General features: G+C 42.3%; 1 protein-coding gene across 1 annotated transcript; it reads right to left on the reverse strand.

Moving 5' to 3' along the window:
• Window positions 1-25,413: 25,413 nt before the first annotated feature.
• On the reverse strand, window positions 25,414-86,243 carry LOC135508016 (leucine-rich repeat and fibronectin type-III domain-containing protein 5-like). The gene is made up of 3 exons (XM_064927894.1): window positions 85,548-86,243; window positions 32,029-33,436; window positions 25,414-27,058 (listed from the first exon to the last, which is right to left on the reverse strand). Exons 2-3 carry the CDS (start codon window positions 33,414-33,416, stop codon window positions 26,065-26,067), a joined length of 2,382 nt encoding a protein of 793 aa, XP_064783966.1. The 5' UTR covers window positions 33,417-33,436; window positions 85,548-86,243; the 3' UTR covers window positions 25,414-26,064.
• Between the last annotated feature and the right edge of the window lie 57,936 nt (window positions 86,244-144,179).

Raw genomic sequence — 144,179 nt, forward strand, 5'->3', positions numbered from 1 at the left:
TTCCAGTCTGTGATAGCAAAACAGTCCTGTAGTTTAGCATCTGACCACTTTTTTATAGACCGAGTAACTGATGCTTCCTGCTTTCATTTTTTCTTGTAAGCAGGAATCAGCAGGATAGAAATGTGGTCAGATTTACCAAATGGAGGTCAAGGGAGAGCTTTGTACACGTCTCTGTGCGTGGAGTACAGGTGAACTAGAATTTCTTTCCCTCTGGTGGCACATTTAACATGTTGATAGAAATTCGTTAGAACTGATTCAAGTTTCCCTGCATTAATATGGCTGTGATCCCCATACAGGGACCAACATCAGGGGAAATTTCAGAGTGACAACTAAAAACACAACTTCGTAACATTAAACATTCTTGAACATGCAAGTGTCTTACACCCTTCAAAAGATTAGAATCTTGGTAATCAAACTACATTTTCCAATTTAAAATGGCTGTTAAAGAGAACAAATCCCATGCTTTTGTTTGAGAAGAGCAATCAACAACAAACATTTTCCGCCATGACAGTTTTTACACACTCACATCTGAAGGTAAAAGTATGACTTACATTCTGATATCTTGCTCTTATTTCTCTTCCTGAGGGTTCCAGTTATCAAATGAAGTGCCGTTTTCTTTGATAAAATCCATTTGTATAGCCTAAATCGAAACATTTTGTAAACAGTTTGTGCCGTGAATTCCATCTCTATCAATTTTTTATGGGGCATTCGACGTGATGCCCCCCTGTAAACAATCGTTTATCTAGTCATGGTGGGTTTCAGTGCATTCCTCTGGATGTTTGCAACACAGCCAAACATCATTGTTTTTTTGCGGGGAGTATTGACCGAAGTGAGCTGATTTGAAGACAGCGATAAATGACTACCTTACGCACCAATAATTTTAGCGAAGCTTCATTGATTGACTATATTTCTGCCCAATGACCACTGATCTTCTTGAAATCTAGCTGGGTAGATAGCCAATGAGCTGAGGTAAACGCCAGTATGTAATGGTTTTGGGTTGGACCACAATTCCTTGTTTGTAATCGCACATGCAGGGAACTCCATTCTCGCCTTGACGATCAGAGGAGTTGCTGTAAGGCTTTTTACGCGCAGCAGTATTTCGGAAAGTTGTAGTTTCAACGATTTCATTGAAGATACCATGGCGAATAAATCAGGTAAAGCGAAGTCAAACTCTAAAGTGAAAGTGAAAAAGTGAAAGTGAGAGTGATTTTTTGTTTGAGGAATCTTGGAGTGTAATGATTCAAATGAACTGAGGAGCTGTTTCTGCAAGGACAGGACGTACTTCTGGATGGGTAAGTGCTAATGCCGTTTTATGAAATATAAATATATATATATATATATAATTTATATAAAAAATTAAATATGTGTAATGAAATGTGTGGTTTGTGTGTGTTGGTTGGTTTGTTTGAGTGTGTGTTTGTGTGTATATATATATATAAGGGCACAGCATGGAGGCGTCGTTGTGTTCTGTGTTGCATGAAATGCACCAATTGTTCAGTTTACCTCTGCTTTACATCAGAAAGAGACTGCTATGGGACATGGCACAGGCAGCAAAATATTATGACGAGGACTTCCAAGGGGTATACTGTTTAATTTTTTTTTTTTTTTAAATCTAATATTTTTTTAAACATTTTTTTGTGTGTGTTAGAATTGCTTTTTGATATGTTGTATATAGTTATTTGCACTGCTGTATACAGTTATAGGTGAATTCACCATTTTGGCCACTTGGGTACATTTGGGCAACTTGTGTGGGACACCTGGGTGACTTCATGCTAAATGTCATGTAGCTCACCCATTCCTGAAGTTATCAGTCTGAAACGTTGCACACCTACAGTTGCCCTCTTGTGTTATCCATCAAAATGATCTCCAGCATCCTGTCTGACTATGTGGCTATTCTAGTACATGTGAAAGATGATACTACAACAATAAAAAAACAGAAAACATATGCTCTTTCTTTCTCTTCTCTTCCACCAGATCTACTGTGCTATATTCTCATTAACATTTCCACAAACTTCAGAATGTTTCCATTCAAATGATACCAAGAATATGCATATCCTTGCCTCTGGGGATGAGCTACAGGCAGTTAGATTTGGGTATGTCTTCAGGCGGAAATTGAGAACAAAAGGATGCAGCGATAACAGGTAAAAGTCTGAGCGGTTTCCAGTTTGCTTTTTTCCTTATACAGCTGACTGAGTGTGGTCTTAGTGCCAGCAACTATCTGTGGTGGTAAATAACTTCTACAGGGTAGGGGGCGGTTTTCGGAAGTTTGGATGAATGAGGTTCCAAAAGTAAACTGCCTGTTACTCATGCCCAGACGCTAGGATATGCATATTGGTAGTATTGGATAGAAAATACTCTAAAGTTGTTAAACTGTTGAAATAATGTCTAACAGAACTGATATGGCAGGTCGAAAACCAGAGGAGGATCCATCATGGAACATTTTCTTTTTTGAGCTCACCATTGATTGATTATAATGGCTCGCTATGGGAATATAAAAGGAATACCTCCCAGACTGCATTTCCTAGGGCTTCCACTAGATGTCAACAGTCTTTAGAAAGATTTCAGGCTTGTTCTTTGAAAAATGAGCTAGAATTTGTAGTTTTTGGCTGTAGTGTATTCACGCTCGTGGATGAGAGCGCGCACTTCGCTATTTATCTCCAGTAATATACATACTATTCTCCGTCTTAAATTTTTTTATAATTTATTTACATATTAGGGTACCTGAGGATTGATTAGAAACGTTGTTTGACTTGTTTGTACGAGGTTCATTGGTAACTTACGGGATTCATTTGTATGCATTTTGAACGAGGGCAACCGGTGGATTACTGAGTCAAGCACGCCAACTAAACTGACTTTTTGGGGATATAAAGAAGGAATTTATCGAACAAAAGGACCATTTGTTATATAGCTGGGACCCTTGTGATTGCAACCAGATGAAGATCTTCAAAGGTAAGTGATTTATTTTTTCGCTATTTCTGACTTTCGTGATGCCTCTGCTTGGTTGGAAAATGTATGTAATGCTTTTGTGTGCGGGGCGTTGTCCTCGGATAATCGCATGGTGTGCTTTCACCGTAAAGCCTTTTTTGAAATCTGACAAAGCGGCTGGATTAACAAGAAGTGAAACTTTTAAATGATGTATGACACTTGTATTTTCATGAATGTTTAATATTACGATTTTTGTCATTTGAATTTCGCCCTCTGCAATTTCACTGGATGTTGGCCAGTTGGGACAGTAGTGTCCCACCAACCCCAAAGAGGATAAACAGCCACAAAAGTATAGATGAAAACTCAAATAGTGTGGTCTGCAGTTTATCATAAGATGCTCTACTTCATGCGAGCAAAATATAGAGACTTCCTGAGGCCCATTGTCATGCCATTCATCCGCTGCCATCACCTCATGTTTCAGCATGATGTTGCATGGATCTGTACACAATTTCTGAAAGCTGAAAGTGTCCCAGTTCTTCCCTGGCCTGCATATTCACCAGCCATGTCACCCATTGAGCATGTTTGGGATGCTCTGGATTGAGGTGTATGACAGCCTCTTCCAGTTCCTGCCAATATCCAGCAACTTTGCACAGCCATTGAACAGGAGTGGGACAACATTTCACAGGCCACAATCAACAGCCTGATCAAATGGTTTGGTTTTCTGATCCACGTCCCTACCTTTTTTCTAAGGAATCTTTGACCAACAGATGCCTATCTGTATTCCCAGTCATGTGAAATTCATAGATTCGGGCCTAATGAATGTATTTCAATTGACTGATTTCCTTATATGAACTGTAACTCAGTAAAATCTTTGAAATTGTTGCATGTTGTGTTGATACTTTTGTTCAATGTAGTTTGTAGGCCAAACATTTCGGTTGCAACAGATGTTTTCGATTTTCGGGATGTCTCCTGGGCAGAACTGCAGATGCGAACAGGCAACATATATCTCTATCTTAAACTGATGGGGATTTTTTTATTATGTTTCTTAGATTGACACACCCATTTTTAAATCGTCTTTCAGCTAGCTCTCAGTGCATGCCTGTACTCTGAGTGGTTGAGGAGGCAGTGTATTTTTTATTCATTTGCTGTGGATCTTACCGCTAGCATAGATGGGGATTATCGGAGTATGTTCATCAGTAACATGGGAAATCTCACACACAGCTCCACAGGGGTGGCTCTGCTTGTCAGGTTTGCTTGGAGGAGGTTGAGATTGTACATTCAATGACTCCTCTTGTATCTCCCCAGATTTGTTTTGTAAAGCATTTTTTATTGTGACATAAGTCTTTATTGCAAGCAGGGCTCTGAAGCGCACAGAAATATTTTTCTCTGCGACCTGGAGTTTTATTTTGGGAGCCACAGTGCGACTAGGAGAAAAAATCTCCCAGATAATCATTGTTGTAATGATAAGGCTTAGCTGTACTGTTGTTTCTGAGTGCCCTAAACAAAAAAGCGAGGGCAGCTTTGATAGCGTCATAGTTGCACTATTACTGCGGTGAAAACGGCTTGCTTCTCAATGGGAAAATAGTGCTTTTACACAACGTAGAAACCTAATATTCCACAAATCACTAATTTCAATGACATGTATTCATGTTACATTTTTGCTTTTATATTAAACAAATGTCTTTGCAGTAATACTTACTAGTTTATTGGTCACAACACTTCAAAAGTAGCTAGAGTTCATACAGGCCCAATATAGGCTATATTTCAATCAATTAAAAAAGTCACATTTCATTTAATTTAGAGTCCTGATTGCAAGTGTTTCTTATTTTTTTCCAATTTCTGAATGAAAAAGGCTATGGTGCTGATTTATTCTATTTCTCTTTCCCTCTTTCCGTCACTCTCTCTCTCTGCAGAGTATAACTCTTGGAAAGCCCGTTGCCTTATTTTCATATTGCTCAGAAAGTCAGTAGTTGTGCTCAATCAACATTTCAAAAGTGAGCTGTATTTCTGAAATAATTCAGAGGACCCTGACTCATCTCAACAATTAATGGCAGAATCATACAACTCTAAGTGAAAGTGGTGGTGTTTGAGATCAACATACATGGACACATGTTATTATGGAAGAAATATTTACAATGACTATTGAGAATATACTTTATGTCATGGTTGAATGTACTATGTACAATTTGTTTGTAATATATACAGCATTGTCTATGTATAATGAATGGTGATACATTTTCCAGTATGTGAAATGTATTCAGTAGCATCCAGTGTACTAAAACTAGCTATTTGTAAACTACGTTAATATTGTAAAATCCGTTGACTGTGTCTCTGGTCTCCAGGGTCTCTGGCCAGATGAGATCTGCCATCAAGCCAATTAAACATTACATCTACTTGCCTGTAGTAGTGTTATCCATTTTTATTCAATTTCAAGTTTGAGACAGAAATACTAAAGCCTATCTGTGCATCTCATTACCTTTAAGCAGCTCAAGGAAGACCATCACTACGATTCTCAGCAGGGTAAATGGAGAACGACTAAAATAACTGTTGTATTCTTAATTTCCCGCCTTTCAGAAAAGTGAATTGGGCTGCAGTGTTGAGTTTTGTTCAGTGATAGAACAAAAATGGTCAAATATTAGCCTCCCAATGCCTGCTTTCCTACGCTTTCATTAATGAAGAGAGTGCATTTAATGAGAACAAATTATTTGTTTCATCTCTGTGGCAGGAATGAGTGATTTAATTTTAGATACCGTACCTCTGGGACATAGTCATAATCAACACCAAACATAAAATGAGGCCGCAGAGCTGGAAACGTATTTTCCAAACTAGCTAAGGAGAGTGTGGTTGTAACATTTAGAAGTAACAGAAATGCAGAAATTGTAGAATGAAGAGAAGCAGCCACAGTCCATACAACATGTTCAGCACTCACAATCATCTTTGATATCACTAATATCTGACTGTGAATGCTGGAAAAGCTCAGCTACTTCAGCTTTGAACAAAAGTTTCATAATTTGAGTCTCATGCACCTCCCTATTCTGCAGAATATCTCAAAATGAATTCACTGACAGGAAATTGACTTCCGAAGTCAGGCTTTCTGCTTTGACATTGTTTTGGGTTTCCTTTGAAAATGAGCAAGATGGCCAGAAGATCCCAAAAGATACCGGTATTTGCATAGTGCACACCTGCAGTTCTTTAAAATGGATTCCTAAAGTGCTTACTCTTGCCAAAAAATTGGGCAACTTCAATAAGGAGAAAAAGCTACTAATAATGGCCCGGTGAAGGTTCTCTACCGCCTTTATGCCATAAACTCATAAGATAATGAACAACATCTGTGACTAAATAGGTAAGGCATTCAACGCCACCCGTCCACATATTATCCAAACATCCACTCATTCTGCCCCACCAACATTTCCATGCTAAGATCGCCACTGAACGGGTATTAACCGGGGTTTTACATGGTTGTTGACGTCTTTTTTCCTTGTTGTTTCCTGTTACTTTCCGGTTGTTATCCTGTTATTTCAGCACTGTAAACCAAAGTGCTACCCACTTCAACAACAATGGCCAGTGGCAAACCAAAGTCCTTAGTGACATTTTCTGTAACACTGAACTACTTGAACTTGCCTTGTTTGCATCAGAGTTTTTCTTGTTTGTATGTCATCTAAGTCAAGAAAGTGGTTGAATTACAGTGAAATCAAATAAGATGTTTGAACAATATATTAAAGTGAATTATTTATGAATTATGTTATTTGTTTTATTCCTATTGAATATATCTTGTTATAGGAGAAGAAAATATCTTTCAATAAACTTTATTTGTCTCCAGTAGCCTCCATTTTGAGCTCATGGACAAAATGTAACTAGGATGGATTCCTCTGATCCTGTGGGAGAGTAGCCTGTCATCGCATAACTCTTCCTTGATAAGACTGAACTGTTGTTAAAATCAAAACAAACTAGTCAACGTACGACCACCGACAGTGTTTTGGACTAAGGTCTTGATTTGCCGATCTGAAGATATACAGTTTGAACAGTACTTTCATTAAAGGCCCGAATACATTTGGGCAAATACGACAACAGCAAATTATCAAAACAAGTTATTGTTTTTCTCATGTCGAGACATTGTGACTATCTGTCGCTTCAAACCACATTTTCCTTATTCATCTCTATAGTACTTTAAACCCAGCAGGATAGCCTAGTGATTAGAGCGTTGGACAAGTAACCAGAAGGTTGCATGTTCAAACCCCCAAGCTGACATGGTACAAATATGTCGTTCTGCCCCTGAACAGGCAGTTAACCCGCTGTCATTGAAAATAAGAATTTTCTTATTGACTTGCCTAGTTAAATAAAAAAATAAAATAAAGTGTCAAACAGACAGAGCAAGGAACAAATGACCACCTGCTTAATAGGTATGCAGCCATGTCACTTTGGAATTAACTGCAGTGTCATGTCAATGACAGCGGATTAAGACGCAGTCCATGCAAAACTGCTGGATTTTGAGCTGGATTTTTTTATTATTGTATGTTACTTAGATTGACGCACAGGTGCTTGAGGAGTTTAAAAGGACAAGTTAGCTGCATGACATGACACTGCAGTTAATTCCAAAGTGACATGGCTGCATACCTATTAAGCAGGTGGTCATTTGTTCCTTGCTCTGTCTGTTTGACACTTTATTTTATTTTTTTATTTAACTAGGCAAGTCAATAAGAAAATTCTTATTTTCAATGCGCTGTCATAACATACAATAATAAAAAAATCCAGCTCAAAATCCAGCAGTTTTGCATGGACTGCGTCTTAATCCACCACATCCACCAATGTCAGCCTTCCCCATCTGCGTTGGAAGGTGCCTGAGCTACAGTGGTGTTTGTCAGACCATGAGACGTCCCAAAAATTGGTCTGTAGCATCCGAATGGTTTGGCCTACAATATGACCACTCTATGCAAAGATGAGAATCTCACGAACATGATGATGTTCTCTGTTTTGCTCTGACTTCATATAGAATTCTACTTTACAGCCACTGTGTTCCAATTTAGGTGTTTATCAGTGACCAAATCTGCTATTATAAATCCATTATGGGTAAGAGGGTAAAGGGCTACGTAAAGTATTGCTGAAACTCTATGATCTGTGGAGGTTATTGACACACGTGATCCATGAGATCCTCCTTACCGTGGTTCAATATGGCTGTGTCTCCTTGATGATTTATTATTTACTCTTTATTTACTCACAGAGATTACTTTTCTGAAAGCCGTATAGTCTTCTCCAACAAGAGTGACGTATGGTGTTCACTGTCAGTATCTGACCCTTCGCTCTCTCCTGGCCATGTGACTAGGATGTGACCTTAATAATTATACTATAAACCACACTTGTACTGAGTGATGACTGACAAGCAAGTTAGCGTAATCAAAACTGATTTAATATCTAGGCTGTTCTCAACATGAAATGAACTACAGGGGCCCTCAATGATCAACAGTCAACCACATAGTATATCCTTACACACCTCTGTTACAGACATTCGTAAAACATTTGTATTGAATTTTAAAACATGCAATTTCCCTGAAGAGAAGCCGGTCATCATCACATTACATTCAGTCATCCAGCAGACACTCCCATCCAGAGCGACCCACAGGTGCAAACAGGGTCAAGCGCCCCGCCCAAAGGCATAATGACAGATCCCCCACCCAGTTGAATCAGTGACTCAACCACAAACCCAAGCTCCTAACTGCCAGGCCACCAACCATCCAAGATCCCCCCCCCCAAGGATCCCCCCAAGCTGCTCCTCAACCATCCAAGCCACCATCCCCCACCAACCCTACGAAAACCACCACCAACCAACGAAAATAAAAGACAAAAAAGACAAAAACAAAGGACATAAAGGAATTTAAAAATCTAAATAGCAAGGCCAACTGTGTGGGTTTGTGTGCATGCGTGGCACTATTTACATGTGTGTATGTGTCCATGTATATACAAGTGTGTGTTTGAATGTGAGTGTGTGTGTGTATGCGTGTGTATGCATGTACAAGCGCTTGCGAGGAATCAGCCTCAGACATACAGGCATTTTCTTGCTCTCAGAGATATTATCATCATCATAGTCAGTTTTGTGCTTTTCAAACAATGTAATGCAATAATCCTGTGGTGCTTTTACAATATGATTAACCTTAGGTTTCCGAGACTACCAAGCTAAATGATTGTATGTTATGTGTATTTTTTTTTAAATACTCTGATGCAATTCAGATTACAAATGGAGGAAAACAAATACATGGGGTATTCACCTCTTGGGTACTGACGTCCACATGTTCTGAATAGATCATTTCTATCATTCCTAAGGGTTTTTCAAGGTTTCTCTTATTGTGACAGCCGAAGAATCCTTTTAGGTTCTAGAGAACACGTTTTTTTCTAAGAGTGTAGTAATGTAGACTAATGTCTGTACAGCATTACTACCTTTTCCGTGACTACATCATTTGATAGACGTTAGATAATTGATAATGCAATATTTAAGCAACATGTTGTATATTTACAATATTTGGCACATTAGTGGGACCTACACTCTAAGAAAAAAGGGAACCAATAAGGGTTCTTCTATGGGGACAGCCGAAAAACCCTTTTAGGTTCTAGATAGCACCTTTTTTCCCCTAAGAGTATAGCTTCTACACCATGATACATGATACCCCCTCATGGAGTGTCACTTTGTGTTCACAGTAGTCTGTGAATGTTGACATCATAATTAGCCATAGATCAGAGATCATTATGCCCATCTTAGTTAATGTCCATCACTAACATTACATGCCATGCTAGACAGAGAACTTTGTTCTGTACCTGTCCTGAGGAAAGGGTGAGGGTCAGTGGGCATGTATTACGAAAGGATGACAAGTATTGTTCCTTCCTGCTAAATTCCACTATACACCTTCTGCTCACAAGCCAAGTCCCGTATTAATTATAGCTCTACACTGCCATCCAACGCGAGCACACACACACACACACACACACACACACACACACACACACACACACACACACACACACACACACACACACACACACACACACACACACACACACACACACCAGCAAGTCACTGTGGCAGAAGGCATTAGCATTAGACACTGTTGTAATGTTTGGGGAACAGTGTCTCCTCCTGCCATGAAACACAGAGATTTGTTGGTGATAGTGGATACATTTGATAGTGGATACAATTTGGGAAAATAAAATAAAAATAAGCAAATTACAAAATAGGAAAGTTGGGTCTGAGCTTGCAAAACGTTGGCCATCCAGTACAGCGCCATCTTCCACCTTCCCTTACTTCCAGCTACATCTTGTCTCACATAAAGGGACAGACTGACTCTGGAGACTAACTGAAGCCTGGACCTAAAGTTATGGGACGCTCAGAGGAGAGATCATACATACCCTCAAGAATGTCCCCTGATGAAATGTAATGACAAATTGTATTATACTGTATGAGTGATTTAATGTATCATCCCTTACATGTCTTTCATTTTAAACCAACACTTATATTCAATCTTAAATCCATAAATGGAATGTTTGTTAATTTTTCTCTCAATGTGTCATCACTTCTAAAGCCCTGTGTCCAGTCCTCTGGGGTCTGAAGTCAAACACTGAATGCCTGGTTTGTGTCAGATGAATGAATGCTGTGGTTTATTTCAATTTGAAGCACATTGGTAATCACAGCCTCCCCCTTTATCCTCCCTCCCACTTAACCCTCCCTTCCTCTTTGGCCCCTTCTCATCCCAAGCTGACACACAGTCATTAGGAAGGCATACTGGACAACAGTGGAGGGAATAAATAATGATGATATGGCTTGTTATGATGAAAATGTTTGCAAGGCCAGGAGGTGTGGGTCTTTATATGTGCCTGTGGAGAGAGAGAAAGAAAATGGAGAAGAGAGAGGGAGAGACAGGGGAGATACAAATAGAGGGAGATACACAGAGAGCGGGAGTGTGGTGTTGCATGTGTCTTTTCTCTGTTCTGTCTTACTGTGTCCGGTGGTGGAGGAGAAGAGATCCTTACAAAGCTACTTACAATTAAGTGTTTTAGTACTTTAAGAATGCCAGAGCAAGGTCAGTAAAGTTGGGAAACACGGCAGTTATTGTCAGCATTGGGTGATTCACTGGTGCGCTGATAGGAAAAGTCAGACTGCATGAAAAGCAGTTTCTCGGTAAAATCAGATCTGCTATATTCCTGTGAAATTTGAGGTGCGTGGTCGTGGTCGTGGGTGGAACTTGTCCAATGCGAGGATGCAGACTCCTGTAGACTCCTGTGCATCCCTGAACACTTGCATGATGGAATTTCTGGGAAAGTAAATTCCCAGTTATGCATTAATACATTTCTGGAAATTTACAGACCGTGCAGTCACGTATATTCTCAACTGTTTGATGAGAAGCCCAGTGAAAAGAAGCCAACTTTCTCTGTGTCTTCTTATGCCTTTAAAACAGCTAATAAAATTCCAGACAATTATGTCATGGCTTTAGAAGCTTCCGATAGGCTAATTGACAAAACATTTGTCAATTGGAGGTGTACCTGTGGATGATTGTAGACCTCCACAATTCTGGTTCATCCTTGGGAGCAATTTCCAAACGCCTGAAGGTACCATGTTCATCTGTACAAACAATAGTGTGCAAGTATAGACACCATAAACACCACGCAGCCGTCATACCGCTCAGGAAGGAGACACGTTCTGTCCCCTAGAGATGAACATACTTTTGTGCAAAATCAATCCCAGAACAACAGTAAAGGACCTTGTGAAGATGCTGGAGGAAACAGGTACAAAATAATCTATATTCACAGTAAAACGAGTCCTATATCGACATAACCTGAAAGGCAGCTCAGCAAGGAAGAAGCCACTGCTCCAAAACCTCCAAAAAAAGCCAGACTACGGTTTGCAACTGCACACTGGTCTGATTAAACAAAAATAGAACTGTTTGGCCATAATGACATTGTTATGTTTGGAGGAAAAGGGGGAGGCTTGCAAGCCGAAGAACATCACCCCAACCGTGAAGCACAGGGGTGGCAGCATCATGTTGAGGGGGTATTTTGCTGCAGGAGGGACTGGTGCTCTTCACAAAATGAATGGCATCATGGGGAGGGGAAATTATGTGGATCTTCCAAATGATCTTCCAAATGAACAATGACCCCAAGCATACTTCCAAAGTTGTGCCAAAATGGCTTAAAGGCAATGCTTCCAAATACTAATTGAGTGTATGTAAAACTTCTGATCCACTGGGAATGTGATGAAAGTAATAAAAGCTGAAACAAATCAATCTCTCTACTATTATTCTGACATTTCACGTTCTTAAAATAAAGTGGTGATCCTAACTGACCTAATACAGGAATTTTGAAAAACTAAGTTTAAATGTATTTGGCTAAGGTGTATGTAAACTTCCCACTTCAACTATATAAAACCAATTGGGCACAGTGAAAGGAGTTTTCAAATAACTTACAAGGACAACTGGCTACCAACCTGTTTTACAGATACGAACTGGGGGCAGAGAGATTCTATGTAAAACTTCACTTTTGGTGCCATTTCCTTTATGTCTACGGTGAAGTTGGAGTTGGAGTAATGGCCATTATTATGAACTGAGCTTAACTTTTTAGCTATTAGCAGTGGGCACTCGGGGCACTCGCATGAACCCGATGAGCCATCTGAATCGTGCAAGTCGCGTCAGTCAAGATTCAAGGGCTAACCTCTGTCCTTTAAAACAAATTAAAATAATTTATTTATTTATTTATCTAGGCAAGTCAGTTAAGAACAAATTCTTACTTAGAATGACGGCCTGTCCTTTTCTTTTGCCAATTCAAAATAGTTTGACTCTGCCATCCCGCTAGCTATCTAGCTACCAGCCAGCTACCCACTACAATGTTCATGCAAAAACAGGAAGAGCGCAAACCGCAGGGAACATAACCAAGGGGAGGGATGTTCAGAGATGGCGCCGGAGGAGATAGCTACCGTTTAACGGGCTCCTAACCAATTGTGATATTGTGCGTGTTTTTCTGCGTTATTTGTAACTTATTTTGTACATAATGTTTCTGCCACCGTCTCTTATGACTGAAAAGAGCTTCTGGATATCAGGACAGCGATTACTCACCTTGTACTGGACAAAGATTTTTCTTTAACGAGGAGGACGCGAAGACACCCGACAAGGCCCAAGTCCTGGTCATTCGCATAAAGAAGAGACGGCGATATCGAGGACGTAGGTTAGGGTGCCTTGTAAGGATCGGACGGTGAGTGCGTAATCCGCCTCTACCTTCAGTCCTATTAGCCAACGTGCAATCATTGGATTAAAAATAAATGGATGAGCTCCGATCAAGACTATGTTACCAACAGGAACTGTAATATCTTATGTTTCACTGAGTCGTGGCTGAACGATGACATGGTTAACATTCAGCTAGGTGGGTTTTCCGTGCATTGGAAAGATAGAACAGCTGCCTTCGGTAAGACAAGGGGTGTTGGTCTGTGTCTATTTGTAAATAACAGCTGGTGCACAAAATCTAATATTAAGGAAGTCTTGAGGTTTTGCTCACCTGAGGTAGAGTATTTCATGATAAGCTGTAGACCACACTATTTACCAAGAGAGTTTTCATCTATGTTTTTCGTAGCTATCTATTTACCACCACAACCCGATGCTGGCACTAAGACCACACTCACCGTGCTGTATATGTCACGTTCTGACCTTAATCAGACTTAGGTAGCCTGGGATTCACTGTTGGTTTGTGGGTGTTTGTTTCCGTGTGAGTGTTTGTCGCCACAAGGTACTGTTTCGGTTTTCGTTTTCATCACATCGTTTATTGTTTTGTATTTCAGTGTTCAGTTCGTTTTTAATAAATCGTCATGAACACTTACCACGCTGCATCTTGGTCCGATCCTTACTCCTTAACAAGAAATTGCTCATCCAGAGGCGGCCCTCCTAGTGGCCGGGGACTTTAATGCAGGTAAAGTTAAATCCGTTTTCTCTCAATACGGAAGTAGTCAGATGACGCAGATGCTAAGCTATAGGACTGTTAGCACAGACTGGAATATGTTCCGGGATTCTCCCTATGGCATTGAGGAGTACACCACATCAGTCACTAGCTTCATCAAAAAGTGCATTGATGAGTTGTCCCCACAGTGACCGTACATACATACCCCAACCAGAAGCCATGGATTACAGGCAACATCACACTGAGCTAAATGGTAGAGCTGCCGCTTTCAAGGAGTGGGACTCTGACACGGACACTAGTCATAGGCTGTTCTCTCTGCTACCACACGGCAAGCACCAAGTCTAGATCCAAAAGGATTCTTACCAGCTTCTACTCCCATGCGATAAGACTCCTAAACAGCTAATCAAATGGCTACCCAGACTGTTTTCACCCCCCCCCCACCCCGCTGCTTCTACTTTATTATCTATGCATAGTCACTTTACCTCTACCTACTTGTACATATTACCTCGACTAACCTGTGCCCCCTCACATTGACTCTAGATCGGTACCCCCTGTATATTGCCTCGCTACTGTTATTTTATTGTTGCGTTTTAATTATTTGTTATTTTTCAATTTTATTATTTTTTTTACTTCAGTTTAGTAATTACCTTCTTAACACTTATTTTTCTTAAAACTGCATTGTTGGTTAAGGGCTTGTAAGTAGGCATTTCACTGTAAGGTGTACACCTGTTGTATTCGGAGCTATTTTTTTATTTGCGCCAACAAAGAAAAAGCTAAATAATATTGTAAAAGTAACAACTTGCTTATTTGAAAAGTAACTAAGTAAATGATTACTTGAATTGAAAAATGAATGAAGTTACTCGTTACCACAAAAAAAGTAATCTGTTACTTTGTAACGTGTTACCCCCAACATTGCTCGTAAGATATACATTTTTGCAAAGGCAATTAGCTCGTAAAGTAGATTATTCTAGAGATTGTTAAATGTAGTTGTGACATTTACACAAATGTAACACTTTTGCATTCTGACACACAGATTTAACTCCCAGCACAATGTGTCTGTTCTATGTCAAAGTGCACAAACGTCACCGGATGTTAATGTTGTACATCTGCTCATTCTGCTCATTCTGCTCATTCTGCTCATCTGCTCATTCAAACACTGAAAAAGAACGATACTCTCAAAGGTATGTTTAATGCTCTTTTTTTTTACATTCGATAGCAAGGCTCTGCACCTTCGGCCTGGCCACCAAAACAATATAAAATTAACCTTCCATTGCAGGTTCTTGTGCCACCTATTACGAGACGTGCATATCTCTTAGGTTTACCTGAGAACATAGGGGACACAATATTGAAGAACCATGCAAAGAAGGTCCGCCAGAGGAGAAAGCCTTTTTGTAAAAGTAGTTTCTGTGTAACATTAGGTTTATTACTCCTGTATTACTCCTGTTCCTTGGAATAAAAAATGCATACATGGGGCGCTGGGGAAGCCTTGTGGTTAGAGTGTTGGACTTGTAACCGGAAGGTTGGAAGTTCAAACCCCCGAGCTGACAAGGTACAAATCTGTTGTTCTGCCCCTGAACAGGCAGTTAACCCACTGTTCCTAGGCCGTCATTGAAAATAAGAATTTGTTCTTAACTAACTTGCCTAGTTAAATAAAGGTAAAATAAAAAAATATATAACCCTATTAAATGTTTCAAGTTTTATATTGTGCTGTTTATTCATGGCAAGGGGAGCCAGGCTTCCCCAAATATTTGACCAATAAAACAATTGGTTTTTCATCTCTGTGTTTTCATAATTTTCAGTTAATTCACAATTGGCTGAATCTCACCGAACAAATAATCTGAACAAGGGAAACAGCACCACTCTGTCTCAGTATGTGGAGCCCATGTATCTGTTGTTGTCTGGACCAAAAGAGTATGACATGTTGCTGCCGTAGCATTTGATTGATTGATGCCAGAACGAATTTGGCCTCCCTTAATAAAAAAGTATAACATAATCAGCCAATCAACTGTGGGTTGCCCTGGTGCAGCAAACCTTGTTTCTAGTCTGCGTGTGTTGATGTCTTGCATTAGCAAGCTTGCTAAATCGGCCCTTTCCTAGGCCATGGATGGACAAGAAGATTTGGACTTCATTCTCTGTACAGGCCAATGATTATGACTGCGATTCTGATCTAACCATGAATTCATATACTGTGCCAATGGTCTGAGATGACTGAAGTTCAATATGTAGCCTATATGTATCCTAGTAGACTCACATTAACTAGCATGCTAACTTAGCTGGTTCATTGTTGCCTATGCGAGGAAGTTAAGCAAGCAAGGTGTTTAGCTGAGTAGCCTATGTCAACAAAACTAAAAGCGTACTGTATGATAGAGCCATAGACCATTTTGCCTACATGAAAGAGAGGAGCGTGGCGTTCAACTAGTCTACAAGTAGGGGGATTCAACATATTTTGTTTTACCTGCACCCACATGCAGACAGACAGAAATCAGTCCCATGGACAGCCACATGATATTTAGCAACATTGATTGGACTAAGTTTTTTCTGGTATCTTTAAGTTTGTTTTCAATGTATTAAACTAAGCATATAGCCTTGCTGATTAGATTATGTTTTAAGTTGAAATGGTGCTGGAACAGTGGAGGCAGTAATCTTGTTTTCATAGTGCTGACATGGGCAAACTCATTGGTTCTAAATCAGTTTAGCAATCTGTTGAAAACTTTAACTTACTTGACCATGCTGCAGGTCATGTAACTGTTTGTTACATGCAATATTTGCTTTGTAGACTTCACCGGACAGATGTTGCTTTCTGGGTTTGTGACGAAACAAACATATGTGGGACTGTTGTCTCTGCCTTATTGTATATCACTGTGGCGTGTGAACGGATGTGTTATAGAACAAACAATGCAATTATCACAAGACACAGTGCATTCGGAAAGTACTCAGACCCCTTCTATTTTCCACATTTTGTTACGTTACAGCCTTATTATCAAATTGATTAAATAAATATTTTCCCTAATCAATCTACACACAATACCCCATAATGACAAAGCGAAAACAGGTTTTTAAACGCTTATTTACATTACAATTCAGACCCTTTGCTATGTGACTCAAAATTTAGCTCAGGTGCATCCTGTATCCATTGATCATCCTTGAGATGATTCTATAACTTAATTTGAGTCCATCTGTGGTAAATTAAATTTATTGGACATTATTTGGCAAGGCACACACAGTTGACAGTGCACTTCAGAGCAAAAATCAAGCCATGACGCCGAAGGAATTTAATAATCGGAGGAGAAGGGCCTTGGTCAGGGAGGTGAACAAGAACCTGATGGTCACTCTGAAAGAGCTCCAGAGTTCCTCTGAGGAGATGAGAGAACCTTCCAAAAGGACAAACCATCTCTGCAGCACTCCACCAATCAGGCCTTTATGGTAGAGTGGTCAAATGGAAACCACTCCTCAGTAAAATGCACATGACAGGCCACTTGGAGTTTGCAAAAAGGCACCTAAAGGACTCTCAGACCATGAGAAACAAAATTCTCTGGTGTAATGAAACCAAGATTGAACTCTTTGGCCAGAATGTCAAACGTCACGTCTGGAGGAAACCTGGCACCATCCCTAAAGGGAAGCATGGTGGTAACATCATGCTGTGGGGATGTTTTTCAGCGGCAGGGACTGGGAGACTAGTCAGGATCGAGGGAAAGATGAACGGAGCAAAGTACCGCAATATCCTTGATGAAAACCTGCTCCAGAGCACTCAGTATCTCAGACTGGGGCGAAGGTTTACCTTCCAACAGGACACAGACTCTAAGCAGACAACAGGACACAGACTCTAAGCAGACAGCCAAGACAACGCAGGAGTGGCTTCGGGAAAAGTCTCTGAATGTCCTTGACTGGCCTAGCCAGAGCCCGGACTTGAACCTGATAGAATATCTCTGGAGAGACCTGAAAATAGAGCTTGAGAGGATCTGCAGAGATGAATGGGAGAAACTCCCCAAATACAGGTGTGCCAAGCTTGAGCTTCATACCCAAGGCGACTGTAGGCTGTAATCGCTGCCAAAGATGTTTCAAACTAAGTACTTAAAGGGTCTGAATACTTTAGTAAATGTAATATTTGTTTTTTATTTGTAATTCATTTATTTTAAATTCTAACAACCTGGTTTTGCTTTGTCATTATGGGGTGTTGTGTGTAGAGTGGGTGGAAAACAACTATTGAGTACATTTTATAATAATGCTGCAATGTAACAAAATGTGGAACAAGTCAAGGGGTCTGAATACTTTCCTGATGCACTGTAAGTTGTGATATGGCTTTTTTACTGGCTTGGCTTTCCCACTGATTTTCCCCACATATTGCTACTTGTTCTGTATTGGTCTGAATGAAAACGGACTTTGAATTCCACACCCCTGGTCTAGAGGGGTTTCTATAGCCCCCGTAGTTCTATTAATCAACCATTGCTGTACTTTGTTGGAACACTAATTGCCTATGTATCAGCACTGCATTGACTGTTTTACTCAAAATAACAGTTATCATGAATTTGCTACACATTTGGCAGAAATTATGTTTCCTATTCTAGTCCATTTGCCTGTAGCTTTGCACTGGCAGTATCACATGCAAAACTTGTACCATATATTTTTTGATTATATACTGAATAAAAATATAAACGCAACATGTAAAGTGTTGGTTCCATGTTTCATGAGCTGATATAAAAGTTCACAGAAATATAAAAAAAAATACATTTTCCCAAAAAAACGTATTTCTCTCAAATTGTGTAAAGAAATGTGTTTATGTAACAGATTTGAAATGGCTAGCTAGTTAGCGGTGGGGCGCGCTAGTGGCGTTTCAATCGGTGTAAAAGCCGCGGCCCTTGTAGAGCAAGGTGAACCACAACTTCAAGGTCTCAGAGCAAGTGACGTCACCGATTTAAACGCCACTAGCGTGCCTCACCGCTAACTATCTAGCCATTTCACATCCGTTACACTCACCCCACTTTTGACCTCCTCCTTTTCCGCAGCAACCAGTGATCCGGGTCAACAGCATTGATGTAACAGTATAGACTTTTACATCCGTCGCCCCGACCTGGGCGCGAACCAGGGATGCTCTGCACACGTCAACAGTCACCCTCGAAGCATCGTTGCCCATCGCTGCACAAAAGCCACGGCCCTTGCAGAGCAAGGGGAACCACTACTTCAAGGTCTCAGAGCAAGTGACGTCACCGATTGAAACGCCACTAGCGCGCACCACCGCTAACTAGCTAGCCATTTCACATCGGCTACATTTACATCCCTGTTAGTGAGCATTTCTCCTTTGCAAAGATAGTCCATCCACCTGACAGGTGTGGCAAATCAAGAAGCTGATTAAACAGCATAATCATTACAGGGGTGCACCTTGTCCTCAGGACAATAAAAGGCCACCCTAAAATGCTCAGTTTTATCACACAACACATTGCCACAGATGTCTCAAGTTTTGAGGGAGTGTGCAATTGGCATGCTGACTGCAGGAATGTCCACAGCTGTTGCCATAGAATTATATGTTCATTTCTCTACCATAAGCTGCCTCCAATGTCATTTTAGAGATTTTGGCAGTACGTCTGAGACCAGCCACCTTGACAGCTGATGAAACTGAGGGGTATTTAACCCCTTTTGTGGGGGAAAACGAATTCAGATGGTCTTGACCTGGCTCACTAGTGGGTAGGCCAAGCTAGATGACTGCTGTTAGTACTGTGCTTGATTCTTTTAACAGATTTGTTTTTCTTAGAATTTTGAATATACTCGTATATATTTGTCAATATGCACCCCCATCCCCCTTTAACACTAGAACCACTAAAGCAGTCATTTTTGACTGCTTATGAGTTATTTAATTATATTACTCCCCGTTCATCCTTAACTTTTCCGAAATAAGTCTATATATCACGCTGTCGATGTTAGAATCTTAATATCACACACAGAACTAGAGAGAGAAAAAATTGATAGAAAGAAATCCCCTTGCCCTGATGATCTAGACCCCCTCCTACACCTAGCTGCATACATCATTGCTCCCCCTTGACATGTATTTTTAACCTCACGCTTGATGTTAATTTAAAACTTCTTAGGACTAGGCTTCCTGTCAGCGGGACAACTGTCAACAATTTCCGGGTGAAATTAGAGGGCGCGCAATTCAAATAAATAATGGTAAAAATAATGGATATTAAACATCGAGGTACATACAAGTGTCTTATATCGGTTAAAAGTTTGTTAATCGAACTGCATTGTCCTATTTACAGTAGGCTTTACAGCGAAAGCATGCCATGTGATTGTTTGAGGACGGCGCCCCACATCAACATATTTTTCAACCAGCACAGTTTTCATAAAATCACAAATAGTGATTAAATAATCACTTACTTTTTGAAAATCTCCCTTTGAATTGCAATCCAAAGGGTCCCAGCTACAACATGCATGGTTGTTTTGTTAGATAAAATTCTTCTTTATATCCCAAAAAGTCAGTTTAGTTGGCACATCGATTTGAGTTCAACATGCAGACAAAGGAATCCAAAAAGCTACCGCTAAACTTTGTTAAAACAAGTCAATCTACATTGCTATTTAATCCTCGGGTACCCTAAAATGTAATTAAACTATGATATTTCATACGGAAAGAAGTATGTTCAATAGAAAAGTAAAATGAGCAAGTGCTAATCGCGTGCCCACAGACTGATTTCCAACTGTGACTCCCAGGACCAAAACTCTAAATTCTTCCTTGCTTTGGAGAAAACAAGCCTGAAACCTTGAACAAAGACAGTTGACATCTAGTGGAAGCCATAGGAATTACAATCTGGGAGCTGGTATTGCATAGGACCTATAGCTTTCCATTGAAAGAACATGGGGTCTCAAAAAAAATTCTGGTTGCTTTTTCTTTGGATTATGTCCTACCATATCAATTGTGTTACAGTCTCATACATTATTTTAACATTTCAACAAACTTCAAAGTGTTTTCTATCCAATGGCACCAATTATATGCAAATCATGGGTACCAAATCTGCTTTTATACTGCCTCTCTTGAAAGGTTGAGATCCTTCACTACTTGACAACTATCGACCCATATCAAAATGGTCTATACTGTCTAAGGTACTGGAGTCCTTAGTTAGTAGGCAGCTGATGGCTTACCTCAAAGAAAACAATATCTTAAATGGAACGCAATCAGGTTTTAGGTGTGGCCACAGCCGTGTTTCAGCAACATTTAAGTTTTTATATGACATCCACTGTGCTCTTGACAAGAAGTTACATTGCGTGTCTGTCTTAATTGATTTGACGAAGGCATTTGACACCGTGGGCCATGCTGTGTTGGTGCAAAGGTTAAAATGTTGTGGAATTACTAGTCATGCTCTAGGTTGGTTTATAAATTACCTATCAAATCGTACTCAATGTGTAATGGCGGATAGTTGTAAATCTTAGTCCATAGAGTTGTGCTCAGGTGTTCCACAATGTTCTATTTTGGACCCACTGTTGTTCATTTTGTGTATCAACAACATTGGAGATCATATTGAAACAGCAGATGTTCATTTTTTTCAGATGATACTGTTCTTTATTCAAGTGCTTGTAGTTTATCTTTGGCTTTTGAAAATGCCCAAAGATCATTTAACACCATTACAACAGAATCTGTATGATTTGAAGCTGGTTCTGAATTCGGGTTAAACAAAATGAATGGTATTTTCAAATGCCAGGCATGTAACTAATCATGTCATTGCTACATTGGATGGACATACTATAGAGCAAGCCAAAGTGTACAAATATTTGGGTGGATGACAAGCTGAGCTTCACTGTTCATGTGGAGAACTTGATAAGGAAGCTCAAGCTAAAAATAGTTTTTCATTACCGGCATAAGGCTTGTTTTTCTCTGGAGGCCAGGAAGGAGCTGGTACGATGTACATTACTGGCGGCTTTAGATTTTAGTGATGTTATATATATGCAGGTCTAAACCACTACCCTGAGAGCAATTGATTCAGTTTATCATGTGTCCCTCAGGTTCAGTCCCAATCAAAAATGTCAAATACATCATTGCGATCTGTAAAGCGACATTGGCTGGTCAATTCAAATTTAATTGGTCACATACACGTGTTTAGCAAGATCTAACAATTACACAACATATACCCAATACACACAAATCTAGTAAAGGAATGGAATTAAGAATGTAAAAAGGTCATCACTGGTTGTCATTGACCTTGCGTCGGCTTAAACACTGGTATACACTGATTTATAAGATCATATTGGGTAAAATGCCACTTTATCTCTGTTCCTTTTTAATCAGGTCAGTGTAACGGTATTCGTTGTCTGAAGAACAGGAATCATCATCATAAGTGTTCATGCTTGTTTTATTAAAACTGAACACTATAACGAAAATCAACACGGGAATAACGAAACAGTCCTGTAAGGTGAAAACACTAAACAGAAATTAACTACCCACAAAACCCTGTGGGAAAAAGCTACCTAAGTATGGTTCCCAATCAGAGACAACGATAGACAGCTGTCCCTGATTGAGAACCATACCCGGCCAAAACAAAGAAATACAAAAACATAGAAAAGGGAACATAGAATGCCCACCCAAATCACACCCTGACCAAACCAAAATAGAGACATAAAAAGCTCTAAGGTCAGGGCGTGACAGTCAGTAAATAAATATAAATTACGGTCCTATTCTCATTTGCTTTTAACAGTACGTAGTTAGTTTTAGTTACTCAGCTCCGTGGTCCTGGAATTCTCTTCTGAACATTTTAAAATTTGATGATCTATTCACATTGGTGGAGTTTAAACACTTGGTTGATGTAAATATCATAGAAGAGTGTAATTGTCTTTAGGTCAGCTGTTTTTTAGTTATGACATTTGTGTTTCTTTACATAATATGTCATTGTTGTACTGTATGTGTGTCTATAGTTTTGTTTAATGTTGTGTTAGTGTATGTAAGTTGTTTTGTCTGAAACTTTGTCCCCCTGCTGTCATATCAACACTTATATTTACTATAATGGCATTATTGCTTTTGAGTTTCACTATTAATCAAGGCCACTTGGCGCTTATAATGATATTTAGGCTACTGATGTTTTCATCATTTGACCGCGCGTCTTGGTGGTTGTGGTATGTTTTATGTATTATCTACTTATAATATTTAGCTGTTATTGTGTTCCAAGACATACTGTATGCTTTCTGTTTCACAGTTGTAAAAAGTCACTCCACAAATAAAATGGATTGAACACTTGAAATGTTATGTTTTTAGTCTTTATAGTTTTTACATATAGCCTACAGTTACAAGAACTAATGGATATGCTATTGTTTTATTTAAAATAAAATAAAAAATAGGCCTTCATGAACACAACCAAATTATACTTTGTTCTATATCATATATGAGATGAATTAATTACACTTTTAGGGGGGTCTGTCGAGGCCCAGTGGTTCTAGTGATAATAGCTGTGATAGGAGAAAAGTGAGGACAGATCAACAACATTGTAGTTACTCCACAATACAAACCTCATTGACAGAGGGAAAAGAAGGAAGCCCGTACATAATAAAAACAGATTCCAAAACATGCATCCTGTTTGCAACAAGGAGTAGCTGAGTTACAGATGTGACTTGAAAATCTATTTGAAAATGTGTTTTTTGTATTTATCATGGATCCCCATTGGCTGCTGCAAAGGCAGCAGCTACTCTTCCTTGGGTCCAGCAAAATTAAGTCAGTTTATACAATTTTAAAAGATTACAATACATTCACAGATTGCACAACACACTGTGTGCCCTCAGCTCCCTACTCCACCACTGCCACAAAATATACAGTACTAAATCCATGTGTATGTGTGTGTATAGTGCATATGTTATTGTGTGTGTGTGTATGTGTGTGTCTGTACCGATGTTTGTGTTGATTCACAGTCCCCGCTGTTCCATAAGGTGTTTTTTTAATCTGTTTTTTTTTAAAGCTAATTTTACTGCTTGCATCAGTTACTTGATGTGGAATATAGTTCCATGTAGTCTTGGCTCTATGTAGTACTGTGCGCCTCCCATTGTCTGTTCTGGACTTGGGGACCTGAAAATTGTTGTCTAGCAATGATCAACAACCAATTTGACAGAGCTTGAAGAATTTTGAAAAGAATAATGGGCAAATGTTGCACTATTCAGGTGTGGAAAGCGCTTAGAGACTTACCCAGTAAGACTCGTAGGTGTAATCGCTGCCAAAGGTGCTTCTACAAAGTATTGACTAAGGGGTGTGAATACGTATGTATAAATGAGATATTTCTGTATTTCATTTTCAATAAATTTGTCAACATTTCTAAAAACATGTTTTCACTTTGTCAATATGGAATATTGTGTGTAGATCGATGTGAAGAAGAAAAAACATTTAATCAATTTTGAATTCAGGCTGTAACACAACTAAATGTGGAACAAGTCAAGGGATATGAATACTTTCTGAAGGCACTTTATCTGTTGTTTTTCCCATATATTATCACCTCACTTCTGTGTACCTGCTGACATTTGTAGGCATGGTTTGCAATTGCATTATATAGCTATAGCACAGTAGAATGAAATATTTAAAGATTTTGCAAAAAATGTACCCAGAGTTCACTCACCTTTCAAGTCTTTGAGTCAACATACACTACTGCTTTGACGTAAGAAAGAGAAGACCAATGCAGAAAACGTAGTGAATTGATACACATGGGAGCATGTAAGAAACCTGACATTACACTCATCCCAGCAGACAAATCTGGTTGAAATGAAATAATTATAACAAATCGATTATTATATAGTTGTAATGACAACACCAATAAGTATGATATAGGTAACATGCAATGTATGTATTATGTTGAGTGTGCAATGTGCTGTGCTTATTTTGTATACAAACAGTACTGTGTCTAAGACAATTTCCCCTCGGGATATTAAAGTGATTTATATTCATCCTATCCTATGTCACTGAGCACATTATGAGTTCAGTAGCATTGTGCACCAGGCCCAAGCTCAGGTATCTGGGTTTCATGTGGAATCATTTATTAACCCCTTCCTGAATTGTACTAAAACATGTAAATCCTTTTTCTACTGGTACAGTACATGGCAGGCTTCATGTATCTGGCATCAGATTGATTAACATCTCCTGAGGTGGAGTCCTAAGGTACCGTGAGTGAGAAACATCAACCTGCACGTCAGTTTCCATGCTACATGAATGTAAGCGGTATCGAATAAAATGGATTGGCTACTGAAACATTGACTTGAGTCCCCATACATCAGTAGTTATTTTCTATCAGCCTTCATAAATTCTGATACTGTAGTATCATGTTGCAATAAGTGCAATTGTCTTATCTTGGTATAGATAACTCTAGGGCTTTTAGGGCTGTGGCTAAAGACTACAGATTGAGTCTTAAGAAATTTGCTTGGTTTATCTGGTAGGTCAGAGGAACATTTTGACAAGCTTTGGGAACACAAAAAAGTTTGGGGTTGGTTAGGTTATATTGAAAATTATTGAATTGTGTAGGTATGGTAGGGCTTGTCTGAAAATATACCTGTCTGGGATGAAGAGATTAGAAATGTATTTACCAACATAAAACCAACAAAACATACTTGTTTCATTTTTATTTTATTTTACACAACATAACAACACATCAGATGTTGTTTCTCTGTACAGGGCTTTTTTTGTGCCTTAAAACAAAGGCAATATCAATGTCACTGAAAAGAAAGCTTGAATTGTTCTTTAAAAAATATCAATTTATTAAGAGGTCCAGTAACAAGGCTTTGATAGTTGTTTTTTGTGTTGTCTCTATATGCAGGTAATTATTTCCCTGTAATAGAAAGGCTTTTTGTGAAATCTCTCATGTTCCTCTCGATCCCAAATCCCCTGTCAGGGACAACTGAAATCCTATTGGTGCTCCTTGCAAGAGGAAAACGGTAATGCAGAGGAAGGCACCAATGCTTTTCTCTTGCCACAACGACAACACTGGGTGTATGTACTGTATAACTGGGTGGGTGTGTTGGATTTATTTTTCTACATTTTTTGTATGGGTATGAAAACACTGCATGGACTGCCGAGCACTGGGCTCTGAGCTGCTGGAGATTCTCCACATCAGAGGAGAACATTGATGAAATTCTGATTACTACAAGGCAAGCATCCGTTTTACTATTGGTTTTAGAAAAAGAAAAGTAAACTGAAATGCAAAAAAAATCTAAAGAATCAAAAACAGATGTCCCCACACACACATTCAATCACACACATACATACAAACAGAAAAGTCACACAGTACTTTCTAGAATCCACTCTGAACTGGAAAAGGTGGCCTTGCCACTGTCTATATTTTCCTGGTGAAGTAGCATCCCATTCATGGACTTACTCCGCTTAGACCACATATTTCCAAGTTTTGTTACCCCAATGTAGCAGTGGTGCTTGGACGAGTCCTCGTTTAGAGAGTACCTACGTTTGGCCCTCACCCCTTCCACCGGTAAGGTCAGGTACTTGGAGGATGGTCTGGGGTGTGCGCGTCTTAATATGGGCGTGTCCTTGATGCGTGAGTAGGGTAGGGGGGAGTGGAATACCGGGGCGGGGGGATGCTGCAGAGCCGTGGAGTTGTTGCGGTTGGTGTTCTGGGTCTCAGCGTTGGGGAGGGCCTCTATCTTGGGCTCAGGGGTGACAGAAGCAGTAGCGGAGGGCTTTGGCGCAGGCTTGCGCTTTGGCTTCAGAGACCCTGAGGAGCCAGGCGTGTTCCAGCTCTGGCTCACCAGAGAAGTAGCAGTGGAGCAGTCTGGGAGAGAGGTCTCAGATGAGTCCGTCAGAGTGTCTGGCGCGTGCCCAGTGGCCTTTATAGACCCTCCTCCCCCTCCCTCTGACCCCGACCCTCCCATGGCCTGTTTGGACACAGAGGGATTGACGGTGCACCCTTGAGACTGCGCCCCATTGGTCTGGGAGTGGACGTTGGTGACCAATGTGCCTTTGCCCGAGTCACTGGTGTTGCAGACCTTATAGCGGATCATGAGGATGATGATGAAGACGAGGACGGAGGCCACGATGATGCCGCCGATGATGATGATCATGGTGCCTCCCAGGAACTGGGACTGCATGAAGTGACAGCGCAGGTACTCAGACTCGGTGGTGAACTGGACGCAGCCCACCACGCGGGTGGCGGTGAGGGAAGTGATACCGTCGTCGTATATGGCCAGAACACACAGGTCATACGACGTTCCAGCAGCCAGGTTATTGACAAGGAAGTTTTTGCTTGTGGGGGGAATCATTCTGAGAGGAGAGAAGGACAAAGGAAAGATATCAATGTGGATTCAAATAAAAGTTGTTATAAGGACAGCTCATGTCATTCATGCATGATATTTTCTCACCAATTGTTCCAAATGTGCTTCTGCTGTTGAGAAGCATTTTCCTATATTCTTAAAACAATCCTAGTTGCTGCATTTAAAAAAAATATTGTTTAACATATATCATTATCCCAAAATGACAATGCTGTGTTTCATTAAATGAATCTATTTTTGGAGAGTAAGAAATCCTAAAATGAACAACGTTACTTGTTATACCATGTCTGTGTGCAATATTCCTGTATAACATTAGACAGCATACATTGACTGGGTGAATGCGAATGCCATTCATACTTCTGAACATCGTTTGGCTTCTAATGTACCAACCCCATGGTACTTGTCTACAGAGCAGCAAGAGGAACTGCCCTTCCCTACCTTCAGGCTATTTTCAAACCCTACACCCCAACCTGAATACCCCGTTCTGCCACCTCTGGTTTCTTGGCCCTCCCACGCCTACGGGAGGGCAGCTCCCACTCAGCCCAGTCAAAGCTCTTCTCTGTCATGGTCACCCCAATGGTGACCCGGAAGATGGTACAGCTGAGTCCCTGCCCATCTCCCGAAAACATCTGAAACACTACATCTTCAAAGAGAACACGACCAAAAGTATGTGGACACCTGGTCTTCGAACATCTCATTCAAAAATCATTGGGATGAATATGGAGTTGGTCCCACCTTTACTGCTATATCAGCCTCCACTCTTCTGGGAAGGCTTTCCACTAGATATTGGAACATTGCTGCAGGGACTTGCTTCCATTCAGCCACAAGAGCATTAGTGAGGTCGGGCACTGATGTTGGGTAATTAGGCCTGGTTCGCAGTCAGCTTTCCAATTCATCCCAAAGTTGTTCGATGGAGTTGAGGTCAGGGTTCTGTGCAGGCCAGTCAAGTTCTTCCACACCGATCTCAACAAACCATTTCTATATGGACCTCGCTTTGTGCACCGGGGTGTTGTCACACTGTTGCCACGAAGTTGGAAGCACAGAATCGTCTACAATGTCATTGTATACTGTAGTGTTAAGATTTCCCTTCACTGGAACAAAGAGGCCTAGCCCGAACCATGAAAAGCAGCCCCAGACCATTATTCCTCCTCCACCAAACTTTAAAGTCGGCACTATGCATTGGAGCAGGTAGCGTTCTCCTGGCATCCGCCAAACCCAGATTCACCCGTCAGACTGCCAGATGGTGAAGCGTGATTCATCACTCCAGACAACACATTTCCACTGCTGCTGAGTCCAATGGCAGCAAGCTTTACACCACTCCAGCCGACACTTGGCATTGCGTATGGTGATGTTAGGTTTGTGTCTGGCTGCTCGGCCACGGAAACTCATTTCATGAACTCCTGACGAACAGTTGTTGTGCTGACGTTGCTTCCAGAGGCAGTTTTGAACTCAGTAGTGAGTGCTCTAACTGATGACAGACGTTTTTTTTGCGCCATGTGCTTCTGCACTCGGTGTTCCCATACTGTGAGCTTGTGTGGCCTACCACTTCGGGGCCGAGCTGTTGTTACTCCTAGATTTTTCCACTTCACAATAACAACACTTACAGTTGCCCGGGGCAGCTTGAGCAGGGCAGAAATTTGATGAACTGACTGGTTGGAAAGGTGGCATTCTGTGACGGTGCCACGTTGAAAGTCACTGAGCTCTTCAGTAAGGCCATTCGATTTCCAATGTCTGTCTATGGAGATTGCTTGGCTGTGTGCACTATATTATACACCTGACAGCAACAGGTGTGGCTGAAACAGCCAAATCCACTCATTTGAAGGGGTGAATACCAGTAACTACTGTATCATTTTTCTTTGTTGATTATGATTTTGCTACACTCAAACCCATATGGAACTGATTGCATTGCCAAAGCAATGAAATTAATTGAATCATATTATGCAGAAAACTTAGACCATAGCAGACACTGATTATACAAAAGTTTAAGAACACCTGCTCTTTCCATTACATAGACTGACCAGGTGAATCCAGGTGAAAGCTATGATCCCTTATTGATGTCACTTATTAAATCCACTTCAATCAGTGTAGATGAAGGGAAGGAGACAGGTTAACTAAGGATTTTCAAGCTTTGAGACAATTGAGACATTTATTTGTATTTATTTTAACTCGGCAATTAAATTAAAAACAAATTCTTATTTTCAATGACGGCCTAGGAACAGTGGGTTAACTACCCGTTCAAGAGCAGGACAACAGATTTGTACCTTGTCAGCTCAGGGGTTTGAACTTGCAACCTTCCGCTTACTAGTCCAACGCTCTAACCACTAGGCTACCCTGTCGCCCCATGGACATGGATTGTGTACGTGTGCCATTCAGAGGGTGAATGGGCAAGACAAAATATTTAAGTGCCTTTGAATGGGGTATGGTAGTAGGTGCCAGACGCACAGGTTTGTGTCAAGAACTGCAATGCTGCTGGGTTTTTCACGCTCAACAGTTTCCTGTGTGTATCAAGATTGATCCACCACCCAAAGGACATCCAGACAACTTGACAAAACTGTGGGAGGCATTGGAGTCAACTTGGGCCAACATTCCTTTCGAATGCTTTCGATACCTTGTAGAGCCCATGCCCCGACAAATTTAGTTTGTTCTCAGGGCAAAAGGGGAAGAGGGAGTATATTTAGGAATGCGTTCTTAATGTTTGGTATACTCAGTGTACATTGTCAAGAAAATGCGTTAAAGTCTTAAAATGTAAAAGATAAAAACAACAGCACTCAAAAAGTAAACAACACTTCCACTGATGTATTTACCATTAACATGTACTGAGCTCAAACCAAGATGACTTCATGTAGGGTGACTTCACGTGGAGGTTGACCTCCCTGACATTCACCAACAGGCAATGGTAAAGTGCTCTACTAATAGTTTTGAAAGCCATGGCACTGTGGAAAATAGCACAGCACAGCACAGTCATCGAAAATCCATCCCGCCATGTCATCGAAAAACTAATGGAATATCTGTATTCTTTTAGTTTGAACCCATTTACAATCACGTGAGAGACAGACAACGTAAAATGTCAACAATTTTGTTATGTTATCCGGAGTGTGTTTATTAGATATGCAATGGAAATTGGAACCATATCATTTGAATAAAGTGGTTTATACCTTAAGCAGATCTGAGCCAGGTATTACCTTTTCCACAGGGCCTTTTGATGGCTAAAATTGCACAAGTTGGAGTGCTTTAAAAGAGGCGCATTCTCCTGATTTGTTTGCACATAAAACCTGTCACACAATTTGCTTGATGCCCAGATTTTTTTTATCACATCCTCGTTGAGTAATGCATTATGTTGAAAGGGAAATGAATGTGTGCAGGTGAAACAACAATGGAGAACACTACAATAAAACCAAAAAGGCCTGTGCTTGTAGGATATATTGACATGCTATTCAAAAGGTCAAGGTACTCCAGAGACCTATGGTGATCCTCAATATCAACACAGTGTTTAGCTTTTAAAAAACATGTTTTTATTGGACACCAGCAGCATATCCACCTGCTGGCTTACCTCTGAAGCTAAGCAGGGTTGGAACTGGTTGGACCCTGGATGGGAAACCAGATTCTGCTGTAAGTTGTGTTGGAGGGCCAATAGGAGGCACTTTTTCCTCTGTTCTAAAAAAATATCCCAATGCCCCAGGGCTGTGATTGGGAACATTGCCATGTTTAGGGTGATGTCTTTCCTGACTCTCTGTGGTCACTAAAGATCCCATGTCACTTATTGTAAGTGTAGGGGTGTTAACCCCGGTGTCCTGGCTAAATTTCTCATCTGGCCCTCATACCATCATGGCCACCTAATCATTCTCAGCTTCCAATTGGCTCATTCATCCACCCTCCTCTCCAGTGAAACTATGCCCCAGGTCATTGCTGTAAATGACAGTGTTCTCAGTCAATTTACCTGTTAAAATAAGGGTAAACAATGTATTGTAATAGTGTTCAGATTAAGCAATTCACAACCTGAATATGTTAGAAATGTTAGAAACTCCTTTAAAAGAAGCCTGGTGTTCACCACTCTCTACTCTCTGAGGATAGATAATGCTCAGTGACATAGGTTGATCCTTCTCTATTAGATCAACACAAAAAAGTGACAGATGTACAGTATTTGTTAATGAACCGAAGACCGTTTGCTCCTGCCCATTGGAGTTACAGCTAATTGTTTGTTATTGAGACCGAATCAATTTGTGTCCATTACAGTGCCAGTTAATTGCAGTTCAGACTGAATTAGTTTGTGTTGAACTGACTAAAATGGGCCATTTCACTGACGACCTCGTTGAAATCTAATAACCTCCTATTCACATCACAGAGAATACATGGCAGTTATGTTCATCTCTGCTGCTTCACAATGCAGAGTTCATCTCATCTTAATCAATATGAGATCATGATCCCTCTGTCACACGGCCCGCCCGAGTCCATTTGGGGGTTTTGCTTTGCGGGTGTTTTACTAATACGTTTTCAAGGATTACAGATTATCTAAAAAAAAAACAAATGGAATACCATTGGGATTTTATTTAAATTATCTTTTTGTTTTTTAAATACATTTATAAATGTATTTAGTTGTTTTTGTAAAATGCTCCACAATTAAGAATCAGCTACTAGCTAAACATCTTTTAAATCTCATATCGTGGCTACTGTAATTGCTTAGCAATTGAAACTTGTTTTGGTTGTTTAGTTTATAGCCTTGCTTCGTTAGGATGGTTAGGATGATTTAACAAACAAGTGGTTGAAAGCCTATAAAACATACACCATAGTGTGTGAACGTAATTGAGATGAATCTCCATCGAAAAAATACAAAACATCTCTGAACCTATACTATAAGTGTACTTGATGATTGAAATTAAATCCATTAGGGCCATTACGCATTTCATCACACATTTCATACACAAATCATGCACAAATAATTTGAAGGGATTGAATGGAACCTACCTGTACACAAGAGAGTCATCATAACTGCCATTGTACTGAATCTGGAACATGCGGATCCCAGGTATATTCCTCTGGAAGTTGAACTTGATGAGTGCTGTGGAGGATGTGGCCTCAGCGATGACCACTCTCTTGTCCGGACTAGTTTTGGTGTCTCCAGTGTGGTTGCTGCCATTTGCCCCAGCCCTGGTGGACGTGGAGATGTCTGAAGAGCCAGGGTCAGGCTCCTGGATGTTGTTGGTGCTGTTGGAGATGTGTGGGAGTTTGATAATCAGCAGCTCAACAGTCTGATGTGCCTCACCAGCTGGGTTGGACGAGATGCAGGTGAAGGATCCTGTGTCCTTCACAGTGCTGATCAAAATGTCCAGGGTTCCATTCGTGTAGACCAACGTCCGGGAGGAGTTCGACACCAGCTTCCCCTCTGGAGAGATCCAGTGTATGGCAGGCTCAGGGTCCCCCCTGGCCTTGCACCGCAGGGCCACCCTCTGGCCCTCCAGCACCCTCATCTCATGGGAGTACCGGGTGATGAGAGGAGGTTCACACAGGAACTCCTCCTCAGGGATGGACCAGAAATAGCGTCCAGAGAGGTGCTGCGGCGATGCGCATGTCTCCAGATCATCCTCTCGACTCAGGCGCCTCAGCCACAGCAGCTCACAGTTGCAGTGCAGTGGGTTCCCGCCGAAGCTCAGGGCGAACGAGGAAGGGTTCATGATCCCAGACGTGGCCAAAACCTGGGCCCGCTGGAACAGAGGATCTGGAGGAAGCTTCTGTAACTTATTTGAGGTTACGTCCAAGCGGTTGAGCTTTTGCAGAAGAGAAAAGGTCTCCTCAGGAATGTAGTCGATCATGTTGTGGTCCAGGCTGAGGGTGTGGAGGCTCGTCATCCTCTGGATAGCCTCCCAGGGGATGGACTCCAAGTTGTTGTAGGACAGGTCGAGCTCCTCCAGGGCCAGCAGATCATTGAAAGCCCCCAGGTGGATCAACATCAGCTGGTTGTTGTTGAGGATCAGGTGGTGCAGCTTGGACATGCCGCTAAAGGTGTCGTTGGATATCCGGGTCAGACGGTTGCTGTTCACGTGCAAGGCACGGAGGTTCTCCAGGTCAGAAAACGCATGTGGCGTGATGAAGCTAATGGTATTCCTTGACAGGGTGAGATCCTGCAGCCTGGTCATGTTGGCAAAGTCTTTCCTCTTGATGCTGGTGACGAAGTTGTCTGCCAGCCGTAGCTCCACGGTGTGCCTGTCAATGTTCGGGGGGACAAAGAGGAGACCTTTTTTGGCACAGAGGGTTGCGAGGTTGGGAGATAGTATTTGACAGACACAGCGCTTCGGACAGATCTGGGCCTTCACTGCCATTCCAATAACCAACAGACAGACCAGCAGTTTTTCCATTGTAAGTCAGGTTCAAACACCTGCAACATAAGACAGAGAGGAGAGAAAAATAGATAATTAATCATTTGAACTGGATCATGACATTCACCACCAGAAACTACACCAGCAGTGACACTAACATCTTGAGTAAAGACGGTCTGAGTTAAATTCCACCCCAGTCTTGAACACATATCAGTTCCCAGTATAATGGGGCCATTTAGTAAGAAATACCCAGGGGTCAAAACTGGTTGAAATGATGTCAGTACAACTAGAAACTGGTTACAATAAAGTCAATATGACGTAATTTCATGTCCCTCTGTATATCCTCTGTGACTTCTATGAAGATTTTAACCCACTTAATTCAGACATCCAAGTATCCAAGTTTTCACCATCATTGCATAGCCCTAGTTATTTTGTTGCTATGACAAAGTCATTTCAGAAGATTGTTGTTTATTTCATGTTATTAGTAATTCATTTTAAGGAGAAAAATAACTCTTCCTCATTTTTGAGGTCAACCCTTTTATGTGATCTGAACTCTGATTTTAATATGTTGGAGAATTTTTATTTTACAAAAGAAACATTGAATATCTAATAGTCAAATCATAGTGTAAAAGCAGGTGAGCTAGTTTAACTCTTTTTGGCCATGTTCTGGTGTTTTGTGGTGGAAAACTGAGTGGGTCAAGCATAACACCCACTTTAAAACAATCTCACATTTTTTGTGAAGCTTGCATTCAATTGCCCTTCCCTGTTGTACACAACAAACCTCCATTCCCCCTGTCACAAGGGGATTTATGGATGAACTAAGATGAGGTTGTCAACCCTACTTTATTTGGCACATAATAGTTCACTACTATAGACAACGTTTTTTTTCTTAAGTTGAACATGTGTATGACAGAATGTTAAAATTAGATAAAACTTTTTTTTTACCACGTTACACTACTCAAAAGGCACCTAATAGGTGGAACGACAGAGCTTTTGACTTTTAAACACATCCCTTGCTGTTCTCCTCTCCTCCATACCCAGAATGAGTCATGCCATCCCTGTGTTGGGTCACTTACTCCGCATTACAAGTGTGTGGGAGTGCAGAACAGAGGAGCTGTTTCATAATGCTTCAGCCTCAACTGCGGACTGCAGCGGACATATCTGACACGTGGGAAGATATCACCGCTGTAATTACACTGAGGAAAGTATGTAATGAGAAGATAAGTGTCTCGCTACTCACTCAGGCTGCCTGCCTGCCTGGCTTCACAGGAAGGATGATGGGCAAATTAAATAAAATCAATGTAATGAGGTTGAAAAAACCTGACAGGGAAATTTTATTTTGTGCTGTAAAGGGAATGTGATCATGTCGACATAACGGTCCATCATCATAGCCAGCCAGAGCATACATGACACGGAATCATGTTAAAACCACAGGCTTGCCTAACATATACACGTGCTATATGATTACCTCCGTTTGACACAAAAAGGCCTCATTTAGCCTATAGGATGATCTGGCATAATATATCATTTCGATGAAATAGAATAGGTACTCGTCACATGACAGGCTACTAATAACATGACAGGGGCCCTTGAAAGGTAGGTACAGAGTCAATAATGTATCCCAAATGGCACCTTATTTCATGTATAGTGCACTACTTTAAACCAGAGTCCATAGGGCTCTGGACAAAAGTAGTGCACTGCATAGGGAATATGGTGCCATTTGGGACACGATGAATCACATGACATGCCGCGCCAGAGAAATCTTGCATGGCATGGCAGCCTGTATGATTTTCTAATCACGGGGGGTCGTGTCTCCAGAGCACACAGGAAGGTCATAGCACCACAGGGTAATGAAAGCAACACTGCTGCCCACTGACAAAGCAGACAGCAGGATCATGTTCATTACCACACTGTAATTTTTTAACATTGATTTCTCTTTCAGGCTGTACATACTGCTGTTTGTGTTTGTGTGGGGGGACCAGAAATAAAAAGGATGGTGGGAGGAACGAGGAGGAAATGAATATGATATTGTAATGGATTTATGTGCATTGGATTACAAACAAAGAATGTCACGCCCATGCAAATATGCCCATCAATGTAAATTGGTAGCTATTTTTACTGACTCTAAAATCTCAGTGCAATCTTTAAGTGACAGCTACGTGTGATGGTTTATACACATAGAGACAGAGAACCTTCAAAAAGCACTTTTTGATGATTCTCCAATTCCCTATTGAGTGCATTGCTTTTGAACAGGACCCATTGATTTCCATATACACTACCATTCAAAGCTTTTGGGTCACTTAGAAATGTCCTTGTTTTTGAAAGAAGAGCACATTTTTTGTCCATTAAAATAACATCAAATTGATCAGATATACAGTGTAGACATTGTTAATGTTGTAAATGACTATCGTAGCTGGAAACGGCTGATTTGTTATGAAATATCCGCATAGGCATACAGAGATCTATTATCAACAACCATCACTCCTGTGTTCCAATGGCACGTTGTGTTAGCCAATCCAAGTTTACCATTTTAAAAGGCTTATTGATCATTAGAAAACCCTTTTGCAATTATGTTAGCACAGCCGAAAACTGTTGTACTGATTCACACAGCCGAAAACTGTTGTACTGATTCCACCTCTACGCAGACGACACCATTCTATATACTTCCGGCCCGTCCTTGGACACTGTGCTATCTAACCTCCAAACGAGCTTCAATGCCATACAACACTCCTTCCGTGGCCTCCAACTGCTCTTAAACGCTAGTAAAACCAAATGCATGCTTTTCAACCGATCGCTGCATGCACCCGCATGCCCGACGAGCATCACCACCCTGGATGGTTCCGACCTTGAATATGTGGACACCTATAAGTACCTAGGTGTCTGGCTAGACTGTAAACTCTCCTTCCAGACTCATATCAAACATCTCCAATCGAAAATCAAATCAAGAGTCGGCTTTCTATTCCGCAACAAAGCCTCCGTCACTCACGCCGCCAAACTTACCCTAGTAAAACTGACTATCCTACCGATCCTCGACTTCGGCGATGTCATCTACAAAATTGCTTCCAACACTCTACTCAGCAAACTGGATGCAGTTTATCACAGTGCCATCCGTTTTGTCACTAAAGCACCTTATACCATCCACCACTGCGACTTGTATGCTCTAGTCGGCTGGCCCTCGCTACATATTCGTCGCCAGACCCACTGGCTCCAGGTCATCTACAAGTCCATGCTAGGTAAAGCTCCGCCTTATCTCAGTTCACTGGTCACGATGGCAACACCCATCCGTAGCACGCGCTCCAGCAGGTGTATCTCACTGATCATCCCTAACACCTCATTTGGCCGCCTTTCGTTCCAGTACTCTGCTGCCTGTGACTGGAACGAATTGCAAAAATCCCTGAAGTTGGAGACTTTTATCTCCCTCACCAACTTCAAACATGTGCTATCTGAGCAGCTAACCGATCGCTGCAGCTGTACATAGTCTATTGGTAAATAGCCCACCCTTTTTCACCTACCTCATCCCCACACTGTTTTTATTTATTTACTTTTCTGCTCTTTTGCACACCAGTATCTCTACCTGTACATGACCATCTGATCATTTATCACTCCAGTGCGAATCTGCAAAATTGTAATCATTTGCCTACCTCCTCATGCCTTTTGCACACAATGTATATAGACTCCCCTTTTTTGTACTGTGTTATTGACTTGTTAATTGTTTACTCCATGTGTAACTCTGTGTTGTCTGTTCACACTGCTAAGCTTTATCTTGGCCAGGCAGCAGTTGCAAATGAGAACTTGTTCTCAACTAGCCTACCTGGTTAAATAAAGGTGAAATATATATATATTTTTTTAAAGAAGCAATGAAACGGGCCTTCTTTAGACTAGTTGAGTATCTGGAGCACCAGTATTTGTGGGTTCGATTCCAGGCTCAAAATGGACAGAAACAAAGCGCTTTCTTCTGAAACTCATCAGTCTATTTTTGTTCTGAGAAATTAAGGCTATTCCATGAGAGAAATTGCCAAGAAACTGAACATCTTGTACAACGCTGTGTACTACTCCCTTCACAGAACTGGCTCTAGCCAGAATGAAAAGAGGAGTCAGAGGCCCCGGTACACAAATGAGCAAGAGGACAAGTACATTAGAGTGTCTAGTTTGAGAAACAGACACCTCACAAGTCATCAACTGGCAGCTTCATTAAATAGTACCCGCAAAACACCAGTCTCAAAATCAACAGTGGAGAGGCGACTCCATGATGCTGGCTTTTTAGGCAGAGTTTCTCTGTCCAGTGTCTGTGTTATGTTGCCCATCCTAATCTTTTCTTTTTATTGGCCAGTCTGAGGTATGGCTTTTTCTTTGCAACTCTGCCTAGAAGGCCAGTTTTATTGCTTCTTTAATCAGTACAACAGTTTTCAGCTGTTTCAGCTGTTTTAATGTCTACACTGTATTCCTAATCAATTTGATGTTATTTTAATGGGGACAAAATGTGCTTTTCTTTCAAAAATAAGGACATTTCTAAGTGACCCCAGACTTTGAACGATGGTGTATGTAATATAGTTCCATACCTCTAGTATTACTTCCATTACTTGTTGTTTTTGACTTGACTCTATTATTCCTATTATTGACAATGATTACATTAATGTACTGCATTTGTGAGGGAGCTGGCACATAAGCATTTTGCTGCACCTTTTATATCTGCTGTCAACTGTGTATGTGACGAATAACATTTCATTCGGTTTGATTCGATTTAGTAAACATTATTTTATCAGTGCCACAAATCTCTGGAAGTGACTACTTTTCTGAAACTATTGGACTGACTGCCTTCAACTGATGGCAGGGCTGTATCTGTAACGGCATGTTGAAGATAGAAATAGAATGAATAGAGCACAAAATCTCCAATACTATTCCAGTCTATCTGACAGTCACATTTGACCTTCACATTCTCTTAAATGTCCATTGCCCCAGGTGTACATAATCAAGTCAAACCAATTGACCAATTATATTTTGTATACATACTCTAAGTATAAATAAGTTGTGACGCTCAACTACTGTATGACTCTTTCAGCATACACTGAAAAGATCAAAAGCTGCAATTAATTGAATTATACCTGAAAATACTGCAGAGGGGGCATCTGAGGGTAAGCGCTCTTGTTTCAAACACACACCCTGAAGAAGGCACAGTGATAACAAATGTTGGTGATTTACCCAATAAATTACTGGGGAGATAATGTATAGAGTGTGCGACTCTCCTTATTTGTATATCTTATAGTTTATTCGCCATTAGTCAGCACCTACATATAATAATTTTCTCTGGGTGTCCGCCAGCTCAAGTTTTTATTCAAACAAACGCTATACCATCTTAAAAGGGATAGTTTACTCAGAATACAAACAAACATGATTTTCCACCTACCTTGGCTTTAGTTGATTCAAGCAGGCATTTTTTGGGATATTTAGTTTCCTTTCGATACTTAATAGCCATGTTTTGTTACTCTTAGCATTCTCAGTAACACGTAACATTAAACTGCTATTATGCCTGTGTAATAAAACAGGAATTACTTTGAGAGACATTTTATTAGCATGTTGTTACCATAATAATTGGTCATTTGTATAACACTGTACACGAGAGGAATTGTGACTGTTCCTTTTTCCACTTATGCAATAATTCCATTATGTCATTAAATAAAGCAATCTTCCAAATCTAACAACAATTTTGCTATTGTAATAATCACAAAGTTACTATACATGTATAAGAACTTGTTGTCAAGTGTTATTATATTATCTTATGTCTCATTCTTTATGAAAATATATTTGTTAGTAATTTTGAAGCTGCAAATGTGACCTACTCTAATGTTCAGGTGATTCCATGTCCTTCATGTATTTAATTATAGGCTATAGGCTATATTAAGATGAATATCTAGGAGCCCTCCAAACCTTCAAATACTTCAAGTAATTCAAAAGTAATTCAACTAAGTGCCAGTTATGCAGCCAGGAATGATTGTCAGTAAAGCAGTGAGGTAGTTGAGGTAGTTGAGAGCTGTTCACACTCGGTGATGCCCTGAACAACGTTGAGGTGTAGTGAAGTAAGCTAAGATCATTCTTGGACGCACACAGACAGCATTTTCATGATATCTACTTGAAATTGATATTACAGTGAGAGTGAGACAGATATATAGGGAGAGAGAGAGAGAGAGAGAGAGAGAGAAAGAGAAAGAGAGAACGAGAGTAAAAAGTAAGACGTTGTCAGTAGGATATGTCCTTGAGGCAAGTGGAGGCATGAGGTGTATGTATGTAGATGGATGTTCCTTCGCGTACTCCAACGCAGTGCTCTGCTCATAGGATGGTTGTTGCCTGTTTACGTGTAAGCAAATTATAGGGTGCTACAGAATACAAAATGGGAAGTGCCACAGCATTGAAAACAACATTTTTGCCTTCCTTTCATGATGGGACATGATTTGTCTGTCCTGAATGTGTAATTGGCCACAAGAGTGGCAATACAAGTACTGTCTTATTCCATTCAACCAAAGTTCAGGAAGTCCATGCTAATTTGAAAAGTCTGAAAGGGTCCTTTATTTACCACACGAGTTTGAGGCAGGATTGAAAGGTTTCTTTTACCAGACTTTTCTCTCTTATTAAAAAAGGAAAACATCTGAACAAAAGTAGTACTCATATTGGCCAAGTCTCACTTTATTACACAGCCAGAACAATAAACCTTCAAATCTCAGTAATATAAAAATGTTCTTCTGTCTCACAGCATACTTGCCTTCAGCCTTCTAACTATACTACAGTGTTCACATTGAGATAATTCTACATTGCTTGAGCTCAACAACAATGTGTTATGAAATTAGCTATCACAGCACAGCGCTTGGACACATGGAATAACGGTAAATTACTAATAATCCCACTCGTCAACACAGTCACACTCAATGTTTAGGACAAGGCAGAGTTGTGCAAGTGGTACTGTTCCATCCTGTTCATCAATAAAATATGGCTGAGTGACAGTGCAGTGGCATGCAAACAGGAGGAGTATTAGGGGAGCGATGTGCAGAAGACGCTCAAACCAATGAATAATGCACCCGGCCAAAACATGAACACTCCTCTATAATTAACACTGATCACATTTTACACACAACGCACATGTGAATTTTTAAATTGATGTAAAAGGAGACGTTACCATCGCACTCAAAATATTCTCTTTTTTGTTTTATATGTCAATACACACACACCCGGCCGGCGGGTGTACACAGAAGAGGGGGATGAGGAGACGGATGAAAGAGCCATGTGGCTTGGCAGCAGGCCCTGAGAACAGTGAGAGCGTTGACATGAACGTCAACTGGAGTTAGGCTGGAATTGTGTCACGGTGCCTAAAATACCCATTGTAGAATCACATCAACGTGAGGACGTGTAAACTGTAATAACCTAGTCACATGTTGTTTTCATCACATCACCAACTTAGTATTTTTCAAAGTGTTACGGATCATATTTACTTCTAACCTTAGAACCCCTTAACCCCTAAACACTACCCACTGGGTGCAGACGTCAATTCAATGTCTATTCCACATTGGATCAACGTATTTTCATTGAAATGACATGGGAACAACACTGATTCAACCAGTGTGTGCCCAGTGGGTAACCACTTAACTCATTAAATATTATCCTTATCTAGGGTAACTGCCGGGGTGGCAGGTACCCTAGTGGTTAGAGCATTGGACTTGTGACCAGAAGGTTGCAAGATCAAATCCCTGAGCTGACAAGGTAAAAATCCATCATTCTTCTCCTGAACAAGGCAGTTATCCCACTGTTACAAGGCCCTCCTTGAAAATAAGATTTCTTTCTTAACTGACTTGCCTAGTTAAATAAGGATAAAATCCTTAACCTGACACTTTTGTAGTTCTACGACGTGATATCTTTCAAAAAAATCCATGTTAGAAAGGATTACCTACAGTACATATACTGACCAGCTCATGTTATAGACAGAAGCGTGCTACATGGCTGACCAATCTGAACTCATGTCTCGGCATGTCCAGCCCTAATAACTAGTTTCAGGAAACTAAGGGTATGTCGCATGTCACTGCTTCACAGGAGAGGCATTTGAAAGTAAAACTTTTTTTCTCTCGCAGAAATGCCTTCTGGAACATGTGAACGTTCATGTGCCTTAATAACAAACTTGTACGCCATTTGTAAATACAAATATTATTTTTAAATTTAGAGCCTAGTTGGTTTAGCCTGTAAAAAGACAGGAACCTTCCAATTAGACATGATTAGTTGAGATAATGGATGGGCTGGACATGCCGAGACATGAGTTCAGATTGGTCTGCCATGTAGCATGCTTCTGTCTATAACATGAGCTGGTCAGTATACGTACTGTAGTTAATTCTGTCTAACAAGGATTTTTTTTAAAGATATCACGTAGTAGAACTGCAAAAGTGTTGCTCTCCACTTTCTGGAGGACAGAATTTTGAAATCAGTGGAATGTCCGGTGGAATTAGACTATGATAGCTAAGGAGATGGAGAAAATTCTGGCATTTGTTTGCAAATATGCAGAGGGAGTCAAAAAGAGAACACACAGAAGGCTGTTGTATAAAACACCTGTCTCCGGATTACATCTTCAAACTAGGGGAAACCATGGCATCCTCGACAGAAAGGGAGAAGCGTCCTTTCATAAATACGAGTAAGAGAGTCTAGCTAGCTACATTTTCAGATATTAGACGTTTCTAATTTTGTCAAAAGTCATCTTAATTTCAAGATAAAGCATAGTGTTAGCTAGCTAAGTAACGTTACCTGGCTGGCTCACTAGCTAACGTTACCTTTATGATATGTGTAGTAATATTATTAGTATCTCAAAGCCATTTGTATTGCTAGTTATAGCCTAATGTTAGCTAGCTAGCCAACATTGAACCTGGTTGGTTAGCTAACTGCAGATTCATGCAGGGTATTAATGTTATGAGTTGGGATTGTGGTTAATTGTTTAGCTAGCTAGCTACATGTCTAAACAAAAGACTCCACTATGCAAGGTACCATTTCACTGTACTGTTTACACCTTCTGTATCCTGTGCAACTGGCAAATAAACATTGATTTTATTTGATACCCTATGTGTTTACCAGAGACAGTAATGTAAAGACATGACCTGCACCAAAGTCAAATTAGTATATACTGTAACATTATGCCAATGAGACAGTGTCCAAGATCTAAAATACTGCGGTAGAATGGCCTTCTTTTATTTCATCACACTCACAACCATAAGAAATTTTCTGTAATTGGCTCGACATTAACTTGTAAATAATGATCTTGTTGTGAGTTTATTTTCCTGTAGTAATGAAGACAAATGAGCTAAAGTGAAGACGTTGTCAGCTATATGATATGGTCATTACTTGAACTGGCTAGCCAGCTAACTTAACATTAGATAGCTAGCAAACAAGCTAAAAACGAACCAAAACATTGTTTAGAAATTAGCTTTTAGTTGCCTGGTTTGCTATATTGACATATACTAAATTTGTTTTTAAATAGGTGGGTTTATGGTATTAAAATACACAAGTTATACTATTTCGGACCATCAGGCTGCTGATGTCATGCAGCCTGTAGTTTGTGTTTATACTTTTTCATAACGACAACGACAAGTTTGATGTAGGACGATAATAGAATGATGTCATGATGTCACTGCGACAACTGTCGACAGATGTAGTATAAACCATCCTTCAGTCTTGAAATCTTTGGATGTTTAGTAGATGTGAATCATTAAAGGAATGGGTGGAACTAAGGCTTGAGAGGGTGTGATCGATACTGAATGGGTGTAAACAAAGGAGAGCTCTCCAATAGGTTTACCAAAAGATTTAAGGGCCGTTTTCTCAAAATTGAGGTTACAAGTTTACCAAATATCAAAGCATAATTACTTTCCCGTTGTTCCTCAACTGTAGTGTATGATATACAATTTTCTAGCTCTGAGTCTCTACTTTTATCCAATGCAAAAAGCATAATTTATACATAAGACTGAATCGAGCCAGTCGATCACATACAGTGGGGGAAAAAAAAGTATTTAGTCAGCCACCAATTGTGCAAGTTCTCCCACTTAAAAAGAGGTACACTTCAACTATGATAGACAAAATGAGAACAGTCACACTCCAAACTCCACTATGGCCAAGACTAAAGAGCTGTCAAAGGACACCAGAAACAAAATTGTAGACCTGCACCAGGCTGGGAAGACTGAATCTGCAATATGTAAGCAGCTTGGTTTGAAGAAATCAACTGTGGGAGCAATTATAAGGAAATGGAAGACATACAAGACCACTGATAATCTCTCTCTATCTGGGGCTCCACGCAAGATCTCACCCCGTGGGGTCAAAATGATCACAAGAACGGCGAGCAAAAATCCCAGAACCACACGGGGGGACCTAGTGAATGACCTGCAGAAAGCTGGGACCAAAGTAACAAAGCCTACCATCAGCAAGGGCATTGAAGATGAAACGTGGCTGGGTCTTTCAGCATGACAATGATCCCAAACACACCGCCCGGGCAATGAAGGAGTGGCTTCGTAAGAAGCATTTCAAGGTCCTGGAGTGGCCTAGCCAGTCTCCAGATCTCAACCCCATAGAAAATCTTTGGAGGGAGTTGAAAGTCCGTGTTGCCCAGCAAAAGCCCCAAAATATCACTGCTCTAGAGGAGATCTGCATGGAGGAATGGGCCAAAATACCAGCAACAGTGTGTGAAAACCTTGTGAAAATGTTTGACCTCTGTCATTGCCAAGAAAGGGTATATAACAAAGTATTGAGATAAACTTTTGTTATTGACCAAATACTTATTTTCCACCATAATTTGCAAATAAATTAATTAAAAATCCTACAATGTGATTTTCTGGATTTTTATCTCATTTTGTCTGTCAGTGTACCTATGATGAAAATTACAGGCCTCTCTCATATTTTTAAGTGGGAGAACTTGCACAATTGGTGGCTGACTAAATACTTATTTGCCCCACTGTATAATCCTGAGCAAAAAAAATATAAAAGATTTGACAACATTGTCAATACTATATGAAATGTACTGAAATAAAGATTTGACACAATTGGAAAAAAAAGTGACCATATGTTGCTAAATATAGAACACCAGTGCAAATATAGTCACCATTCTGATTAATGTTTTTGGCAACTTTGGAGCAGCTTACATATATAGTAGAAGGGAATCATCTGGTGAAGGGGTGCTAAAGGGTTCTTATCTCAACTTGGCAGCCTTGCTGTTTAGCCTAGAGTCTCTCTCTTTCTCTCTCTCTCTCTCTCACTCACTCTCTTTCTCTCTGTGTGCAGTGGAGGGAAAATGGGTGGACAGTGTATGGATGCTTTCTTTATCGTAATAAGAGTGGTCAGCGTTAAAGCTGACCCCACACACACACAAACCCACTCATGCAGATGCAGATACAAACACACACACACACACACATTAAGATAGCAGCTAGTGACCATGTCTTCAATAAGAATATTTCTGTCAAAATCATGTCTTCTAAGTTATTTGTATGCATGACCTGTGGTTGCATGTTTTTTCACTATTCCTTTTGCTTTTGTTGTAGACAAAACAAGACATAATGAAGCTGTGGATTCATTTTTTCCATGAATGAGTGACATGGTATTTCTTTCAGTTTCCTTTGGAGGAACATTTGCAATTTTCTTTTGTCTCTGCAAGGCTTTGACACCCTTTTGCATTTTAAATTAGAATAGTTTGAGTTGCGAAAAACACATTTGACTATTCTATTCCAATCTCCCCTGAGTGAACGTAACTTCAAGCTGATTCAACAGAGCTAAGGCCTTCTAAAGACCTACAGTATATGTATTTATCTATTTTCAAACAGCTGAAGACGTAGCTTTACAAAGTTGATGATTAACGGGATGAAAATGTCACATCTGCTCCTGCAACGCCCTTTACTGCTCCTCCTGTGTCTCCTTGACCTGCTGACACTCCCCCAGTACTCTCTCCCTCCCTTCCTCTCCTCTCTGTGTGTGTGATTGTGTGGCTGGAGTCAGAGCAGATCTCCACCAGCTGCAACCTGTTCCAGATCGTAATCTCTGCTCAGTCAGTCTACGTTTCTAGCCGTTTGTTACTATTCCGATGCTGTTATCCTGTTTTCCTTGCCTGACACTGTTTTCCTCTCCGCTACAGTTCTGCCCGCTCTGACTCTGGTCCCTGTCTCCAGTCCCACGTCTCGTCATCCTGCTACTCTGTCCTGGATTCCCACTCTACTACTCCCTTGGATCCCCCTCCGGACCTGTTTACCCTGTCTCAACCCCTCTTGCACCAGCCTCAGCCTCCGCACCTGGTTTCCAGCAACCCACCCGAGCTTCCCCTGACCTGCACTCCATCTCCCCCTGTGTTTCAATAAATTCTTGGTTACTTCATCCCAGTCTTCTTGTCTGAGCCTGCTCTTGGGTTCCCCTGTTCCACTCAGCATAAAATAATTCATTTTTCCTCAGCGATAAATGGTGGTGGCAGCAGTTTCTGCGTAATATTTCACATAAATCAGCAACTTAGAGGAAACATGAGATTAAATCCAGAGCTGGAGGCTACAAAAGGCTGCTCCCCCCTAAGAGAGGCAGCAGCCGCCATTGTGCTGTATAAAGCAGGAAAGGCCTCTGCCTACTCTGATCACAAGGAGACAATGGAGCATTCTGGAAGGAAGGTGCTCTGAGTCACAGACTCCCTTTTCCCTCTCCTAATTTGTCTTCCTTTACCATTCTCTCCATCTCACTCTCTCTCTCATGCTCTCACCATCTCGACGACTCATTGCGAGCTCACAGAACAGTGCTCCGGGCAGCCGAGCGGAAATGGAGGAAAACTCGCCTCCCTGCGGACCTGGCATCCTTTCACTCCCTCCTCTCTACATTTTCCTCCTCTGTCTCTGCTGCGAAAGCCACTTTCTACCACTCTAAATTCCAAGCATCTGCCTCTAACCCTAGGAAGCTCTTTGCCACCTTCTCCTCCCTCCTGAATCCTCCTCCCCCTCCCCCCCTCCTCCCTCTCTGCAGATGACTTCGTCAACCATTTTGAAAAGAAGGTCGACGACATCCGATCCTCGTTTGCTAAGTCAAACGACACCGCTGGTTCTGCTCACACTGCCCTACCCTGTGCTCTGACCTCTTTCTCCCCTCTCTCTCCAGATGAAATCTCGCTTCTTGTGACGGCCGGCCGCCCAACAACCTGCCCGCTTGACCCTATCCCCTCCTCTCTTCTCCAGACCATTTCCGGAGACCTTCTCCCTTACCTCACCTCGCTCATCAACTCATCCCTGACCGCTGGCTACGTCCCTTCCGTCTTCAAGAGAGCGAGAGTTGCACCCCTTCTGAAAAAACCTACACTCGACCCCTCCGATGTCAACAACTACAGACCAGTATCCCTTCTTTCTTTTCTCTCCAAAACTCTTGAACGTGCCGTCCTTGGCCAGCTCTCCCGCTATCTCTCTCAGAATGACCTTCTTGATCCAAATCAGTCAGGTTTCAAGACTAGTCATTCAACTGAGACTGCTCTTCTCTGTATCACGGAGGCGCTCCGCACTGCTAAAGCTAACTCTCTCTCCTCTGCTCTCATCCTTCTAGACCTATCGGCTGCCTTCGATACTGTGAACCATCAGATCCTCCTCTCCACCCTCTCCGAGTTGGGCATCTCCGGCGCGGCCCACGCTTGGATTGCGTCCTACCTGACAGGTCGCTCCTACCAGGTGGCGTGGCGAGAATCTGTCTCCTCGCCACGCGCTCTCACCACTGGGGTCCCCCAGGGCTCTGTTCTAGGCCCTCTCCTATTCTCGCTATACACCAAGTCACTTGGCTCTGTCATAACCTCACATGGTCTCTCCTATCATTGCTATGCAGACGACACACAATTAATCTTCTCCTTTCCCCCTTCTGATGACCAGGTGGCGAATCGCATCTCTGCATGTCTGGCAGACATATCAGCGTGGATGACGGATCACCACCTCAAGATGAACCTCGGCAAGACGGAGCTGCTCTTCCTCCCGGGGAAGGACTGCCCGTTCCATGATCTCGCCATCACGGTTGACAACTCCATTGTGTCCTCCTCCCAGAGCGCTAAGAACCTTGGCGTGATCCTGGACAACACCCTGTCGTTCTCAACTAACATCATGGCGGTGGCCCGTTCCTGTAGGTTCATGCTCTACAACATCCGCAGAGTACGACCCTGCCTCACACAGGAAGCGGCGCAGGTCCTAATCCAGGCACTTGTCATCTCCCGTCTGGATTACTGCAACTCGCTGTTGGCTGGGCTCCCTGCCTGTGCCATTAAACCCCTACAACTCATCCAGAACGCCGCAGCCCGTCTGGTGTTCAACCTTCCCAAGTTCTCTCACGTCACCCCGCTCCTCCGCTCTCTCCACTGGCTTCCAGTTGAAGCTCGCATCCGCTACAAGACCATGGTGCTTGCCTACGGAGCTGTGAGGGGAACGGCGCCGCAGTACCTCCAGGCTCTGATCAGGCCCTACACCCAAACAAGGGCACTGCGTTCATCCACCTCTGGCCTGCTCGCCTCCCTACCACTGAGGAAGTACAGTTCCCACTCAGCCCAGTCAAAACTGTTCGCTGCTCTGGCCCCCCAATGGTGGAACAAACTCCCTCACGACGCCAGGATAGCGGAGTCAATCACCACCTTCCGGAGACACCTGAAACCCCACCTCTTCAAGGAATACCTAGGATAGGATAAAGTAATCCTTCTCACCCCCCCCCCTCTTAAATGATTTAGATGCACTATTGTAAAGTGGCTGTTCCACTGGATGTCAGAAGGTGAATTCACCAATTTGTAAGTCGCTCTGGATAAGAGCGTCTGCTAAATGACTTAAATGTAAATGTAAATCTCGCATTCCATATTTGAAAGTCGAATATGCTACGACTGTATTGTCAGCAATTTGTGATGCTAAGTTGGGAGGCCAAAATAAATCAAACACTTTAGTGAATGAGGGATACAAAATATATTGAAAGCGTGTGGTTCCTGAGTTAATTAAGCAATTAACATCCCATAATGCTTGGTCATGTATAAAAATGCACAGTTGCCCATTATTTTGGCTAGCAGACCTTGAAGAAAATGTTACTATGAAAAAGGTGTCTCAAAGGAGCATAGGGATGTTAAAGGGTGTGTGCGTGTGTCTCTCTCAGTCACCAGAGCGGTGCCTGAGAGAGTATTTTCCACAACCATCAACAAAACAACCATTGATGGAATTTCCTGTGGAATAATGGTGTCGCGTCCCTCCAATAGTTTCAGACACTTGTAGAATCTATGCCAAAGTGTAGTGGAAAAATGAAGAGAGTGAACAAATGTGAACGATGAAGACCAGTGATAAAGATAAATCTAGCAACTTGCTGGCGCCGGGGGCCCAGCGTGATGACACAATCACGATGTATGGCATTGGTAGAATGACAGACCATATGTGGGCTATCATAGGGGTCAAACACCTTATCTGTTTAAATTTCAATGAAGAGACATCCCACAGTAGTCCTAGGGTCACTAATGCCAGGACTGATGAAACTTGAATGGACAAAATTAATGTTACTGTGTGAAATAAATTGTCATGTTTTGATTGTTTCAAGAGTTCATGATGATCTATCAATTTTGATATGTTTCAATGTAGTGTAAGTGGTATGGATTTAATGTTACATAGAAACTGTGTGATTCTGTTCGTCAGACTGCACGTAGTTCAAAGAGGAGCGACACAGGGGTGCGCCCGTATAATTTAGATAAGAGTTGTGATGATTAGATCCAAGAATCTGTGTGTATTCATGCCTTTGGTTTAATGTTTTCGACCATGCAAAGTGATGTTAATTAGACGATAGGAGATACTGGGAGTTATCGCTCTTGGTAGAATAAAAGCTGGGTTTAAACGTTGATCATTGAGACACTGGTAAACTGATATCCTAAAATACACTTGTATGTCATAGTGGTGAATTTTCTAATATTTTTTTATTGTGAAGATTTCTGGTACGTACCATTTGTTAATTGTATTCTTATTGCGTAACTGTAATACATCTGATTAAATTGAAATGGATACGAACCGTAGTCCTCACATTTCTGAGTAATATTCTTTGAATTATTATTTGGTGAACTGTCTAATGGTAAATGTTATTCACAATATACATAGCATATATGCTCGGTCTCTAACTGTGCATCTCTGAGCTACGGTTAACTCAATCATTAAATGCTAGGACATTGATTGCAAGATATTAGCTTTTTGTTCCATAGCCATTTAATAATTGCATAACGATAAACCTAGACACTTGCATCTTATAGTATTCCGAGTGGTGAAGCAAGGCTCACAAGCTTGGCTATACCCACTGGATACAATTATGGGCCTTCCAATTATAACGGAGTCAGATAATAGACTCCCAATCATGTTTTAGAACATCTACTCATTCAAGGGTTTTTCTTTATTTGGACTATTTTCTACATTGTAAAATCATAGTGAAGACATAAAAACTATGAAATAACACATATGGAATCACATAGTAATCAAAGAAGTGTTAAACAAATCAAAATATATGTTACATTTGAGATTCTTCAAACAGCCACCCTTTGCTTTGATGACAGCTTTGCACACTCTTGGCATTCCCCCAACCAGCTTCACGAGGTAGTCACCTGGAATGCATTTTAATTAACAGTTGTGCCTTGTTAAAAGTTCATTTGAAGAATTTATTTCCTGCTGAATGCGTTTCAGCCAATCAGTTGTGTTGTGACAGGGTAAGGGGTATACAGAAAATAGCCTTATTTGGTAAAAGACCAAGTCCATATTATGGCAAGAACAGCTCAAATAAGCAAAGATAAATGACAGACTATCATTACTTTAAGACATGAAAGACAGTCAATAAGGAAAAATACAAGAACTTTGAAGATTTCATAAAGTGCAGACGGAAAAACCATCAAGCGCTATGATGAAACTGGCTCTCATGAGGATAGCCACAAGAAAGGAAGACCAAGAGTTACCTCTTCTGCAGAGGATACGTTTATTAGAGTTACCAGCCTCAGAAATGTAGCCCAAATAAATGCTTCACAGATTTCAAGTAACAGACATCTCAACATCAACTGTTCAGCGGAGACTGTGTGAATCAGGCCTTCATGGTAGAATTGCTGCAAAGAAAACACCACCAAAGTACACCAATAATAAGAAGAGATTGCTTGGGCCAAGAAACATGAGCAATGGACATTAGACCGGTGGAAATCTGCCCTTCCGTCTGGAGTCCAAATTTGAGATTTAAGGTTCCAACCGCCATGTCTTTGTGCAATGCGTGTGGTGAACGGATGATCTTTGCAAGTGTATTTCCCACCATAAAGCTTGGAGGAGGAGGTGTTATGGTGTGTGGGTGCTTTGCTGGTGACACTGTCTGTGATTTATTTAGAATTCAAGGCACACTTAACCAACATGGTACCACAGCATTCTGCAGCGATATGCCAACCCATCTGGTTTGGTTTAGTGGGACACTATAATTTGTTTTTCAACAGGACAATGATCCAACACACCTCCAGGCTGTGTATGGGTGAATTTACCAAGAATAGTGATGGAGTGCTGCATCAGATGACCTGGCCTCCACAATTCCCCGACCTCAACCAAATTGAGATGGTTTGGGATAAGTCGAACCGCAGATTGAAGGAAAAGCAGTCAACAAGTGCTCAGCATATGTGTGAACTCCTTTAAGACTGTTGGAAAAGCATTCCAGGTGAAGCTGGTTGAGAGAAGGCCAATAGTGTGCAAAGCTGTCATGAAAGCAAAGGGTGTCTACTTTGAAGCATCTCAAATATAAAATATATTTTGATTTGTTTAACACTTTTTTGGTTACTACATTATTTCATAGTTTTGCTGTCTTCACAATTATTCTACCATGTAGAAAAAAGTACAAATTGAGAAAAATCTCATTTACAAGTGTTCTAAAACTTTTGACCGGTAGTGTACCTCATATTAGGGTCATAGACCCTCTAGACTAATTCTAAGGTATTCTTCAGATAAAGTGAATTTTCACTATTCTACAAAAGCACATTGAAGCTGTTCTGGCAGCTTGTTGTGTCCCAATGCCCTATTAAGACACTATGTTGGTGTTTCCTTTATTTTGGCTACCTATAGCTACCGTTACCTATAACTGAATGTAGACCCATATTGTATTTCATGTGCACCACTTCCCCCTCTTCTGCAGCCATACCTGGGGAAAAGCATGGTGGGAAAAAAGTAGCAGTAACAAGAAAGGAACGACACTGAGTAACACAAGACTACACAGTTTCAGTGTGTTTGTGTTTGCATATTACGTGTGTGTGCCTGTACGACTGTGTGTGTGTCTGCGTGTGAGTGTGTTCAGGAGTGCGTACGTGCATGTTTGCCTCTCCACTCAGGCCTTTTAATTGGAGAGGAACATGAAACCATCGCTGCATATAATGAGATGCATATTAATAAACTGGGTGAAGCAGCTCATGACACTATGAAATCAATGAGCTACCGATCTGATTTCCCCTGGTTCTTTAGACATGTTGTTTACTGGTCACTGAATCACAGGTTGTCATCCAGAACAATTGAACCTGTACCCTTCCCCCTGCCTGTGTTTCACAGAGAAGAAAATGCTCCCATCTGTTGTGCACTGTGCTACTGTAGCAGCTGCTGTAGACAGGCCACTGGCTAGACAACCTGGGTTTGCTTGTTTAATGCAGCTGAACTTTAGATAATTTCCTCTAGCAGCACTATACTGTTTATGGGCTTGCTGGGAGCTGATGAAGAGTGGTGTGATGTGTGTGTCAAACTAAATCATCAAATCATATGTTATTTTATTTGCTTCCTAAAAAAAAGATTAGACTAACAGTTGATGATTGATTTGATGATTACTTAGGTCCTTTTCCAACAATACAGAGTTGTGTATAAAAATATAAACATAAAAGTATTAAATATAACTAGTGACACGAGGAATAAATATACATGTGTGTGTGTGTGTGTGTGTGTGCGTGTCTCTCTTTGTGCATGCCTGTATGTGTGTGTGAGTGTTCATAGCGGCAGGTATCCTAGTGGTTAGAGCGTTGGACTAGTAACCGAAAGGTTGCAAAATCAAATCCCCGAGCTGACAAGTTAAAAGTCTGTTGCTCTGCCCCTGAACAAGAGAGTTAACCCACTGTTCCAAGGCCATCATTGAAAATAGGAATTTGTTCTTAACTGACTTGCCTAGTTAAATAAAGGTAAAAAATAAAAGTGTGTGAGTGCTTGGGTATGTTTAGCTGTTGTGTGGTCCAAGGCATCCTGCAGTAGACGAGAGTCAGTTGAAATACCGGAGGCACAAGCAACTAGTGGGCCAACATACTAAGCAGCCAAGAGCCATGGAGAGAGCAGGGGGAGCAGGCTGCCTAGTGATCCATATATACACTGAACAAAAATATAAACACATTCAACAATTTCAAAGATTTTACTGGCCTACAGTATTCAGAAACCTTCCCTTTCTACACATTTTGTTACGTTAAAGCCTTATTCTAAAATGTATCAAATAAAAAACATCCTCATCAATCTACACGCAATAACCCATAATGACAGAGCAAAAACAGGTTTTTAGAAATGTTTGCCAATTCATTTTTAAGTATTCAGACCCTTTGCTATGAGACTTGAAATTGAGCTCAGGTGCATCCAGTTTCCATTGATCATCCACCTGTCGTAAATTAAATTAATTGGACATGATTTGGAAATGCACACAGCTGTAATATAAAAACATAAATAATAATAATTTAATTCACCTTTATTTAACCAGGCAGGCCAGTTGAGACCAAGTTCTCATTTACAACTGAGACCTGGCCAAGATAAAGCAAAGCAGTGCGACACAAACAACAACAAGGAGTTACACATGGAATAAACAAGCATACGGTCAATAACACAATGAAAACCTGTATACAGTGTGTGCAAATGAGGTAAGATAAGGGAGGTAAGGCAATAAATAGGCCACAGTGGCAAAATAATTACAATTTAGCAATTAAACACTGGAGTGATACATGTGCAGAAGATGAATGTGCAAGTAGAGATACTGGAGTGCAAAGGAGCATAATATATATACACTGCCTTGCGAAAGTATTCGGCCCCCTTGAACTTTGCGACCTTTTGCCACATTTCAGCTCTCCATCCAACCTCACTGAGCTCGAGCTGTTTTGCAAGGAGGAATGGGAAAAAATTTCAGTCTCTCGATGTGCAAAACTGATAGAGACATACCCCAAGCGACTTACAGCTGTAATCGCAGCAAAAGGTGACGCTACAACGTATTAACTTAAGGGGGCTGAATAATTTTGCACGCCCAATTTTTCAGTTTTTGATTTGTTAAAAAAATTGAAATATCCAATAAATGTCGTTCCACTTCATGATTGTGTCCCGCTTGTTGTTGATTCTTCACAAAAAAATACAGTTTTATATCTTTATGTTTGAAGCCTGAAATGTGGCAAAAGGTCGCAAAGTTCAAGGGGGCCGAATACATTCGCAAGGCACTGTATATATATGGGGATTGAGGAAGTTGGATGGGCTATTTACAGATGCATCTGACTCTGTCTGAGAAGTAGTTGGTGAACAAGGCGAGGCAGTCATTTGAGAAACCAAGCCTGTTGAGTCTGCCGATAAGAATGTGGTGATTGACAGAGTCGAAAGCCTTGGCAAGGTCGATGAATAAAGATGCACAGTATTGTCTCTTATCGATGTTATGATATCTTTTAGGACCTTGAGCGTGGCTGAGGTGCACCCATGACCAGTTCGGAAACCAGATTGCATAGCGTTGAAGGTACGGTGGGATTCGAAATGATCAGTGATCTGTTTGTTAACTTTCGGATAAATATAGGTCTGTAACAGTTTGGGTCTAGAGTGTCTCCGCATTTGAAGAGGGGGATGACCGCGGCAGCTTTCCAATCTTTGGGAATCTCAGACGATACGAAAGAGAGGTTGAACAGGCTAGTAATAGGGGTTGCAACAATTGCGCCGGATAATTTTAGAAAGAGAGTGTCCAGATTGTCTAGCCCGACTGACTTGTAGGGGTCCAGATTTGGCGGCTCTTTCAGAACATCGGCTATCTGGTGAAGGAGAAATGGGGGTGGCATGTGCGAGTTGCTGTGGGGGGTGCAGGGCTGTTGACCAGGGTAGGGGTAGCCAGGTGGAAAGCATGGCCAGCCGTAGAAAAATGCTTGTTGAAATTCTCAATTATTGTGGCTTTATCGGTGGTGACAGTGTTTCCTAGCCTCCGTGCAGTGGGCAGCTGGGAGGAGGTGCTTTTATTCTCCATGGACTTTACAGTGTTTGGAGTTTGTGCTACAGGATGCAAAGATCTGTTTGAAAAAGCTAGCCTTTGCTTTCCTAACTGCCTGTGTATATATATATTTGCAGTATGCGTGTTGGTCAAGGGCAGTCAGGTCTGGAGTGAACAAAGGGCAATATCTTTTCCTGGTTCTACATTTTTTGAACGGGGCACGCTTATTTAAGATGGTGAGGAAAGCACTTTGAAAGAATAACCAGGCATCCTCTACTGACGGAATGATGTCACTATCCTTCCAGGATACCCGGGCGAGGTCGATTAGAAAGGCCTGCTCGCTGAAGTGATTTAGGGAGCGTTCGACAGTGATGAGGGGTGGTCGTTTGACCACAGACCCATTACGGATGGGGCAGTGAGGCAGTGATCACCGAGATCCTGGTTGAAGACAGCAGAGGTGTATTTGGAGGGCAGGTTGGTTAGGATGATATCTATGAGCGTGCCCATGTTTACGGATTTGGGGTTGTACCTGGTAGGTTCATTGATCATTTGTGTGAGATTGAGGGCATCCAGCTTAGATTGTAGGACGGCCGGGGTGTTAAGCATGTCCCAGTTTAGGTCAACTAACAGTACGAGCTCTGACGATAGATGGGGGTCCAATCCATTCACATATGGTGTCCAGGGCACAGTTGGGGGCAGAAGGTGGTCTATAGCAAGTGGCAATGGTGAGAGTCTTGTTCCTGGAAAGGTGGATTTTTAAAAGTAGAAGCTCAAATTGTTTGGGCACAGACCTGGATAGTATGACAGAACTCTGCAGGCTATTTCTGCAGTAGATTGCAATTCCGCCTCCTTTGGCAGTTCTATCTCGTCGGAAAATGTCATAGTTAGGAATGGAAATTTCAGGGTTTTTGGTGGTCTTCCTAAGCCAGGATTCAGACATGGCTAGAACATCCGGGTTGGCAGAGTGTGCTAAAGCAGTGAATAAAACAAACTTAGGGAGGAGGCTTCTAATGTTAACATGCATGAAACCAAGGCTTTTACGGTTACAGAAGTCAACAAAGGAGAGCGCCTAGGGAATGGGAGTGGAGCTAGGCACTGTAGGGCCTGGATTAACCTCTACATCACCAAAAGGTACAGAGGAGGAATAGGATAAGGGTACGGCTAAAGGTTATAAGAACTGGTCGTCCAGTGCATTCGGAACAGAGAGTAAAAGGAGAAGGTTACTGGGCAAGGAAGAATAGATTCAAGGCGTAATGTACAGACAAAGGTATGGTAGGATGTGAATACAGTGAAGGTAAATCTAGGCATTGAGTGACAATGAGAGAGGTATTGTCTCTAGAGACACCATTTAAACCAGGTGAGGTCACCGCATGTGTGGGAGGTGGAACAAAAGTGTTAGCTGAGGCATATTGAACAGGGCTCGAGGCTCTACAGTGAAATAAGACAATAATCACTAACCAAAACAGCAATGGACAAGACGTATTGACATTAGGGAGAGGCATGCGTAGCTGAGTGATCAAAGGGTCTAGTGAGTAGCTAGGCAGGCTGGAGACACAGCGATTCAGACAGCTAGCGGGCCGGGGATAGCAGGCTAGCAGAAGGGCCTTAGGGGGATTTGTAGCCCCCTCGGGGGGTTACGTCGACAGACCAGACGTGATAGATTGACAGGACTCCGTGTAGTAAAAGGGTCCAGGCCAATTGGCAAAATAGGTATTGTAGCCCAAGAAAATTGGCTGATGGACTTCTTCAGCTAACAGTCCGATATGCTCTAGACAGCTAGCGGGCCATGGCTAGCAGGCTATCAGATGGGCATTCAGGGGATGTCGCGAAGGAGAAGCCTGTTGAAAACCCCCTCGGCGGATTACGTCGGTAGACCAGCCATGAAGGATCGACGATGCTTCGTATCAGCAGTAAAAGGGGTCGAGGTCAATTTGCAAAATAGGTATTGTAGCCCAAGGAGTGGCTGATGGACCTCTCCAGCTAGCCGGGAGATGGGCCTAGCATAGGCTAACTCCAGGCTAATTGGTGCATGCTTTGGGACAGAGACGTTAGCCAGGAGTAGCCACTTGGATAGCAGCTAGCTAGCTGCGATGATCCAGGTAAAAAGGTTCAGAGCTTGCGGTAGGAATCCGGAGATGTGAGGTAAAAGAGTCCAGTACGCTCTGGGATGAATCGTGCTGTTCATACTGGCAGGAGTTGTCCGGGCTAAAGGTTAGCTGATGACCGCTAGCAGTGGCTAGCTTCTGTTGGGGGTTCCGGTTCTAAAGTAAAGAAAATAGCAGAAGACAAAGATGCCTGACTGCCATGCAATCTTGTATTTGCAATATAAGGTCCCACAGTTGACAGTGCATGTCAAGAGCAAAAACCAAGCCATGAGGTCGAAGGAGGAAACCTGGCATCATCCCTACGGTGAAGCATGGGGGTTGAAGTATCATCCTGTGGGGATGTTTTTCAGTGGCAGGTACTGGGAGACTAGTCAGGATTGAGCCAAAGACGAACGGAACAAAGTACAGAGAGATCCTTGATCAAAACCTGCTACAGAGCACTCAGGACCTCAGACTGGGGCGAAGGTTTTACCATCCAACAGGACAACGACCTGAAGCACACAGCCAAGGCAACGCAAAAGTGTTTTCGGGACAAGTCTCTGAATGTCCTTGAGTGGCCCAGCCAGAGCCCGGACTTGAACCCAATTTAAAATAGCTGTGCAGTGACACTCCCCATCCACCTTGACAGAGATTGAGAGGATCTGCTGAGAAGAATGGGAGAAACTCCCCAAATGCCAAGCTTGTAGAGTAATTCCCAAGATGAATCAAGGCTGTAATTGCTGCCAAAGGTGTTTCAACAAATTACTGAGCAAAGGGTCTGAATACTTACTATATGTAAATGTGATATTTCCGGGGTTATGTATTTATAAATTTGCTAAAATTATTAAAAAACCTATTTTGCTTTGTCATTATTGGGTATTGTGTGTAGATTGATGAGGGAAAATAAGGCTGTAATGTAACAAAATGTGGAAAAAAGTGAAGGGGTCTGAATACTTTCCGAATGCACTGTATAAGGAAATCAATTGAAATTAACAAATATGACTCTAATCACTAGATTTCACTTGGGAATACAGATATGCATCTGTCGGTCACAGATACCTTAAAAAAAAGGTAGAGGCGAGGATCAGAAAACCAGTCAGTATCTGGTGTGACCACCATTTGTCGCATTCAGCACAACACATCTCCTTTGCATAGAGTTGATTAGGCTGTTGTTTGTCAGCATGCCAATGGATTTGTGTTTTGTGACAAAACTTCACATTTTAGAGTGGCCTTTTATTGTCCCCAGCACAAGGAACACCTATGTAATTAGCATGCTGTTTAATCAGCTTCTTGATATGCCACACTTCTCAGGTGGGTGGACTATCTTTGCAAAGTAAAAATGCTCACTAACACGGATGTAAACAAATTTGTGCGCAAAAGTCTGGGGATATTCTATTTCAGCTCATGAAACATGGGACCAACTCTTTACATGTTGCATTTATACTTTTGTTCAGTGTATACAGTTGAAGTGCGAAGTTAACATGCACCTTAGCCAAATACATCTAAACTCAGTTTTTCACAATTCCTGACATTTAATCATTGTAAAAAGACCCTGTCTTAGGTCAGTTAGGATCACCACGTAATTTTAAGAAGATGAAATGTCAGAATAATAGAAGAGAGAATGATTTATTTCAGTTTTTCTTTCTTTCATCACATTCCCAGTGGGTTAGAAGTTACCGACACTCAATTATTATTTGGTAGCATTGCCTTTAAATTGTTTAACTTGGGTCAAACGTTTTGGGTAGCCTTCCACAAGCTTCCCACAATAAGTTGGATGAATTTTGGCCCATTCCTCCTGACAGAGCTGATGTAACGGAGTCAAGTTTGTAGACCTCCTTGCTCGCACACACTTTTTCAGTTCTGCCCACAAATTTTCTATAGGATTGAGGTCAGGGCATTGTGATGACCACTCCAAAACCTTGACTTTTTGCAACAACTTTGGAAGTATGCTTGGGGTCATTGTCCATTTGGAAGACCCATTTGCGACCAAGTTTTAACTTCCTGACTGATATGTTTGCTTCAATATATCATCATCATTTTCCAGCCTCATGATGCCATCTATTTTGTGAAGTGCACCAGTCCCTACTACAGCAAAGCACCCCCACAACATGACGCTGCCACCCCCGTGCTTCACGGTTGGGATGGTTTTCTTCGGTTTGCAAGCCTCCTCTTTTTCCTCCAAACATAACGATGGTCATTATGGCCAAACACTTCTATTTTTGTATCATCAGTCCAGAGGACTCCAAAAAGTACGATCTTTGTCCCCATGTCCAGTTGCAAACTGTAGTCTGGCTATTTTATTGCAGTTTTGGAGCAGTGGCTTCTTCCTTGCTGAGTGGCCTTTTAGGTTATGTCGATATCGGACTCATTTTACTGTGGATATAGATACTTTTGTACCTGTTTACTCCAGCATCTTCACAAGGTCCGTTGCTGTTGTTCTGGGATTGATTTGCATTTTTCACACCAAAAGTACGTTCATCTCTAGGAGACAGAACGCTTCTCCTTTCTGAGCGGTATGACGACTGCGTGGTCCCAGGGTGTTTATACTTGAATACTATTGTTTGTACAGATGAACGTGGTACCTTCAGGCATTTGGAAATTGCTCCCAAGGATGAACCAGACTTCTGGAGGTCTAAAATTGTTTTTCTGAGGTCTTGATTGATTTCTTTTGATTTTCCCATGATGTCAAGCAAAGAGGCACTGAGTTTGAAGGTAGGCCTTGAAATACATCCACAGGTACACCTCCAATTGACTCAAATGATGGCAATTAGCCTATCAGAAGCTTCTAAAGCCATGACATCATTTTCTGTAATTTTCCAAACTGTTTAAAGGCACAGTCAATTTAGTGTATGTAATCTTCTGACCCACTGGAATTATGAAAATAATAAAAATAATCTCTCTGAAAACAATTGTTGAAAAAATGACTTGTGTCATGCACAAAGTAAATGTACGACTTGCCAAAACTACAGTTTGTTAACAAGACATTTCTGGAGTGGTTGAAAAACGAGTTTTAATGACTCCAACATAATTGTATGTTAACTTCCGACTTCAACTGTTTACACTGAGTGTATAAATCTTAGGAACACCTTCTTTTTCCATGACATAGGCTGAATCCAGGTGAAAGCTATGATCCCTTATTAATGTCAATTGTTAAATCCACTTCAATTAGTGTAGATTTTTAAGCCTTAAGAAAATGGAGAAAACGATTGAGACATGGGACCAACAGTTTACATGGTGCGTTTATATTTTTGTTCAGTGCAGCTGTCCTCCTTCAGGCTCAACGAGCGGCCAGGCCTCCCTAAGCCCATCTTTCATCTCCCCAGGAGAGCACAGCCACACTGCTGCCAACCTCAGTCTGGTGGGTCTGATCAGAACAGTCTGACACCACACTGCCAGTGTTCTGTGCCCGGGAGGAAGGAGATCTCAGTGGGTGATGAAGATGAGGTGAGGGGTTTCCAAAATCTGCTAACCCAATCACTACTAACCGCCATGACCCCGGTACATTGAACAGCGCAGTGGGGAACGAGGCTCAACAGCTGCATTGAACTGAATCGCAGGCAGAGGACAGAACACCCCAGCTGAGAGGCAGGTGGTGCAAAGATGGTTAACCGCAAGGGTGATGGGTTAAAATACCCTGCCTTCACACTCTCTCTCTTTTTACACTGGCCTGTAATACACTCTCCATGAACTGCTTGTGTGAAGTTGCAATAATGGCACCAAGTTGAGCTGATCAGCCTGCAGACAACATCCATGAATTGGATGATCTGATTTGTGAATCGGGATGAGGACCCAGATGAGAGGATGGAGATGGATGGCAGCCTCCAGCTACGTTGTTATCATGGCAGCCATGATGATTCCCAGGCAGGCAGACCTCTTAGATGGACCGATAATGGGCTGAGTAGCTTCCCACTGGCCACAGGCCTGCTTATCACCAATTACACAACCCCATCCCCTGAGATAGAACAATTAAACAAGACAGCATCCATGTCAATAGCCTGGGTCTGAGCTGGGACTGACTGGCTGAAGAGGATTTGAGAAGTAGCCTGCAGTACGGTAGGCCCACATTATGCTCTGTTGGCAAATTCTGCTTTGGTTGCACATATTAATGCTATTCACTGTGAGATTAGGGGCTCTATTCAATCTGTATCGCTGAATAGTTACATATTGGACTCTAGAAATGTGAAGGTAATTTCCTGGTTGAGCCGACATATGCAGAGTTTACCGTGAATGCAGTCTCTGGTAACGCAGGAACATTGCCTTTACATTGAATTCATGCTGAATAGAGCCCTAGGTTTAAGGCTGTCTCTTCCCCACTGACAGACACCATGAGTCTGACGGCAAAGGAATCCATTTGATTGTGTGACAGCGTTTAGCAGCTTTTTCATATATCCCTCTTTCAGAGAGCTTAAATTTCCCAATGACTAGCATGGAAAACAGCTTAGCTCACCATTACCATAACAAATCCATAAGCAGTTTGTATGATGGCATTACACTTATTAAAGCAAAATGGAGACAATTATCCATTTGTAAAGTAGATATGCCTTGTTACTAAAGGGTAAATCAATAAGAAAGTATCATTATATACATTTACATTTTGCACATCATTTTACTTTTCCCTGCTGTTATTTTCTACTCTTGCAGTTAATGCGACGCCATACTTTCTAAACATCATATTATTACTTTTCTAAACATCGTCCAAAGTCAACATTTGTGTTCACTATCTGTTGGTTTTCAATATCTTAAAAGAAAATCGGCATTTTGTGCTACACCAACTTCACTTTCAATAAATGTTTTAAAACATTTTCACTTTGTTATTATTGGGTATTGTGTGTAGATGGGTGAGGAAAATATATATTTAATCCATTTTTAATTCAGGCTGTAACACATCAAAATGTTGAATATGTCAAGGGGGTATGAATACTTTCTGAAGGCACTGTATATAATATACTGTAATCTAGTCATGGCTCATCCTATAAAACTACTGCTGTACACACCTTTTCTATTCATATACTGTCCATACTGTCTATACACACCATTATACAGTATACTTATATTCTGGCCTCGGACGTTGTGTCACGCCCTGGTCTTAGTATTTTGTGTTTTCTTTCTTTATTTGGTCAGGCCAGGGTGTGACATGGGTTTTGGTATGTGGTGTGTTTTGTCTTGGGGTTTTTCATAGGTATTGGGATTGTGGCTTAGTGGGGTTTTCTAGCTTAGTCTATGGCTGTCTGAAGTGGTTCTCAATCAGAGGCAGGTGTTTATCGTTGTCTCTGATTGGGAACCATATTTAGGCAGCCATATTCTTTGAGTGTGTCATGGGTGATTGTCCTTGTTCATGTTCCTGTGTTAGTTTGCACCAGTATAGGCTGTTTCGGTTTTCGTGTTACGTTTATTGTTTTTTGTATTGATTCGTGTTTCCTTTGTTTCATTAAAACATGAATCTAAATAGCCACGCCGCATTTTAGTCCGACTCTCCTTCGCCTAAAGAAAACCGTTACAGAATCACCCACCACAACAGGACCAAGCGGCGTGGTGAAGAGCAGCAGCAGCAATAGAGGCAGCAGCAGCAGCAGCAGCAGTGCGAGGAAGGTTATAGGAGAATGGAGTTGGAGAAACGAACACGGCGGCGTGGAAGGAAGCCCGAGAGTCAGCCCCAAAAATTTATTGGGGGGAGCACAGGGAGAGTGTGGCAGAGTCAGGAGTCAGACCTGAGCCTACTCCCCCTGTTTATCATGAGAAGCCAAGGAGGAGACCAGAACCAGAGCCGGTGTTGGAGGTGAGCGAAGCAAAGACTGTGAAGGAGTTAATGGGGAAATTGGAGGAGAGAGTTATGAGGGAGTTGCTGTGTTGGTGCTTTAGGCATGGAATTCACACGACGGAGCGTGTCGGGGATTTGATGGCACCTGGGTCAGCGCTCCATACTCGTCCTGAGGTGCATGTTAGTCGGCTGGTGAAGATTGTGCCAGCCTCACGCACCAGGCCTCCTGTGCACCTCCCTAGCCTTGCAGCCAGACTCTTCCAGATCCGCCAGTCAGCCAGGATCTGCCAGAACCACCAGCCAGCCAGGATCTGCCAGAGCCAGCTACCTGCCTGAGCTTCCTCTCAGTGCCGAGCTTCCTCTCAGTGCCGAGCTTCCTCTCAGTGCCGAGCTTCCTCTCAGTGCCGAGCTACCCCTCAGTCCCGAGCTGCCCCTCAGTCCCGAGCTGCCCCTCAGTCCCGAGCTGCCCCTCAGTCCAGTGGGGTCCTTGGTGAGGGCTACTAGGTCAATTGTCCTTGTTCCTGTTCCTGTGTTAGTTTGCACCAGTATAGGCTGTTTCGGTTTTCGTGTTACGTTTATTGTTTTTTTGTATCGATTCGTGTTTCCTTTGTTTCATTAAAACATGAATCTAAATAGCCACGCCGCATTTTGGTCCGACTCTCCTTCGCCTAAAGAAAACCATTACACGTTGCTTGTTCTGATATTTCTTACATTTTTGCGGATTTGTGTGTATTGTTTTGCATTGTTTGGTATTACTGTACTGCTGGAGCTAAAAAGAGAAGCATTTCGCTGCACCTGCATGTGAGCAATACAATTTCATTTTTTTAATTGGAATTTGTAACATATCATACGAAATGGATGACATTGTACACAATTGTGCAACATTTTTGGGGACCCGTTTTGGCTCGAGTGCTACTTTCAAACCTACTGGCTAAAAAGTATACAAAAACTCTGTAACACATCTTTAAACATGCATATATCGTTATAAGAAACTATGGCATTCCGATATATATACAATACTGTAAGGAGCTGCCTCTGTATGCAAATGACACCATATTATTATGTCTAGCCCTATCAGCAGCAGCTCAGACAGAAACAATGGAGTTGACCTGAAATCATTGAGATTGATATTGAACCAAAACAATATCAGCTGGAAAGAACAGCTATAAAGACAATACAGAATGATTGTATGTGATTGCCTTGAATCGGTCGTCCCAGGAACAGCCATAGACTGATTATAGGTGTGATCGCCTTGTATTAGCAGGTCCGGCGACATCTATAGACTAATAGTAGGTGTGATGTGTGAATGCTTCATATGCCTGCTGCCGCTAGGCAACGGGCACACATATGGAGGAGAAATATTAGAAATGGTTGCCCATTAGGCCCTGCATTAATCCTTAAATGTGAAATCAATACAGGAAGTGAAATGAGAGTGGAATGAGAAATCAGGTAAAGGCCATACAGTATGCTTGTCATTGGATCAAATAGAAATCAATGTAAATAGACCCGTAATCGTTGCAGCGGCACATAATTATTGTATTATAAAACATGCTTGTTGATGTTGAAAAGAAGCATTTCTGAAAGCCAAATGCATAGTTTAGTAACAACATACCCATGCATGTGTTTTGATTTAATCTCATTCCCAAAGAATGTGAAGTCAAAAAGCAGTAGTATACGTTTTGTCAGTCAATGCCAGGTAATTGTCTGTAGCTGCCTGATACTGTAGATGCATTCAGCATATTAGATATACTGTAGTGTAGATCATTCTATCATCCAAATCCATGTCGCTAAGGGACATGTGCAAGCTGCAGTGTACCGGATATAGGCCTATTGTTGTAGACCGATGCAAAAGTATAATCCTGGCATCCTATAGTGCAGTACAAATGATTAAGCCAGGGCTGTTCGGAAAGAGCTGCCCTTGTTGGTTGCTACAGTAACAAAGAGATCCAACACATCTTGGAATACTAAGTCTTGGAAAAACAAACACAAAACACATTCAATAGACATCACAGTCTACCACCTAGCTATATTAAATATTCTATAATCACGCAAAAATCAGTCTCCTTTGTCTCGTCTCGTAATGAGGCCACAGGAATTGGGTCATTTGTCTCTTTCTGGATCCCATACAAGTTTCACGAGAGCAGCAGAATACCAGAGCAGCAGCCACTATATATGTATGTGCTGCTGCCAGTCCAACTGTAGAAATAGCTCTGAACTCTGGACCTGTCCATCTGTTGCACGTTTTATGTTCATATCCCTGGCATCATGGCAGACACAGGCCAGGCAGGGAGGCAGCCAGTGTTTTAGAGGGAGAGCCACAAGCACTACAAACAGACAGATGGCCTCTGTAGATGGTCTGCTCCATTTGGACATTTGGGGTTAACTCCAAAGTTATCCTCCATGCACGGCATAGTGAACACACATTGTTACATAAGCAGAACGTTCTGTCTGCTGCGTCTGTTGAGGGTCGTAAGTCAGCCCACCTCATCGATAACAAAAACAAAATGATTGGACAGATTAAATTACCTCACGATCCCCAAGACCCTCCCGTTAAAAAGTGCTTGTTTGTTTTATGCATTATTCAGGTCTGTTTAATTGCACAGGCCTCCTGATCTAATATAGCTACTGTCCAGTTTATTCCACTGTTTGAATTATTCACTGGTTGCAACTGTCTGGCCTTTTTTCTCTTTGAGTTTAACCAGGCGATACACAGAGAGAGAGGTCATACAGGTCTACTGCAGCTGTGTTTTATTTTACATACCGTACTCTGGGGCAAATTGAAGATGTATATGCTGGTTGAAGGCACAGCTCTTCACACTTTCACGCGTGAAGGCTTCATGTTTGAATTCACACTTCAATCGCTACACTTACAGTACACTACAGACAAAGGCAGAGACACGCACACAGAGATACTCATTATGAAGTGCCCCAAGGGGACTCCTGCCTGTCGCATGCACTAGGAAGTTTCCCCAATGTAGCAAGATATGACAAGGAGGAAAATAATAGCCACAAACAGACCGTTGTGGAGAAATTATTATTGTGCTAGCATTGGCAGGTGTTGAGATCAAGTTTATTGATCACAACAGAGAGCGCTTAATCTCAGCTGGGAATCCACACAGGGAAAATGTAACAGACCACAATGTCAGTGAACATTTACCTGGCAGGGTTTACTCATGTATCATTTATCCTCAGATGGGCTTTACTCAGTAAAGGACAGCGGCACTGGACCGGTGCAGCAGTCATTGTTGTTTCTTCAAAGTTGCTGAGGCAAGGAATTTAAAGCCCTTCTTGAAAAAGCTCATTTCAGGTCATAATGAAAGTGTACATTTTTACAACATCAGGAAAAGGTCCCGCCATATCTTGAAGCTTTGGGGAGATTCCATTTCATTGTGGCACATTAGTTTGAACTGATTATTAGATCTTGAGGTAAACAAAAAGATTCAGGCAAAGTAATTTTTCTCATGCGATTAACATAACCCCATACTTGTCCTGATATGTAATGTTGTTTAAGCTCAATTTAAGAGTTCAAATGTTCAAATATTATCTTGTATTTTTCTCTAGTGATTGTTTTATAATCCCATAATTCTTTGCAAGGCTCTCGGTAGAGTTGTCTGCATGAGGTTATCAGCTCTAGTTGATGGGTGGTGTGCTGCCACCTTCTCCCCAGTCTTATAAATATCAGAACCATTCTGCAAAGTTGAAGCGATTGATCATACACTCCTCACACTCACATCTCTACGTCAGCTCTAAAGTGTACTTTGCTCTGCTCTCTACTGTCTTTACAGGGCACTAAAGATACTGTGAATTACTGTAGCATACATCAAATATTTGGTTGTTGATAATAAGGTTGTATAAAACTGCACAGAGGCTCTGTTGTGCCTTCTTCACCACACTGTATGTGTGGGTGGTCCATTTCAGTTTGTCAGTGATGTGTATGCCAAGAAACGTTCTACCTTCTCCACTGCGGTCCCATCGATATAGATAGGGGGGTGCACCCATGGATTTTTTATTGTAAATATGTGATAGGAGTAGGGCCTGAGGGAACACATTAAATGTATTGGGTAAAGTGTTATAAAATGTAATGTCATGTAACATTTTAAACAGTATATAACTGCCTTAATGTTTCTGGACCCCATGAAGAGCTGCTGCCTTGGCTAATGGGGATCCTTAGTCAATACAAATACAAATAACTTTATACATGCCTCAAGCAAACAGAGCTGCTGATTCTACAGCCTAGGTCTGTGCTATCTCTAGCAACCATCTTAAAAACTCCATTCGTGAGCTGAATTCAAAGTGTCCCCCGTACAACAGCCTCTGCTACACAGGCTTTCAACGGACTGAGGTAGCAAGATACCATGCTCTCACAGAAAGATAAGATAGTAGTGATAGATAACGACAGCCATGCACAGACTCTGGCACAGCTACAGTATTATATAATTAGAATCATAACGACGCAATGCTATAGTGAGGTTCTGTATCATATGTGAGAGAGATTCAAAAAGACACTCGCACATTTTCGCTATTTTGTTGCAGGTGCATGGTAACAGTGAGATAGCTTGAAAGTAAAAATAAAGTGTGCACGTTTCTCTTTTCTTTCAAAACGATACGATGAGAAAACATTCTTGATCTTATCAACCACAGAGCAAAAGGCACGCAGAGAGAAACAATAGTCCTGAGGTTGATTGGATCTGTGTGTAAATCCCATTCCACCATATCACCCTATTCGACTTTGTACTGCGGCTGAGGTTCATGGCCGAGCAAGGCAAGCATTGTGATCGAAGATCGAATAATAAACGCAAACTACGCAGAATTCACAACCTATATTGATCTTCATATAGGAGCACATTAATTCAAGCTCAGAGTTAAGTTCCCACCAAATATTTGACCTTTCTGAGACATATTTTTGGCCGCCATGTTGGGTTGTCTGTGCGTGAAGGGGAGAGGTGTGATGATTAATACGGATCCTGTCTTTAATGGCCCTCTGGTCAGCTATGGATGTACATCCTGTTCAGGTTACATAACCTGAACATGTATAAAAAGCCATAACATTTGATGACAGGTTACATATTCCACCGGCTGTGCCTCACGTCGATCACTGAGAATACGATGTGCCGTTTTGTAACTACGGCACATATCAAACTGTGTATGCTGAGAAAGAAAGAGAAAAGGTGTAGGATTTGTCCACCTTGCGTGAAAATGCCGCTAGGTCTGTCCATTTATCTGTGAAAACAGTATGGAAGCATATTTGTTTTTACAAAATACTATTCCCATGTTTGTGCCCTTAAGTGTGGTTTTCCTAGCACTATGGTTTGATAGTTTGCTACTGTTCATGCAATGTCTACAGGCACTACAATATTATTTTTGTTCATTCCGATGCTAAAGGCTTAGCAATGTCATGAGCTGCTGAGACATTTTTGTAATTAACTGTGTTTGGTAGAGTTTGTGACTGACTGCTCAAATCTAAGAAGTGTCATCCTTTGGTTTCACACTCTTGGGCCTGAGCAGTGCTAAATGTGCTAAAAGGTTTCTCTGTCGTCCTGGTGAGTACAGGCAGTGACTACTCTCTCCCTCCGTGCCTGGCACACAGACACAGCACACCATGCAATGCTGATGTCTCATCCCAGCATGCAATGTGTCATTAAGATTCCCCTCTCGAGTCATCACACACGCCACAAACCAGCACCAACACACTAACCAACCAACCCAGCTCAATCATCTGCCAGTCTCACCACCCATCTCACCAAGCCTCGATCAAGCTCAAAAATCATACACCCGTCTGTACTGCAAAACTATTTCTCAGAAAAGCCCACTCTCTCTCTCTCTTAATCAATAAAACTGGTGCATGCTAATGATTTCCTTCCCCTGAAGGTCAAGCAGACAACCTGCAAATGGCTGGCGACGGAAAGCAATAGAAACCAGTGAAGGAGGAGAACAGAGATGGATGCACTGTGGGCTTATCCAATACATACAGGGCCTCATTAAAGGGTCATTATAGGCATAATCTCTCTCTCTATATATATATATATATAGAGTATATATATATATATGTAAAAATATATATATATATATATTTTTGTCATTCATTGACATTCATTCATTCATCACTATCTCCCCGGGAGATAATTAGAGTGGATGAATATTGTTACTGTGAGAAAACAGAGGAGGAAGGAAGGAGTGGCAGTCCGGAGCTTCTGAAACAATGCATATGATATGTGGCACTGCACTGAGCCTGTGGGATCACTCACATCAAAGCAATGTTAATTCACAATAAGTAAGAATCGACTCAAAGCTTTCTATTTCATTCCTGTCAGCACAGTATGTCATGCAGCCTGTCAACATTTAAACTCAGCTGCTGCAATGGGAAAATACAATGGGTTTTGCAAAAAACATTTGCCTTTTTATATGACATAATGATCTCTAACATTAAACACAAGCTGGTTACATACATTTAAGGAAGTAGTCGTAAGTGGAGCATTCACAGTAAGCATAGTGTGCTATGTACTGAGCAGACAAATAGCATTACCGTGGATAACTACTAAAGCCATGGCAGCAGAAGCTAAAATGGAGTGGGTTTAGCATTATTTATTTTATTTATTTTATTTTAATTTCACCTTTATTTAACCAGGTAGGCTAGTTGAGAACAAGTTCTCATTTGCAACTGCGACCTGGCCAAGATAAAGCATAGCAGTGTGAACAGAAAACACAGAGTTACACATGGAGTAAACAATTAACAAGTCAATAACACAGTAGAAAAAAAGGGGAGTCTATATACAATGTGTGCAAAAGGCATGAGGAGGTAGGCGAATAATTACAATATTGCAGATTAACACTGGAGTGATAAATGATCAGATGATCATGTACAGGTAGAGATATTGGTGTGCAAAAGAGCAGAAAAGTAAATAAATAAAAACTGTGGGGATGAGGTAGGTGAAAATGGGTGGGCTATTTACCAATAGATTATGTACAGCTGCAGCGATCGGTTAGCTGCTCAGATAGCTGATGTTTGAAGTTGGTGAGGGAGATAAAGGTCTCCAACTTCAGCGATTTTTGCAATTCGTTCCAGTCACAGGCAGCAGAGTACTGGAAGGCGGCCGAATGAGGTGTTGGCTTTAGGGATGATCAGTGAGATACACCTGCTGGAGCGCGTGCTACGGATGGGTGTTGCCATCGTGACCAGTGAACTGAGATAAGGAGGAGCTTTACCTAGCATGGCCTTGTAGATGACCTGGAGCCAGTGGGTCTTGCGACGAATATGTAGCGAGGGCCAGCCGACTAGAGTATACAAGTCGCAGTGGTGGGTAGTATAAGGTGCTTTAGTGACAAAACGGATGGCACTGTGATAAACTGCATCCAGTTTGCTGAGAAGAGTGTTGGAAGCAATTTTGTAGATGACATCGCCGAAGTCGAGGATCGGTAGGATAGTCAGTTTTACTAGGGTAAGCTTGGCAGCGTGAGTGAAGGAGGCTTTGTTACGGAATAGAAAGCCGACTCTTGATTTGATTTTCGATTGGAGATGTTTGATATGGGTCTGGAAGGAGAGTTTGCAGTCTAGCCAGACACCAAGGTACTTATAGGTGTCCACATATTCAAGGTCGGAACCATCCAGTGTGGTGATGCTAGTCGGGCATGCGGGTGCAGGCAGTGATCGGTTGAAAAGCATGCATTTGGTTTTACATTTCGTTTAAGAGCAGTTGGAGGCCACGGAAGGAGTGTTGTATGGCATTGAAGCTTGTTTGGAGGTTAGATAGCACAGTGTCCAATGACGGGCCGAAAGTATATAGAATGGTGTCATCTGCGTAGAGGTGGATCAGGGAATCGCCCGCAGCAAGAGCAACATCATTGATATATACAGAGAAAAGAGTCGGCCCGAGAATTGAACCCTGTGGCACCCCCATAGAGACTGCCAGAGGACCGGACAGCATGCCCTCCGATTTGACACACTGAACTCTGTCTGCAAAGTAATTGGTGAACCAGGCAAGGCAGTCATCCGAAAAACCGAGGCTACCGAGTCTGCCGATAAGAATATGGTGATTGACAGAGTGAAAGCCTTGGCAAGGTCGATGAAGACGGCTGCACAGTACTGTCTTTTATCGATGGCGGTTATGATGTCGTTTAGTACCTTGAGTGTGGCTGAGGTGAACCCGTGACCGGCTCGGAAACCAGATTGCATAGCGGAGAAGGTACGGTGGGATTCAAGATGGTCAGTGACCTGTTTGTTGACTTGGCTTTCGAAGACCTTAGATAGGCAAGGCAGAATGGATATAGGTCTGTAACAGTTTGGGTCCAGGTTGTCTCCCCCTTTGAAGAGGGGGATGACTGCGGCAGCTTTCCAATCCTTGGGGATCTCAGACGATATGAAAGAGAGGTTGAACAGGCTGGTAATAGGGGTTGCGACAATGGCGGCGGATAGTTTCAGAAATAGAGGGTCCAGATTGTCAAGCCCAGCTGATTTATACGGGTCCAGGTTTTGCAGCTCTTTCAGAACATCTGCTATCTGGATTTGGGTAAAGGAGAACCTGGAGAGGCTTGGGCGAGGAGCTGCGGGGGGGCCTGAGCTGTTGGCCGAGGTAGGAGTAGCCAGGCGGAAGGCATGGCCAGCCGTTGAGAAATGCTTGTTGAAGTTTTCAATAATCATGGATTTGTCGGTGGTGACCGTGTTCCCTAGCCTCAGTGCAGTGGGCAGCTGGGAGGAGGTGCTCTTGTTCTCCATGGACTTCACAGTGTCCCAGAACTTTTTGGAGTTGGAGCTACAGGATGCAAGCTTCTGCCTGAAGAAGCTGGCCTTAGCTTTCCTGACTGACTGCGTGTATTGGTTCCTGACTTCCCTGAACAGTTGCATATCGCGGGGACTGTTCGATGCTATTGCAGTCCGCCACAGGAGGTTTTTGTGCTGGTCGAGGGCAGTCAGGTCTGGAGTGAACCAAGGGCTGTATCTGTTCTTAGTTCTGCATTTTTTGAATGGAGCATGCTTATCTAAAATGGTGAGGAAGTTACTCTTAAAGAATGACCAGGCATCCTCAACTGACGGGATGAGGTCAATGTCCTTCCAGGATACCCGGGCCAGGTTGATTAGAAAGGCCTGCTCACAGAAGTGTTTTAGGGAGCGTTTGACAGTGATGAGGGGTGGTCGTTTGACTGCGGCACCGTAGCGCATACAGGCAATGAGGCAGTGGTCGCTGAGATCCTGATTGAAGACAGCGGAGGTGTATTTGGAGGGCCAGTTGGTCAGGATGACGTCTATGAGGGTGCCCTTGCTTACAGAGTTAGGGTTGTACCTGGTGGGTTCCTTGATGATTTGTGTGAGATTGAGGGCATCTAGCTTAGATTGTAGGACTGCCGGGGTGTTAAGCATATCCCAGTTTAGGTCACCTAACAGAACAAACTCTGAAGCTAGATGGGGGCAATCAATTCACAAATGGTGTCCAGGGCACAGCTGGGAGCTGAGGGGGTCGGTAGCAGGCGGCAACAGTGAGAGACTTATTTCTGGAGAGAGTAATTTTCAGAATTAGTAGTTCGAACTGTTTGGGTATGGACCTGGAAAGTATGACATTACTTTGCAGGCTATCTCTGCAGTAGACTGCAACTCCTCCCCCTTTGGCAGTTCTATCTTGACGGAAGATGTTATAGTTGGGTATGGAAATTTCTGAATTTTTGGTGGCCTTCCTGAGCCAGGATTCAGACACGGCAAGGACATCAGGGTTAGCAGAGTGTGCTATTAGCCCACTATGCATATATACAATGATATAAAGGTATGGCAGCATGGCAGATTAAGCCAATCTCACATAGTTCTAGTCCAAGGACCCAGCCAGGCAATTCAGCAATTGAATAATCCAAAGAAGTGTAAAGAAGAATTATAATTGTAATATCTCTCCCTTTCCCTCTCTCACAACGATTCTCTTCCTACCTCTCCTGCTTCCCATTGGGGTACTTACCCAATTGAGTAGCTCCACAATAACACATATGCATTAGGTTTGATAAAAGCCCAATCTAACTTCATGTGATTTATAGAGTTTCAGTCATGCACTGCTTTTAAATTTGTTCACACTCAGACATAGCAAATACTGTGGAGTGGAGACTGTCCTATCATCCTTTCACCTGTACTCATGGGTTTATTCAACTCAATGCCCTAACTTGCTCGGCTCCTCCAGACACTTTCCTCTAATGCAAGAAATACTTAAAATATCCCCACCACGGCATTAACTCTCTCTCTCTCTCTCTCCTCTCTCTGTCCCGAGATATTTAACTTCCTCAATTATTCATCTCTTAATCTTCTGGCTACTCTTTTTTATTTTTTTATTTTTTATGTGTTTATCTTTAAGTGCATCGGGGAGAAATAATACATTACATACAGAACTTAGTATTCAAACTGATACTTGGGTCACAGAAAGATAATATTATATAATAATATATTATATATTATATAATATATTCCATAAGAGTGCATGCTCAAAGGACCTAAAACTAGTTGGTGTTTGATCAATCGTTTTCAAATAGTTTTTTATTGTTCATTTTATTTTCTCAACAACATCCATACATAAACAAAACACAATCAACAGAGGAACACACATTTCAACAAACATCAATGACATCATACCTGCTCATGTTCCCACAGCAACCATACACATCATGTCTCACAACCACACTCCCCCTCATCCTTCATCCCCCGGAACATTCCATCAACCATTTTCAAATGAGAGAGATATTGCAGGGGCCTACATTTGTACTCAGCACTACTGTCTGCAGGCTTATGGTACAATACATTAACAAAAATATGTGGACACCTGCTCGTCGAACATCTCATTCCAAAATCATGGGCATTAATATGTAGCACTCGGCGATCCCGTTCTGTGAGCTTGTGTGGGCTTTCACTTCGCGGCGGAGCCGTTGTTGCTCTTAGACGTTTCCACTTCAAAATAACAGCACTTATAGTTGACCGGGGCATCTCTAGCATGGCAGAAGTGTAACGAACTTTCTTGTTGGAAAGGTGGCATCCTTTGGCGGTGCCATGTTAAAAGTCATTGAGCTCTTCAGTAAGGCCATTCTACTGCCAATATTTGTCTATGGAGATTGCATGGTAGTGTGTTCGATTTTATACACCTGTCAGCAACGGGTATGGCTAAAATTGCCAAATCAACTAATTTGCAGGGGTGTCCACATACTTTTGTATATAGTGTATGATCCTCATTGAAGCAATAGACACCATTATAGTATTACACTGTGGATTCTATATTGAATACAGATGTGCACAAAGCAATTCCAATTCATTACTGTGTGTGCAGCAATACGGGGGCTGGCTCCCAGAGAGCACTCAGACGCACCATAAAACCTAAAACCCAACCTTCGTTATCACAACGCATCAGGAATAGTTGTAATCTGATCTCATCTCTGATAAATACACTGCATGTCTGCATTGTGACAATTCCCAACAATAATCCAACAATGAGTATGGTACAGGCCACATCGCCACAGAATGAGATAGCCATTCTGTCAATCGACAACAGGCATGAATAATAGAAGATGAGCCAACCAGGGCAGATGGCTGCCACCTCATAGGAGTTGGGGATTAGGGTTGCATGCTCCATCACACTAAACATGATATATGACAGACATACAAACTGTACACTGTACCAGGCTGGCTACCTGCTCAACGTGCATCATTAACAGTGTGCTAAGTACAGTTCCAAGGAACACCACTATTCATGCATGTATTCATATCCACCAGGCAAACTCAATCAAGCCCAGCTGAAGTGTTTGAAATAAACTAATTTGAAGGTCCAGTACAGTGCAGGTCTGAACTGTACCTGGTTAATCACTAGCAGTGTCTTGAGTATGGTTCCAAATGATCATCACTAATCACACTGATAAACACACACACAGCTATATAAAGCAATATATCAGCTGTGCTAATCAAACCAAACTGTTCTGGGAACAGACACCAGGTGGTCCAACCAGCTCAAAGCACCATCAATGATCCATATGGTTTCAACCATGGATCTCTTTGTTGGTTGTTTGGAAAATGCAATACATACAGTACATTTGTGGTTTTGCTAAGTCAAAAGTTTGGACACACCTACTCATTCCAGGGTTTTACTTTATTTTTACTATTTTCTACATTGTAGAATAATAGTGAAGACATCAAAATTATGAAATAACACATTTGGAATCATGTAGTAACCTAAAAGGTATTCAACAAATTAAAATATACTTTATATTTGAGATTCTTCAAAGTAACCACCCTTTGCCTTGGTGACAGCTTTGCACACTCTTGGCATTCTCTCAACCAGCTTCATGGAATAGTCACCTGGAATGCATTTCAATTAACAGGTGTGCTCTGTTAAAAGTTAATTTGTGTAATTTCTTTCCTTCTTAATGCATTTGAGCCAATCAGTTGTGTTGTGACAAGGTAGGGGTGGTGTACAAAAGATAGCACTATTTGGTAAAAGACCAAGTCCATATTACGGCAAAAACAGATCAAATAAGCAAAGGAAAACGACAGTCCATCATTACTTTAAGACATGAAGGTTAGTCAATATGGAAAATGTCAAGAACTTTGAAAGTTTCTTCAAGCGCAGTAGCAAACACCATCAAGCGCTATGATGAGACTGGCTGTCATTAGGACCACCACAGGAAAGGAAGACCCAGAGTTAACTCTGCTGCAGAGGATAAGTTCATTAGAGTTACCAGCCTCAAAAATGTAGCCCAAAGAATTACTTCAGAGTTCAAGTAACAGAAACATCTCAACATCAACGGTTCAGAGGAGACTGCGTGAATCAGGCCTTCGTGGTGGAATTGCTACAAAGAAACCACTACTAAAGGACACCAATAAAAAGAAGAGACTTGCTTCGGCCAAGAAACACAAGCAATGGACATTAGACCGGCGGAAATGTGTCCTTTGGTCTGAGGAGTCCAAATTTGAGAATTCTGGTTCCAACCGTCGTGTCTTGTGAGACGCAGAGCAGGTGAACGGATGGTCTCCTCATGTGTGGTTCCCACAGTGAAGCATGGAGGAGGTGTGATGTGGGGATGCTTTGCTGGTGACACTGTCTGTGATTTATTTAGAATTCAAGGCACACTTAATCAGCATGGCTACCACAGCATTCTGCAGCGATACGCCATCCCATCTGGTATGTGCTTAGTGGGACTATCATTCTTTTTTCAACAGGACAATGACCCAAAACACACCTCCAGGATGTGTAAGTAAGGGCTATTTGACCATGAAGGTGAGTGATGGAGCTGCACCAAATGACCCGATTTCAACCCACCAGGTCGCAGTTGTAAATGAGAACTTGTTCTCAACTAGCCTACCTGGTTAAAAAAATATATATATGAAATTAAAAAATAAATAAACATTGAGATGGTTTGGGATGAGTGAAGGAAAAGCAACAAACAAGTCTTCAGAATATGTGGGATTTCGAAGACTTTTGGAAAAGCATTCCAGGCAAAGTTGTCATCAACGCAAAGGGTGGCTACATTGATGAATCTCAAATATAAAGTATATTTTAATTTGTTGAATACTTTTTTGGTTACTACATAATTCCATGTGTTATTTCGTAGTTTTGATGTCTTCACTATTATTCTGCAATGTAGAAAATAGTAAAACCCTGGAATGAGTAGGTATGTCCAAGCTTTTGACTAGTACTGTATAATCAGCCCTTTAGAGTAATACAGTTTAGAAGATGAGGTGGCGTCAGCTGGCAACACTGTGTGACGGTGCTGTAGTGAGCCAGAACGGCTCTGTACAGTAGTTTCATATAGCTCTGCCTCTATCACAACCAAAGCCTTGTAGCTGTACAGAACAGCTCTGCCTATTCAGTTTTTGTAGCTCTGCCTCTATCTGTCACAGCCAAAGCCTTGTAAAGGGCTTATCCCATAAGTGGTGTGTATAGTCTTCTCAAATGTGTCACGGCAGGGTCCATGTGTGTCCCTGGGCAGATTAAGGCCAGGCAGAAGAGACCATATCCCCACCTATTCACTCTAATCTTGTCATATTACAGGAAGTCAGCCCAGGGCCTTACAAATTACAATTTACACAGAGACACAAGAAGCTGTTAGCTAACTACAGTACAATGAGATTATATAGATATTATCACGATATGTTTGTATTTACAAACACCAAATTGTCAGAGAATATTGTGAATATTGATATATTTTAACTAAAAGTGGCTAGACCAAAATCATGAAAGATTCTACATTGCCTTGAAATATTGTAATTTTTGGTTGTTAAACCTTCCAGATCTTCTTTAGGAATATTCACTTTTTAAAACAGGAACTAACATGTTATTGTCATTTCATTTAACACCGTGCATATCAATCTATCAATATTTTAGAAACTAGGGATCAGTGCCTCGTCAGTCAAATACGTAATAGCATTACAGACTCACTGGCCTTCACCACAGAAACTAAACTATTACCATTCCTGACGACCACTTTTCTCCTGTTTAAACCAGCGGGTTGTAGCGGGATCAAAACAATTTGCCGCTGTCCCCTTGACAGCTCATTATCACAGACAAACATCCCTCAAAGTACCTCCCACTCACAGACAGCGAGAGGAACTCATTCTAGTCACCCCATCACACTGACAAAGATCTCACCCTGCATCAACAACTTGAGGGACACCAAATGAAAGAAAATAAAACATTGAAATACCTGGTGGTTTTAATTAGTTGTTACCAGATGAGGTTTTCTCCTGCACTAGCAAACAGTAAATCCTCATTTGGTTTGGGATCCTCCACAAGCCTTAGGACTCCAAAGCTCCCTACGGTTCTATCTACAGTATGCCTGTCTGATTCGATGCTGTCTTTAAAATAAGATCAATTGGGTATCAGTGTTTTGTCTATACTATATATGCAAAAACTCTCCCAAATACTTGCTTCCATTATATATCACAAACCAATATTGAAAGGACAACATGTATTCCTTTTTTCAAATCCCAAACAACAAATGATAATATAAATCCATGTGGTGCTTCTTATCAGTCAAATAAAGGTATTGTATCACCTTTCTAGGTGATCCTGGAACATGGGTTTAGACTAAAAGGATCAGTAGAGCAGTCTTCAGTCTAGCCAGTGTGTCATGGGTTAAACAGGACCACCAGGGTCTATCTACATCTCATCTGAATCATTCTCATAGAGAGATCATTATTAACTGACCTCAACATATCATCAGACGCCCAGTGTAGACCAAACTAAATAAACTAAACTAAACAAATCATCAGACCACCAATAAACTAGCCATCCTGCAGCTTCTACAGGACCTAGTAGACCTGATCCACTGATTGGTTTTTAACATTTTTGGGATAGGGGGCAGCATTTCACATTTGAATGAATAGCGTGCCCAGAGTGAACTGCCTCCTACTCTGTCCTCGATGCTAATATGTGCATATTATTATTAGTATTGGATAGAAAACACTCTGAAGTTTCTAAAACTGTCTGAATTATGTCTGTGAGTATAACAGAACTCATATGGCACACGAAAACATGAGAAAAATCCAACCAGGAAGTGGGACATCTGAGGTTTGTAGTTTTTCAAAGCTTGGCCTACCGAATACACATTGAGATATGGATGAGGTTGCACTTCCTAGGGCTTCCACTAGATTTCAACCATCTTTAGAAACTGGTTTGAGGATTCTACTATAAAGGAGGGGCTCATGAGACCTCTTTGAGTCAGTGGTCTGGCAGAGAGCCTTGGTCTCATGAAGCGTGCTCCCGACAGAGTTACTTCTCGTTCCAGTGCTTTTCTGAAGAAAAAGGAATTCTCTGGTTGGAACATTATTGATGTTTTATGTTAAAAACATCCTAAAGATTGATTCCATACATTGTTTGACATGTTTCTAAAGGACTGTAACGGAACTTTTTGAGTTTTTGTCTGGACGAAATGCTCGCGCCTCATGAAGATGGATTACTGGGCTGAACATGCTGACAAAAAGTGGCTATTGGGACATAAATGATGGAACTTTATGGAAAAAATCTGCCATTTATTGTCGACCTGGGATTTCTGGGAGTGCCTTCTGATGAAGATCATCAAAGGTAAGTGAATATTTATGGTGTTGTTTCTAACTTTGTTGATTCCAAAATGGCGGATATTCCTCTGGCTGTCCTGGGTTCTGAGTGCCGTTCTCAGATTATGCTTTTTCCGTAAAGTTTTTTTTAAATCTGGCACAGCGGTTGCATTAAGGAGAAGTCTATCTTTAATTCTGTGAATAACACTTGTATCTTTAATCAATGTTTATTATGCGTATTTCTGCAAAATCACTGGATGTTTTGGAATCAAAACATTAGTGCACATAATGCGCCAATGTAAACTGAGATTTTTGGATATAAATATGCACATTATCGAACAAAACATACATGTATTGTGTAACATGATGTCCTATGAGTGTCCTATGAGTGTTAGTGATTAATTTTATCGATATTTCTGCTTTTTGTGACTCCTATCTTTGGCTGGAAAAAGGCTGTGTGTTTTTTCGACTTGGCGCTGAACTAACATAATCATATGTTGTGCTTTAGCTGTAAAGCATTTTTGAAATCTGACACAATGGTTAGATTAACAAGATGTTTATCTTTCATTTGCTGTATTGGACTTGTTAATGTGTGAAAGTTACATATTTCGAAAAAATATTTTTTTATTTTTTGCGCTGCCTTTTCAGAGGAATGTTGTCTAGCGGAAGCCCTGCGCTAGAAAGGTTAAACAATTTATGATTAAATGTACACATACAGTGATCCATCCTGGCCCAATCTCTATTAACCTAGAGGGGGGAATTCCGACCAGAGTTAAGAGTAAATGGAACGTAATTCGCTCTTTACGTTAGGGGTGGAGATCAAATAAATTAAGGTGTAGCAGAAGTGTGTCTACAGATTATGTATTCTGACCCCAGAGTCAAGGGGGGGGTGGCAGAGTTAGGATGTGTGGTACGCCAGTGCTTCTGTATGGTTGTTCCTGAGGATTGCTAATAATAGTGGATCATAGTAGGATAACGTATTACAAGTTACTAATTTGGAAGACGTAGCCTATTTCAATCATTATGGAATGCATACCATACTGTCACACCCTGACCATAGTTTACTTTGTATGTTTCTATGTTTTGGTTGGTCAGGGTGTGATCTGAGTGGGCATTCTATGTTGGATGTCTTGTTTGTCTATTTCTATGTCTGGCCTGATATGGTTCTCAATCAGAGGCAGGTGTTAGTCATTGTCTCTGATTGGGAACCATATTTAGGTAGCCTGGGTTTCACTGTGTGTTTGTGGGTGATTGTTCCTGTCTCTGTGTTTTGCACGAGATAGGACTGTTTTAGGTTTTCGCACGTTTGTTGTTTTGTCAGTTTATTTGTGTACAGTTTCTTTATTAAAGTAAAATAAAAAACAACCATGCTGCATTTTGGTCCGCTCCTCCTTCTACAGACGAAAGCCGTGACAGAATCACCCACGACAACAGGCCCAAGCGGCGTGGTAACAGGCAACAGCAGCAGCAGGAGCAGCGTGACAAGACTTTCTGGACTTGGGAGGAAATCCTCGACGGGAGAGAACCATGGGCTAAACCAGGGGAGTGTAGCCGCCCCAAGGTGCAGCAAGAGAAGGAATAGACATTGGAGGACGAACTGGCCGGTGAAGGACAGTGGTCTCAGCCTGGAGAATATCGTCGCCCCAAAGAAGAACTGGAGGCGGAAAAAGCGGAGAGGCGCAGGTATGAGGAGGCAGCATGGCGAAGCGATTGGAAGCCCGAGAGTCACCCCCAAAAATGTCTTGGGAGGGGGCTCACAGGGAGTATGGCGACGCTAGGTAGGAGACCTACGCCAACTTCCTGTGGTTACCGGGGGGCTAGAGAGACCGGGCAGGCACCGTGTTATGCTGTGGTGCGCACGGTGTCTCCAGTGCGGGTGCATAGCCCGGTGCGGTATATTCCAGCTCCGCGTATCGGCCGGGCTAGATTGAGCGTCGAGCCAAATGCCATGAAGCCGGCTCTACGCATCTGGTCCCCAGTGCGTCTCCTTGGGCCGGCTTACATGGCACCAGCCTTGCGCACGATGTCCCCGGTTCGCCTGCATAGCCCAGTGCGGGCTATTCCACCTTGCCGCACTGGCAGAGCGACCGGGAGTATTCAACCAGGTAAGGTTGGGCAGGCTCGGTGCTCAAGAGCTCCAGTGCACCTGCACGGTCCGGTCTACCCAGTACCACCTCCACACACCAACCCTCCCGTGGCAGCTCCCCGCACCAGGCTTCCTGTGCGTGTCCTCGGCCCAGTACCACCGGTGCCAGCACCACGCATCAGGTCTACAGTGCGCATCGCCTCTCCTGCGCTGCCGGAGTCTCCCGCCTGTTCAGCGCTGCCCAATCCTTCCTCCTCTACAGCGCTGCCAGAGTCTTCCGCCTGTTCAGTGCAGCCAGAGCCTTCCTCCTCTCCTGCGCTGCTGGAGTCTCCCGCCTGTTTAGCACTGCCAGAGCCTTCCGCCTATACAGCGTTGCCGGAGTCTCCTGCCTGTTTAGCGCTGCCAGTCTGCATGGAGCAGCCAGAGCTGCCAGCCTGCATGGAGCAGCCAGAGCCGTCAGTCTGCATGGAGCAGCCAGAGCTGCCAGTCTGCATGGAGCAGCCAGAGCTGTCAGTCTGCATGGAGCAGCCAGAGTTGCCAGTCTGTATGGAGCAGCCAGAGCTGTCAGTATTCATGGAACAGCCAGAGCGCCAGTCTGCATGGAGCAGCCGGAGCTGCCAGTCTGCAAGGAGCTGCCAGTCTGCAAGGAGCTGCCAGTCTGCAAGGCGCTGCCAGTCTGCAAGGAGCTGCCAGAGCTGCCAGTCTGCATGGAGCAGCCAGAGCTGCCAGTCTGCAAGAAGCCGCCAGAGCCGCCAGTCTGCATGGAGCAGCCAGAGCTGCCAGTCTGCAAGAAGCCGCCAGAGCCGCCAGTCAGAATGGAGCAGCCAGAGCCGCCAGTCAGCATGGAGCAGCCAGAGCCGTCAGTCTGCCAGGATCCGCCAGTCAGCCAGACCCTTCCAGATCCGCCAGTCAGCCAGACTCTTCCAGATCCGCCAGTCAACCAGACTCTTCCAGATCCGCCAGTCAACCAGACTCTTCCAGATCTGCCAGTCAACCAGACTCTTCCAGATCCGCCAGTCAACCAGACTCTTCCAGATCCGCCAGTCAACCAGACTCTTCCAGATCCACCAGTCAACCAGACTATATTTTTGATTCATCAATATATTTAGCGTGTAAAGGCTCTCCAAACTGTTTTTTGCTGTAACGGCGTTCTTCGTTTGTTGAAAGAGAGTCGGACCGAAATGCAGCATGGTGGTTACTCATGTCTTTAATGTAGAAGATAGCGATACATGAAATAACTTAAATAAATACAAAACAACAAACAGAACGTGAAAACTAATTACAGTCTATCTGGTGAACACTACACAGAGACAGGAACAATCACCCACGAAATACAAAGTAAAACCCAGGCTACCTAAATACGGTTCCCAATCAGAGACAACGAGAATCACCTGACTCTGATTGAGAACCGCCTCAGGCAGCCAAACTTATGCAACACCCCTACTCAGCCGCAATCCCAATAACTACAAAACCCCAATACGAAATACAACAACATAAACCCATGTCACACCCTGGCCTGACCAACTAATTAACGAAAACACAAAATACTAAGACCAAGCGTGACATTTTGCATTATTATTCATAAATATTTTTCTAACCCTAAATAATATACAAGATCAGAGTATTTTTTTTATCTACCAATTGGTGCTGAAAAGGAGATGAATATGCATCTATTGACATGGCTTCTTTCATTGATCCCTAATATTCTGAACTGTTCTCCATATATTCTAGTGAGTCTGTCACGAAAATTCAAATGAAACAAATATAAAGGGATGGCTTTCGATAAATGTACTGAAAACCCTATTGAATGAAAACTCCCAGAGAAAATATGTTGGCCAGCAAGTGGGAGGGTTTTTAGCGGTTGAATTAAATCTATTCAGTGTGCAAGGTAACCACTCCTAGAAAGCCTGTTACCACCTGCATAAGGTAAGTCTGAATACCAACTACTGAGACATACGTAGGAAAGGTGTTCATATGAAAGGTGTACATTTCCTAAGTCTGGATTGGGCCCCTAGTGCTTAAATTCAATGTGGCCTGGTGACTTTTAGAATTGACTCAACAATCAACTCCTTGCTGAGCAATTAACAGATCATACAAACTAAGACATCCTTAAACTCAGTAAACACAGTATGCTAACACATAAATTATTACCAAAAAACAATGAGAACATCACATAAAGGTCACATACATTACAAATTCACCTCTTGCTCAAGATTAGCAAAGCTGTTTTGGGAGCAGCAAAACCTTCAGTAGATTCAAGCAAACAGAGAAAATGGTTGCTGTCCACGGTGCTGATCGGATGAATGAGTTTGTAAACACTGTTGTGTGTACTCTAACATGCGGAACACAGATCAAGAGTGAAGGGCTGTCCATGGTTCTGACTCCACAATAACACTTCTAGCTTCGCAAGCTTCTGACACAATCTCACTTGTAACTGTTCATGGAGCTGGACTCTTGGCCAAACTACAACAGTCACCACATTACCAGTTTCTTTGACACCATATGATGACTGCATAACACAGCATAGAGCATATACCACATCATGGTAAAACATACTATGCTAACGCCTCTAGAAAGAATACACAGGCATATTGGGTTACATTAACTCACCATTCATGGGTCACATGATTTTTAGCTGAGTCCTACGTCCAGTCTAAATTTCAAACCTATCCAGGTTTAATCCCACCAGAGCTGTCAAGTATCTGCTGACACTTATCAGTCTCCGATATACGTGTCTTGTCTCAGGTATCAATAAATGTGTTCAAACCTGCCATGGTACGTCCTCACAGGCTCACAGGGAAAAAGCACACAAGTATCAAAGACGTAAAGACAGTGTAGTAGAGGACTGTAAGTACTTGCTCTCTGTAGAAAGTAATATTGGGCACCAGTGCTCTGCCTGTAAATGTAATCAAATATGTCATGGTAACTCCTCATACATGCACCCAGAGGGCATATCAAAGGCAAGATGTTATAGTAGACTATGTACTTGTTGAGCACCCAGGTATGTGATGCTAATCCTACCTGGAGGAGGATGTTGTTTTGCAGCGTTTGATTCCCTCAGTCCCCATATCACACTAACAGCAGGATCCTCATACCGGGCTCTTTGATTCCTTGGCACGGGCTCACATCATCACGGGGTCTTAATCTCTACTAGCGTAATTAAAACAAGTCTCCGAGCTACAGGGATCGCTGCCACGCCATCTCCAACGTGCCAAATCCCACCCTGATTTTCAAAAGATAGAGCTTTCAAATTATATCACAACAAATGAAGAGGTCCCTGGGTCTAAAATGAATACCTAATGCACTAGACATAATATTTGAATACATGCTACTTTGATAACCAAAGGTGTATTCCATTGTCCACCCCACCCTAATAGGTGTATGGTAAAGCTGCGGTTGGGAAGTCTCTGCGCCCCCGTCCTCAGTGTTGCCCAGCCCTTCAGAGCTGCAGCAGGCAGCAGTATGGAGGGAGAATAAATTGAATTATAGCACCACCAGCCACTGGAAGTGGAGCTGCAGCTCAGTTTGCCTATATGGTTTCTTGCTCATAGGGTAAGCAATACAGAATACCCTTACATACAGTACTAGTGAAAAGTTTGGACACACCTACTCATTCCAGGGGTTTTCTTTATTTTTTACTATTGCCTACATTGTAGAATAATAGTGAAGACATCACAAATATGAAATAACACATATGGAATCATGTAGTAACCAAAAGTTTTAAACAAATCAAAATATATTTTAGATTATTCAAAGTAGTCACCCTTTGCCTTGATGACAGCTTTCCACAGTCTTGGCAGCTACCCTGCCCTATTAAGGATGAAGTGTCATGGGGTCTGAAGAATTGAAATATGCCTTGTTTATCAGATTACATTTATAGAAGTGCCCGTGACAACCAACATTGCTGAAATCAAAGAAACGCCTTGTTAGAATAATATGGAATTCAAATGGTCATTGATGTAGTCTATTGTACTCACTGGATCCAATAGTTCTTATGTGAAAATTGTACCATAAATACAGAAAGATTGTACAAACATAAATATGCACCATGACCACTGAGCTGAAGTGAATTTCCTTTGGGACACGACACTTTGCCATTCTAAATCACATCCATACATTGCCTTTACCTATACAATGGAAATATACACTTCAGTTAATTTGGATCACCACGTGGTTATTATAGCATCATGTTTGACTAATTTACATATGATCTCTATAAATATCATTCCAGTGCATCAAGACTATGTGGGTATGATTATAATTATATCATAGCGCGTCTATAGCAGCCATTGGTACCATGGTAGTGAGCATGATATATCGCTTGATATAAGATGACGACGACGCCTGAATCCTCTATCATCATCTGAGCATATGCCAAGGTTGAGGACTCTTGTAACCTGTCTGGGTAGCCTACATTTATAAGGCTATAAACACTTCATGGAGGGCATTTGGCGAAAATATCTATCAGGCTGAACTGGCATAGGAACTCAGCTTCCATATAAATAGAGGTGATTTCAATCTGGCCCCTTATGACCGGGTGAGGCCGTGAAAGAGGGTGTCTACGTTAACAACCACCCCTCCCCCTTTCCACACACACACACACACACACACACACACACACACACACACACACACACACACACACGCACACACACACACACACCATTACCACCACCCAAGTATACCACCACATTCACCCAAATCAATTAGAGCAAGATCAGGTCCATGGATAGCAGTGACCTGGCCAAATAAATGATCCCAATGCGTATTTTTAATCTACGCCCAGACACTCAAATTGAAATGCAGTCAGACAGCTAGCATTCGTTCAAACTAACCATTATTTAAGTCTCGTTTTTTTACCCTCCGTTGTTCCTGAATAACCGGTAATACTGAACACACCTGGTTTTCGACAACGTCCTGCAGGTTATCTGGCTATAGAGCCCAATGGGTTCCGCCTTGAAATTCAGTCAACGAACGATGAACGAAAACTAAAAGGACTGATGGAAATGTACAGACATTTACAAACATTTAAACAGTAAAAGTTTACCTTAAAAAGGAACGCCAGCCCTGCTCTGAGCACCGACGATCAGGGGTATCGAATTTTCTCACATTTCATATTTTCCCATGTTCCAATTTTGTTTTGCCCCATTGGATTTAGGCTAAATTAGGCTATATCAATAAAAGGTGCGCTGGATTTCAAAGACCACAACTCTGTCCAGCACATCTCTTCATTGTGCCCGGGTAATTTGACATCGGTCTGTGCTCCTCCGAACCCAATCCACGTGTGTTCCTTTTCTTTTCAGTTTAAAATAAAGATCCAAGAACACCAAAACGAAGAGACAGTCAAATTCCAACGCGTTTCGACAGAATCCTTTGGTGAAAAACGGGCGTTTGCTTTCCCCTCAGACTCACCGAAGACCTTGCCATTCTCCTGCCGCTCGTCGACGCGCCTCACAACAGTAGAGGCTTTCCTCCGCAGTAATACCGGCTTGCTCTATTTAGCTGAGTGTACGTCTCTAGAGCCGAGTGCTATAAAGTGGCTGCTATGGGGAACTCAGATCAAATCTCAGCAGGGAGACCGTTGCACCGCTGCACCTTACGCGCACTTCCCCCGTTCTGCCTCCACCACGTAATCCACAGAGTGACAGTGCCTGTAGCACGCTTGCCCTCCATGCAAGTTATTAAAAGGCTAGGTCTTTCCGTCCCTCTTCTCCAGTTTATTCTCAGCTATTCAGCCCCGAAAAAGCGCGCAATTATCTAAATATATGCTGCTCAGTAGTTATTACATTTAAAACCTCGACCAAAACGTCTATTATGAGGCACAATTAACGGTTCCCCCCATTGCCATCACTGTGCTTTTCCCCAAAGCTCAGTTCTACCATTCCAGATGATTTAACAAACTAAAAACTGCAGTTACTGGGACATGTGATGGTAGCTATTTTCCCTCTCCTTTCGATTGGAAAAAATTGAGGAAGTCACCACGGATTGGCTCAGAATCATGTTCGTACTCCTTGATTCAGCCTGTCCCTCAGTGGGACCTGCTAAGAAATACTGGCGGTAGAGCCTTTGCAGGGCAGACAGAATTTCATTGCAATGAACAAAAGATGGAAATAACGACGGGCAATAGGACAGTCGCTGATGGAAAATAATAGGAACCAGCGCGTAGGGCCGAATATTGTAGAAAACCAACTACATGCACCCGACTTTTTTGTTGCATAACTTTTACAATTGAGTGTGAATAGTAAAGTGTTGTGTTTTTGCACTAAAAATTCAGATGTTTACTGACTAGAATATAGGCTTATAGTCTTCATAGACTCTATGCCTTTACATAGATGATCAACAGTTGCAATGGAAACTGAAGTCTATTGGGTAACTTCACTGAACATTGCAAGAGTAGGATATTGGCTCCATTAACATAGTAGGCTACCTGATATTTATGTATAGCCTGCCATATCATTCATATATGCACAGCAACGCTGATAAAATGGAAGTGTGAGGTCATTGTTGAGTGGGTTACCAAATTTCAGGTGCTGTTTTGTAGTGTTGAGGTTGAACAAGAGGTTGAAACATTTTGACAATACATATTTTCCATTTTAAGGGGTAATAAAGTACTGCTATTGTAATAGCTCAATAGCTCAAGTTGATTCTCAGTGAGCTCTTACAAACATTCCATTGGATGTGACTCGGTGCTCTCAAACCAAGGCCTCTCCACTCAGAAGGAACATGCAGCTGATACTACATTTAAAGTAGAGTTATTATGACCGTAGTCTAGACTTGTTGTACTAAGCTATTTTAAACAGTCCACAAGCTACAGTGCATTCTGAAAGTACTCAGACACCTTGACGTTTTCCACTTTGTCGCGTTTTAGCCTTACACTAAAATTGATAAAATAGTTTATTTTCCTCATCAATCTACACACAATACCACATAATGACAAAGCACAAACAGGTTTATAGACATTTTTGAAAATGTATAAAACATTTAAAACTGAAATATTACATTTACATAAGTATTCAGACCCTTTACTCAGTACTTTGTTGAAGCACCTTTGGCAACAATTACAGCCTCAATTGTTCTTGGGTATGACACTACAAGCTTGACACAACTGTATTTGGGGAGTTTCTCCCATTCTTCTCTGCAGATCCTCTCAAGCTTTGTCAGATTGGATGGGGAGTGTCGCTGCACATCTATTTTCAGGTCTCTCCTGAGATGTTTGATCAGGTTCAAGTCTTGGCTCTGGCTGGGTCACTCAAGGACATTCATAGACTTGTCCCGAAGCCACTCCTGTGTTGTCTGGGCTGTGTGCTTAGGGTCATTGTCCTGTTGGAAGGTGAACATTCACCCCAGTCTGAAGTCCTAAGCGCTCTGGAGCAGGTTTTCATCAAGGATTTCTCTGTACTTTCTTCTTTCCTTCAATCTTGAATGGTCTCCCAGTCCCTGCTGCTGAAAAACATCCCCACAACATGATGCTGCCACCACCATGCTTCACCGTAGGGGTGGTGCCAGGTTTCCTCCAGACATGATGCTTGGTATTCAGGCCAAAGAGTTAAATCTTGGTTTCATCAGACCAGAGAATTTCTTTCTCATGGTCTGAGAGCCTTTAGGTGCCTTTTGGCAAACTCCAAGCGGGCTGTCAGGTGCCTTTTACTGAGAAGTGGCTTCCGGATGGCCACTCTACCATAAATACCTAATTGGTGGAGTGCTGCAGAGATGGGTTATTCTTCTGGAAGGTCTCCCATCTCCACAGAGGAATGCTAGAGCTCTGTCAAAGTGACCATCAGGTTCTTGGTCACCAAGGCCCTTCTCCCCAGATTGCTCAGTTTGGCCGGACGGCCAGCTCTAGGAAGAGTCTTGGTGGTTCCAAACTTCCTCCATTTAAGAATGATGGAGGCCACAGTGTTCTTGGGGACCTTCAGAAATGTTTAGGTACCCTTCCCCAGATCTGTGCCCCGGAGCTCTACAGACAATTCCTTCGACCTCATGGCTTGGTTTTTGTTTTGACCTGCGCTGTCAACACAGTCATGTTTGCCTATTGCTCCCAGCGGCCATGCCTCATGAACACGCCAATGTAAACAAATATTTGATGACATTGACTTCTAAGACTGTAATCACTGAACTTTGTCAAGTGTGATACCAATATTCCCTCATCTCTCATTGGCGCTTACAAAACACATTCTACATCAGAGACTTGTACATTCATCGAACAGTGAGCCTTCAAGAGCCTCTATTTGTGTTGTTTACAATGTCTCCCTACTGAGGATTCTCAAGTCCGTCAAAAGACTATCCATTGAGTAAGGTTACATGCACCCGATAAAACAATTATTGTGGAGAGTCAGATTATTAAAATAGTTATTTTAAAGTATGTGCATGCTTTATAAGAAGAATGATTTCCCTCTAATCCTGTTTACATGGGCACATCGGAAATCAGGCTACCTGATAGAACTTTTGTTAATACAGAAAATTACCAATCAAAATAGACTTTCTACCACAGTGAACATGTTATTTTTGCAAAGCCTATTTGATTCTGAGTTTGGACACATAACATTTGTATGTGAAAACTATTTGTAGCCTAAGATGGAATCTTTCAGTTTTTCGAATTCAATTCACTTGAGGGAGGCTTGTGCTCCAGCTGCAGGCACATGCACAGATCAAATACACTGCTGGAAAGCCAATTAAGCTGCTTACATTTCCTAATGATTAGAAAGATTGCTCAGAAAACCAGGTGTTTCAATCTGGTTACTTTTACTTAGATTTTGACCTTACTCTGATTAAAATAAGCAGAGTAAGGTGTTTGTATTACTATTTCCTTACTCCTCCTACTGCCATAATCGCTTTAATATGAAATTAGTAGTGTGCATGTAAACGTACTTAATAATAATTGATGGTTATTGTTTTTTTATTGAATATAAAAACATACAATCTACCTGCAGTGAAGCCGCTCAACATTTACATTATATTCAGTCATCTAACCTTCCCCCACGGGATCAACCAGGGTCAAGCGCCCCGCCAAAGGGCACGTCGACAGATCTCCCGACAAGTCAAAACGGGGACCCGAATCAGCGACCTATCGGGCCACCAGCCCAAGCTCGCAACCGCCAGGCCACCAACCATCCAAGATCCCTCCACTGTTCCCCAAGAGCTGCCCCTCAACCATCCGATGCTACCTGAGGGCAATACTATAACAAATTGTTTATTGATTCTGTATCCTCACAACAAAATCTACAGAGCTGCGATGATGGGATGTCCCAAATATTCAACATTTTGTTGGTGGCAAGAATTCTGCACAATAATTTTAGCTGAAAGGCACAAAGTCTTGATTCTTGAGTCGTTTTATGTATAAACTCATACACCCTGTGCCATGGAATCGGTACATCAAAAATCTCTTCCCAACTATTTTGCAATCTGTATGGCACAGCTGTCAACATCCTGGTCCTCAAATGAAACTGGTATACTTTTCTATTCATGCTATTTTTGTTCCTCCACCAGTTTTGATCCTTTATATTGGGCAGACAGCCAGATCCCTTCCTCCTCCCCCAGCCACCTGCCTCCGCCATTTGTGGGGTAATGCTGTAATCAATTGGTTTTAATCTTGGGTTGACCAGACCTTCCCAAACAATTCCAATAATTTAATGAAAGACATAACTCTACCATTCAAATTTAAAATCTAATTTAAAAACAAAATACCCTTGTCAAACATATTTTCCATAAATACAGGTATGTTATCAACCAGCACATTTGAGTTCAACCATAATATTTGTGGTAATATGTGTATCTTTTCTGGAGGATGAAATTTAAATTGAGAGTTTGAACAAGGTTTAATTTTCAACTAATCGAAAAGGAGACATGGCAATGTGCACAAAGGCAAAAAAGGCCATTATTAAACAATGGATGTGCTTTTCTTAATAATCTCCAAGAGAACAGTTTTGGGTTTCAGTATAACTTTTGAATAAGTAAAGATTTTAGAGAAAGTTTTAGTGTTTTATATTTAATAATCTCAACCCACCCAGTTCATATTCATGATATAAATAGGCACACTTTATCTTGTCTGGTTTAGCATCCCAGATAAAGATACATATTTTCTGTTCATATGATTTGAAAAATAAACCATCAGGAGTAAGCAGCTCCATAAGTAAGTGAGTAAACTGAGATATGAGTGATGGTTATTCTAATGAGCTACCCTGGCGACTGTCTCAGTGTCGGTCAGCACTGCCTACAGCTGACAGATGTGGTGAGATGGGGGAGCTGTTGTAATTCATACAACGGGTGGGTCTAATCCTGATTGGTTAAAAGCGCATTCCAGCTGGTGTCTATTCCACAAGTTACCACCGGCTAAATCTATGACGTTAAAATGCCTATTTACTCTGTTCCATCTGACTGTGCAATCCACTGTCTCATCAACCCAGGCAGGGAAGTTATAAACTTGATCTACAAAAAGCATCTAGACATTATCTCACATTTCTTTGAGACTAATATTTCGTTTTCAAAGGTGGAGATTTGTATAAACCTTGCTGTCTGTCTCTCTGACATTTACAACATTGTTTCAATATTTAATTTGATCGCCAACTGTCCCATAGTAATGAACGTGTAGGAGTCGGGAGTCGGGACGAGAGAGAGAGTCATGAATCAGCTGGCATCATTGTTATGGATATAGACATTAAAAGGACAATTGAAAAAAGGTCAAACAAAACGAAGTGCAGCTAGTTTGCAGCTTCAGTTTGAAGTGATTGTGTTAACTGTGTTGTTGGCTAGCTCCTCTGAACAACAGTGTCTTAATGAGAGAGCACATTTTCTATGCCAGGTGAAAGTGTGCCTCATTAGCTCATTGTTATGGATGTATCCAAGTAAATGTCACTAGAAAACAGCTTAACCCTCCTGCTGTGTTTCGGTTGAATTGGACCGATTTACAAGTTTTCTCTCTGAAAAATTGAGTTAATTTAATCTGATTGTCATAAGGTTCCATGACTTTGTCCACACAGGGCATCTGAAAACACAAAATCCATTTTAATGATTTTCATAAAATTTGGGGTGTTTTATTAAACTTTTGTACACCTGTGGTGTTCCCGGTCAAAAATGACCGGTCATTAGAAATGAATGGGTGAGACTACAATTAGTGTATAAAATTGAGTTCAGGCACATGTCCATTCATCAGATGGACACACTTCCTCTCTCAGACCCCAACATGCATGTGTGTTTGAGCACACACACCTCACTCCCCTTCTTGGCTTCCATGGCAACCCCCACAGGAACCTTTCCCCAGGAGAATCTTTCCCCCACGGGGACCACACCTGTTGGCATTCTCACAAACAATCGCAATATTGTTTCAATAATATACAGAACCTTTCTCGTAGCTCTGGTATGTAAAGCTTTTTTGAGGCCTTGATCATATGGATTTATAATCAGCTATAATGGGGCAGTCATTTTGGATCGGGAACACAGAATGAATTAACATGAAAGGAACACAACAGGAGGGCTAAACACATGCAGCTACTGTTGTTATTCAGTCTGCACTGTTTGGCGTGACTGTAAGTTTTCTGCAGTTGGCTAGCTAGCAAGCAAGGTATAAGAACGTTGCCAGCCAGTATGGCAATGGAACATAGAATGAACGATACAGAACAAAAAGACTGAACGACTAGATCGCGTCTCTGGAAACCAAACCAATAGAACGAACGACCTGCCGGCTTGGGTAGCAACTCTAAATTTGTTCCAGGACTATATCTGTGGAAGGATGAAATAGTATGAATAAATTAATCAAAATAACTATTTTAATGAAAATATGTCAATCATTATTTGAATACGTTGGAAACCCGTTGTATAAAAGGCCCTCGAAGCCAAACTGATATATGCCAACCTTTGGTGTCTTTTCTTTAAAAACAGTACACCAGAATGCAGACCTCTGACACAAATCACTGAATAATGTCCAGAAAATTATAGTTGCAATTTACAAGACCTAAACAGCTGATACAGACTTACTGATATAAAACATTTCATTATTTTATATTACAATTCCTAGACAATGATTAAAAAGAAAGCATTTTCCAGATGGATAGAAACATACATTATAGACCACCTCTTCTCAGAGTTCCAACATGATCTCAAGACCTCTCCACACAGATGGAACAATAGCAGCAAAAAACAACAACACCTGAAGTGGAGTTATTATGGCCCTGTAGTCTAGACATGTTACATTACCTATACTCTAAAAAATGCTGGGTTAAAAACAACCCCATTTGGGTTATTTGGTAACCCCGGGTTCCATAAATGTTTTTTTTGGTTTGTTTTGTCTTCTACTTAAAACCAAAAAAAATGTCAATAAAATATTTGAAACAGGACATAACTCATGCTGGGTTATTTTAAACCAGCCAGTAGAGTTGCGTAAATTACCCAACATGTTGGGTTAATGGGATTAACTAAACATGGATTAATTCCACCATCAGTTGAGTATTTTTCACTTTCATGCTGGGCTGACCTAGCAGCTTGGTCTTTTTATAACGTAATCCCTAGGTTCTTTTCAGGAAGTGTGGCCTATTAAGGGCGTAGCTTTCAGATAGATCTCATTGGCCACCTATGAAAGTAAAAGTCATTCCTGTTCATCATGTTAACTTTGGACAGGACAGCACAGATGTGCTTCAGGCTTTCCTCACAGCAGGTATAGGCATTTCATGATGGCATATTCTACATGCAATGTTGAATACCGCCACCACCATAAAACTGATAAGTTATTTAGTTCTATGCCTCCAACATGATCTCATGATTCTGACAGCATACAGGCGTTCCATACAGCATAGCAGTTATGTATACGGTGAAACAGATACTGTGAACTGATTATAATTGTACATATGAGCTGCACTGAAATCCCAAATGAATCATTCTCTAACACCAGTAGGTTTACAATAAAGGTATGAGGGCCACAATTGATCATCTTCAGAGGGAAAACCCATTCAATCACATGTCCAGCACTGTGATGATACAGTGTATCAGTATGAACCACATTTATGTTCATATACATATCGTGAAAGAGATCACGGGTTGACTTACAGTAGGTCATTGACTGTAAATCATTGTGGGTTTTCTCCCCCATTCTATAAATTGGAGATACAACGTAAATGACAACCCACACGCTTTTTCTCAAGACAAATGCCACAAGGTTACGGTGAATTATATTCCAGAGACAAGTGGGGAAAAAACGGTCTGCAATACTGCAGAGACAAAGTGCATGGCTGTTTTAAAGTAAACTGTTTTATTTCGATAAATAAACCACACTGACACCTCTACATGAAGTGGTTAGATCAGTTATACTGCTGCAACACTATCACCTGATGAAATGCAGTCATATTAGAATGAATTACACTCACGTGTGTGTGTGTGCAGCAGCTCTTGGAAAGACATATCACAACGAGGGATGTAGAATGGGAATAATAATCCACTCGCCCTGTCAGTCACGCACCTGTCTTATTAATCAGACACACCTGGTGCCTTCATTCACACACCTGTGGTATTCAGATATGTTTCATTTGGATACCTTAAACATATTATGATCTTGACAGGCGATCAAAGAATGTATACAATATTCCCTTTGGGATTTATTTCATGGTGCATATTTGGATAAACTCCATGTTACGTTGGTTAGAGGAGAACATGTAAAAGAGGGCTAATTGCCCTGACGGAGATTAACCACAAGCTTTCATTTTATGCAACAACCAAACAGGAATACATTAGTAACAGCCAGGTAAGATAAATGAGATGTTTTTTCTCCCTCCCGAATGTTCTCTAGATAATGAAGCTAATGATTTATAATGGTTGCCTCCATAAAGCCTTCATAAGCAATACATAAGTGTCATCAATCATCTATAACCCTACGTCATGCTTTATGAAGGGTTAATAAATGTGGCCTAACTGTGTTATATAATCAAGACAAGTTTAAACCATACTTTCCCTTTTATTTTTACATTTGAAACCCCTTAACATTAATACAAGAAAGTTATTTGTTTCTAGCCATTTTAAGCCTGTAATCGAACCAACAAATGCTGAAGCTGTAGTCTATAAAGAAGGCCAGTTTTATTGCTTCTTTAATCAGGACAACAGTTTTCAGCTGTGCTAATATAATTACAATAAGGTTTTCGAATGATAAATTAGCCTTTTAAAATGATAAACTTGGATTAGCTAACACAACGTGCCATTGGAACACAGGAGTCACTGTTGCTGATAATGGGCCTCTGTTCGCCTGTGTGGATATTACATAAAAGATAATCAGCTGTTTCCAGCTACAATAGTCATTTACAACATTAACCAAGTCTACACTGTATTTCTGATCAATTTTATGTTATTTTAATGGATGGAAAATGTATTTTTCCTTGCTTTGTGGAGCCTGAATTGAATATGCTTTATAAAGCCTTCATTCAGCAGTGCTTATAGCACAGGTTTATGTTACATTTGACATTAGTGGTTATGTCACACAGTTATGCCACATTTATGAACCCAGTATAGAGCATCACATACTGTTATAGATAATTTATTACATATTTATGTAGTGCTCATGGAGGCTTTCTGAAGACATTAAGAAGCCTTAAAAAGCTGCACTTAATTTACTTTGCCATTTTGCCACCCTACTTATGTACTGTATTGTAGGTTATTAACTACTATATATGTGCCAAGGATGCAGCTTGGTATATCCATCTAGGACCCTCAAGGCATAGCCAAAAAGTCCAAAAGTCTCCATATCAAAACACTCTGTCTGGGTTTGATGTCCAACGCTATTTGAATAGGATGATGAGATTACTTTTACACTGTACTCATTTGCATTTCGTCCTGCTGTGCAGTCTCCGTGCTCTTTCATGATGTGCCTTCATTGTAGCTGCACATCAGACTGTACAGCACCAATCCAGCGTCATTAAAGTATGTGTGTGTACTACAGTGTGGTTAAATTGGCTGAGCGACTGAATATGAAGTGTTTACGATAGCAGGTCATGTGTGGTCTGATCTCTGATTCAGGGTGTTTTTAGCTTAATGTGACACAGAGGCCATTTTGTTCCATTTTTCCATCTGCACTTTATTTGTCTCCCTTAATGTGCAGCACACACATAGACACGTGCACATGCAAGCACACACACACACACAATCTTATCTAGCAGAGAAGAGAGGGAGAGAGAAGCCAGAGTGACCCTGTATAAACCTCCTTCAAGTGATAAAATCACACACTTCTCCGTGACATAGACAGCTGGCAAAAACATAGCACCACTCCCAGAAACAATGGAAACACATATCCACAAGTGGATTCTAAAGACAGAAATCCACTGCATAACGCGATTCACCATCCATCCCTCCCTCTTTCCTCTCATTTCTGGCCAATCAGTGACTAAGCCAAACAGTTAGTAAACATTTGTGGACATCTTTTGTCTACATGACTTTTTGGGAAACACTCATTGAACATGCTGCACATCAGGAGTAGTGCATCATTTATAAAAACATTTATAAATAAAGTCGAAAGTCACTATATACGCTCCCAATAAATTCATGTTTATAAAACACCAACATTTTGGCACACAGTGCATTCTTCAGGGTTGGACTGGTGCGTCATTAAAATCATCATAGTGTCCAAAGCTCCATTGAATGCAACAAATGAGATGCTGATCATACAGTGGAACATTTATAAATATATATATATATATATATATATATATATATATATCTCTTCTCTCTTTCTCAGTCATACTGTAACGGCTTTCTTGGTGTGAAGGAGAGTCGGACCAAAATGCGGCGTGGCTATTGAGATTCATGTTTAATAAAACAAAGGAAACAAGAAATGTAACACGAAAACCGAAACAGCCTATACTGGTGCAAAGTAACACAGAGACAGAAACAAGGACAATCACCCACCAAACAGGCTACCTAAATATGGTTCCCAATCAGAGACAATGACTCACACCTGCCTCTGATTGAGATCCATATCAGGCCAAACATAGAACTAGACAAACTAGACGTGAAACATAGAATGCCCACTCATATCACACCCTGACCAAACAAAACATAGAAACATACAAAGCAAATTATGGTCAGGGTGTGACAGTACCCTTCCACTGGACAGAGGGGCAGCTGCTCGGGACAGAGGGGCAGCTGCTCGGGACAGAGGGACAGCTGCTCGGGACAGAGGGGCTCTGGCGCCTCTGGGCAGAGGGGCTCTGGCGCCTCTGGGCAGAGGGGCTCTGGCGCCTCTGGGCAGAGGGGCTCTGGCGCCCCTGGGCAGAGGGGCTCTGGCAGCTCTGGGCAGAGGGGCTCTGGCAGCTCTGGGCAGAGGGGCTCCTCAGACTCCGGCAGCAGCGCCGGACAGGCGGGAGACTCCGGCAGCAGCGCCGGACAGGCGGGAGACTCCGGCAGCAGCGCCGGACAGGCGGGAGACTCCGGCTGCAGCGCCGGACAGGCGGGAGACTCCGGCTGCAGCGCCGGACAGGCGGGAGACTCCGGCTGCAGCGCCGGACAGGCGGGAGACTCCGGCTGCAGCGCCGGACAGGCGGGAGACTCCGGCAGCAGCGCCGGACAGGCGGGAGACTCCGGCAGCAGCGCCGGACAGGCGGGAGACTCCGGCAGCAGCACCGGACAGGCGGGAGACTCCGGCAGCAGCGGGAGACTAAGGCAGCAGCGGGAGACTCCGACAGCAGCGGGAGACTCCGACAGCAGCGGGAGACACCGACAGCAGCGGGAGACTCCGACAGCAGCGCCGGACAGGCGGGAGACTCCGACAGCAGCGGGAGACTCCGAGAGCAGGGGGGACTCCGACAGCAGCGGGAGACTCCGACAGCAGCGCCGGACAGGCGGGAGACTCCGACAGCAGCGCCGGACAGGCGGGAGACTCCGACAGCAGCGCCGGACAGGCGGGAGACTCCGACAGCAGCGCCGGACAGGCGGGAGACTCCGACAGCAGCGCCGGACAGGCGGGAGACTCCGACAGCAGCGCCGGACAGGCGGGAGACTCCGACAGCAGCGCCGGACAGGCGGGAGACTCCGACAGCAGCCCCGGACAGGCGGGAGACTCCGACAGCAGCGCCGGACAGGCGGGAGACTCCGACAGCAGCGACGGACAGGCGGGAGACTCCGACAGCAGCGACGGACAGGCGGGAGACCCCGACAGCAGCGCCGGACAGGCGGCACACTCCGACAGTGCTGGAGTGGAGGAAGGCTCCGGCAGCGCTGGACAGACGGGAGCACCTGTACGGATGAGCCGGAGAGACAGCCTGGAGCGAGGGGCTGCCACCGGAGGCCTGGTGCGTGGAGGTGGTGACGGATAGACCGGACCGTGCAGGCGCACTGGAGCTCTTGAGCACCGAGCCTGCCCAACCCTACCTGGTTGCATGCTCCCGGTCGCCCTGCCAGTGCGGCGAGGTGGAATAGCCCGCACTGGGCTATGCAGGCGAACCGGGGACACCATGCGCAAGGCTGGTGCCATGTAAGCCAGCCCAAGGAGACGCACTGGGGACCAGATGCGTAGAGCCGGCTTCATGGCACTTGGCTTGATGCCCACTCAAGCCCGGCCGATACGCGGAGCTGGAATGTATCGCACCGGGCTATGCACCCGCACTGGGGACACCGTGCGCTTCACAGCATAACACGGTGCCTGCCCGGTCTCTCTAGCCCCCCGGTAACCACAGGAAGTTGACGCAGGTCTCCTTCCTGGCTTCGCCATACTTCCTGTGAGCCCCCCCAATACATTTTTGGGGCTGACTCTCGGGCTTCCATCCACACCGCCGTGCTGCCTCCTGATACCAGCGCCTCTCCGCCTTCCCCGCCTCCAGCTCTTCTTTGGGGCGGCGATATTCCCCAGACTGTACCCAGGGCCCTTTACCGTCCAACTCATCCTCCCATGTCCAGTCTTCCAAATAATGCAGCCCCTCCCACTGCTGCTGCTGCTGCTGCTTGTTGTCACGCCGCTTGGTCCTGTTGTGGTGGGTGATTCTGTAACGGCTTTCTTGGTTTGAAGGAGAGTCGGACCAAAATGCGGCGTGGCTATTGAGATTCATGTTTAATAGAACAAAGGAAACACGAATACTACAAAACAAGAAATGTAACACGAAAACCAAACCAGCCTATACTGGTGCAAAGTGACACAGAGACAGAAACAAGGACAATCACCCACCAAACCCAACACCAAACAGGCTACCTAAATATGGTTCCCAATCAGAGACAATGACTCACACCTGCCTCTGAATGAGAACCATATCAGGCCAAACATAGAACTAGACAAACTAGACATGAACCATAGAATGCCCACTCATATCACACCCTGACCAAACAAAACATAGAAACATACAAAGCAAACTATGGTCAGGGTGTGACACATACAACACAATGTTATTTACCCCGCACATACAACACGACACAGAAGACTGAACTCCACTATAGACATAACAAGATGGATGGTTCTACTGTTTGTTGAAGCATGTGGCCCGTCTGTAATCAGCTCAGTGTTGTGTTTGCCAATGGGATATGTCATTGGAGATGTCCGTCTTCATTACAGGGCAGATGAGGAGAACGGGGCATGGACTAACGCACGCAGGCACACACACACACACACACACACACACACACACACACACACACACACACACACACACACACACACACACACACACACACACACACACACGAGAGGCTGGAAAGAGGATAACATCACATCCGACCATTACAGTGCACAGAGGAGAGAAGAGGGGCTGACAGCTAGGCTATACTTATCACAGGTACTGTACTGCTTCTATCAAACTAACTGCACAACACATACCAGAAACATTGTTACTGTGGCTAACTATGAAAAACACAACTGATCATCACCCCCACACTACAGTACCATGTTCTCCTTTTCACAGATGTGAAAACCACTTAGACCACCTTTTTTTAAATGTTATTCCGAGCATTGTGCCATAATAACTATCCCATTTTGTACTTGTTTATACAATCTTAAGCCATTTCATTTTAGCTAGTGTTTCTTGGTGATAGATTGTTTCAGATAGCCAAGATTTGGTTGATTTAGTGATGCAGTCAAAATCTGCAGCAATCTGAGTATATGTATTATGAAACACAATAGGACATGACTTTGCTACATTTAGATTAACCAGACAAAAATGGCTTTACGAGACAAATAACGTTCAATTTAATGCCAATTCTGCATTTTGAAATCTGATAAATAGTGTGAAATAAAGGGAAGAAAGACTTTGGTCACACTTTAACCCGACTGAAATGGAAGCGAAAGCAAGTAGAGAAAAGACTACACATCTGTGTGACTTCTGAGGGTTTTGTTGTTTCACAAAGTATGTGACCAGTTTACCTGATAGACGAGAGATGAACGTGACACAACACCACGTCTACAACACCGGCTATTTCCTAATGTCCATATGCACATTCAAAGTGGTATTGGTGTGGTTCAGACATTTTCCATGTTCCATGTTCCATGCATTCCGGGAAGGAGAAGCAGCTGAGACTGTCATGCTTCTTTGAGTCTCAGAGGAGAAGGCAAGCTGTTCCACCTCCATCAAAAACAGGGGCGGCATCTGAAATGGCACCCTATTCCCTATGTAGTGCACTACTTTTGACCAAGGGCTATAACTAATAGGTAATAGGGTGCCATTTTGGACACAGCATGGCCTTGGGACTTGCTTTTGTTCTAGCTCATCCTGCCTCTCCTCCTGCCTCTATCCATCCCTTTTGCTTTTCATGTAAGGTCTTGTTCATTACCCCTTTGTAATTGAAGCTTCTTGTTCCTCTTGCTTTGTTTAGGCAGAGTATAGCGCTGTACCAAGGTTCCAACATAGTCCACTAGCATACTACTTGGAATGAGGTAAGGTATTCAGGCATGCATTAGAAATAGTATGCTAACAAGGACATTGTAACATGATAATCAGAGAAGTGACATAACAGGAAGGCTAACATATGCACTGGGAAAAGTTGATCTCTTGGTTTATCTCTCCACTATTTTGTTTTATGTAGTGATAAAGAGCCGAACATGTGTGCCTTAGTACACAAGACTGACCCCTTTGACTCTGTACATGACTCCACAAGCTTCAGAGGATATGCAAATAGATAATACCATTAAGCTGTTGCTGGGTGTCGAACTGCTTTGACAGACAGGTGGGAATTGTTTCTTTAGTGGTTTTTGGATGGGTTTGTTTTTTATTTGAGGAGGCAGCATAATGTGTTCCTGGCTCTGGAGATAAAACAACAGGAGAGTGTGTCAGTGCTGAAACCCACAGGATCACTGTTAACATTTTATTCCTACCAGAGAACTGTGAATACGCACCATACTGTGCGTCAGATTGACCGTTGTTATGCATTGGCTGTGTAGACCGTTTTAATGTCAATGCCAATTCACTTTAGTCTTTAATCTTATACTGTACCAAATCCTACATTGAATTTTGAACAAGAAAATACATGCAGTGGTATATGGAGATAAATACCCTAAGCCACAGCTTTAACACCATGCAACCACATGACAAAAGCAGGAAGCATGCGAATGAACGGATTTCAATGGGAATGATAAGGAGAGGCTTCGCATTACAGATATGTTTAGACTTTGTTTGTTTTAGCTACTCGGTATCAAGGTAGTGTAAAATGAGCAGTATCACAGGTCATGTGTCATGGGTTGAAGAAGGTGAGGACCAAGGTGCAGCGTGGTACGTGTTCATCTTTTTATTTTGAACTGAACACTGAATAATAAAACAACTAAGAGAATGAATGAAACAGTTCTGTCTGGTGCAGACACAAAAACAGAAAACAACTACCCACAAAACCCATGTGGGCAAGAGCTACCTAAGTATGGTTCTCAATAAGAGACAATGACAGACAGCTGTCCCTGATTGAGAACCATACCCGGCCAAAAACAAAGAAATACAAAAACATAGAAAAAAGGACATAGAATGCCCACCCTAGTCACACCCTGGCCTAACCAAAATAGAGAATAAAATGCCCCTCTATGGCCAGGGCATGACAGAAGCTGTCCCATTCTTTGTTATGACTAAACAAGTATGGCTGGTAGTCCATTCTTTTACCTTTCAGATAATCCATAATACAGCAACAACAAAAAAATACAGGTATCCCGGCCAACAAGTTTTCTTTTTATAACATCTCTGGAAATAAGAGTGGGTGGAAAAAAATCTAGTTTTCCCACTGAAGATGAGTGGCTTATTATGATAATATTGGTACAGCCTGGTCGATCACAGAAGCTCAGTGTCACACTGGTAACCATCCCTGCCCACTCTATGTATGAAGACTAACACTGTGCATTAAACAGTGATGCAACGAAGACAATTCCTCATTCAATAGGAATCTAGGGTGATGAAAATGATTTAATATTGTGATATTGTCTCAATACATCCATGGGTAAAGGGGTTGATAAGAGGGGCCACTGCACACAGCGTGTGCTCTACAGTGCACTTAACACATCTGGTTGAAGCAGCATTTGGATGCTCAACAAACCACCCATCCAAAAAAATAAGTGGCCAGTGAATGACCCTCATTCAAATGGACCCGTCCATTCAGACGCCTGGGGCAGCTGTCCTGAGCCACGTTTAAATGGAGAGCTGAGAGAGAGAGAGAGAGAGACAGAGAGAGAGACAGAGAGAGATAATGTAAAAACAGAGAGAAGGAATGAGGGCAGAAAAAGAAACACACAAGCTAGTGTTTCATAGGCTCTCATGGATAGCTCCACACTCTCGTCCCAATCTGGCTCCACACTCTCGTCCCAATCTGGCTCCACACGCTCGTCCCAATCTGTCAGGCTGCTAGTGTCTGAACAACACAACATGGGTCAGATCAGGCTTTGGCTTTGAAGGCTGCCCGCCTTGCGTGTTGACATAACACATCCCTCTGAACCCCCCTTTCTCTCCCTGCCCACTTCTAAACTCTAAAATAAATCCCTATGAAATCCAGTGATCTGTGCAATCAGCTCAACCCTACTGGGACCACACAGCAGGATAATCAAATGACCAGCACCCTCACACGATAGTCAGACAGCATAGCAGGCAAATGACCATCACTGTCACAAGAGAGTCAGCAGGACATGTGACCTCGAAGAAACAGAGAAGGAAACTCATTTTATCTTCCATAGCCCTTTCTACCACGAAATACGCTTTCTCTTATTCCAGAAAGTACACCAGATATACCTTGGCATTATGTGGCTGAGTGATGAGGAGAAATGTAAATGTTTTTTGGGCCATTGTGTATTTCCATTTGTGGAGTATTTACATAAAGGATGGAATAAAAGAAAAAGGTTGACCTATAATTAAATAGTAAAAATATTTATCTTCTATGTGGTTAATGGTGTGTGTATATAGATTGCGTATAGGCTTGTCTACCATATGAATCTTCTCTTTGTGTATGTATAATATTGTACTTTTCTAGGGATGTAATTATTGTCTGGATAACCTTATTGACTATTATGTATTGATGTATTTTATTTGTTTCACCTCATGTGATGCACAATGCAGAGAACTTGGAGGAAGAATAATCATTTAATTACCACAGTGAATTATTGTAACGTTGTTAATGTGTCAATTAATCCCATAAGGGATGTGGGGTGGCCAGTCCTCTTCTGGCTGGGCCGGGTGGAGATTATAACAGAACATGGCCAAGATGTTCAAATGTTCATAAATGACCAACATGGTCAAATAATTATAATCACAGTCATCAGCCAACCCAGCCAACTTGTTTCAATTTAATGTAGTTCTTCATTGGGCCATAGGAAATAATTGATATTTTGACTAATTGATTGTTTGCACTGCATGTACTTTCCCTTCCTTCCTTCCTTGAAATATTGTAAGCAGAACATTTTTATTTATTTATTTATTTATTTTACCTTTATTTAACTAGGCATGTCAGTTAAGAACAAATTCTTATTTTCAATGATGGCCTAGGAACAGTGGGTTAACTGCCTGTTCAGGGGTAGAACAACAGATGTGTACCTTGTCAGCTTGGTTACTAGTCCAAAGCTCTAACCACTAGGCTACCCTGCCGCCCCGAACATAATAATGTGTTGGATTGTCTGATTATGTGTTGGAATTTCAAGGTAGCCTAATATAACCCTAACCTCAACCCTAACCTTAACCCAAAAGCCTAACCTTAACCCTAAACCTAACACAAGCTCCTAACCCTAAAACTAACCCTAGCTCCTAACCCTAAACTTAATTCTAACTAACGTTAACCCTAAACCCCCTAGAAATAGCATTTGACATTGTGGGGACCAACAAAATGTCCCCAGTTGGTCAAATTTTTGTTTGTTTACTATTCTTGTGGGAACTTCTGGTGCCCACAAGTATAGTTAAACACGTCCTCACTCACTCACTCACTCACTCACTCACTCACTCACTCACTCACTCACTCACACAGAACTAACAGCAGGGGTTCAGTGGCATTGGACTCACCCCTGGAGGATGAAATACACATTCTGCTAATGAGCAGTTCAGGTGGCAGACGAGAGAGAGATGGATGGAGAGAGAGAGACAGAAGGAGAGAGGAAGATGGAGAAAGAGAGAGCCAGAGAGAGAGAGAGCAAGAGGGGTAAGATGGAAAGAGATGGACAAAGAGAGAGTGAGAGAGAGGGTGAGAAAGAGAGTTATGGATGGAGAGAGAGAGAAGAGAGCACCCACAGCATGCCCTGTCACCTGTCAGTCTTCCCCGGACCCGGTGTGATTTTTAATGAACAGCACCCAGTCTGTGGGTGGGTCGGTCGGTCGGTCGTGAGACAGGCAGGAAGGCTGCTGTCGGTGACAAACAGGCAGACTGAGCCATCCTGACAGCCACAGTCCTCCCGTGAACCCCTATCAACGACAACTTGTGTCACAGCAGTCTTGCTCTAAGCCTTCACACAGACACACACAAACACACACACGCATGCATGCATGCACGCACACTCCTGAAATAGATCAGCTAAGCGTGTAAGGATGAGAAGTGGTATGGGGAGAGGGGGTTAGGGGGAGGGAGAGACCTCCTGTCCTATTTTAATCTCGGAGCGCCTGTTTCTCAAGCCACATTGCTCCCCACCTTCAGCCCATCAGCCAGTCATAAATATAGAGACATCTTAAATAATGTCAACTAGTCTGCAGCAGATCTGCTTTAATGAGCCCATACGGAGTTCAGTGCTGCCCTATGCTCCTCTCTCCTAATAAGTGGGTGAGGCCTTTCTCCTGTTCTACCACTGTGTTCTGCTACTGAGATATGATGGCCGTACCAGCAGCAAGCCAGGTTGACTCAACAATGAAGACAGGGGGCTCTGTTCTGAATGCCTGCATGCCAAATTGTACCCTATTCCTTAATAAATGGTACAATACTTTTGACCAGGTTTTGTAGCCTAGTGGTTAGAGTGTTGGATTAGTAACCGGAAGGTTGCAAGTTCAAATCCCCGAGCTGACAAGGTACAAATCCGTCGTTCTGCCCCTGAATAGGCCGTTAATCCACTGTTCCTAGGCCGTCATTGAAAATAAGAATTTGTTCTTAAGTGACTTGCCTAGTAAAATTATTATTATTATTTTTTTAAATATACACTACATGACCAAAAGTATGTGGACACCTACTCGTCAAACATCTTCATTCCAAAATCATGGAAATTAAATGGAATTGGTCCCCCTATAAAAGCCTAAACTCTTCTGGGATGGCTTTCCACTAGATGTTGGAACATTGCTGCGGTGACTTGCTTCCATTCAGCCACAAGACAATTAGTGAGGAGATGTTGGGCGATTACGCCTGGTTCGCAGTCGGTGTTCCAATCCATCCCAAAGGTGTTCGTTGGGGTTGAGGTCAGGGCTCAATGCATTCCAGTCAAGTTCTTCTGCACTGATCTCCACAAACCATTTCTATATAGACCTCACTTTGTGCCGGGGGGCACTGTCATGCTGAAACAGGAAATGGCCTTCCCCAAACTGTTGCCAAAAAGTTGGAAGCACAGAATTGTCTGGAATGTCATTGTATGCTGAAGCATTAAGATAGTTCCAGTGAAGGGCAAAGGGGCCTAACCCGAACCATGAAAAACAGCCACAGACCAGTATTTCTCCTCCACCGGGGAGGTAGCGTTCTCCTGGCATCTGCTAAACCCAGATTTGTCTGTCGGACTGCCAGATGGTGAAGCGTGATTCATCACTCCAGAGAACGCATTTCCACTGCTCCAGAGTCCAAAGGCGGCCAGATTTACAGCACACCAATCGACGCTTGGTATTGCGCATGGTGATCTTCGGCTTGTGTGCGACTGCTCAGCCATGTAAACCCATTTCACGAAGCTCCTGACAAACAGTTCTGGTGCTGATGTTGCTTCCAAGGGCAGTTTGGAAGTCGGTAATGAGTGTTGCAACCGACGGCCCCTTTCTGTGAGCTTGTGTGACCTACCATTTTGTGGCTGAGCCGTTGTTGCTCCAAGATGTCTCCACTTCACAATAACAGCACTTGCAGTTGACTGGGGCAGCTCTAGCAGGGCAGAAATGTATATGAACTGACTTGTTGAAAATGGGGTATCCTATGACAGTGCCACGTTGAAAGTCACTGAGCTCAGGTAAAGGGTAAACATCCTACTGGGCAAAAACTGGTTGAATCAACATTGTTTCCATGACAGTTTCCACCAATGTCCCAGTTCCCCTCAAGTATCCAGCAACTTCACACAGTCATTTAAGAGGAGTGGGAAACATGCCACAGGTCACAATTTACAGTCCGATCAACTCTATGCAAAGGAGATGCATCACGCTGCATGAGGCAAATGGTGGTCACACCAGATACTGACTGGTTTTCTGATCTACGCCTCTACCTTTTTTTTAAGGTATCTGTGACCTACAGGTACATACTATATCTGTATTCCCAGTCATGTGTAATACATTTATTTAAATTGACTGATTTCCTTATATGAACTGTTGCTCAGTAAAATCTTTGAAATTGCTGCATGTTGCATTTATATTTTGATTCAGTATAGTGAGTTTCCCACCTCTCTATTTTGTAGTCTTTGGACTCAGCTCATCTCCAGCTCTGACTAGAGCAGGGAAGTTGGCTAACAGAGGTGTGAAGCAGCTGTAGCTTCACCTGCACTGGAAAACCTAGCTCTTGCCTATGTGTGCATGTAAGAGGTACCCAGGAGAGAGGCAGGCAGAGAGAGACACTTGGCATGGAAAACAAATGTGTTGGGTTGGTCCAGATGTTTAACAGCATTGGAGCGGAGGCAGCGATATGGAATCACCATTTATTTATTTACAAGATATTTTGGAGTTCCAAAATCCAGGGAGGAATACTGCAGGACAAAAACAGAAAATAAAATTAAAATGACAATGTTGAAAATCATGATACTAGATATAACTGTTTTTTAGGCTATGGTCATTTGTCTAGGGGCCGAAACACTACATGCTTCTGCATCAAATTTCCATCATGGTCTGCCGGGAGGAGCTCTACTCTGCTCAAAGATAGGCACAAGGACGCAAGGACGGTGTGACCAAATGAATGCATGCTGGTAGGCCTTTCCAGACTGCAAACAAAAGTTACAAATGACCATGGAACAAAGTATGTTGATGCGTGGGTCATGTGATCAGCGCTACACTACACGTGTAAATATAACAAATATGTCATCTGATGTGTGCAAGCATGATGTTACTGAGATATATCTGAATTAAATTACTCAGATGTGTAGGTGACCACTACTCTTACTCTAAATGGTACGGTTTAGCCCCGTGACAGAGCATGCCGATCCAGCGCGGCACTAGAAACATGAAGGATAGGAAAAATGTAATCAGGAGCAGATAAGTGGGAACTCATTTTCAAACTGTAAGTAATGGCCAATGTTTCAGCCAGGCACTCAAGAAGAATGGCTATTTATGTGCCTCATATTACACATGCAACAGTCATTAAATAATTTAGAGGAGGGACCAGCACAGCCTTGGAAAACTTCCATCAAATTAGAACACTAAATGGAGCTAATTATAGTGGTTCAAATCTGCGATTCAAATTGGATGGCTGAGCTACTGTACAGTCCATTTAAAATGTAACAGCCTTCTCAGACTATAAAGTTGATTAATGTAATTGTGATTGGCAAACATTGGCATGGATGTTAGTAGTCTTAAACAGAAATTTACAAAAAAAAGTGACTGTTTATTTTTGAACCATCTCAGGTTCATTTGAGACTCCTTACAATCAACAAAATATAATAAATATTTCTTAAACGTGAAATATCAGTGTAGTTTGTAGTGGACAGAGTTTGCAGTTAATCATCTCATCTTAGTAACAGACAGTGGATAAGGAAATATGGATATTATTGCAGCCAGACTAAGATCCTTTCTAAAAAAACTAGAGACAGCCCACTATATGAAGAAGCACTGCAAGCAGAACAGGCAGTGTGATTACGAGGATGTAGTAATATGGTGTTATTTTGGGAATGGGAGAAGAAAAGCAGTGTGACTGTGACAGACAGGAGATCCAAGGCCAGTGGAAGAAGAGGTTTTGATGCAGTATGAAACCAAAACCTATTTCTCTGAGATGTAAGGCCCATCCCCTGACCTGAGGGATTGCAAATTGCAGCGAGAGAGGGGTACATTGTTCCCCCCTTAGTCCTCCACACATTTCACTCGCTCCCAAAAGGGAGCCCGCATACATTTTCTTACCCCCTTGCATCAGGAAAACAGTGCGTAATAACCCTAATATGTGGAGGATTGGACATTGAAGAAAAGTGAGAGAGTGCCACCCACCACCAACTAAGCTAGCTCTGCCAAGGAACTTTTGGCAAAAACTGGGTATCACATCTAATCTCTTTAGCTTCCAGTCTGTATGTGCCAGTCAGCAGCTTAGCTGTCTGTCCATGAATGCCAGTGAACTGGTCATCTGACCTCACATTTCAGACTGGTCTGATAGACTAGACGTAGCATAGTAAATGTAAATCCGGGACACTCAAATTAGTATGATATGTTACATTTGGTATAGTTACGTAAGATAAGGTTACTTAAGGCAAAAACTAAAGGAGGGTGATTAGTCTGGGTGGATGGTTTGGTGTATAGCACAAATTTCTAGCAGACTAAGTTCAACCCGGTTCCGGGTTGGAGCGAGCGGTCGCATCTACACTTCGGTCCGCAGGTAGTATAACTTTTCATTACATTTCATTATAGTACAACGGTTTGATTTGTCTAATCTTAGCAATTTCTTCTTAGCTAGCTACATAGCCGTCTTTGTATCAAAGATAATTGCATAATTATCGTATTTCGTCGTCCTAACGTATCTGCCCAGCAGCTAGCTAAGCAGCTAGCTAACATCCACTGTCCACCAGCACTGTAGAAACTATTACACTCAACTGAACGACTCGATTAGCGTAGTGTCAGCTAGCTACATAGTTGTCTTCGCTGTCTTCGTATCCAAGATAATTGTGTAGTTTAGAGTGTGTAGACTTAGAGTGATTATCTTAATTTACCGAGGTTAGCTAGCCAGCTATTTGTCGTCCTTAACGTAGGAGATGCTGCTAGCTAGCTAGCCAACAGCTAGCCAACCTCTACCGAATTGAACTTCAACTACCCGGTCAACATTCCGCGTCGCTCCACAGGTAGTATCACATTTTCATTTCACTTCTTTACAGTACAACGGTTTGATTTGTTTGATCGTAGCTAGCCAGCTACATAGCCGTCTTTGTATCTAAGACAATTGTGTAGTCTAGAGCGATTTTCTAGGTTAGCTGGCCAGCTATTGTCTTTCTTTTAACGTAGCTAGCCAGCTAGCCCCCGAATAGCAGCACTGTAGAAACTATTACAGTACAACGGTTTGATTTGTTTGATCGTAGCTAGCTAGCTACATAGCCGTCTTTGTTTCTAAGACAATTGTGTAGCCTAGAGCGATTTTCTAGGTTAGCTAGCCAGCTATTGTCGTTCTTTTAAGGTAACGTAACGCAATCAACCTGCTAGCTAGCCAGCTAGCCCCCGAATAGCAGCACTGTAGAAACTTTTACACTCGACGGAACGACTTGATTAGTGTAGTGTCAACATCGCAGCCACTACCAGCTAGCCTACAAAGTCAACAATGCAGCCACTGCCAGCTAGCCTACTCCAGCAGTACTGTATCATTTCAATCATTTTAGTCAATAAGATTCTTGCTACGTAAGCTTAACTTTCTGAACATTCGAGACATGTAGTCCACTTGTCATTCCAATCTCCTTTGCATTAGCGTAGCCTCTTCTGTAGCCTGTCAACTATGTGTCTATCTATCCCTGTTCTCTCCTCTCTGCACAGACCATACAAACGCTCCACACCGCGTGGCCGCGGCCACCCTAATCTGGTGGTCCCAGCGCGCACGACCCACGTGGAGTTCCAGGTCTCCGGTAGCCTCTGGAACTGCCGATCTGCGGCCAACAAGGCAGAGTTCATCTCAGCCTATGCCTCCCTCCAGTCCCTCGACTTCTTGGCACTGACGGAAACATGGATCACCACAGATAACACTGCTACTCCTACTGCTCTCTCTTCGTCCGCCCACGTGTTCTCGCACACCCCGAGAGCTTCTGGTCAGCGGGGTGGTGGCACCGGGATCCTCATCTCTCCCAAGTGGTCATTCTCTCTCTCCCCCTTACCCATCTGTCTATCGCCTCCTTTGAATTCCATGCTGTCACAGTTACCAGCCCTTTCAAGCTTAACATCCTTATCATTTATCGCCCTCCAGGTTCCCTCGGAGAGTTCATCAATGAGCTTGATGCCTTGATAAGCTCCTTTCCTGAGGACGGCTCACCTCTCACAGTCCTGGGCGACTTTAACCTCCCCACGTCTACCTTTGACTCATTCCTCTCTGCCTCCTTCTTTCCACTCCTCTCCTCTTTTGACCTCACCCTCTCACCTTCCCCCTACTCACAAGGCAGGCAATACGCTCGACCTCATCTTTACTAGATGCTGTTCTTCCACTAACCTCATTGCAACTCCCCTCCAAGTCTCCGACCACTACCTTGTATCCTTTTCCCTCTCGCTCTCATCCAACACTTCCCACACTGCCCCTACTCGGATGGTATCGCGCCGTCCCAACCTTCGCTCTCTCTCCCCCGCTACTCTCTCCTCTTCCATCCTATCATCTCTTCCCTCTGCTCATACCTTCTCCAACCTATCTCCTGATTCTGCCTCCTCAACCCTCCTCTCTTCCCTTTCTGCATCCTTTGACTCTCTATGTCCCCTATCCTCCAGGCCGGCTCGGTCCTCCCCTCCCGCTCCGTGGCTCGATGACTCATTGCGAACTCACAGAACAGAGCTCCGGGCAGCCGAGCGGAAATGGAGGAGAACTCGCCTCCCTGCGGACCTGGCATCCTTTCACTCCCTCCTCTCTACATTTTCCTCCTCTGTCTCTGCTGCTAAAGCCACTTTCTACCACTCTAAATTCCAAGCATCTGCCTCTAACCCTAGGAAGCTCTTTGCCACCTTCTCCTCCCTCCTGAATCCTCCTCCCCCTCCCCCCTCCTCCCTCTCTGCAGATGACTTCGTCAACCATTTTGAAAAGAAGGTCGACGACATCCGATCCTCGTTTGCTAAGTCAAACGACACCGCTGGTTCTGCTCACACTGCCCTACCCTGTGCTCTGACCTCTTTCTCCCCTCTCTCTCCAGATGAAATCTCGCTGCTTGTGACGGCCGGCCGCCCAACAACCTGCCCGCTTGACCCTATCCCCTCCTCTCTTCTCCAGACCATTTCCGGAGACCTTCTCTCTTACCTCACCTCGCTCATCAACTCATCCCTGACCGCTGGCTACGTCCCTTCCGTCTTCAAGAGAGCGAGAGTTGCACCCCTTCTGAAAAAACCTACACTCGATCCCTCCGATGTCAACAACTACAGACCAGTATCCCTTCTTTCTTTTCTCTCCAAAACTCTTGAACGTGCCGTCCTTGGCCAGCTCTCCCGCTATCTCTCTCAGAATGACCTTCTTGATCCAAATCAGTCAGGTTTCAAGACTAGTCATTCAACTGAGACTGCTCTTCTCTGTATCACGGAGGCGCTCCGCACTGCTAAAGCTAACTCTCTCTCCTCTGCTCTCATCCTTCTAGACCTATCGGCTGCCTTCGATACTGTGAACCATCAGATCCTCCTCTCCACCCTCTCCGACGCGGCCCACGCTTGGATTGCGTCCTACCTGACAGGTCGCTCCTACCAGGTGGCGTGGCGAGAATCTGTCTCCTCGCCACGCGCTCTCACCACTGGTGTCCCCCAGGGCTCTGTTCTAGGCCCTCTCCTATTCTCGCTATACACCAAGTCACTTGGCTCTGTCATAACCTCACATGGTCTCTCCTATCATTGCTATGCAGACGACACACAATTAATCTTCTCCTTTCCCCCTTCTGATGACCAGGTGGCGAATCGCATCTCTGCATGTCTGGCAGACATATCAGTGTGGATGACGGATCACCACCTCAAGCTGAACCTCGGCAAGACGGAGCTGCTCTTCCTCCCGGGGAAGGACTGCCCGTTCCATGATCTCGCCATCACGGTTGACAACTCCATTGTGTCCTCCTCCCAGAGCGCTAAGAACCTTGGTGTGATCCTGGACAACACCCTGTCGTTCTCAACCAACATCATGGCGGTGGCCCGTTCCTGTAGGTTCATGCTCTACAACATCCGCAGAGTACGACCCTGCCTCACACAGGAAGCGGCGCAGGTCCTAATCCAGGCACTTGTCATCTCCCGTCTGGATTACTGCAACTCGCTGTTGGCTGGGCTCCCTGCCTGTGCCATTAAACCCCTACAACTCATCCAGAACGCCGCAGCCCGTCTGGTGTTCAACCTTCCCAAGTTCTCTCACGTCACCCCGCTCCTCCGCTCTCTCCACTGGCTTCCAGTTGAAGCTCGCATCCGCTACAAGACCATGGTGCTTGCCTACGGAGCTGTGAGGGGAACGGCACCGCAGTACCTCCAGGCTCTGATCAGGCCCTACACCCAAGCAAGGGCACTGCGTTCATCCACCTCTGGCCTGCTCGCCTCCCTACCACTGAGGAAGTACAGTTCCCGCTCAGCCCAGTCAAAACTGTTCGCTGCTCTGGCCCCCCAATGGTGGAACAAACTCCCTCACGACGCCAGGACAGCGGAGTCAATCACCACCTTCCGGAGACACCTGAAACCCCACCTCTTCAAGGAATACCTAGGATAGGATAAGTAATCCTTCTCACCCCCCCTCCCCCTTAATGATTTAGATGCACTATTGTAAAGTGGCTGTTCCACTGGATGTCAGAAGGTGAATTCACCAATTTGTAAGTCGCTCTGGATAAGAGCGTCTGCTAAATGACTTAAATGTAAATGTAAATGTAGCAACCCAAAGGAGGCGGAGTTTAAATCTCATCACGGACAACTTCAGCAGTTTAGCTAATTAGCAACTTTGCAACTACTTACTACTTTTTAGCTACTTTGCCAACCCTTCCCCTAACCCTAACACTTTTGGCTAGCCCTTCCCCTAACCTTAACCCTTTAACCTAACTCCTAAGCTTAACCCTAATGCAGAGTTAACATTAGCTACAACAATTTAGAATCCATAACATATGACATGTTTAGCAAATTCGTAACATATTGTACAAATTGTAATTCGTAACATATCATACGAAATGAATGATGGACATCCACACATTTATATACGAAACGTAGCATATGTCTCAGATTTACATAGAGAATAATATGAAATGCTCAGAGACGACGTGGCACATTTACCCTGTCTCTTCTATCTTTATTTTAAATCAACACGTTAGGTTTTTGCTGTATTTTTTTATTTGATGAAAACAAGCAATGGGATTCAGTTAGTTCCTTCTGATGCTGAACTGGGAACTAGATAACATTATGATTTACGTGTGCAATGGAGGGTTATGAATGAATGAAAATAAATAAATACTGCTCTGTGATCCTCAGGTTGCACAGCAGATGTTGTGGAAATATGTGTGCCTACAGGCTAGGCCGTTTGACTACATGAACAAGACGAAACATACTTGGGAACTTGAGGGTCATGTGCACATGCACTCATGTATCACGGTCTGTTTTCAAGGCAAAACCAAAAGTAGCATTGTACTTGTTGAGAATGTGTCAAAATGTGTCTTGCCATTGGGATCTATTGAGTCTGCAAAGTAATTATCGGTTTGAATTCAGCTGGTGTTTTTATTAGGAAAAAATCAGCATTTCAATCAGAATTCATACAAATAATGAATTAACTCAAATTTAAATATACTTAACCCTTCAGTACTGACAGAAATGCTGATAAAACATAGCAAGGTTATTCAGCTGATTAGTAGATGCGTCGTTTTAATGTTGATACAGTAAAACCTTAGATGGTGTAAAGATTTGACGCATCCGAGAAACCATAAAACCATCAAATGTACAACAACGTTTTCTGATCAGTGGAGTCAGAAATGTTTAGTTGAAAACACTATTAGAGCTGAGGTGACATGAATATAAAGGACTGGTGGTAGTAATGAGCTTGTTATGTTTTACAGGCAATCCCAGTGCCATTAAAGGATTTGCCCGAGCCTCTCTGTAGAAATACACCTCTGGTAATGGACTTAGCCTGAATGGGAACACTGCTCAAATTGCACATTAGTCTTAACCCTTTCCAGTTTCAATATTGGCTGTGAAGGACCGTGGCATGTCCATTGGCTTCCTAAAGAGATTCCAAGAAAGATTAGATGAACACGGCTTGTGATTGCTTTCAGAGATTCTTTAGAATCAGAATGCTGCGGTGAAGTAGTTATTAAATTGTTGTAGGTGCAGGAACGTGTGATTAGAATCTACGGCGTCATTTTCCTCTTACAATTCAAAGAAGCAGGGAGGCATGTCGAGAACACCGAGAATAATGTTGAGCGTGCGTGAAGAGTTGAAAGTTCAGATAAGAAATGTTGAAGGCACAGAAGAGAATGTTGAGGAGCTGAGAGATAGTTGAGAGGTCAGAGAAAATTTTTGCGTGCCCAGAAATTGGAAGTGAGAGCAAGAAATTAAGGTGTCGGGCACGCATCTCTCTGCCCATGGAATTCTATTTTAAAAACTTGCTACTGACTATTGAACGCTTTTTCAAAACTAGTTAACTGTCTTCCCTGACTGTTTATTGGTAAATTGGTAACTGAAAAAGTAGCAAAGAGGCTGTTTTGGTACAATTTGGCTGATAAAGAATAGGCTTGTACATGCACACATTAGTGTTTCATTAGTTAGCTAAGTTACTGACTTAGTAGGCACGTTGCTATTCATGTTTTTGTTATTGCATTTCAGGTGGAGGGGTAAAATCACTAGAAAGGAGCATGCTGACCGACCAGTAAGAAAGCTGTTGTTGTACAACAAAGGTATTACAGTCAATGCAATATGGTGTGAATTTCCCATTTATATCGTTGACTCTGACAAAATGGTTGGATTGTCTAGCAACATGAGCAAGAAATGCTAACAGGCCATTGGTTATGAAAGGTACAGTATGTCACGGAGGTGACTGTGAATCTATTAGAAGCTGCCCCCATACTGTACATTGTATTACAGTGTATGCCAAGAACCTAATTCTCCTGGTATGGGTTTTTAACCCAGACAAATATAAAGTGTGCAACTCTTTCACCCTTCCCAAAGCTAAGCACCTCTCCAAGGAGTCATTTCCAACATTTGATAACATCTGATAACACTTCCTGCTGAAATTCTCTACTGCTTTGTGCTACCCTCGTTAATGTACGTTCACCCTTCCCTAAGTTAAGTTGCCTACCTCTCTTTCCATTCACACCAGTATAGACTCACAACCAGGTCAAATTCCTTTAGATCACACTCAACAAGCCATTGTGGATTATAGAGACTTTTCTGCCAGAACACTCCCAGCTCACATCTGAACTATTTGGGTCACTATAGTTACTACAAAGACCATTTACAACCTGCACATTCCTGAATAGACATGGGCCTTTATTGATAACATTACTTGAGCCACTATCCTGTTTTGCCATTTATTTTGGTTTAAATTACTGTATCAAAACTTTCCCTTTAAGTTTGTTTAAATCTATTTACTATTTCCCCATTATAGATTGTTTTTGCTTTGATATTATTATACTCCTTTCCTTAGTTCTATTGTGGCTTCATTGTGATTTAGTTTTTTTTTAAATTTGAGAGGTATTGAGGTTTATTGTACTTGGCCCTATGGAACCTCAGCACAATCTGACAATCTTTGTCTATCACTCAGTACAATACTATCTAGAAGAGGCCTGCTGCGAACACTGGATTGGATCCCTGAGAGCGTGTCTGCCGTGGGGGTACAACAGAATGTTCCTCAATAACTTTTTAATATTATTTTTGGACTTTTTGCCATTGTTAAACAAAGACTGTAGAACAACATTCTATCTTGTAACCACTTATTCATACAAACTGATACAAATGCAAGAACTGTCATTCACTTGTCCGTGTCCCATTTTTCGATCAAGTCTTTGATATACAGACAGTGGTGGAACTAGAGTTTTATACATGGGGTGGCCACGGGGTGGCCAAGGCAACTTCAGGGGGTCCATAGACCAAGGCAGAACATTTGTGTGTAACCCTAACCTAGCATCTAAGGAGTATGAATGAATCCTATAATTGCTGATTAGAGGTAGAAATGATAATTAACTTAACCCGGAGATCTTCAACGTGGCGGATAGTGTGGTCCAAAAGGGAACCTTCACTAGAATTCTTTAACATACTATGAATAGTCAATGTTTAGTAGTCATTGACTATTCTGAATAGTCACTACCTTGGAACTGCAGCTCAATTTCTCTCTCTCTCTCTTTCTTTCTTAATCCTAGTACTGAATATAATGTGTGTAAATATAATCAAGAATTAGAACAATGACTGTCTGTTCCTTGGTAGAAATGAATGAACTATATCTTCAAACTGGCTAGAATGCTTATCTACACAAGAAGACCTTGGCTCGGCCATAAATTATATTAAATTGGTAGGGAGACGATGTGGGAAGGCTTGAGATACTGCCTTTGTACCAGGGTGGGAGAAGAGACGGGACAGTTCGAAAACTAATGACGTCATTTTCAGTTTATAACCTGTGGTAAACTGTATCATGTTCTGTACTCTCGTGAATAAAGGCTGCTGTTTGACTATAAGACTGGGCTCTGTCCATTGTTATACTAATAAGGGTTATACATATCCTTATGAATTGACAGAGTGTTTAATTTTAATTGGGTGTTAAAACATAGAGAAATTTAATTCCTGCAACAGTCTATAAGTGTTGAACATCCAAAATATTTTCAGAAAATAAAGCTCAAGCACCAAGGAGAGAAGATAGCATTTGTGTGTAACATACATTGCATGGTTTATTTACAAAAAAAAGTACATTTACAAAAAAAGTACATTTACAAAAAAAAAACACTGCAATTTAACATACCAGGTATCAAGACGAAATGGACTTGAAAAATATAAATAATTTTGGTGTCCATCAATATTACAAACTTGCAGTATCATATTTATGCTCATATAAATTATTAACTAATAGCAAAGAAAAGTTTTGGAATTAGCCTGATCAAGACCAAATTAAATCTGTCTGACATGATATCCTTTGGATTTATCATTTTAGAATATCAGTGTACTAGCTAGTACACAGTGCAGCTTTTAATCATGACCAGAGGGACCTCCTAAGTGCCAAATTATCCTAGGTAGATTTATAACAGCATAACTCTGCGGTTCTGGTGAGAACTGCCAAAATGTTTCACAAACTCATCCATGTTGAAGGAGCATGCCCTCCTTGACTCAACACTGAGAATTCCGAAGTGACTTAACCGGTCATCAACCATTGTTGTCTTAAGGTGGGTTTTAATCCGTTTTTAAAGCTGAGAACCTTCTCTCGCAAGAAGCACTGCTGACTGGTGTAACAACAGAAATCTCACAAAGTCGAAATAGCTCATGGAAGTCCTCTTTATAAGGTTCTAAAAACACAACAAAGTCAAGGAGAGTAGACGGTCTGTCCCCTCCACTTTTCTCTCTCCTATCAAGAAGACGCTTGGTTTGATGAACTTCATGTTTGAGGTCCTCTAAATCTGACTCAAAGGTCAGAGCAAAGGCAAACAGAAGCTCCTCATTCAAGAATGTTGTACTCTTTGGGTTGAGAGACTGGAACCCTTGCATTATCTCTCAATTCTTCTTTGAAAAACGCCTCTTCAGCTCAGCTGAGACTGTCAAGCACCTGATAAAAGATTGCTCTTTGGAACCTCTCCCCATCACTTTGGTCACTATTTATCTGTCCTATGGTGCTCATCATCAATAGCTCTCCAATGTAACCCTCACTTCTGTAGTCCTGTAATGTGTCTGTAAGGGCACCTACTAGATCTACAGCCCTTGCTAGGTCAAGAAAGCTTGGTTGGAGAATGTCAGAAAGACATTTGGCATCACCAAGCACTTTACAAAAGGTAACCAAAAGCACTATGAAATGTAAATCTATCTGAGAAAGAAGGCCCCTTGCCTCCACTGATATATCACCACTATTTTCAAGTGTGATATCCTGTAGCACTCTCAGAACTGCTGGAAGCCTGTCCCTCACATTACGGCATGCCATGTATCTGCATGCCCACCTTACATCCGTAAGTCTCTGTAGTTCCCTGGGCTTCTGCTATGGATACAGCTTGTTCTGAACTGCAAGCCACTTGAGATGAACACACAGTTGAAGTCGGAAGTTTACATACACTTAGTTTTAACCTCTTGGTGTTAGGGGGCGCTATTTTAATTGTTGGATGAAAAACGTTCCCGTTTTAAACAAGATATATTGTCACGAAAAGATGCTCGACTATGCATATAATTGACAGCTTTGGATAGAAAACACTCTGATGTTTCCAAAACAGCAAAGATATTGTCTGTGAGTGCAACAGAACTGATGTTACAGGTGAAACCCAGATAAAAATCCAACCAGGAAGTGCCGCATTTTTTAAAAACCGCCTCATGCCAATGACTCCTTATATGGCTGTGAATGAGCTTATGTTTTCTACGTATTCCCCAAGGTGTCTACAGCATTGTGACAACCTTTTGCGCATTTCCGTTGAGGAATTGCCGTAAGGGACCATATTTAGCAAGTGGTCACATGGTGTCTCCCGCAGAAAATCTTGCGTAAAATACTGAGGTAGCCAGTTTTCCAATCGCTTCTTCTGAGAAACCAATTGCCTCGACGGATATATTATCGAATATATATGTTAAAAACACCTTGAGGATTGATCCTAAACAATGTTTGCCGTGTTTCTGTCGATATTATTTTTACTTTCTGGTCGATTTCTCAGCCAAGCATGATGAACAAACGGGAGCTATTTCGCCTACAAAAAATAATATTTTGTGAAAAAAGGAACATTTGATATCTAACTGGGAGTCTCCTGAGTGAAAACATCCAAAGTTCTTCAAAGGTAAATGATTTAATTTGGTTGCTTTTCTTATTTTCATGAAAATGTTGCCTGCTGCCAGCAGAGCCTAGCATAGCATTATGCCATGTTAAACTTACACAAATGCTTGTCAAGCATTGGCTGTAACGCATATTTTGAAAATCTGAGATGACAGTGAGATTAACAAAAGGCTAAGCTTGTGTTTGAATATATTTAATTTGCAATTTTCATGAATAGGAAAAGTTTCTAGGGGTATTTATGTCCTCTGCGTTATGCTAATTCGTTTGAGGCTATGATTACACTCCCGGATCCGGTATTGCAATATTTTGACAAAACGTGCAACTGAGTCTACCATTAATCTTTAAAGAAATTAGATAATCAAAAACATGTTGAAATATCATTAGGCTGAATTAGCTAACTAGCTTTCTTACCTGAGAATAAGTTTTCTGGGGTCCGTCATGTAGCAAATTGGCTAGCTAACTTGGGATGTAAACGTTACGTTGTACAGTGGTTGCTCAACTAAAAGTTTTGCGATTATGCTGCGGGACTTAGAGGTAATTTGTGGTTTAGCACGGTACCCTGTGTCACTACTTCATTTCTCCACACCAGCGCAAGGGGGAGTTAGAGCACTGATTCTGCTTTTGGGTCCCAAGGCACTACTGTGTCTCTAACTGACAATGAGTGGGCGACATCAACCCATTAGAAATGGATAATTGTGCATGACTTCAACATTGAATTTCAATTAACTGAATTATGAGCATGAAGAAGGTGATTGAATTTAGTACAGCCAGTATTGAAGGCTATCAAATGCTTCTCACAGATGCCTTCTGCTGGTCAAACTAGCACCGACTAGTATTAATGGTAACAGTGGCTGACAATTAAATAATGTGCCATAGAATTCTGTGGCAGCCCGCAAGGTGTGCTGCAGTATGACAACTTTTAAAGGAAGTAGCACTGTATGGGTCCAACCTTCCATTTAGCTAGCCAATCAATTGCATTTTAACAAAAAGCAGTGCCACGATTTGTCAAGGCTGGCAGTCATATTTGAATACCATGTCATGGTAGATTTGGTAGAGCTCACAGACGTCATTTCGAGCAAGTGCAGGTGAATTGAGAGAGTGCAGGCAAGTATATCGAGAGAGTGCAGGAGAGTATACCGTGAGCAGAGAGATGCGTGCTCGACACTTAATTTCTTGCTCTCAATTCCACTTTCTGAGCATGAAACATTTTTCTCTGAGCTTTCAGCTATCTCTCAGCTCCTCAGTATAATCCTCTGCGCCTTTGACATTTTTTATCTAAATTCTCAACTTTCTCCACGCGCGCTCAACATAATGCTCTGTGTTCGACATGCCTCCCTGCTTCTTTGAATTGTGAGACGAAAATGACGCCATAGGGATCGTATATAGGCACTCTGACAAGCTTAATTAATCTGTTTTTCCCAATGAGTGTATGCATATCTACAAGGGTATAGAAGCAAGCTCCAGGGGGTAGTTTCTAGAGGCAATCTATGACAAATTGCGTGCCTAACTGTAACCATATTTTGTTTATATTAAGCCATTTCTTCCTCAGAATGTACTGAGCTGTATGGACATTAGTTTAAGTAAAAGTATACATCCTCTTGGTATCAGTTGAGATTAACTTACTCCTAAGCGCCCTTACAATTGGTTTTAGCTAGCAAACGGGTCAGCCAATCTACTTTGGTCAAGGGTGTAGTATGCAGGGAGCTGGTATAGATCAAGTGTGCATAACAACAACCATTTGGGGAAAGCGTTCTGCACAACAGCTTAACTACTGCAAGGAGATGTCAGAGTGTAGCAATACATCCAGCTTGAATTGATAGTCTGCCCTGATCCTGGCCTCATGGTGATGGATGCAGTATTTGACCTTGCAGTGTCTGCCACTGATGTAGCCACACAGCCACCGGGGAGGTCTCACAGCAGCATCTGCTCCTGTCACACAACATCATAATCCTCTTCTCTCGCCCCCCTGCCCCTCCTACCCCGGGGCCAGTCTGGGCAGGACAGGACCCACTGGCAAGGGACATAGAGGACACTCAATAAAAACTAAAGAGGCTGGATCAAACTTTAGCTATGTGGAGTGAAGCAGAATAGAGCTCTGATCTGCTGTTACAGATGTTAGAATAGTATGCTTTCATAGGGTTATTATTGTGATTATTAAATTAATTACTTTCAATTTGACTCGCAGCTATCCAGTTAAAGTCTGAAGTTTCCCTTAGCCTTTACATTACCCAAATACATTTAAACTCAGTCCTTCACAATTCCTGACATTCAATCCTAGTAAAAATTCCCTGTCTTAGGTCAGTTAGTATCACCACTTTTTTTTAAGAATGTGAAATGTCAGAATAATAAAAGAGAGAATGATTTATTTCAGCTTTTATTTCTTTCATCACATTCCCAATGGGTCAGACGTTTACATACACTCAATTAGTATTTGGTAGCATTGCCTTTAAATTGTTTAACTTGGGTCAAACATTTCGGGTAGCCTTCCACAAGCTTCCCACAATAAGTTGTGTGAATTTTGGCCCATTCCTCCTGACAGAGCTGGTGTATCTGAGTCAGGTTTGTAGGGCTCCTTGCTGACTCAAGTCTTTCCATTTCTGCCCACAAATGTTCTATAGGCTTGAGGTCAGGGCTTTGTGATGGCCACTCCAATACCTTGACTTTGATGTCCTTGAGCCATTTTGCCACAACTTTGGAAGTATGCTTGGGGTCAATGTCCATTTGGAAGAACCATTTGCAACCAAGCTTTAACTTCCTGACTGATGTCTTGAGATGTTGCTTCAATAAATTAACATAATTTCCATTCCTCATGATGCCATATTTTTTGTGAAGTGCACCAGTCCTTCCTGCAGCATAGCACACCCACGATATGATGCTGCCACCCCCTGCTTCACGGTTGGGATGGTGTACTTCGGATGGTGTACTTCGGCTTGTTTCATCAGCCCAGAGGACATTTCTCCCAAAAGTACGATCTTTGTCCCCATGTGCAGTTGCAAATTTTATTCTGGCTTTTTTTATGGCGATTTTGGAACAATTGCTTCTTCCTTGCTGAGTGGCCTTTCAGGTTATACTTTTGTACCTGTTTGTACCTGCTTCCTCCAGCATCTTCACAAGGTCCTTTGTTGTTGTTCTGGGATTGATTTTCACTTTTCTCACCAAAGTACGTTCATCTCTAGGAGACAGAATGTGTCTCCTCCCTGAGCGGTATGATGGCTGCGTGGTCCCATGGTGTTTATACTTGCATACTATTGTTTGTACAGATGAATATGGTACCTTCAGGCATTTGGAAATTGGTCCCAAGGATGAACCATACTTGTGGAGGTCTACAATTTTTTTCTGAGGTCTTGGCTGATTTCTTTTGATTTTCCCATGATGTCAAGCAAAGGGGAACTGAGTTTGAAGGTAGGCCTTGAAATACATCCATAGATACACCTCCAATTGACTCAAATGAATTCAATTAGCCTATCAGAAGCTTCTAAAGCCATAACATAATTTTCTGTAATTTTCCAAGCTGTTTACAAAGGCACAGTCAACTTAGTGTATGTTAGTGTATGGGGCGGCAGGGTAGCCTAGTGGTTAGAGCGTCGGACTAGTAACCAAAAGGTTGCAAGTTCAAACCCCCGAGCTGACAAGTTACAAGTCTGTCGTTCTGCCCCTGAACAGGCAGTTAACCCACTGTTCCTAGGCCGTCATTGAAAATAAGAATTTGTTCTTAACTGACTTGCCTAGTTAAATAAAGGTAAAAAAAAAATGTAAACTTCTGACACACTAGAATTGTGATACAGTGAAATAATCTGTCTGTAAACAATTGTTGGAAACATTTCTTTTGTCATGCACAAAGTAGATGTCCTAGCCAAAACTACTGTATAGTTTGTTATGGTTGAAAAATAAGTTTTAATGTCTCCAACCTAAGTGTATGTTAACTTCCGACTTCAACTGTGTATACTGTGCCATCGAAAAGTAACCCCTTGATATTTTCCACATTTTGTTACGTTACAGCCTCATTCTAAATTTGATTAAATTGCCCCCCCCCCATCAATCTACAGACATACTGCATAATTACAATACATAAACAGGTTATACTTTTTTGCAAATTTATTATAAATAAAAAAATGATATCACATTTAAGTATTCAGACCCCTTACTCAGTACTTTGTTGATGCACCTTTGGCAGCGATTACAGCATCGAGTATTCTTGGGTATGACGCTACAAGCTTGGCAAACCTGTATTTGGGGAGTTTCTCCCATTCTTCTCTGCAGATCCTCTCAAGTTCTGTCAGGTTGGATGGGGAGTGTTGCTTCATAGCTATTTGCAGGTCTCTCCAGAGATGTTCGATCGGGTTCAAGTCCGAGCTCTTGCTGAGCCCCTCAAGGACAATCAGAGACCTGTCCCAAAGCCACTCCTGCTTCGGCACAGTCTGAGGTCTTGAGCACTCTGGAGCAGGTTTTCATCAAGGATCTCTCTGCTCCGTTCACATTTCCCTCAATCTTGACTAGTCTCCCAGTCCCTGCCGCTGAAAAACATCCCCACAGTATGATGCTACCAACACCAAGTTTCAATGTAGGGATGGTGCCAGGTTTCCTTCAGACGTGACTCTTGGCATTCAGGCCAAAGAGTTCAATCTTGGTTTCATCAGACCAGAGAATCTTTTTTCTCATGGTCTGGGAGTCTTAAGTTGCTTTTTTGGCAAACTTCAAGTGGGCTGTCAGGTGCCTATTACTCAGGAGTGGCTTCCATCTGGCCAATCTTGCTTAAAGACCTGATTGGTGAAGTGCTGCAGAGATAGTTGTCCTTTAGGAAGTTTCTCCCATCTCCACAGAGGAACTCTTGAGCTCTGTCAGAGTGGCCATCAGGTTATTGATCACCTCCCAGCTCTAGGAAGAGCCTTGCTGGTTCCAAACTTCTTCCATTTAAGAATGATGGAGGTCACTGTGTTCTTGGGGACCTTCAATGCTGCAGACTTTTTTTGGTACCCTTCAGCAGATCTGTGCCTCGGTCGCAATCCTGTCTCGGAGCTCGTCAGAAAATTCTTTCAATCTCATGGCTTAGTTGTTGCTCTTACATGTTCTGTCAGCTGTGGGACCTTAAATAGACAGTTGTGTGCCTTTCCAAATCATGTCCAATCAATTGACTTTACCACAGGTGGACTCCAATCAAGTTGTAGAAACATCTCAAGGATGATCAATGGAAACAGGATGCACCTGAGCTCAATTTAGAGTTATAGCAAAGGGTCTGAATAATTTTGTAAATAAGGTAATTCTGTTTTTTATTTAGATAAAATGTCTAAACTGTTTTCACATTTGTCATTATGGGGTACTCAGTGTCGATTGATGAGGACAAAATGTAATTTAATCCATTTTAGTATAAGGCCATAATGCAACAAAATGTTGAAAAAGTCAAGGGGTCTGAATACTTTCCAAATGTACTGTATATAGCACAGCTGTCAATTTTTTGGTCCTTGAATTGAACTGGTATACTTTTTTTTATTTATCATAAGTTTCTTTAACCCATTTTGGTCTTTAATGAAGGGCTGACAGACAAGTTCCTTACCTTCTCCCCCTTCCACTTGCCTCTTCCATTTAGTAATGCAAAAATATCTCATTTGTGGAGGCATTTCTGTCAACACTATTCATGCTGGGATGTGTTCCCTCTTTGGACATAAACTCCTAGTATGTTGCTGTGTTTATGACTTCTATCCCTTCTCTCGGTGCTACTACTGCACTTAGCATCTATTTCCAAGTCCTTACTATTACTGATGTTTCTCAGGGCACAGGTATGCATGGTTCTCTTCAGAGGTGGGGCAAAACTGGAAACCCTTAAAAATATATCCTGAGCTGGAAGAAGGCTTCAATCGGAGATCAATGCTTTGAGTATGTGATAATGTTTCATCTGTTTGATGACAGTCCTGGTGCACTCTGAAACTTAGAGCCAATAGCGGTTAGAAAATACGTTGGCACAAAGTTAGCAGACATGGGCTGTTGCTATGAGGCAATTCATTGAAACTTCAGATTTGATGAGCTTATAATTGGGATGTTGATCACATCTGTGGCAAATCAGTCCCATTTCTAATGAATAAATGAAACCAAGCATGATGGATTTATGTATTATCCTTCCCAACTAATTTACAAATGCAGTATTGGTATCTTTTTTTTACTAGACATAATCAACAACAAAAAATGATTTTGCAATTCATTGCAAATTATTCTTTGTGTGTATATGTCAAGACAACAATCGTGAGGAACTTTTAGTGTGCTCTGACATTCTTCTCTTTGTCAGCAAACTATTAAAGTGAAACATGAATAATTGAGTCTCTGAACATTGTTTCTTCTGAGGCAGAGATAAAAACAGCCAATATGAATGTTTGTTTTTCTGGCTTATTTTCTCCTTAAATTCATCCTAGTCTCTTCAAGTACTTTTCAAACTGGGTGAAATAATGTGTGGTGTTGACATATTCTGGTGTTAAAGTTCAATCTTGTTTAGACTAATTTATGTTTTTATTTCAAAGAGACACTCAGACTATAGCCAGGCATCCATTTACGGAGTTGAAAGCGACTTTGGTGGTGCATTTAATAACTTGGAATATAGCACTAACCACTGGCTAATCCCCTTGAAGCATGATTACACAACCTTGGCCCGCCTAGATTCCGGTCGCTGTATGTGGAGCTAGCTAGCTCCTGGGCCTGTGAAATTACCTCCCAATCCTCCGGTGCTGGTCGACGTTTAAACCTGACCAAGCGGAGATAGGGTTGTGTTAGGGAAGGGCTAGAGGAGGAGCAGGGCGACCATGGCTGTAGATAGGTGCTACACATATGTTTGTTTTCAGGATGAATGTCTTGTCTCCAGAGAGCTTGTGTGTTTGCTCTGCAAGAGTGGGGGAGGAGGGGATGGAGGGACATCAAGCCTGCACGTTCATGGGTGTGGGTGCCTCTATTTTCCAATGCTATGCTGAGAATGAAAGATCATTCTAAATGCTTGAAGCAAGAAATGTGAGAGTCGGTGGCCCAGGAATAAAAAATAATGGTATGTTTACTGTACATACAGTGGGGCAAAAAAGTATTTCGTCAGCCACCAATTGTGAGAGTTCTCCCACTTAAAAAGATGAGAGAGGCCTGTAATTTTATCATAGGTACACTTCAACTATGACAGACAAAATGAGAAAAAAAATCCAGAAAATCACATTGTAGGATTGTTTTATGAATTTATTTGCAAATTATGGTGGAAAATAAGTATTTGGTCACCTACCAACAAGCAAGATTTCTGGCTCTCACAGACCTGTAACTTCTTCTTTAAGAGGCTCCTCTGTCCTCCACTCGTTACCTGTATGGCACCCGTTTGAACAGTAGGAAAGACACCTATCCACAACCTCAAACAGTCACACTCCAAACTCCGCTATGGCCAAGACCAAAGAGCTGTCAAAGGACACCAGAAACAAAATTGTGCCAGACGTGTCCCCCTGCTTAAGCCAGTACATGTCCAGGCCCGTCTGAAGTTTGCTAGAGAGTATTTGGATGATCCAGAAGAAGATTGGGAGAATGTCATATGGTCAGATGAAACAAAAATATAACTTTTTGGTAAAAACTCAACTTGTCGTGTTTGTAGGACAAAGAATGCTGAGTTGCATCCAAAGAACACCATACCTACTGTGAAGCATGGGGGTGGAGACATCATGCTTTAGGGCTGTTTTTCTAAAAAGGGACCAGGAAGACTGATCCGTGTAAAGGAAAGAATGAATGGGGCCATGTATCGTGAGATTTTGAGTGAAAACCTCCTTCCATCAGCAAGGGCATTGAAGATGAAACGTGGTTGGGTCTTTCAGCATGACAATGATCCCAAACACACCGCCCGGGCAACGAAGGAGTGGCTTTGTAAGAAGCATTTCAAGGTCCTGGAGTGTCCTAGCCAGTCTCCAGATCTCAACCCCATAGAAAATCTTTGGAGGGAGTTGAAAGTCTGTGTTACCCAGCAACAGCTCCAAAACATCACTGCTCTAGAGGAGATCTGCATGGAGGAATGGGCCAAAATACCAGCAACAGTGTTTGAAAACCTTGTGAAGACTTTCAGAAAATGTTTGATCTCTGTCTTTGCCAACAAAGGGTATATAACAAAGTATTGAGATATACTTTTGTTATTGACCAAATACTTATTTTCCACCATAATTTGCAAATAAATTAATTCAAAATCCTACAATGTGATTTTCTGGATTTATTTTCTCATTTTGTCTGTCATAGTTGAAGTGTACCTATGATGAAAATTACAGGCCTCTCATATTTTTAAGTGGGAGAACTTGCACAATTGGTGGCTGACTAAATAATTTTTTGCCCCACTGTAGCTAAGCATTTAACAATTTTGCTTATTCTTGCAAATATTTCAAGACAACCTTATGTAGTCATTGTGATGTAGCGTACCAATGAAGTGCTACTATGTACCTTTCACAGATTCTAGTAGCTAGCAGGCTTTCAAAGTTTTCTCCAACACACTCAGGCATTTCCTAACAATAAGAAATGGTTGGAGCGTGCTATAAAATGTGCTGTGAACTACATAACAGGCAAGAACAGCAGAAAAGATCCCCTCCTTACGTAAATGGGTTCTAAAAAACATTTCTGAACGACACAGTCCCCTCACCATAAACTTCATTATCTCTCACAGGAATGTGCAAAAGATATAACCCAGTGAATTACAAAACCATGAAATGTGACAATAAATATGTGAAACATTTCCTAAACCTCATTACACACACATCCCGCATATCATTAAGGAAGTGAGAGAAAGGATGGAGATAGGGGGTGGAGTAAAGTTAAGATCCAAACTGGAAACCTTCAATGCGTTTTACCTCCTGACGTCTCTTTGATCTTTAACAGCCACAGTACATTATGTGTGACACTGTTTCCCAACAGTAGTGGAGGTCTCTTCATCAACCTGCATTGCACATAAAGCCACAGAATCCCTCACATCTGTGGGCTTCCAATCCAATTTCTATTTTCAAAGAAAATACATTTTCCTCAGAGGGGAATCTAAACAATGACGGCTTACCCCGGCAAAACCTGGACGACGCTGGGCCAATTGTGCGCCACCCTATGGAACTTCCAATCACGGCCGGATGTGATACATCCTGGAATCGAACCAGGGACTGTAGTGATGCCTCTTGCACTGAGATGCAGTACCTTCGACTGCTGCGCCACTCGGGAGCCCAAAAGGTTGGCATACGCTCTAAAATTATGTTGTGTTAGTCACATTACACCTAATCACGTTCCCAGACACTTCCTCCCAAATGCTCGGAAGGTCTGGTCGCCCACCACATCAAACTGGGCATTCATTAGTTAGGGTTAGGTTTAAAGCCTTTTTTTGTGTGTGTGGAAATGTAGAAATGAGCAAGGTTTAGCTATAATTATTACTTTTTTACTGTGTTAAGTAGTGACGAGGACTACTGTGAATGGTTGATATCACAGGCTTATATGTGCCGTGTGTGCAATAGCCTGGATACGACATTACACCAAGAAACACTTGGTGAAAGCCCCCAACCTAGAGAATTGAACATTTTTTTTCTTCTAGAATCAAGTTACATGTTCCTCAGTATACAAACACCCACACAACAAAAACAAGCCATACCGCGTAGTGCTGGGCCCAGTCAGGTCTTTGACACATTCACCCACTCCCCCGCTGAAAGATCAGCCACAAAATGTTGGCACCATTGTAACATGTTGTAATCAAGCCTTGGTCTCAAGCATGGGAACAGAAGAAGAATACCTGGTGCGGTAGTCTCAGGTTGGAATACTCCAAATCATCTTGGTTCTGACACACACATGCACACTTTTCAGGTCCATCAACCTATTTAATTACCTCTCACACCCTACAGTAACCTGTGGATAATCAGAGAACCTTCATGAATCTGCAAAACGTTAATAACCTATTTATTGACACTTTATGTAGTGTCCTGTAATACTTAGTTTGAAGTGAGACACCGGTCATTCATAACACATCCATATAGCATATAGACATTGTACTTAATTTAAAGTCAGACTCTTTGGTCATTTGTAACACATACGTAAATGCTATATCATATGAAGATCTACTTACTATAAAGTTAGACAGACACCTTTGGTCATTAATAACACATACATAAAATGCTTAATGATGTAAACACAAATGTATTAACACTTAGGGAATTAACACCAACAGCTAAAACAAATAAACATTAAAGACATGTTTAAACCATACATACATTTCCTTTTATTTGTACCTTTTTAAAACAATACAAATAAATGAAGTTTCAAAAAGTCCAGCAATGGAATTACATTGAACATTTACACGGGGCAGTGAATAGTGTAGCTTGTCCCTGAGCTGGCGGACAAATGGTGCTTGCCTCTCTTCCTGCTGGAGGTACTGCATGTTTGCTCCAACCTTAAAAGTAACAAGAAAGAAAGTTAGCAGGTCTGTTAGGTAATGCATTTATCACACCTTATTTAGACGGGCATTTCTGTGCTATGCTAGAAATTCCATTCAATTCGTATTATTATATCACTCTTTAATTTACAAATCTCATGACGTGACTATGAGACATGCTAGCCATTGTTTTGATGTCACAGAAATTATTTTAAATATCAATTGAGGTAGCTACAGTGTTTTATCTAACTCAACACTTAACAAATTTAAATTACAATGAATAAAGGTTAACTTACTTGTTTTTCGCTGCCCAGTGGCAGCACAAGTGGGCATTTGATTTGCGAACTCATCACATTATCAGCGTCTCGTCAGCAAATATGAAAAATAATTTTCGAAACATTAAATTATTAAATTATTAATATTTGTTCATATTTAAGTGACAGTTAGGTTAAATGTGGGTTTTAAAACATGTTCTAACTTTGAATAAATTCCCCCAATGCAAATCACACATTCTGCAGTAAAAGTGTTATAAGGAATACTCAGTAGGGTCTGAGTGTTGTTGACCTTTTACCCCATCCACTCCGTTGGCGGTCGAATCCCATCACAGCGCGCTTACTGCACTACCGCCAACCAAACAACAGTGGGCAGGGCATGCTCACTAAATTAAAAGCTTGAATTAAAGGGCAACGACACTCAAAAATCACATCCCCTGATGTGGTTTAACACAGAAAATCAAATGTTGTTGTTTTTCTATTAAAGTGTGAAAGAAATTGGGGAAATCCGAAGCCTGGAAAAACAAAAGAAAGAAAACAGAATTTTGGGGAAAAAACTGAAGACAAGAAATAAAAACTGATTTTAAAATGTCCTGATTTTTTGCTGTGCATGAATACACTTTGGGGTGTATGTCATCCTGCAACAACATTTTGGGGAAGTTGAGGTCAAGAGGGAAAGAGGTTGGGCCATCCTATAATATATACAGTGGGGCAAAAAAGTATTTAGTCAGCCACCAATTGTGCAAGTTCTCCCACTTAAAAATATGAGAGGCCTGTAATTTTCATCATAGGTACACTTCAACTATGACAGACAAAATGAGAAAAAAAAATCCAGAAAATCACTTTGTAGGATTTTGAATTAATTTATTTGCAAATTATCCCGCATGAGGGAGCGTATTTATCGACTGACACTAATTAGCATAACACAACGGACATAAATATTCCTAGAAAATATTCCTATTCATGAAAATCACAAGTGAAATATATTGAGACACAGCTAAGCCTTTTGTTATTCACCCTGTCATCTCAGATTTTCAAAATATGCTTTACAGCCAAAGCTAGACAAGCATTTGTGTAAGTTTATCGATAGCCTAGCATAGCATTTTGTCCAGCTAGCAGCAGGTAATTTGGTCACGGAAATCAGAAAAGCAATAAAATGAAATACTTTACCTTTGATGAGCTGCGGATGTTTTCACTCATGAGACTCCCAGTTAGATAGCCAATGTTCCTTTTTCCAAAAATATTATTTTTGTTGGCGAAATAGCTCCATTTGTTCTTCACGTTTGGCTGAGAAATCGCCCGGAAATTGTAGTCACGAAAACTCCCCAAAATATTCCAAATTAGCTCCATAATATCGACAGAAACATGGCAAACGTTGTTTATAGTCAATCCTCAAGGTGTTTCTGAAATATCTATTCGATAATATATCCACCGGGACAATTGGTTTTTCAGTAGGACCGATTGGAATAATGGCTACCTCTGTATTTTACGAGAGAAATACTCTGAGAGCATCAGGTGACCACTTGCGCAATGTAGGTATTATTCAACATAAATGCGTAAAACTACGTCACAATGCTGTAGACACCTTGGTGAATACGGAGAAAAATAAATCTGGTTGATAGCCCATTCACTGCTCAATAGGGACGCATTGGAACGCAACGCTTTCAACACATGAGGCATTTCCGGATTGGATTTTTCTCAGGCTTTCGCCTGCAAAATCAGTTCTGTTATACTCACAGACAATATTTTTACAGTTTTGGACACTTTAGAGTGTCTTCTATCCTAAGCTGTCAATTATATGCATAGTCTAGCATATTGTCCTGACAAAATATCCTGTTTACTACGGGATCGTTATTTTTCCAAAAATGAAAATACTGCCCCCTAGTCACAAAAGGTTAAAAAGATGAGAGAAGCCTGTAATTTTCATCATAGGTACACTTCAACTATGACAGACAATATGAGGAAAAAAAATCCTGAAAATCACATTGTAGGATTTGTTATGAATTTATTTGCAAATTATGGTGGAAAATAAGTATTTGGTCAATAAAAAAGTATATCTCAATACTTTGTTATATACCCTTTGTTGGCAAAGACAGAGATCAAACATTTTCTGAAAGTCTTCACAAGGTTTTCAAACACTGTTGCTGGTATTTTGGCCCATTCCTCCATGCAGATCTCCTCTAGAGTAGTGATATTTTGGAGCTGTTGCTGGGTAACACAGATTTTCAACTCCCTCCAAAGATTTTCTATGGGGTTGAGATCTGGAGACTGGCTAGGCCACTCCAGGACCTTGAAATGCTTCTTACGAAGCCACTCCTTCGTTGCCCAGGCGGTGTGTTTGGGATCATTGTCATGCTGAAAGACCCAACCACGTTTCATCTTCAATGCCCTTGCTGATGGAAGGAGGTTTTCACTCAATCTCACGATACATGGCCCCATTCATTCTTTCCTTTACACGAATCAGTCTTCCTGGTCCCTTTGCAGAAAAACAGCCCCAAAGCATGATGTTTCCACCCCCATGCTTCACAGTAGGTATGGTGTTCTTTGGATGCAACTCAGCATTCTTTGTCCTCCAAACACAAGGAGTTGAGTTTTTACCAGAAAGTTATATTTTTGTTTCATCTGACCATATGACATTCTCCCAATCTTCTTCTGGATAATCCAAATGCTCTCTAGCAAACTTCAGATGGGCCTGGACATGTACTGGCTTAAGCATGGGGACACGTCTGGCCCTGCAGGATTTGAGTCCCTGGTGGCGTAGTGTGTTACTGATGGTAGGCTTTGTTACTTTGGTCCCAGCTCTCTGCTGGTCATTCACTAGGTCCCCCTGTATGGTTCTGGGATTTTTGCTCACCGTTCTTGTGATCATTTTGACCCCACGGGTTGAGATCTTGCGTGGAGCCCCAGATCGAGGGAGATTATCAGTGGTCTTGTATGTCTTCCATTTCCTAATAATTGCTCCCACAGTTGATTTCTTCAAACCAAGCTGCTTACCTATTGCAGATTCAGTCTTCCCAGCCTGGTGCAGGTCTACAATTTTGTTTCTGGTGTCCTTTGACAGCTCTTTGGTCTTGGCCATAGCGGAGTTTGGAGTGTGACTGTTTGAGGTTGTGGATAGGTGTCTTTCCTACTGATATCAAGTTCAAACGGGTGCCATTCATACAGGTAACGAGTGGAGGACAGAGGAGCCTCTTAAAGAAGAAGTTACAGGTCTGTGAGAGCCAGAAATCTTGCTTGTTGGTAGGTGACCAAATACTTATTTTCCACCATAATTTGCAAATAAATTCATAAAAAATCCTACAATGTGATTTTCTTGATTTTTTTTCTCATTTTGTCTATCATAGTTGAAGTGTACCTATGATGAAATACTTTTTTCCCCACTGTAAATGTAGCAGACATTATTATCCAAAGCGACTTACAGTCATTCGTGAATATATTTTTACATATGGGTGGTCCTGGGAATTGATCCCAATATCCTGGCATTGCAATGCTCTTCTAAGATGCATGACAGGGTTATTCATTCCTTGTGAATCCTCAATTTAGTATGATTTATAAGGCCTTTATTAAGCAGCGCTTATGCCACCCTTTATAATGCACATGTTTGTCACATTTGACAAAATATGTTTTGCACCATTTATGAACCCTTTATACAGCATGACATAGGATAATATATTATTTGTAAAACATTTATGGAGTGTTTATGAAGGCTTTTAAGGCTTTATGTAGCCTTTATATGCTGCAAGTCATTTAAAGCGAGACTAATAACACATTATAGCTGGAGAGGGAGATGGGGATTACGCATGTTCATTGCATGAAAAAGATTAGAATGTCTATTACTCCACAGACCTGACCTCAGGTGGGTAAATTTTCCATCTCTTTCTCTTCCTCCTTTTTCTCAAATGTACAACTGCTTCCTCAAATTAATACCACAAGTTTAAAGTGCTTTTAAGTCAACAGTTCCTTCCCAACACAGTAAAAATATTTGACACTGCAATGGTGGAGATTTGGCCATATGAGGCTGAGGCCAAGCTGATACATACTTCCTCGCTGGTTGGATTAAACAATGCCTCTCTTGCAGACGAACTCAATGGATTTTTTATGCTCACTTCAGCAAAAACTACACCGCTAATCCGGAGGACTGGGTGATCTCTCGCTCTGAGGCGGACATGAGTAAGGTTTTTAAATGAGTTTTTAAACACTTGTAAGGCCGCAGAGCCAGACGTATTCCAGGGCATGTCCTCAGGGCAAGCACAGACCAAATGGTAGGTGTCTTCACAGACATTTTCAACTTCTCTTTGTCCCAGTCTGTAATCCCCACATTTCAAGCTGACTACCATCCTTCCTGTCCCCCAAAACTGGAAATCATCCTGCCACAGAGACTGCTCTGTAGCACTAACATCTGTAATAATGAAGTAATTGCAAGGTTGTTCATGGCACACATCAACTCCATCATTCCAGATACCCTGGACCCACTCCATCATCCCAGACACCCTGGACCCACTCCGCCCCAACAGATCCACAGACGGCGCAATTTCAATTGCAATCCACTCCCACTTAGAAAATAGGAATACCTATATGAGGATGATGTTCATTGCCTACAGTTAAACGTTCAACACCATAGTGCCTTCCAAGCTCGTCACAAAGCTCGGGACCCTGGGACTGAACACCCCCATCTGCAACTGGATCCTGGACTTCACACTTCACACTTCACTTTGCCCCCTCCAATACTCCCTGTTCATCCACAACTGTGTGGCCATGCATGACTCAAACTCATTCATCAAGTTTGCTGACTACACGAAGGAGGTCGATCTGATCACCATCGACGATGAGACAGACTACAGGGAGAGGTCAGAGTAGGGCTGTTGCTGGTGCCCATATTACTGCCACACCTGTGGACACGAGTCATGAAGGCTGTCAAATTCCACGTGACCATTTAGTCATGGTATTTAGGCTTCTCCAAGTTCTGATGCTGCTGATGGTCATTAGTAGCCTCCCAAACTTGCTAACTGCCTGTCCCTCTAATCACTCTGAGATCAATGCAAATGTATTTGAAAATCTAATCAAACACTTCATGAGAGCCCATGAACTCATGTTGCGCAAAATTTCTATAGGCTATGCAATTGCATGAGAAAACAAAGGGATGGCCTCTACTAAAAAGAGAAGGATCCCATCAGCTTTCTATAGGCTCGGCCTACTATATTTATTTTTAAACTTTCCTAATATTAATCACATTGTTTATCTTTACAACTGGAGTATAGCCTACCAGGCTGGCATGAAAATCATCGGCCAGTGGTCGTTGTGCCCTTCTCCCATCACATGATCAGGTTTATCTCACAGTCTAGTTTTTATCTTATTTATTTATTTCACCTTTATTTAACCAGGTAGGCTAGTTGAGAACAAGAACAAGTTCTCATTTGCAACTGCGACTTGGCCAAGAAAAATCTAATCAGTTCGTGTCACGTCCTGACCTTAGTTCCTTTTTTATGTCTCTATTTTAGTTTGGTCAGGGCGTGAGTTGGGGTGGGCAATCTGTGTTGTTCTAGGTTTTTGTATTTCTGTGTTTGGCTTGGTATGGTTCCCAATCAGAGGCAGCTGTTTATCGTTGTCTCTGATTTGTGGGTAGTTATTTTCTGTTTAGTGTTTTTGTTGCACCTTACAGAACTGTTCGTTTGTCGGTTTGTTGTTTTTGTTCAGTATTCATCTTTATTAAAATTATTATGAATACGTACCACGCTGCACTTTGGTCCTCTTATCCTTCTCCCGACAACAGTCGTTACAGTTCGACTGGCATGACTTCCACTGAAGTCGTTTCCTCTCGTTGTTCGGGCAGTGTTTGGCGGTCGGCGTCACCAGTCTTCGAGCCATCGTCGATCCACTTTTCATTTTCCATTTGTTTTGTCTTGTTTTCTTACACACCTGGTTTCCATTTCCCTCATTAATTGTTGTGTATTTAACCCTCTGTTCCCCCCATGTCCTTGTATGGAATTGTTTGTTTGTAAGTGCTTGTACTCTGTGGTACTGGTGCGCAATCAGTATGGCAACTAAGTCAGGGAAAGCTAAATCTAAGTCTAGATATACAGATGTACACACAATTTTAGAAGAAATTGATCGGGAAAGTGAGACAGAGATTGTTGGAGGACGATTCATTTAGCGATTCCCAAATGGAGGAATATTATTTGAATGGAGAGAACATCGTTTTGGACTGGTAATTCTTCTCATGCTAATGCCGTTGTTTGAAATTAATAATATAAAATATTATTTGTGATTTTTTACATTTTAGTAGCAATATATAAAAATGTAATGTAAAGAAATGTGAGATGCGTGTGTCTGCTGCCCCAACCCACCGCCACATGTAATAGCCTATTTGAGGTTGTTGAGGGGAGGGCAAGCCCACAAAAATGGCCAAAGTGAAATGGAGACGGTAGATACAGCTGGTATGTTGTAATATGATAAAGACAGTAGATCTAGCTTGTCTGTCATAATATAATAGAGACAGTAGATCTAGCTGAAATGTCATAATATAAATGAGACAGTAGATCTAGCAGGTCTATAATAATATATTCAACCTTATGTTCCCTGTGCTCTCTCTCTCTATACATATATATATCTGTTTATTATACCATTTGATACAGGGCTCATATGTGAAACTATTCTAACGGAACATTTTCTTTCACAGTGACACTGACTCCGAATGTGAGCCCCCAGTGCCAAGGTGTCCATCCCCCACTGAAGCTGATTTATCCAGCTCCTGCCACAAGTGGTTTTCATCTGCCCAAATTTAATTCTGCAGGCATGGATTTGCCTCGGGGCCAAAAGAGCACAGCATGGAGGCGTCGCTGTGTCTTTGCAAAATTAAGTCTTCCATCACCTGCACCACATGCTTGATGACCCTCTGCTTTACAGCAGAAAGAGACTGCTATGGCACCTGGCATCAGTAGCACAATATTGTGTAGAGGACTGAGGGTCTTCCAAATATTGAAAGTGGATTTTTTTCATGTTTTTTCTCCATTTTATGGGGGGGGGTGTGTTAGAATACCATTTTGGTATTTTGTATATAGTTATTCCATTCGAAATGTATAACTTCACCAATTTGGCCACTTGGGTACATTTGGGCTATTTGTATGAGACACCTGGGTGACTTCATGATAAATGTCATGTAGCACACTCATTTTGGAAGTACTGTTGCCCTCTTATTTTTTCACTGAAATTGTCCCCATCATCCTATCTGAATGTTTGTTTTGTCTTGTTCATTTTAGAGATGATGATACATCAATAAAAATAAAAAACTTATGTTTTTTTCATTGTATTATCTAAACCAGATCTATTGTGTTATATTCTCCTTCATTCAATTCACATTTACACAAACGTCAGAGTGGTTTCTTTCAAACGAAATCAAGAATATGCACATCCTTGGTTCTGAGCCTGAGCTACAGGCAGTTAGATTTGGGTATGTTTTCAGGTGGAAATTGAAAAAAGTAGGGGGGTAGCTGTAAGAGGTTTTAACACAGTGTCCAAAGAAGGGCCAGAGGTATACAGAATGGTGTCGTCTGCGTAGAGGTGGATCAAATAATCACCGGCAGCAAGAGTGACAGCATTGATGTATACAGAGAAGACAGTCGGCCCGAGAATTGAACTCTGTAGCACCCCATAGAGACTGCCAGAGGTCTGGACAACAGGCCCTCCGATTTTACACACTGAACTCTATTAGATAAGTAGTTGGTGAACCAGGCAAGGCAATGATTTGAGAAACCAAGGCTGTTGAGTCTACCAATAGGATTGGTGTGATTGACAGAGTCGAAAGCCTTAACCAGGTTGATGAAAACGGCTGCACAGTAATGTCTCTTATCGATGGTGGTTATGATATGATTTAGGACGTTGAGTGTGGCTGAGTTGCACCCATGACCAGCTCTGAAACCAGATTGTATAGCGGAGAAGGTACGATGGGATTCGAAATGGTCAGTTCGCTTGTTCTCTTGCATTTCTCAGTCTGTAATACTAGGGGCAGTGGTGCTCTTAACACAGACCCTGCTGTACACCAGGGATTCTTCTGTCTTTCTGACTGCTGTTAAATGTTTGTTAACTTGGCTTTCGAAGACCTTAGAAATGCAGGGTAGGATAGATATAGGTCTGTAGCAGTTTGGGTCTAGAGTGTCTCCCCCTTTGAAGAGGGGGATGACCGCGGCAGCTTTCCAATCTATGGGAATCTCAGACAATACGAAAGAGATGTTGAACAGGCTAGTAAAAGGGGTTGCAACAATTTCGGCAGATCATTTTAAAAAGAGAGTGTCCAGATTGTCTAGCCCGGCTGATTTGTAGGGGTCCAGATTTTGCAGCTCTTTCAGAACATCAGCTATCTGGATTTGGGTGAAGGAGAAATGGGGAGGCTTGTGCGAGTTGGGGGTGGAGGGTTATTGATCAGGATAGGAGTAGCCAGGTGGAAAGCATTGCCAGCCGTAGAAAAATGCTTCTTGAAATTCTCAATTATGGTGGTTTTGGTGTCTCAATTATGGTGGTGACAGTGTTTCCTAGCCTCAGTGCAGTGGGCAGCTGGGAGGAGGAGCTCTTATTCTCCATGGATTTTAGAAAGTCCCAGAACATCTTTGAGTTTGTGCTACAGGATGCACATTTCTGCTTGAAAAAGCTGGCCTTAGCTTTCCCAACTGCCTGTGTATATTAGTTCCTAACCTCCCTGAAAAGTTGCATTGACCATGAGGAGGGGTGCAGGCAATGACGCAGTGATCGCTGAGATCTTGATTGAAAACTGCAGTGGTGTATTTGGAGGGCAAGTTGGTCCGGATGATATCTATGAGGGTGCCCGTGTTTACGGATTTGGGGTTGTGGGTTCATTGATAATTTGTGTGAGATTGAGTGCATCAAGCTTAGGGTGTTAAGCATGTCACAGTTTAGGTCACCTAGCAGTACCAGCTCTGAAGATAGATGGGAAGCAATCAATTCACATATGGTGTCCAGGGCACAGCTGGGGGCAGAGGGTGGTCTATAGCAAGTGGCAACGGTGACAGACTTGTTTCTGGAAAGGTGGATTTTTAAAAGTAGAAGCTCAAATTGTTTGGGTACAGACCTGGATAGTAAGACCAAACTCTGCAGACTATCTCTGCAAAAGATTGCAACCCCGCCCCCTTTGGCAGTTCTATCTTGTCAGAAAATGTTATAGTTAGGGATGGACATTGCAGGATTTTTGGTGGTTTTCCTAAGCCAGGATTCAGACACGGCTAGGACATCCGGGTTGGCAGAGTGTGCTAAAGCAGTGAATAAAACAAACTTAGGGAGGAGGCTACTAATGTTAACATGCATGAAACCAAGGCTTTTACGCTTACAGAAGTCAATAAACGAGAGCACCTGGGGAGTAGGAGTGAAGCTAGGCACTGCAGGGCCTGGATTAACCTCTACAACACCAGAGGAACAGAGCAGGAGTAGGGTAAGCCTACGCCTAAAGGCTATCAGAACTGGTTGTCTATTACGTTCAGAACAGAGAGTAAAAGGAACAGGTTTCTGGGCGCGATAGAATAGATTCAAGGCATAATGTCCAGACAAAGGTATGGTAGGATGTGAGTATATTGGAGGTAAACCTAAGCATTGAGTAATGATAAGAGAGATATTGTCTCTAGAGACGTTTAAACCAGGTGATGTCACCGCATATGTGGAAGGTGGAACTAAATGGTTGGTTAAGGCATATTGATCAGGGCTAGAGGCTCTACAGTGAAGACAGTAATCACTAACCAGGACAGTAATGGACAAGGTATATTGATATTAGGGAGAGGCATGCATAGCCGGGTGTTCAATAGGGGTCCAGTGAGTGGTTGGGCTGGCTGGAGACATGGCGATTCAGACAGCTAGCAGGCTGGGGCTAGCAGAGGGCCTTAGAGGGACGTCTCAATTGAGGAAAGTCTGTTTTAGCCTCCGTGTGCGGTGACGTTGATAGACCAGTCGTGATGGATTAGTAGGGTTCTGAGTTGCAGAGGGGTCCATGACCAATTGGCAAAATAGGTATAGAGGACCAAGAAATTGGCCGATGGATCTATACAGCTCACAGTCCAATATGCTCTAGGGGGACGTCGTGATGTAGAAGCCAGTTGAGTACCACCTTGAACAGATTACGTTGTAGTCCAATTGGGAAGGATTGGCGGGGTTCCGTGCCCCGCACCGGCAGTAGAAGGTGTCTGGGTATTGTAGCCCAGGAGTGGCTGATGGGCCTTTTTATCTAGCCAAGAGAAAGGGCCTAGCATGGGCTAGCTCCAGGCTTATTTGTGCTTTCTTCGGGACCGACGTTATCCGGAGTAGTCACTCGGATAGCAGTTTGCTAGCTGCGATGATCAAGGTGAAAATATCCAGAGCTTGCGGTAGGAATCCGGGGATATGGAGAGAAAATAGGTCCGGTATGCTCTGGTTTGAGTCGTGTTGTACAAACTGGAGAGAGCTTTCCGAGCTAAAGGTTAGCTGGTGACCGCTAGCAGTGGTTAGATGACTACTAGCTAGTAGCTAGTGAGCTGGCTAGCTTCTGTTGGGGGATTCTGGATTTGAGGTAAATAAAAATAATTTTGAAAAAACAGATCCACACTACATTGGTTGATACGGGTTGCAGACGAGTATTTTGAAGTTTAGGTTTAGAAATAAATATAAAAAAAGATATGCGAAGACAAACATGTATACAGTGGGCTCCAAAATCAATGGAACCAACCAAAATCATAAAATTATTTAAAACAAAATATATTTAACCAAAATCAAGGTTTCATAATTATTGGCACTCTTCATTTAGTACTTAGTGCAACCACCTCTGGCAAGGTTAACAGCATGGTGTCTTTTCCTGTAATGTTTGACAAGGTTAAGGAACACATTTGGAGGGATTTTGGACCATTCCTCTAAGCAGACCCTTTATAGATCCTTCACATTCTTGGGGTTGCGCTTATCAACTGCCCTCTTCCACTCAGCCCACAGGTTTTCAATTGGATTGAGGTCCGGCGACTGAGATGGCCATAGCAGAACATAGATTTTGTTGCCACAAAACCATTTCTGTGTGGATCTTGAGGTATGTTTCGGGTCATTGTCTTGTTGGAAAGTCCACTTATGGCCAAGTACCAGCCTTTTGGCAGAGATAACCAGATTGTCAGCCACAATTGCCTGATACTTGGTAGAATTCATTATGCCATCAATCTTAACCAGTGCCCCTGGACCTCTGGAATTAAAACAGCTCCAAAACATCACTGACCCACCACCATATTTCACCATGGGTATGTGGTGCCTCTCCTTGTATGCATCTCTGTTTCGACGCCAAACATGCCGGTGCTGTATCTGACCAAAACGTTCAATTTGGTCTCATCTGACCAGAGCACCTTCTTCTAATCATAATTTAAATTACGTTTGGCAGGCTTATTTTGCACCTGTGTCTTGGGGTCAGAAAGGGCTTTCTTCTGGCAACCCTTCCAAAGAGCCTGTGGATGTGGAGGTGGCGTCTCATGGTGTTTTTTGAAACCTGGTGACCCCAAGACGCCACAAAGGCATGCAATAGTTTTACAGTGATTCTTGGCGATTTTGTTGCTTCTCTCACCATCCTCCTCCCTATCCTGGGGGACAAAATGCATTTGCGTCCTCTACCCGTGATGTTTTCAACTGTTCCATATCTTTTGAATTTTCTAATAATTGCCCTCACAGTGCTCAGTGGTATATTCAATTGTTTGTGCATCCCCTTGTAGCCATTACCAGGTTTATGAAGGTCTATGACCATCTGTCTCTTTTGAACTGCTAGTTCTTTTGTTTTCTTCATGGTGTTGGTTGACAGCGGGATATTGCATGTGTGTTACCTCATTTCTATACCCTAGTTAAACAGGATGTGATGAAATGGCTCAATATAGTTCCTTAGACTTAGATAAACTTAAATAAGTGGAATTTAATTTGTGGTTTAATTTTGGTAGATGTTATTTACAATAATATTTAAGGGTGCCATTAATTGTGAAACCTTGATTTGGAGGACAATGATTTTTAATTAAATCAATAAATTATTTTGCTTGGTTCCATTGAAACATTAATAAACATTTACATTTAAGTCATTTAGCAGACGCTCTTATCCAGAGCGACTTACAAGTTAATTTTTTACCTTTATTTAACCAGGCAAGTCAGTTTAGAACACATTCTTATTTTTCAATGACGGCCTGGGAACAGTGGGTTAACTGCCTGTTCAGGGGCAGAACGACAGATTTGTACCTTGTCGGCTCGGGGGTTTGAACTCACAACCTTCCGGTTACTAGTCCAACGCTCTAACTACTAGGCTACCCTGCCGCCCAATAAAGTACAGTATTTCTCACATGCTGGTATTTTGAGTTTCTCTATAATTATATTGTTTAAGCATTGTTTGTGCATTGCCAGTAATTTTGGAGCCCACTGTACATGGGACATGACAATGCGAAGGACAAAGACGTGTGACTGCTTCGCCATCTTGGAAACGTGTGAAGACAGACACATCGTAGACGCAACTTAGCAAATTCCGAGGTGCTTATTGAAGATATTGGAAGAACTGTCCACATTTACTTTGTCAGCCAACAAGATGAGTAGGCCTAATGAACAGCAGAATAACTAGCCTATGTCAATCTACTATCCCCCATAGAACAAAAGTCGACTTATTCTATTCTGTGCAAGAAATACATATCCAAACATAGTCTTGGACAGATGTGGGATGCAATAGATCCCAAATTAATATAACCACTAGCATCCAAATCATTTTTTTTTACGCAATGTTGCTGACACAACCGATTAGGCTATTATTAATAAAGCCTAAACTATTAGGCTTCACATTAGAAGCGCAGGAATGCGCACATGGCAGTAGGCTATAAACACAAATTTTCCAAAACACCATTATCAAAAGTGACTGCAAATGCGATTATGCATGTATTGCTTTTATCATAAAGGCGCATTTTTATGGTGAAAATTATCCTCCCCAAACATGAAACTCACGCACTGCTTAGGTATGCCAGCGGAATAATGTGCTTAATTTTAAGAAGTTATTTGGCCATTTTAGTTGTGATACGAACCTTTTCAAAACATATAGGTGTCATGTTCTGACCTTTATTTCCTTTGTTTTGTCGTTATTTAGTATGGTCAGGGCGTGAGTTGGGGTGGGCAGCCTGTTTGTTTTTCTATGATTTTGGGATTTCTATGTTTCGGCCAAGTATGGTTCTCAATCAGAGGCAGGTGTCATTAGTTGTCTCTGATTGAGAATCATACTTAGGTAGCCTGGACACTTACCACGCCGCAACCATGGACACTTACCACACCGCATCTTGGTCCGATCCTTGCTACACCTCTTCAGAGGAAGAAATCAGCCATTACGGAAACACCCACCAACCAAGGACCAAGCGGCATGGTAACAGACAGAGGCAGCAGCATTAGCAGCAGCAGCGGCCAGCATCACAAGACTCCTGGACACGGGAGGAGATTTTGAACGGAGAACGATCCTGGGCACAGGCTGGGGAATATCGGCACCCAAAGCAGAACTGGAGGCAGTGAAAGCTGAGAGGCGGTGATATGAGGAGGCAGCACGGCAGCGCGACAGGTACGAGAAGCAGCCGCCAAATGTTTGGGGCGGGGGCACACGAGGAGTGTGGCTAAGCCGGGGAGCAGAACTGAGCTCACTCCTCATGCTAATTATAAGCAGCGCGTTACTGGTCAGGCACAGTGTTATGCGGTTAAGCGCACGATGTCGCCAGTACGTGCCCATAGCTCGATGCGAGAGGTGTAATAGAGAGGTATAGAGAGGTGTGCGTAGTAGGCACTAGATCTCCAGTGCTTACCCACAGCCCAGTTCAACCTGTGCCTGCACTCTGGAGGGTCTGGACTAGAATAGTTATCCAGCCTGAGGGAGTGGTGCCAAGGCTGCGCACCAGAGCTCCAGTGCTCCCCCACAGCCCAGTCCTTCAGTTGCCTCCTCCTAACACCAAGCCTCCCTGGAGGTCTCCCCAGTTGGGTCCTGTGGCAGCCCCACGCACCAGGTTGTCTCTCTGTCTCCTCCCTACAGGCGCTCCCATCTGTCATGAGCCGCCAGAGCCTCCAGTCAGCTTGGAGCCGCCAGAGCTGCCAGTCAGCTTGGAGCCGCCAGTCAGCCTGGAGCCGCCAGTCAGCCGGAGCCGCCAGAGCCGCCAGTCAGCCGGAGTCGTCCTTCACCCCGGCGCTGCCGGAGTCTCCGCCTGTCCGGTCACTCCGCCTGTCCGGCGCTGCCGGAGTCTCCGCCTGCCCGGAGTCTCCGCCTGTCCGGCGCTGCCGGAGTCTCCGCCTGCCCGGAGTCTCCGCCTGTCCGGCGCCTCCGCCTGTCCGGCGCTGCCGGAGTCATCCTTCACTCCGGCGCTGCCAGTATCTCCCGTCCACTCGGGACCCATTTCTAGGGTCCCCAGTCCGAGGTCGACGGCGAGGGTCATCGTGGTTAGGAGGACACGGAGGCGGACAATGAGGTGGAGAAAGACTGTGGTGAAGTGGGGTCCACTTCCCGCGCCAGAGCAGCTACCGTGGACAGACGCCCACCCAGAGCCTCCCCTATAGGTTCAGGTTTTGCGGCCAGAGTCCGCACCTTTGGGGGGGGGGTACTGTCACATTCTGACCTTTAATTCCTTTGTTTTGTCGTTATTTAGTATGGTCTGGGCGTGAATTGGGGTGGGCAGTCTGTTTGTTTTTCTATGATTTTGGGATTTCTGTTTCGGCCTAGTATGGTTCTCAATCAGAGGCAGGTGTCATTAGT

Source organism: Oncorhynchus masou, chromosome 21 (genome assembly GCF_036934945.1).
Source record: "Oncorhynchus masou masou isolate Uvic2021 chromosome 21, UVic_Omas_1.1, whole genome shotgun sequence".
In the NCBI taxonomy this organism is placed as follows: Eukaryota; Metazoa; Chordata; class Actinopteri; order Salmoniformes; family Salmonidae; genus Oncorhynchus; species Oncorhynchus masou.

Coding starts and splice junctions, on each gene's coding strand:
- LOC135508016 (XM_064927894.1), bottom strand. CDS start 33,416: ATGGAAAAACTGCTGGTCTGTCTGTTGGTTATTGGAATGGCAGTGAAG. Junction 27,059..32,028: donor GATGACTCTCTTGTGTACAG/GTAGGTTCCATT, acceptor CTCTCCTCTCAG/AATGATTCCCCCCACAAGCA.